Source organism: Raphanus sativus, chromosome 1 (assembly GCF_000801105.2).
Source record: "Raphanus sativus cultivar WK10039 chromosome 1, ASM80110v3, whole genome shotgun sequence".
Lineage (NCBI taxonomy): Eukaryota > Viridiplantae > Streptophyta > Magnoliopsida > Brassicales > Brassicaceae > Raphanus > Raphanus sativus.
The window spans coordinates 23,522,627-23,666,805 of NC_079511.1; the positions used below are offsets into that span (position 1 = coordinate 23,522,627).

At 33.0% G+C, this 144,179-nt stretch overlaps 15 protein-coding genes, 1 long non-coding RNA gene and 3 pseudogenes across 23 annotated transcripts; 12 read left to right on the top strand and 7 right to left on the bottom strand.

Annotated features, from left to right (window-relative positions):
- Positions 1-5,588: 5,588 nt before the first annotated feature.
- Positions 5,589-6,875, top strand: LOC108848979 (putative F-box protein At1g50870). Its single transcript, XM_056988329.1, is given in 2 exon segments — positions 5,589-6,336; positions 6,338-6,875. Coding segments are annotated over 2 exon segments (1,173 nt in total). The 5' UTR covers positions 5,589-5,616; the 3' UTR covers positions 6,791-6,875.
- A 3,344-nt stretch (positions 6,876-10,219) lies between these two features.
- On the top strand, positions 10,220-11,053 carry LOC108808720 (protein LHCP TRANSLOCATION DEFECT). The gene is made up of 2 exons (XM_018580850.2): positions 10,220-10,538; positions 10,629-11,053. The coding sequence occupies exons 1-2, from the start codon at positions 10,266-10,268 to the stop codon at positions 10,884-10,886; spliced, it is 531 nt and encodes a 176-aa protein (XP_018436352.2). The 5' UTR covers positions 10,220-10,265; the 3' UTR covers positions 10,887-11,053.
- On the bottom strand, positions 10,587-13,912 carry LOC108808505 (uncharacterized). 4 transcript variants are annotated; one of them, XM_018580660.2, is made up of 11 exons: positions 13,792-13,912; positions 13,524-13,688; positions 13,331-13,443; positions 13,173-13,239; positions 13,052-13,080; positions 12,875-12,968; positions 12,649-12,738; positions 12,362-12,557; positions 11,964-12,152; positions 11,565-11,753; positions 10,587-11,359 (listed from the first exon to the last, which is right to left on the bottom strand). In XM_018580660.2, the coding sequence occupies exons 2-11, from the start codon at positions 13,674-13,676 to the stop codon at positions 10,992-10,994; spliced, it is 1,488 nt and encodes a 495-aa protein (XP_018436162.1). In that variant the 5' UTR covers positions 13,677-13,688; positions 13,792-13,912; the 3' UTR covers positions 10,587-10,991. The 4 variants fall into 4 exon arrangements, with proteins under 4 accessions (XP_018436162.1, XP_056844317.1, XP_018436273.1 ...); XM_056988337.1 differs by having other exon boundaries at positions 10,587-11,356; positions 13,524-13,685; positions 13,792-13,905; XM_018580771.2 differs by having other exon boundaries at positions 13,524-13,685; positions 13,792-13,905.
- A 5,947-nt stretch (positions 13,913-19,859) lies between these two features.
- On the top strand, positions 19,860-20,598 carry LOC108860562 (vascular-related unknown protein 2-like). The gene is made up of 3 exons (XM_057010257.1): positions 19,860-20,201; positions 20,287-20,367; positions 20,479-20,598. The coding sequence occupies exons 1-3, from the start codon at positions 19,860-19,862 to the stop codon at positions 20,596-20,598; spliced, it is 543 nt and encodes a 180-aa protein (XP_056866237.1).
- Positions 20,599-21,818: 1,220 nt separating this feature from the next.
- LOC108848987 (uncharacterized) lies at positions 21,819-24,321 on the top strand (annotated as a pseudogene).
- Positions 24,322-30,544: 6,223 nt separating this feature from the next.
- Positions 30,545-31,491, top strand: LOC108842225 (sedoheptulose-1,7-bisphosphatase, chloroplastic-like). The gene is given in 4 exon segments (XM_056990742.1): positions 30,545-30,559; positions 30,644-30,829; positions 30,914-31,087; positions 31,089-31,491. Coding segments are annotated over 4 exon segments (615 nt in total). The 3' UTR covers positions 31,329-31,491.
- Positions 31,492-37,519: 6,028 nt separating this feature from the next.
- Positions 37,520-40,602, top strand: LOC108850717 (uncharacterized). 2 transcript variants are annotated; one of them, XR_008935440.1, is made up of 5 exons: positions 37,520-37,645; positions 37,802-37,844; positions 38,126-40,037; positions 40,106-40,355; positions 40,441-40,602. It is a non-coding gene; the product is annotated as an uncharacterized LOC108850717 (long non-coding RNA). The 2 variants fall into 2 exon arrangements; XR_001949267.2 differs by having other exon boundaries at positions 40,106-40,602.
- A 1,409-nt stretch (positions 40,603-42,011) lies between these two features.
- On the bottom strand, positions 42,012-43,473 carry LOC108842233 (protein LONG AFTER FAR-RED 3-like; annotated as a pseudogene).
- A 46-nt stretch (positions 43,474-43,519) lies between these two features.
- Positions 43,520-44,408, top strand: LOC108848994 (uncharacterized). Its single transcript, XM_056990747.1, has 2 exons — positions 43,520-43,767; positions 43,880-44,408. The coding sequence occupies exons 1-2, from the start codon at positions 43,520-43,522 to the stop codon at positions 44,406-44,408; spliced, it is 777 nt and encodes a 258-aa protein (XP_056846727.1).
- A 3,261-nt stretch (positions 44,409-47,669) lies between these two features.
- On the top strand, positions 47,670-50,147 carry LOC108849002 (uncharacterized). The gene has a single exon (XM_018622494.1). The coding sequence runs from the start codon at positions 47,670-47,672 to the stop codon at positions 50,145-50,147; it is 2,478 nt and encodes an 825-aa protein (XP_018477996.1).
- Positions 50,148-56,710: 6,563 nt separating this feature from the next.
- On the top strand, positions 56,711-61,669 carry LOC108855140 (protein disulfide-isomerase 5-3-like). The gene is made up of 15 exons (XM_018628875.2): positions 56,711-56,751; positions 56,938-57,028; positions 57,134-57,228; positions 57,353-57,410; positions 58,166-58,353; positions 58,447-58,504; positions 59,759-59,799; positions 59,887-59,961; positions 60,058-60,114; positions 60,208-60,274; positions 60,589-60,714; positions 60,786-61,007; positions 61,082-61,243; positions 61,433-61,510; positions 61,592-61,669. Exons 1-15 carry the CDS (start codon positions 56,711-56,713, stop codon positions 61,667-61,669), a joined length of 1,437 nt encoding a protein of 478 aa, XP_018484377.1.
- A 458-nt stretch (positions 61,670-62,127) lies between these two features.
- LOC108856440 (early nodulin-like protein 9) lies at positions 62,128-63,005 on the bottom strand. The gene is made up of 2 exons (XM_018630237.2): positions 62,804-63,005; positions 62,128-62,717 (listed from the first exon to the last, which is right to left on the bottom strand). Exons 1-2 carry the CDS (start codon positions 62,967-62,969, stop codon positions 62,308-62,310), a joined length of 576 nt encoding a protein of 191 aa, XP_018485739.1. The 5' UTR covers positions 62,970-63,005; the 3' UTR covers positions 62,128-62,307.
- An 870-nt stretch (positions 63,006-63,875) lies between these two features.
- LOC108849019 (uncharacterized) lies at positions 63,876-64,819 on the top strand. The gene is made up of 3 exons (XM_018622514.2): positions 63,876-64,121; positions 64,214-64,472; positions 64,550-64,819. Exons 1-3 carry the CDS (start codon positions 64,038-64,040, stop codon positions 64,723-64,725), a joined length of 519 nt encoding a protein of 172 aa, XP_018478016.1. The 5' UTR covers positions 63,876-64,037; the 3' UTR covers positions 64,726-64,819.
- A 15,104-nt stretch (positions 64,820-79,923) lies between these two features.
- On the bottom strand, positions 79,924-81,159 carry LOC108849029 (putative FBD-associated F-box protein At1g50980). The gene has a single exon (XM_018622525.1). It carries the CDS (start codon positions 81,157-81,159, stop codon positions 79,924-79,926), a length of 1,236 nt encoding a protein of 411 aa, XP_018478027.1.
- Positions 81,160-89,167: 8,008 nt separating this feature from the next.
- LOC130502099 (uncharacterized) lies at positions 89,168-90,918 on the bottom strand. Its single transcript, XM_056996908.1, has 2 exons — positions 89,694-90,918; positions 89,168-89,403 (listed from the first exon to the last, which is right to left on the bottom strand). Exons 1-2 carry the CDS (start codon positions 90,820-90,822, stop codon positions 89,369-89,371), a joined length of 1,164 nt encoding a protein of 387 aa, XP_056852888.1. The 5' UTR covers positions 90,823-90,918; the 3' UTR covers positions 89,168-89,368.
- A 3,132-nt stretch (positions 90,919-94,050) lies between these two features.
- LOC108849043 (putative FBD-associated F-box protein At1g50980) lies at positions 94,051-95,529 on the bottom strand (annotated as a pseudogene).
- A 23,803-nt stretch (positions 95,530-119,332) lies between these two features.
- On the bottom strand, positions 119,333-120,262 carry LOC108849062 (uncharacterized). Its single transcript, XM_056990765.1, has one exon. It carries the CDS (start codon positions 120,260-120,262, stop codon positions 119,333-119,335), a length of 930 nt encoding a protein of 309 aa, XP_056846745.1.
- A 4,493-nt stretch (positions 120,263-124,755) lies between these two features.
- LOC108821674 (phosphatidylinositol 4-kinase alpha 1-like) lies at positions 124,756-134,213 on the top strand. Of its 4 annotated transcripts, none has more exons than XM_056988343.1 (26): positions 124,756-125,513; positions 125,772-126,113; positions 126,282-126,443; positions 126,525-126,692; positions 126,840-126,998; positions 127,091-127,218; positions 127,325-127,568; positions 127,674-127,839; positions 127,941-128,158; positions 128,327-128,485; positions 128,554-128,736; positions 129,115-129,540; positions 129,625-129,987; positions 130,194-130,408; positions 130,565-130,745; positions 130,844-130,980; positions 131,076-131,229; positions 131,440-131,706; positions 131,939-132,016; positions 132,120-132,164; positions 132,457-132,629; positions 132,726-132,921; positions 133,087-133,227; positions 133,307-133,515; positions 133,596-133,757; positions 133,850-134,213. In XM_056988343.1, the coding sequence occupies exons 1-26, from the start codon at positions 124,809-124,811 to the stop codon at positions 134,106-134,108; spliced, it is 5,640 nt and encodes a 1,879-aa protein (XP_056844323.1). In that variant the 5' UTR covers positions 124,756-124,808; the 3' UTR covers positions 134,109-134,213. The 4 variants fall into 4 exon arrangements, with proteins under 4 accessions (XP_056844323.1, XP_056844329.1, XP_056844333.1 ...); XM_056988349.1 differs by having other exon boundaries at positions 132,120-132,159; positions 132,455-132,629; XM_056988353.1 differs by having other exon boundaries at positions 131,082-131,229.
- A 2,813-nt stretch (positions 134,214-137,026) lies between these two features.
- LOC108849072 (lon protease homolog 4, chloroplastic/mitochondrial-like) lies at positions 137,027-142,567 on the top strand. Its single transcript, XM_056990766.1, has 18 exons — positions 137,027-137,273; positions 137,370-137,570; positions 137,661-137,730; positions 137,814-137,845; positions 137,935-138,057; positions 138,175-138,366; positions 138,441-138,530; positions 138,617-138,649; positions 138,734-138,766; positions 138,849-138,882; positions 138,947-139,118; positions 140,340-140,464; positions 140,541-140,671; positions 140,791-140,895; positions 140,975-141,088; positions 141,182-141,451; positions 141,578-142,147; positions 142,232-142,567. The coding sequence occupies exons 1-18, from the start codon at positions 137,109-137,111 to the stop codon at positions 142,403-142,405; spliced, it is 2,634 nt and encodes an 877-aa protein (XP_056846746.1). The 5' UTR covers positions 137,027-137,108; the 3' UTR covers positions 142,406-142,567.
- Positions 142,568-144,179: the final 1,612 nt, after the last annotated feature.

The window sequence follows — 144,179 nt, forward strand, 5'->3', positions numbered from 1 at the left end:
GTTGCAAAATAGAAAATTTAAATAAATAATTTGATTTTGTATAAGTTTATATTACAAGAAGAGATTGATATTAGAAGTTAAAGAATTGTGGTTTTAAATTTTGAGTTTTGAAATGTTAATAAGATATTGAGGTTAAAAGGAAGATATGTTTGTAATATATGAAGTAGAATATAAGAAAGATGGGGTTTAGGGTTTGGGGTTTGGGGTTTCTGATTTTAGAGGTTTAGAAATTTACCTCGTTAAAAACTCGTAATTTACGAGGCATTTACGAGGACCAGAAAGACGGACCTCGCTTATTCGTCGTTGGATTTGGGACGGGCCTCGCAATTTCCTCGTAAATTTACGAGGATTTTACGAGGAAATAAAAGACAGGCCTCTTTAATTCCTCGTAAAGCTACAAGGAAATTGCGACGCCTTCGTAAGTTATATATACAACCCAAACCTCACACTCACCAATATTGAGGTTTGAGGTTTGGAATGAAGAGTAGAAGATAAGAAAGATGGTGTTTGTGGTTTGGGGTTTTAGATTTTAGGCGTTTAGAAAGCATACCTCGTTAATTCCTCGTAGTTAACAAGGAAATAACGACGAAAAAAAAAGAAAGATGCGAGCCTCGTTAATTCCATGTAAGACGAAATCGTCGTAAAGGCCTCGTAAGCTTACGTGGAATTACCAAGGCCCGTCTTTTATTTCCTCGTAATTTCCTCGTGGGTTTACGAGGTTTTAACGAGATATTTTGTCTAAACCCCTAAACCCTAAACCCCAAACCCCATATTTCTTCTATTTTGTCTAAATCCCAAACTCCAAACCCCATTAATAATTTTATAATTTTATAATTTTCAAAAGGTTATATATCAAATCTTCAAAAGATTATATTTTTGTTGCAAAATAAATAATTTGATTTTGTATAAGTTTATATTAGAAAGAAGAGATTGATATTAGAAGTTAAAGAATTGTGGTTTTAAATTTGAGTTTTGAAATGTTAAGAAGATTATATTTTCAAATCTTCAAAAGATTATATTTTTGTTGCAAAATAGAAAATTTAAATAAATAATTTGATTTTGTATAAGTTTATATTAGAAAGAAGAGATTGATATTAGAAGTTAAAGAATTGTGGTTTTAAATTTTGAGTTTTGAAATGTTAAGAAGATATTGAGGTTAAACGGAAGATATGTTTGTAATATATGAAGTAGAATATAAGAAATATGGGGTTTAGGGTTTGGGGTTTGGGGTTTCTGATTTTAAAGGTTTAGAAATTTACCTCGTTAAAGACTCGTAATTTACGAGGCATTTACGAGGACCAGAAAGACGGGCCTCGCTTATTCGTCGTTGGATTTGGGACGGGCCTCGCAATTTCCTCGTAAGTTTACGAGGATTTTACGAGGAAATAAAAGACAGGCCTCTTTAATTCCTCGTAAAGCTACAAGGAAATTGTGACGCCTTCGTAAGTTATATATACAACCCAAACCTCACACTCTCCATTCGTCCCAACTTCCTCTCCAATTCCTCCTCATTTCCTCTCCAACTCCTCTTCCATTCCTCTCTCCTTCGAAATGGTAATTTCCTCGCTCCCCATAATTAGTTTAGTATATTAGGTAGTTAGTTTAGGGAATTTAGATACATTTACGGAATTTATGTTCGTTAGATAGATTTTTTAATTATTGATGATAGATTTTTTATTATTGATGATCATAAACTCAAAAAATATATTTTTGCAGGTTCGCAAGAACATGCTTACTGCTCACTACAGAGACATGTTCAGTGAGCCTGGTAGTCAGTTAGACCCGCCAGGTTCTTCTTCAAGTGCCGGCGGTTCCGTGTGAGTGGACTCGAGGCCTTCATCGACGTTATAGTGGCCACAAATCCGGAATGGGAAACTTTGTTGAGGAACATGAAACAACAAAATCCCATTTCAGGCGAGTCATCGGACACACATGACGAGGAGGATGTTACGAGGAGGAGCGAGGAATTCTTGAGGCGATGAACGGGCCTTAGTTTTTTTTTCGGTTTATGTATTATAAAATCAAAAACTTATTTATATATAAAATATTTTGTTGCATTTGAATTTTATTTAAAATTTATTTATAAACCACAAATATTTAAATATTTTTACTAAATTAAATTAATAATTATTAAATTTATCAATATTATTTATTAATTCGAAAATTCGCATTATATGAGTTATTTACGTCGAAAGCTAACCGAGGAATTTACGAGGAATATTTTACGAGGTATTTACGAGGAAAGCTTTTCAAGAAATCTACGTGGAGTTTACGAGGAATATATTTCAAGGAAGTTACATCAAATTTACGAGGATTTCTTTTCAAGGAAATTACGTGTAATTAACGACGAATGCATCGCGTGATTTCTACGAGGAAAGCCCGCGAGAATTTTACGAGAAAATGCGGCGAGGAACTTGCGACGAAATTTTTACTTCGTCTTTACGAGGAAATGGTTGACTCGCTACTTTACGAGGAAATGGCGACGAAATGTGTATTACGACGGACGATAAACGACGAAACCCATTTCCTCGTTAATTCCTCGTAAACTTCCTTTTACGAGGAATTAACGAGGAAATTGGCCCTCGTTAAATATCTGTTTTCTTGTAGTGGAAGCGTTTGAGAAATTTAAAAGGTCTAAATCACTAGTCGAGCAAGAGACGGACCAAACTGAATACCTTGCGAACAAATAGAGGAGGAGAGTTCACAAGCCATGAGTTCACGGCTTACTGTGATCGATACGGCATCAAACGTCACTTGACTTCTCCGTATTCTCCTCAACAGAACAACGGAGTAGAGGATAATAAGATAGAACCTACCCACATATGTTGGTCCAAGCAAAATTATGTTTGCATTATACTATTTGGAATCAGTTCCTAGCTTCACCAATACCGATTATATCCTTACACATTCAATAACCAATAATGTGGTTTAATGTAAAATATATTATACCATAAATAATCAAAAATATAAAAAATTTCAACATTTATATATGTATTTTATTCCGCGCAAGGAGTGAATTATTACCTAGTATAGTAGTATAGTTATATGTAAAATATATAATATAATTAATATACATAATTTATTTTATTAATTTTATCTTCATACTTCAAATGTTAATTTTAGTAATTTATTTTTTTATTTTATGTTAAAAGTTATTATTTCATTTTTATCAAAATAAACAAAGATAACTTTTATTTTCTTGTTGACAATTTTTTGTGATAATATATAGTTATTTAGTAATATTATGGATTGCTACTTTTTCTTATTTTTATCCTCTAAAACTATTATTAATATTAACTTAATATATTTACTGTATTATATTTAATAGTAAAATAAATAATAAAAATATTCATTTAAATCCGAAATATTTTCATGTTATATTAAAGCTGAAATCTAATCATATAAAATAAAATTCATATAATATTATCAAAAATAAATATATTTATGGTTCTTTGGTATAAAACTGAATAAACCAAAAACTCACGGTATATAAAACAGAACTAAACCAAAGTTAAATGGTTTGATATAGTAATTATTTTTTTGTAAATCGAAATACTGAAAAATCGAATAAACCAAACCGGTATCCGGATTGAACCTCACAAAACCCAAACCTAGTCTATTCTAAAAAATTTATCGGTTACTTATATATATGAGAACAATACCTACCCTATAAAAATTTCGGGAATCCAAAGCCCACGAAACCTAGATTAAATCCGAACTGCAGACCAGAATGTCCAATTGTCCAAAGTTTGTACAAATAAACTAGATCATGATCCGCGCGACCGCGCGGATTTTATTTTTTTATTTTTAACATATAACATATATTCTATAATAGTTGATACAATTTGGAATTTGTTCTTTTCACATAATGTGGTTTTATATAATTTTGAGTTTGTCTGAAACATATTGTTTAAGAACAATGTTAAAACTGTTTTTTCTATTAATAATTTTTCATTGGTGTATTAGAGATATACAGTGAAACCTCTATAAATTAGTAATGTTGGGACTATACCAAAACTATAATTTTTTATTAATTTATAGAGATTATTAATTTATCGAGATACTAATTGAACCAAAAACTCAATTTGAGACTATGAAATTATACTAATTTATAGAGATATTAATTTATAGATTATTAATTTAAAGATGTTATACTGTAACTGTATAGTGAAAACACTAATATAATATCAACCAATACGATTTGGTTTTGACATTGTGCTTTTTGGGATTTTTTTCTAAAAGTTTTGTGAATGTCCAATGATGAATACGAAGACAAGTACTTGTACACACATTTTAGTGGGAGAAAATGAATATTTTCTAACCTATTAAGTCAGATATAATAAATACAAAATCTCTTGACATCGAGATTTTATGTATAGTAGAATAAACTTGGAGAAGAGGGTTTTCCATATTCATGATTTTTCAAATCTGACAATTTGATTGTGAATATTTGATTGTAACCAAGATTTTAGGCATAGTAGACTCAACTTGGTGAAGAGGTTTTCCAATAATCGTTTTTTTAAAGTATAAATTGATGTTTCTGTTATTTAAGTAAGAATATACGTTAGTATATTCTATTTAGTGTATATTCAAAGCAGACCTCGATTGTTTGAACATCTAAGAAAATGTATTCTGATATCTTTATTATTGAGTTTCAAAAGTTCTGTATCAAGCTATTTAAAATTTTAAGATTCATCAGTATTTGATTCCAAATAATTGTTTTTATAATTAAAAGGGGTTTTGTGTTTAAGATAATTATAGTTTAATGATGGGAGGAAACGTGTTCTTAAGTTATTTGGTTAATTGAATCAATTATTTAGGAAATAACCAGACCAAAATAGTCAAAATTGTATAATGACTTGCTAAGGATTCGTGTAAAAAAAAGGATTCATGTAATATTTGTATCTTTTTGTCAACCTACTCAGTTTAAGTTTGTATAAGTTGATGACAAAAAAAGGATTAGCATAATATTTGTATTTTTTTGTCAACCTACTCGTGTAATATTTATATTTTTAATAACATGTGTAATATTTATTTTTGTTTCTTTCTGTTTATATTTTTATTTTTAAGAACTTAGACTCGTGTTATATTTATATTGGAGACATTTATTGTATTCATTTGACTATAATAAAGGAGATGAATTATTATATTTTTACTATGATATAATATAAATATGATAATATGAGTATACTCTCACGAAAAGAACAGATATTTTGTTTAATAGATGCATAGACATAGATCTTATAATGGAGTTAAATGATAGATAGTTGATATTAAATAGGAAATATTTAAATGAAAGGTTAGACTAAAAATAATAATGTGATGTCCAATTTTAAAATCCACCTAGAAGAAGTTATAATGTTTCTGTTTTAATAAGATAGATAATGCAAAGTCAACCATAAATAATACCAAAAATCTAGGAAACAAAACTGAAAGCGAAATATTTTCTTAGAGACAAACACAAAGGTATATCTTGGAAAAATCCTATTCTAATACCATTTACTTTTATTTAGTTTCCTATATACTTTTATTTGCTATAAAACTCTATAATACATATTATTTACTTTGATAAAAACAGAAAGCGTAGAGAGGGAACAGATTAGGGTTTGATCGATAATGGATCAGCAAGAAGAAACAACCGAACAAATCAACAAAAAAAGAAGAATACAATCAACATTATCTTTTCCTCTCGATCTCATCTCAGAGATACTCTCAAAGCTGCCTGCAAAATCTGTTGGCAGGTTTCGTTGTGTTTCAAAGCTCGGGTCATCAATCACTACCGATCCATACTTCATCAACAAGTTTGAAACTCGGTCCACAAAAGAGAAGCAAAGTCTTCTTGTCACTTTCAAAAGAGGTGACAGGTTGTTTGTTTTCTCGATTCCGCAAGACCGCCAGTCTTCAGACGAGCCTCATACAATTCCTTCTCAGGCTGTTCACAGTTATAATATGACATACCCAAAATCATGTAGCTTCATGCCTGGGGTATCTGTCCACGGCTTGATCTGCTGCTTTCGACGAGCAAAGAAACTCATATTCTGGAACCCTACAACGAGAAAGTTGTACACCCTAACCAAACCCGAAAAAAGCTGGAAGTATGCAAGATTCTTATTGGGATATGATCCAACTGATGCTAAATACAAAGTTTTGTGCATTCGTTTTGATGAAACCACTGACGAGGGTTCTGTTTTAACATTGGGATCAGCTCAAGAATCATGGAGAAGGATCAAAACCAACCATAAGCATTGTGTTAACCCTTATCCTGCCCACCAATGCACTAACGGCTATATTTATTATATAGCTTATACTGACAAGACAGATAGAATTGGCTTTATAAATGAGCTTTGATGTCAGATCTGAAAAGTTCCATATGATAAAATTTCCGTGGAATGATATAAGGGAGTGTCGTGTAGTCATATATCAGGGAATGTTGGCTTGTCTTAGAATTAATCATCCAGATGGCATGACATTGTGGATTTTACAGGATGCAGAGAAACATGTTTGGTCTCCTAAAAACTTTCTTGCGCCTTTTCATTACTATGATCAGAGTTTGAAACTAGCTTGCAACTTAATTGATATCACGGATGCAGGCGAGATTGTTTATGTACCAGTAGGGTGTTCCAAATCGTTTTATGTTATATATTATGATCCGAAGAGAAACAAGTATCACAGAGTTGAGCATAAAGGAATCGCAGACTATGAATCAAGGCTCAAGAATGGACTTGTAAAAAGTCGTCTGTTTAAAATCCCTATTGTCTCCAATCACATAGAGAGTCTCATGTCTCTTTAACACTTGGAACGATTTCTTTCTTTTTTTAATCACCGGTAGAATGTTGCTTACTTTATGCAATTTCTTATTATTTTTATTTTTCTTATCATGCCTTCTCATTTTAATTGTAATCTGGAGGGTTTTTTTCCTCATAATATCATAAAGGTTCTTTTACGTACGATGTTATAACTAACATTTATGGTTGGTTTTTATCCTTTTCCATGATTCTTGAGCTGGTCCCAATGTTAAAACGCAACCCTGGTCGATGGTATTATCAAAACGGATGCACAAAACTTTGTGTTTAGCATCAATTGGATCATATCCTAAAAAGACCATTATATCATTCCAGCTCTTTTCGGGTTTGGTTTAGTTAAAAACTTTCTCATTGTAGGGTTCCAAATCATGGGTTTTGTTGCTTCTTGAAAGCAGAGGATCAAGCCGTGGGCAGATACCTTAAGAAGAGGCATGATTTAGGATATGTCATATGATAACTATCAACATGCTGAGTCTCGTTTGAATTTGGATGATCTTGAGGAAACAAGAACAGAAACAACTTGTCATCTCTTTTGAAGCAGAGTGCAATACTCGGCTTGTTTGTGGGGCGAGTTTAGAAGCAGTTGATGAAGTATGGATCGGTTGTCACAGATGACCAAAGCTTCGAAACAGAACAAAATCTCAGAATAGATTTGTGAGGCAGCTTTGAGAGTGTCACCGAGATTAGATCAAAGAGGGAAAGAAGATCTCACAACAGATTCTTGAGACTTCATTCTCGCTTTTTTGTTGATTTGTTTGGTTGTTTTCTGTCGATGATCCATTGTTGGTCAAACCCTAATATATTCACTCTATAAACTCTGTTTTTTCTGTCAATTATAAACTCCTACAAGTAAATAAAACGTAGATAGTTTCCTTTTAGCATAAGATATAAGCTCCTACTTTTCTGGGAACAAAATGAGCAAATAGGAAAAGAACGTACATATTAATAAATAGCAGAAATGAAAATGAATAGATGTTCCTTCTCAAATTTAATTTTGAATGGTTTTGTTCTTTATTTCTCTGCAAGAAAAAGAAATGAAAAAAAAAATAAGATGGAAAAAATATTCTTTCTGGATGGTAAAATTTTTGAAGAATGATAAGGAACTTAATATTCCTCATCGTTCTTTGATCACGAGCCAAAGTTTCTTTCCATTTTTCTTTATGAGATCACGAAAAAAAAAACTTATAATTATTTCATTTTTGGTAGGATTTATCTGGGAGATTTTAATGTTACCACAGATTTGATATCAATTTTCAAATTTAACAATAATAACTATCATAAGTATTTTAAGTTCTTTTATGAAAAAAGACTAATTTAATCATCATAAATCATTAATAAAGAATAACTAGATTTTGACCCGCCCTTGAAAGGGCGGGTATTATTTTCACTTTTATGAAATATATTATTTGTTTGTAATTATTGAATGTATTTATTTTAGTAAAATATTCTTTATAATAAGTTCGACATATATAGTCTTTCTCGTAAACTATGTGTTTTTGACTTTGTTTTATTCTCTCTCTAATAAATATATTTATTTGGCTTGTTACTAAAATAAATAATTTTAGAACGCAAATGTATAATACTTTAATATTGATATTTTGTTTAAACAATGTGACATATTTCTATATTAATTAAATTATTGTATTTTAATTTTTTATACAAATAAACATATTTGTGTAGTTTGTTGTTAAAAAAATTGATTTTGAATGCAAGTATACAGTACTTTTATATTAATATTTTGTTATGTGCAGCCATTATATTTTGTTCAAATATAAATCATTTTCAAATACTTTCGTTATTTGAACATTTTTAGTTTCTTATACATTAGAACAAAATTCATACAGACCCGGGGGATTCAATTTGAAACTCACACATAAATTTATATCCAAACATGGCCTATTATCAAAACCAAAAAAATCTATACCCGAAAAAATTGACCAGTACCTAAATGGGTACCCAAATATTTATTTCCAACGGATTCCGTAAACAAATAAAAAATATTTTATGTGTTTGGCTAAATTAAGTGAAATATAAAATTTTATTCAGTAATATTTGTAAAATATTAATAGTGATCAATATATGAATATCGATTTGTTTCAGTAAGTTTTGGAATTGTAATTTATGAAATTTAATTGATTTGAAATGCAGTGGTATAATCTGTAAATAAAAAAAATACAAAAAAAGGAAGTACCTAAAAAGAAATATCAAAACCCAAAAAATATATACCCGAAAGAAACGACCTGTACCTAAATGGATACATGAATGTATATGCCTAACTGATTTTGTAAACAAATAGAAAATATTTTTATGTGTTTGGATAAATGAAGTTAAATATAAATTTTTATTTACTAATATTTTTACAATATTAATAATGATCAATATATGAATATCGATTTGTTTAGATAATTTTGAAATTTTAACTAATTAATTTAAATTAATTTTAAATGCAATGGTAGAATCTATAAATAAAGAAAACACAAAAAGGAAGTACTAAAAAGAAATTTCAAAACCCAAAAAAACTATACCCGAAAGAAACGACTCGTACCTAAATGGGTATCCAAATGTTTATGCCTAACTGATTTTGTAAAAAAAAAATATATATTTTTATGTGTTTGGTTAAAATAAGTGAAATGTTTTTTTTAATAGTAATTTTACATATTAATAATGATCAATATATGGAGACATCAATTTGTTTAGATAAGTTTGGAATTATAATTAATTATTTTCAATTGATTTTAAATGTAGTGGTAAAATCTGTAAATAAAAAAAATTACAAAAAGGAAATACCTAAGTTTTTTATAAATGCAATGACTAAATGTGTAAATAAAAGGAAGTAAATATACTGTTATTCTTTTTTCCAAACAATTCTCATTTAATATTGTTATCCGTGTTTCCAAACAAATCTCCTTTTTAAACTCTTATCCAAGTATCCAAACACACCGAAATTGTACTTCAGCTTTAATAAAATAGATAATCATTGAATCCTAAACTAAAATATTATGGTGTTTTCAATGGAATGTATTATTAAATTATAGTATTTCAAACCAATTTTTCTTTTAAAAAAATTATATGTAAAAAATCCTCTGGTTGTTCAATTTTAGTGATTTCCTATTGTATTACCGGTCATTTAAAATCTGTTTATAAAATAATTATATTTTGATTTCTCAAAAAAGAAAATATTTTATTTCCTTAACTATTTTATATTCATTGTGTTATTCATTTTGGCTTTTGCTGGTCACCAGTGAAAATCTGCCACATAGTGATTCTTAAATGGATAAAAACAAAAGGATGGATTTTGAACTGTTATTTTTTGTTGGCTCACAAAACAGTATCTGAAATCTAACGATGGAAAACTAATCTACAGAAAATGATTTTTAAATAAAAAATTAGTGGATAAAAAGGGGGAAAATGAGTGGATAATAAAACCACGGATAGTTGGAAGCATCAAGAGACGGAACAGCAATGGCTCCTTGTTCTTCCATCTCCTTCTCATGCGCACCTTCACTCTTCTCCACCAAACCCATCAACCATTCTTCTTCACCAAGGCTGCTCTCCTCTAAATTCCTCGGGACCCGAAACTTAAAGCTTCGGATCCGACCCAACATACTCGGACCCTCCAACGGTTCAAGAACCACCTGCTGGTTCAAGTTCGGCAAGAACGGCGTCGATGCTGAAAGTGCTGGAATCTATGGCAGTCAGACACGCGATGACTTCGACAAAGACGACGTTGAACAAGTTTGTGTTCTTCTCTACTCTAACTCATATCGTCATAGTTCTTGAATATAAATGATGTGTATAAAATAAATAATGTATTATGTATTGCAGTATTTCAATTACATGGGGATGCTTGCGGTAGAAGGCACCTATTCAAAGATGGAAGCACTTCTAAACCTAAACATTCATCCCGTTGATATTCTACTGATGTTGGCAGCCACAGAAGGTGACAAACCAAAGATAGAGGAGCTGCTTAGAGCTGGCGCTAGCTACTCGGTCAAGGATGCTGATGGAAGAACCGCTCTTGACAGAGCTAACAGTGAAGAGATTCGTGACTTGATCCTTGGCTACTCCACTCAGAAGGCTTGAATATCGTCTTCTGTCTGAAGTTAATGTCCCAGAGTTCAGAAGGCTTGAATATCGTCTTCTGTCTGAAGTTAATGTCCCAGAGTTTGTTTTTTTAAGAATGTTGTGCTAGAACAAACTGTCTTTGTGGGTTCCGCGGATGAGTAGGTTATAAAATCCATCTTCATCTCCTTCCTTTTTGTCTTTCTCTCCTGTTTCTTGTTTCTTCCTTGGAGGTTCTTCTAGGGGGTTTGGTGTTATTGCAGCGAGAGGTCTTTTCACAGGTAGGAATGCCACCTTGGTTGCTCTGCAACTCAGTTTGATCTTTGCCGGACTAAGTGGCTTTATAGATTCATCATCTGGTTTTTGTAAATCTTCTGATGGGGATACAATGTTAGTCTTGGAAGAAGCTGTCTCAGCAGTGGGAGTTGAAGTCTCTGTAGCAGTAACACCAACGTTTTTGTCTGCTTCAAACAGAGGAGAAGGTGATGTATCTTCTGCAATTTAACAAAATTCAATCAGTAGCCGAGAATAAATGTATCTTATCAAGTAATAGAACCTAAACTCTTAAACCTTTGACCATTTGCAACACTAAAGCTGTGAAGATCCAAACAAGTATAAGCCTACTTAGTACCATAACCAGCATCCTGTCTAGTAAACAAAAGATAAACAACTAAAGAGTAATTCTGTGGAGATTCTTACCACCGAGAGGAGAAACAAATGTTTCATACTGAATTGAACAATCCGTAGTTGTACCATCTTCTGGCTTTTCTGAAACTTCTGGTTTCAACGCATTGTTGGTATTGGAAGAAGCTGTTTCGGTAATGGGAGTCAAACTCCCTGTCACAGAGACACCTCCGCTGTCAGCTTCAGGCAAAAGAGTGAAATTTTCTGCAAGAACAAACCTTTCAGTTAAACTCTACAACCTTTTGAGCCCTTTAAACTCTTAAGAGCAGGATTCCATACATAATCTTCAGTTCAAGTACTAAAACTATGAAAGTCAAAACAAGTATAAATAAGCCTACTTATTGGATCGGTGCTAAGGACATAACCATCATAGCGTCTAAAGGGACCAAACAGTGACTCTGTGGAGATATTTACCTCCGAGAGGAGAAACAGATGTTTGATACTGGACTGAACAATCCCTAGTGGCAGCATCTCCTGGCTTCTCTGAAACTTCTGGTTGCAACGCATTATTAGTATTGAAAGAAGCTATTTCAGTATTGGGAGTTGAACTTTCTTTCACAGTAACACCACCGTTGTCAGCGCCAGGCAAAGGAGAGAGCTCTTCTGCAAGTAGGACAATTCAACCAAAAGGCACAAATATTTCAGTTTTTTTTAATCTTGCTACGCTTTAACCATCGAGCCGTTTAAACTCTAAATGCAGGATTACAGACAAGTATGGTTCACAAAAGTGGTTCTTACATATCCACGGATATAAGTCACATAACCAGCCTTCTAGCTACAGAACCAAATAGTGATAATGCGAAGGTTCTTACCTCCCAGAGAAGAAACAGATGTTTGATACTGTACCAACGAATCTCTAGTATTAACATCTTCTGAAACAGTTTCCTCTACAGGTTTACTACTCTCAAGGTTCTGTAATGTCTCAAGTAAGACGTATTTATCCGTCTTCCATACACAGTCCAACAAGGTGAAGCACTCTTCATCCTTTGGATAGAACTCCCGGAACACCTGTATCGTTTCAAATAGAAAAAAAAAACAAAGTTTACTGACATGATCATTGAGCTCAACCAAAGGGACCAACAAAGAAGCTTGGACCGACCTCAACCCCATCCTGCGCTATCTTTACAGACTGTTTCTTCAACGATGTAGCGGTTACCGAATTGAAAACTGAGACAGCATCAAGTAATATCTGCACGAACAAATTAAAGCACATTAATAAACAATAAGATCACTCACAGTATGGACTAGATAAACTAAGTAAAGTGTAGCTTTTCAGTTTCTTAGGATTAGACAGAACCAAACCAAAAAGGAGTCAGTCAGCTTACTTGTTGAATCAACACTCGTAGTCGTGCAAGCAGCGCCAAAAACGTCATGGAAGATCCTATGAAAAATGAACAAGCTAGCAGAACGGATATCCCACTGTAAAACAAATTACAAACCAAATGCAATTAGCTCCAACAAATTTACACAAACAGTTAAATTCATAAACTAATCAGTAGTACCTAGCCGCCTTCAAGATGGGTTCAGTCATCTGCAACAAACACAATGACCAGTCAGAAAAAGCTAGTCTCTACCAGAGCAACACAGAAAGCTTCATAATAATATATAGAGACTAGAGCATACCTGTGAGAGTAGATGAAGAGCTCCACGAAGTCGGTCCAAGATATTTGGAGATTTCTTCAACTTCAAGCTGGATTAACCAACCCCCAAAAAATATCAAGCTAAGCTCCAATGCCATTCTCATATAACACAACAGTAAGTAAGAAAGATAAGAGTCATACCTCTCCAAAACATGGAGTTTCTGTTTAGTTCCTATCCCAGCGATAACATGAAAGCAGGGTCTAAGAATCTCCTCCATGTTTGCTGTTCTCAAAAGCCTCAAATCCCTTCTCACCTAAGCATTTACAGATTGAAATTAAGAAACAAAAAAAAATTAATCTCAGGCGTTGTTGTCTATATAGAGATATAGATTACCTTGAGAAGGTACTGAAAATAGGAGCATCTACGATGCTGGTTCTTGTTCTTGTAAACCATCCTCTCGAAGACAGCGTGCTCAAGTTCAAGAAGACGAAGCTGGCTCTTCAGCTTCTCCTCCAGAGCTTTGGCTTGTACATCATCATCATCCATGGTACTGTTCTTCTGTAAGGAAACTTACAATTAGATATTCATACAAATTCGAACAAGAGACGACGACTAGGCTCAAACCAAAGCAACTTAGAGTGACACTCGTTCGACTACTCACTTCAGATGAAAATCAAGAAGGTCTTAGGTGAGAAGGGATGGTCGGCTTCGTGAAGCGATGGTTTGTTGAGAAGATGCCGAGGTTGAGTCCCCTGTCGGGAAGTTTCAGAGCTTAAACTAGGGTTTAATGTTTAATTCGGACCGAACCGGTGACCGGATTGAAATATTTAGTTGCCAATCGGTTTATCTCCAAACCCGTTTGGTTTAACTCCGGCAGATATGGTTCGGTTCAGGTGCACAAACAAAGGTGACTCCGAAAAAAAAGGATAATTTGAGAAATACGTAATTATAAGGTAGTAATCCTCATAATGTCCATAGTAAAATAACTGATTAGATTATTTATTTTAAATTGTGATAAGAAATATGTCGTATATTTTTTCAAAGGATGATCATTTGAATATCTATTTAGATTTAGTTGATATATTCGGATTTTGATTTTGATTTTTAAAGTTAGAAATTTAAATAAAATTCAGATATTTACAACTTTTGGTTTGAATGTGGTTTGGATTTGACTCAAAGCATTGCATGTTCAGTTCATGTTCGAGTTTTGGTACCTTTTTAATTATGTAATTTTTAAAAAAAAATTCAAATATACTTAATTCTCAAAATCCAAAAATAAAAATAATATAAAATATAAATATTTAAATAATATAAGACTAAATAATTAAATTTATATAAAATAGTTTGATTTAAATATTTAAATGGAGAAAATAATATTTTTCAGTATTTTGAACATATTTTATTATTTTAAGTATTTTCATATTAATTAATATCTAATAGATATAAAATTTAAAAGAACTAATATATTCAAGTATATAATTGTGTTTTAGATATTTTCAGTATCCAAAATATTTTAGTTTGGATTGGATTCAGATATGGTTATCCGGATATTAAAGTTTAAATCTATTTAAGTACTTTATATGTTTTAATTTGTGTTTAATATTACTTTCAATCAAGTTCCCTTCGATTCTTTAGATCCAAATATTTTATCCAGATTTATTTTCTTTTATTAATATAAAGAAAAATAAATAAATATAAAACTAATATGTTGGACTTATTTTAATACATAATTATTGGACCACACTTTAAGTATACCAATAAAATGGTTGGGTATGGTGTCAATAGTGTTGGGTAAGATGTAGTCTATAACCAATAACGTGTACTTTTGTAAAAATATTTGGTAAATATAATAAAAGCACAATATAATCGAGTGAAATTGGTTAGAGTTGCCTCCGAAATAATGTGATTTCTTCACTCGATACATGAATTATGGTTTTCAATCGATTTCACAAATTTTCTTTTTTAAGTTTTTCTGATTTCTGATTTTTTTATAATCTGATTATGTTTCTAATTCTTGTTTTGATATGAAATTATGTAAGAAACAAATATTTTGCTAAACTAAGATCTAAAGTTTGCACCTAAATTTTCTTAATTCATAACCAATCATAATTATTTGTTTCTTTTGTATGCATAAACTTCAACCATGGCCAAGTTCGGCTAAGATCTAAAGTTTGCACCTAAATTTTCTTAATTCATAACCAATCATAATTATTTGTTTCTTTTGTATGCATAAACTTCAACCATGGCCAAGTTCGGCAAAATACAGAACTTTCAATTTCTGAAAATATTCTCATTCTAACATTTTAATCGATGTGAATCTTAATGCTTTTGTAGTTTATTTCTTGCAACAATGATATTATTTAGTATTTGTCTGGAGAGAACTTGAATTCATTAATACAAAAAATTAATAATACAAAAACTAAAAAAGAATTAAGTAAAAGAAATTAATGTGTGAACACATTAAATTGTATGCGATAGAATTAAAAAATTAGTGTATAAACACAATAATTGCTAAATAAATATGAGACTGACAAGTAAGCATTTTTGTGTCAATGTGTGTGAACATATTTTTGCAAATGCATCTCATTTAATATAAAAGATATTAAAATTTTTGAAAAATACATTTATTTTATTCATTTTTGAAAATTACGCTTTCTTGTATGTGATAAGACATTTTTAACCTAATTTATGTTACCAATTATAAATTTATTAATTAGTTTAAAATTTGAAAATAATGTTATAGTTAAAAATACTATAAATAAAGTTATTATAATAAATTGTTTTATTGTTTTCGATTATTCTTCGTGACCTTTGCTAGGATTTCCATTGTTGAAATTACTGTCACTTAGTATTTTTATCAAAGAGAATGATAAATGAATTGAATATTCTTTCTTTGGCTGTTCATCCATTTTTTATTGAAACTTGGTTCATTCATTTTTATATCATTAAAATAGACAATTCCATATCTATCTTATTAAAACGGAAACATTCTGTTGGACCTAACATTTATTTTGTAAGTTTTTAAATTAAATACACATTTATACTTTATAGCTAAACCTACATTAAATCACTAATGTTCCTTTCTTTATACCACTATCCATATTTCCAAACAATATACTTATTTTTTTATACTACTATCAATGTTTCCAAACAATATATTTTTATTACTATCAATGTTTCCAAACAATATAATAATTAATCTTAGTTATTTTATATCTATCATTTTCTCTTTAAAATTTTGTAGAAACGTTATAATTTCATAAATTGCAAAATAATGAACTTTAAAATTTGGATTATAAAACTACAAAATATGAAACTATTTCAATTTAAATCCAATTAGATTACATATCGGTCATCCATCAGTTCAATCGGTTAGTCTCGGGTTTTACTGATTTTTTTTAATATAAATATTTTAAAAACCTAAATTGAATTGTCAGATCTCCGGATTAACTGGTATAATCACAATCGGGTTGAATTTAAATACACTGATTTAAATGCAAAAATATTTTAAATACACACTCTTTAAAAATTACCAAAATATTTGTTAAGTTATTAGTGAAATTTTTCATCGTAACATATTCCGCGCTTCCAAAGCGCGGATCAAAATCTAGTTGCAATTAAGAACGATCAAAAGTTTACGACAAGGGCTCTTCTGCGCTCCATGTGCTTTAACTCGCAACAAAAAGATCATTTCTTCTCAAAGTTTGCTTGTGATAATCAAAACTGGAATTTACAGTAAATAATAGATTGTGATGAAGAGAGAAGAAATACACCCAGCCACCCAGGCACTATTTGATTCTCAGAATTTTTATCTATGATGTTTCATTTGTCTATATTGTATTTTGACCCAAAAGGTGTTTATATCGAATATGAGTATATCAAAACAAAAACAAGCTTCTGGTCAAAAGAATAGATCATTTAGCTATTTAGTACAAAAGTTTTATGCATCATTAACTGATTGTTTTTGTTAATTAAAGGATCCTCTGGAAAAGGATATAGTTAATTACTTTATTTTGTAATTTTATGTTCATACTCTTTCTAGTAAAAACAAAAATGAAAAATGACACACAAATATATAAATTCTTATCAACAGAAAATATTAGTTTTTTCAAAGTTTTTATTTTCAAAATTTTAATGTATATTATTATGACGTAAGCACTAGTCAAGGCATCTCCAATACTAGTTTTAGGAGGAGTTCTTATCATTTAAAGAAAAATAAAAAGAAATAAAATTGAAAAAGAGAAGGAACAAAGGTTCTTAATTAATAATTATAAGTTTTTAAGAATTTGTAGAATATTAAAATGGCATATGTTATTCAAATAAATGATTAATCGATATTTAAAAAATATAACATAAATAAATAATTATAATACTAACATATTTTTTCTATTTTAGAAACTTAAAGCATTGGAGATGCTCTCATGTGATGAAATATATTGCGCAAGCACATTGTGACAAGAAAGAAGTTAAAATACATTAGTCGGCAGATAATTGTTTTTAAATGATGATCTATTTGACAAACTAAATTCGAGAATCTTGTAACAAATGTTGTTTAGTTTTCTTTTTACATAGTTTTGAATATTTTATCATGCATGTAGTTCTAGTGTTAATACTATTTTCACAATTAAAGCATACACTAAATTAATTTAATACCAGTTAGCTTTTTGTTGTATCCATATCCTTTGTATTTTTGATTTATTTCTCAGTTAAAAATACAAATATTCTTTTTTCTCGAAGAAACTGAAATATTAGCTTGATCTAACTAGAAGAGACGAGATGACATGTGTCTAAAATAAATTTCACAATTAAATGATATTATGAGACGGCAAAGTACTTGGTTTTTACTTCTTGAAATAAATAAATATGGTCAATGATTAAGACATGTAATTCGTGGGGAAGTGTTAACAAAGATTCAACGAGAATGTGATTTTATAACGTGGGTAAGCAGGCGAAAATAGGCTGGTCCATACTACTTTAAAATAAGCTTTGATTTTTTAAAATCACACAGAAGATAATAGTGGGGTTAAGGCCAAATTAACGAAAACGACATATGTACTTAATCCATTGTTTAAAACATTGAATACATAATTTGGTCCACACAACTTGAATCTTTTGAGTCCGGCAGAGTAAGTTTGATAACATTTGAAATATTTTTTTAGGTTAACAGCATAGTTTGATGTAAACACCCATTTGGATTGGGTTGTCAATATCGCTTTCAAGTAATATCAAAATGAAGTGAACAACTTTTGATTCTTCTTCTTCTTCTAATCTTAGTGACGCGTAAAATGAATGACGTTAAGAGGATGCGTAATCAGTTTAAGGTGTCGGAGAACCTGATCTACATTGGATTTTCTCATAGTGAAAATGACTGATGTTAATATTAGTTGTCACTAGAGAATATTCGCAAGTACTTATTGTGTGATAGTTATCATAGGAATATTCTTTTTATCAACTTATCATATATTTAAGACAAGTTTTAAGTGGTTTTAAATATAAAATAAATTCTACTTTGTATAATAATAAAACAAGTTCTAATGTTAAATTTTCAGAGTATATGAAAAAATAGTATTATAAGGAACCATCGATGATTCTATATGTAAAAGTTCATTATGTAGGAAAGATGATACCTACTTTGAACATGATGTTTCAGGTGTTGTTAGTCATGGTTTCTTTACCTTTGGTGTGAACATATGTTATCTATTTTAAAATCCTCAGATAATTTCAATCTCAGTGAGTGAATCTTGCGGTTAATTAATTATATCACCGCTTAGTATATACATTTTTGTTATATATAATTGAAATTATCCATATTGTGTATTTATCCTCTTATAAAAATATATGTTATAATGATGATAATATAATATAATCAGAGGGGGCTAGTATAGCAAACTCATTTAGAGGCCAACGAAAGTTGTGAAACGTGCACAATCACATTATCCACTAACCCACAAGAAGGTCCACCACAATCCCTCGTTTCATTGTTCTTGCATGTCAAGAAACCAAACTAGTCGACCTGTATAATTTATAAATATTAAGATATGTAATTCTATAGCCTTCTTGCATTTAAATTTTGAGTTATGTTAACATAGTACATCTATTTATTTTTATTTTTAACAAAGTACATCTATTCAAACAAAATTATATATATATCCTATCACTTTCCTTAGATTATTAAAAATGTAAATGTACACGAATAGTATTAAAATTCTGTAAATTGTTTTTGTTTTCCGTTTGTAGAAAATACATGACAAACGAATGCTTTTAAACTTTATCAAATGTGAAACATAATATTTCACATTTAACAGCGTAACGTATAATAATATTTCAAATATAAATATATATATATATATATATATTTCACATATAAACGCAATCACACATGTCCAATTAAGATTCAACATCTTTGTACCTCCAGTAGATGGCGTTCTGAATCTTGCGATCCATTTTATCTTCTAATTGATAAAGGTACATATGTGATATGTCTAAGAACCAACACTAGTCAGTATAAAGACAATTAATATTACAACTAAAAAATCTAAATAAAATAATTTATAAAAAAAAAGCAAAAAAGCAGATACGGACTCAAATGAGCCACACCTACAACTTCCATGATCTCCTTCTCCCTACCTTTTATTATATAAACGAGAGCCTACCTTATAAGAAAATCATTTGCCAACAAACTTCTTAACTTACATACACATCTTCCTTTTGCATACCCCCAACACTTCAATGGAGAACTCGGTAAACAACAGCGTGAAACGAGTCAGAATGATACACGAAGATGAAGATCAAAAAGAAGAGAGTAGTTGGATAATCTACTTTGGAGACATTGATCATGAAGAAGGCAGAGAAGAAACGATCCATTACTACGATAGTGATTCTTCCATGGTCTCAGATGCAGCATCTCCTGTCCACACCACAAAGATTAATAATGTTGTTGGAAGAAAGGGTAATAGCATCAATACAAACCCTAAAAAGAGACGAACCATTCATCAACACCAAGAAGAAGAAAAACAAAAAGGAAAGGAGGAAGAAGAAGACACAGCCTCTTCTCCTTCTAATAAAACCAAGGTTAGATACATATGAGTGTATCTAATTTGTGGAATTTTTTTTTTAGTTAAGTTAAGTTTCTAACATTTTTGTGTGGTTTATTCAGGGGTTTAATGTGTTGGATGGTGCTGAGTATAATGCAAAACATGGAAAATCCATGGACAATGTTACATCCGAGGTAGTATTTGTAGAGAAAAATTTTTGTTGCATGCAAAAAGTAAAATTTAGGTTAATATTTCCATAAAACCTAAATTTGATTTTTGTCTAACAATAAATGTTTACCATTTGGGAACTATAGGAGCCAGGATGCTTAAAAGACACAGTATCAAAGATAAATGAAGAATTCTTCTTAGCAGAATTGAAGAAGAGAGGACTTTGTGTAGTTCCTTTAACAATGTTATCTAACTTTGTTGCTTGATGATTTTTTTTTCAAACACAAGTTTTTTAACTGTGACTATTATTTTTTATTCTTATGATTCTTTGATGTAAAATCTTTACTATTATTGTAAGAAATGTACAGAAAATCGATATCATATTGAAAGGTAAGCACTTTGCAAATATAAAAAGTGTGAGAAAGCTTGTACTTGAGAACCCTTTTAATACAGCTTAGCAATATAGAGTACTTAGTTACTATGGTCTGCATACAAAGGGCTTAGAAGATGATATCATATACACCAGTTTCAGTTTCTCGGGTCTTATTTAGTTTGGCGACTCGGGTATCACCTCATCAAAAAGATCTCCAACATGTCCACAAACCCCACAGTTTCATAGCCAGTTTGTTACTTAGCATGGTTTGGGACTAACTTAGTTGACAAGAAGGTTCCATAACTTTCTTAGCCAGCTTATGTCCAATAAAATTTTATGGAAAGAAAACAATAGTAGGGTGATTGATTAGGTTGTAACTAGTGACTTTAACTTTAATTTATATCTATATTAAGTTATCAATTGTGCTTTAAGTATTTTTTTTAAAGATAAAATCAATAAAAAAAAAATATTTGTAGAAATCTTATTTTCTAAAGCAAAAAAATATGACTGTAGGAAACTATTTTCTTTCAAAAATATTACCGTAGGAATATATTTTCTTTTCATCATTTCTCTTATTTAATTTCGACAGTTACATCAAAAAATTTTACAATCTAAATTTTGCATTAAATTTTCTACGGTTACAATCTAACTATAATCGCCTCCAGTGTCACACATTATCAATCTTTTGGTGCGATTATTTTTTGCACTTTTGCATGCTAGACAAGACAACTTATATAACACACAAAAACTCTATGTAAAGAAACATTTATTCTTGAAGGCTCTTGAGAAGACAAACGAAACATTTATAAAAGATTTTGAGATGATAAATAATTAATTTGATGTTAACTGAATAGACCCTTAATTAATTAATGTGTTTCTTTTCCACCTTACCTTTATAAGGGACTGTTGCACTTCCAGTTTTGGTTCCATCACCTCTGCAAACATTACTGTTTTCGTCTTAAACGTTCAATAAATTCTGAAAATTAAAAAAACAAAACTTTCATCATCTTTCAAGACAGAGAAGAGCTTATGGTGTCTCCCTCTGAAAACAGAGCTTCTCCTCCCAACACCCAAACCTCAAACACCGAAGAGAGAAAAAGAACCAAACTTTCTCTTTCATCTTCTTCTCCAGCAATGGAGGAAGATCTCGTTGAAGATAGAGAAGACTTGATGGTGTATCCCTCTAGCGTAAAAACCCATCTTTTGAAACCCTGTTTCACCTCCTCCATTGAAGGACCTCCTCCTGACTTAAAGTCTCTGTCTTTGAGCGTTTCCTTCAATGGGTGGAGGTCTCCGAAGTCCGAACGTAAAGTTCAAGACTTGGGCTACAAAAATGTTATCTTTGCACGAACCCACTTGGCAAAAAGCTGGAATCTTGGAAGCAGTGGCTGCATCCACTCTCAAAATCTGTAAAGAACCAGATCTAGTCATGGGTATAGCTGAGAGATGGTGTCCTGACACCAACACCTTTGTGTTCCCTTTGGGTGAAGCAACCATAACACTTGAAGACGTGATGGTGCTGTTAGGTTTCTCTGTTTTGGGTTCACCTGTTTTCACTACCCTGGATGGTTCAGGTAAGAGGACTAAGGAGAAGCTGGAGAAAGAACGGGTGGTACTTCAGAAAGGTCAAGGCAGAATGGTAACTCAAGCAGGTTGGATGATGAGATTCATGGACAACAGTGGAGACGATGATGAGATTGAGCATGCGGCTTTCCTTGCGTTGTGGCTTAGCTACTTTGTGTTCCCATCACGCTATTATCAGATCAACGAAGCTGTTTTTCCAGTTGCTGTTCACCTTTCAAGAGGCACTAAGATTGCTTTGGCTCCAGCTGTACTTGCGCACTTGTATGCTGACTTAACTCTCTTGAAAGACCACATCAGAGGTTTCGGTTTCGGTTTCAAGACAGTAACGTCAAACGAGAAAGTTGAGTTGACTTCTTTGTTTAAGTTGGTTCAAGTTTGGACTTGGGAGAGGTTCGGCGAGCTGCGGCCCAACAACACTAATCCGTTGCTGCAAGGTGAGCCAAGGTTGGCTCTTTGGGATGAACCGATACAAAAGAGAATTACAAAGAGGCATGTGAGGATGAGAGCAAAGCGAGATGTGAGGGAGATACTGTCAAACTCGAAGATGGACAGTTTTGAGTGGCGTCCTTACACAAAAGCTGTGAGAAACTGGGAGTTTCCTAAGTTTTACCCGGAGAAAGCAATGTGGGTTCCTGTTGGTCCTGATCTCGATGAAGAACTCATCTCCTTTGCTAGATGCATCAAGGTGTCAGATCTTGTGGGAATGGATAGTGTGAAACACTACTTTCCCAACCGTGTGGCGACACAGTTTGGTCTGCTTCAGGATGTTCCTTGTCCTGTTAAACGGAACAGCCTTTCAAGGGAGGCAGCTTGGGATGAGTACAACAAGCCTATTGATGATTTGACATTGTTTATCCCTTCTCGTTCTACCACTCCTCGTGTTACCCCAACGTTCTGCGACTGGTGGAAAGTGTCGTTTCCACAACTCCAGCGTTCTTTGAATGAAAAGTGTGTTGTTGAATCATCTGAGACACTGAAATCAAGAAACATCATAGGTGATTTAGGTCCTAAGAAAAGGAAGCGAAGAACTCGTGAGAACAATGATGAAGGAGATGCTTCTGAATCGCTTTGTAAGAAATGTAGACTTGCTTCGGTAAGAGCTGATGTAGACAAACCTGTAACACCACCAGAGAGAGAGCAAAGGAAAGAAACTGAGGAAACAGGAAGCAAAGCAGGGAAACGTGTTGTTCTGAGCCAATGTGATGAAACCAACCCTTCTCATCCTCCTTTAGCTTTCGTTGGAGCAATGGGCACTGTTGTGTCACCAGTAGAGACAACGAAATCATGTGATGATGATAAGATTGATGTATGTGGAAGCAGTGAAGAGAAGATGAGCTTGATTGATTATGTAAGTAAGGAGACAGAGTTTTCTCTCCATGAAGATGGTGCCATAGCTGGAGAAAAAGAGAGTTCAGAAAGCTTGATCCAGATAAAGCAAAGAAACGAAGGTAATGACGATGAAACTGGTAGCAGAACAGGGAAGAATATGGTTAGGAGCCCAAATGATGACATTCATGTGTCACCACCACCAGAGACAAGGCAAGTTTTTGATGATGAGCTTGATGTACAGTTTGATGGAAACAAGGAGCCAGAGTGTCTGCTCCATGAAGATGGTGGAATGGCTGAAGTAAAGGCGAGCTCAGAGAAGAAAGAAGATAACAGTATGATCCAGAGAAAGATTGCATCAAATGCAGACGATAATGAACAAACTCTTTGTCAAAATCTTGCTACCGGAGGTTTTGAAATACATGGTGAGTCAAACACTGGCAATGCTGTAGGTGGTGAAACTCAGGGACATGATTGCTTGTTTCATGATACTGTCCTTGGAAGTGAAGAACCTATGAACGCTAGTGAGCAGTTAGAAAAGAGAAACGAAGATGTTGGTGGTAGTGACTCGCATGAAAAGAGTCTACACAATGCGAAGGAGCTTGCATCGTCTATAGAGGAGCGTATTGCCAAAGCTCAAAGAAATGTGGCATGGTTGAAAGCCGCAAAACAGAGGAAAATTGCAGCAGGAGCTTGTTTGATCTAAGGAAAGTTCAATGATGTTTTGGGAAGTCAAATGCAAGTAGGAGAATATCAAACAATCTATCTTAACTATGTGGTCTTTTTATGCTTTAGTATCTTTTAAAAGACTGGTTTGTTTAAGTGTTTCGTTTAGTTTGTTTTGAACTCAGTTATGAGCTAATAGCTTCTTGCTTTGTGTAAGATCTAATTTGGCTTACAGAGGTAACTAAGATGTAGTCTGAATCCATCACGTGAAATAGATCGTCATGCCTGATCCAAGTAATATCCCCTTCTTATTAACCAAGGAGCAATTTTTGAGAGTAACCTTTGTTTTGTAAGTTATTTACAGGTGTGTCATGCTGACGTGGCGGCACCATATTCATTCTCAGCCCATTTTTAGACTCACCCTCAATTCACTAGAATAATTACATACGAATGTCATTGTGATACATGTGAATAATCGACTTATATAATATACTCTCATCGTCGAACCTAACCGATTTATTTGCATTCAATTTCTGATAGCATCCGTTTATAGCAACCTTAATTTACTGCCTTTAATTTCGTGTATTAATTTAATGCCTTTAATATATTTACTTCCGTTTCGTGTGTACATATATAGTAACCTTTGTTAAGCGACTTTAATTTGATTTCGATTTTGGTAACTACTATGATTGACAATTATAATCCGTCCATAATGATTAAACAATCATTCCTTTTATCAATCAATTATTTTCAAAATAGGCAATTATGCTGTCATTCTAGGATTGGCAATTATGAGTCAAAAAATATCGGATGTTAATTGCATAATATTAACGGCAAATTAAAACTTCGTGCCCAAGATCTAAAAATATATATAATGATAGTGGAGGTCATTCCGCACAAAATAAGTCGTGTACATGTAGGTTTGATTATATAAAGTTTCCATTACTTTTATTTCCTTATAAGTCGTGTACATGTTGCTCCTTTTTATTGTCTGATAGCAATCCGTCTAATGGGGGTTTTAACCATAGCATTTTCAAGCGGGAGACTAAGAATCGTAGTGGAGCTTTATCTTTCTAATTCACAGTTTTTTTTAATTCACAGGTTTTTTTATGTTTACTTTTAAGTATATTACTTATAGCTTTACCTTTCTAATTCACAGGTTTTTTGGCGAGAGACTAAGAATCGAAGTTCAGACTAAGAATCGAAGTTGAATGATGATTTGAAATTAACTATGGTTGATTTTTCATCTGTAAGTTTTATATCCAATTTGATTATATATAAAAGGAATGATTGTTAAAAAATTTGATTGTGGTTTTTAAGGAAAGAAGCAGATGTAACAATGATTGATCGTTGCCATATATATATTTACAATGATTGATTATTATGTAGACGTTACAAGTATAAAAGGAAAGAAGCAATATAACTGTTATTGATCGTTGCCATATATAGATTTAAAATGATTGATCGTTGACTATTAATCATAAAATTATGATTTCTTTTTTTTTAGAGATATAAATCAAAAGAAAAACATCTTATAGGTTCTCACTTTGCTCCTGGATTTCTTTACATTTTTATTAAAAATATATAAAAAAAAATTCTATCTTTGATATTTGATTTAGGAATGGGTGGGGTGAGTTTTTCGAGTGTATATTAAAATCTTACTGGCCACTACGATATTTGATTTAAGAATGTTATAATTACTATACTATCACGTCTATATTAAAGGTTAACTTACCTATCAATCACATTAGGATCGTTATAATTACTATACAATCACAATGATATTTGATTTAGGAATGTTATAATTACTATACAGTCACGCCTATATTAAAATTTGACTTACCTAGATCAGTCTTTCATTTCAATAAATCTTGGATTCGTAAATAAACAGACTTTCCTAAATTAATATTTGATTTGAATAATATTAGAAACGTCTATATTAAAGCTTGATAGGTAAGTTTAGTCTATGATTTGAATAAATCTTGGATTGGTGTAAAATCTGACTTTCTTAAATTAGAATTTGATTGATATAAATGTGCATATTTACGGAGATATATAAGTGATGATAACAATTAAGAAAAGCTATAGGTTCTATCTTTCTTTCAAAGAAAACCTAATAAATCAGATTGTCCTTTACATCTTCTTGCATTCATTGACTTAGCTAATATAATTTACCTAAGATACTCATTTCAAAATCTTAAAAAGTCGAGCTAGGTACGAGTGTCATTTGTCTTAAATCTTGATACTCATTTCAGTAAATTTAAACAAAGATATTTTGCGAGTAATTGTCTACGGAAAAGGCAATCATTAAATTCATAATATTAGAGTGCAATGATAAAGGCTTTGATTGACATGCGATTGCACTAGAACTTATGATACCAATATTCGTAGACAATTTACTTGGAGTTCAAACAAAACTTTCCTTAACTTTGTAATGTAATAATTGAATATCATTGGAGAATATTTTTTATGTATTAGTATTAAATATGTAATTACTCTGTATATTCAAAAATGTAGACGGCAACCGCCTTGGACCCTAAGGTTTTCATATACTATATAGGTCCCATATCTCTCTAGACTTCATCACGCAAAAATTTTATTCAGTAAACCCTTCTCGGAATAAAAGAATGGCCGCTTTTGACTCACAACTGAAATCCTACAAATCCATGTGGAGAATTAAGGTGAAGATAATTCGCCTATGGAAGCAATATTCTGTTCAGGGTGGTGAGACTATCAAATTGGTTTTGGTTGATTCCAACGTGAGTACAAACTTGGTTTGATTCTATATTTGAAGCAATCGTCTGTTCTTATTAAAGCTTTTAACTAATTTTCATTGGGTGTATTTTCAACAGGGTATAAAAGTCTGTGGAGAATTAAGGTGAAGATTTCGCCTATTGAAGCAATATCCTTCTCAAGGTGGTGAAACTATCAAAATGGTTTCATAAATTATTAGCTTCATTATATATTTTATTTTTTCGTGTGTTCTTTTTAAAGATTCTAACATTTCTGTTATCAGTGTATTTTTTTATAGAGTGGCTTCAAGTTCATCATAAATGTTTAGTTATTATGTTTAATATTAAAATTAATATTATGTTTATAAATGTTTAGTTAGGCAACATGTCCATCAAAAGTAATCCCTTATTTAATTTAATTAAGTATTTTTCAGAACAAAAAAATAATATTAAAATTAATATTATGTTTATAAATGTTTAGTTAGGCAACATGTCCATCAAAAGTAAGCCCTTATTTAATTAAAATTCTGTTTGATATTAAAATTAATTCTGTTTAATATTAAAATTATGTTTAATTATTAAATTCTGTTTAATATTAAAATTAATATTATGTTTCTAAATGTTTAGTTAGGCAACATGTCCATCAAAATTAAGCCTTTATTTAACTAAAATTAAGTATTTTCAGAATAAAAAAACTATGAGATAAAATATAAATATTAGTTTTATAATTTCAGAAATAGTATGTACTAATGGCGAATGTAAAAATCTTTTTATGAGGGCAAGTTGCATATAAACCTAAAAATATGGCTAAGATATGATGTTTACTAGGAGAAAATAAATAAAATTTAAGGTATATTATGCAAATTTTGAAAATTTTATGGTGGGATTTGCCACTTTCTTCTCTCACCTAGGTTCGCCAATGTGTACTATATAATCATGCATTAAAAACTATTTTATTAGATATACCAAACAAAAACAACCCAAAACAAAAAAATCATAAAAAGAGGCAAATTCGAACTTTTTAAATATTATCAGATTAGTGAATAGTTTTTGTGTAAATTAAAATCTTAACATAATTTGTAGGTGGCTTTTTAATATATTCATTTTTCTTCTTATATAAAATTGTGAAATTCTATAAATTATTGTAAAAATCGTAAACCCAAATCGATCAGCCGGTGATAAATTTAATACACATTTTTCTCTACAATTACAATTATAAATGATCCCGGCCTAACTTATACAATAGCAAACATAATTACATAGATATCAAAAAATTAATATTGATCACATATAAATTTGAACCTACTATATATTATAAATTTTAGTTTTATACATTCACCCTGCGCAAGGCGCATGTCTTATCCTAGTGAATTGATAAAGAAGAAGAAAAAGACACAGCCTCTTCTCCTTCTAATAAAACCAAGGTTAGATACATATCTTAATTTGTTGAATTGTTTTTCCTTTTTTGTTAAGTTAAATTTCTAATATTTTGTGTGGTTTATTCAGGGTTTTAGTGTGTTGGATGGTGCAGGGGTACAATGCAAAATATGGAAAATCCATGGACACTGTTACATTCGAGGTAATATTTCTATGAGAAACATTTTATTGCATGCAAAAAGTAAAATTTAGGTTAATATTTCCGTAAAACCTAAACTTGATTTTTGTCTAAAAATAAATGTTTATCAAAGACAAATGAAGAATTCTTTTTTTTTGAAAAATAAATGAAGAATTCTTCTCGGCAGAATTGAAGAAGAGAGGACTTTGTGTTGTTCCTTTATCAATATTATCTAATCTCATTGCTTGATATTCTTTTTAAACACAAGCTTTTAACTGTTATTATTATTTTTTATTCTTCTGATTCTTTGATGCAAAACCTTTACTATTATTAATGACATAAATTCGAATTCATATTGAAAATTAAACGCTTTGCAATATACTACTTGCATTTGACTTCCCAAAACATATTCATACTTGCAATATATCAATGTATGGAGAATCTTAAGTATAACCTTTGTCTCAACTTTTGATATACTGCAAAGGTCTTAAGAATATGAATATGGTCATCTTCATATTCATATTGCAATATATCAAAAGTTGAGACAAAGGTTATACTTAAGACCTTTGCAATATAAACTACTTCATTACTATGGTCTGTACCTCAGAATATAGAGGGCTTAGGAGATGATAACATGTACCAGTTTCGGTTTCTCGGGTCTTAGCAACTCGGGTATCACCTCAACAAAAAGATCTCCAGCAGGTCCATAATCAGCTATACCTACAGTTCGAGATTAACTTAGTCGACCAGAAGGTTCCATAACATTTTACCTAGTTTATGTCTATACATCTGATGTGAAACTATTTCAATATAATTTAATGGAAAGAAAACAATAGTGTCACACATTATCAATCTTTTTGTGTGCTCTATCTTTTTTCACACAACCATCTGACCTCTTCCAATAATATTTCGTCCAAAAAAAAAAAGTCAATACCACACTTTCTCAAAAAAAAGTGAGGTTCAATACCACACTTCAACAATCAGACTGAACAAAAGAAGTACCACACTTCAAAAAATGCGTGCCTTTAATATAATTATCAGTTTTTTTTTATCTTTTTTCCAATTGCAAATTATTGAATCAATCCTTTTTAACTTTTATTAATGGGTTTATTACCTTAAAAAGAAACTGTTACACCTCTGCAAACATCATTGTTTTCGTCTCAACGTTCTTTCAAATTTCAAACGTACAGTCAAACCAAAAAATAAGGGAAAAAAAATAAACAAAAGTGCCTTCTTCTTCTTCTTCTTCTTAAGAGAGAGAAGAGCTTATGATGGTACATCCCTCTGAAAACAGAGTTTCTCCTCCGGACACTCAAACACTAAAGAGAGAAAAAAGAAGAAAACTTTCATCTTCTCCAGCGATGGAAGATCTCAAGCTATGCTTCCTCATCACAACCTAAAGGCTCTGTCTTTGAATGTTTCCTTCAATGGGTGGAGACTTCCGAACGAAAAGTTCAAGACTTGGGCTACAAAAATGTCTGCTTTACACAAACCCACTCGGAAAAAAGCTGGAATTCTCCAAGCAGTTGTTGCATCATCCACTATCAAAATCATTAAAGACTCAGATCTAGTCATGGGCATAGCTGAGAGATGGTCTCCTGAAACCAAAACCTTCCTCTTCCCTTGGAGTGAAGCAACCATAACATTAGAGGATGTCATGGTTCTTCTAGGGTTCTCTGTTTTGGGGTCCCCTGTTTTTGCTGCTCTACAGTCATGCATATGACTTTTAGTCCACACACACAAACATGCAAAGTGCACACGTGTGAGTACATAGGAGAATCTGTTCACTTCTAGTGAGTGTGAATGATTCATTATAATGAATGTGTTCCTAACTGTAAAATGTTACTTAAACTTTGATCTCAGCAGTGTCTGAAGTCTAGCTCACTCTTCGGAGATGCACTACGCCTAGCACCAAGATCACAATTGAAAGCCACCAAGGCTAAGAACAATGTGCTTCAACTGTGACCAAATGTGAAATGGGTCAAAGCTTGGTAAGTCTAGATTCACAAAATGACTCAACAAATTTAATTCAAATTCCGTGTTAATGATTTGATTATTGAGTTTAGTGTGTATAGGAAGAGTTTCTGAGACAAGCAACGCCTGACAAGGGATTGAGAACTTTGCTGATGTGTATGGGAGAAGCGTTGAGGACAATAGCTTTCAAACTTAGGACAGCTTCTTGTGGTGGAACAGCTTGTGTTAATTCCTTTGGTGATGAACAACTCGCTGTCGATATGCTCGATGATAAGCTTCTCTTTGAGGTTGTTTTCATCACATTTTGAGTAACTTATGTAACAAGGATCATTAGGGTTTGATTTATATATTTTTTTTGTTATTTTTTCTAGGCTTTGCAATACTCGCATGTGTGTAAATACGCTTGCTCTGAAGAAGTACCTGAGCTTCAAGACATGGGAAGTCCAGTGGAAGGTGGGTTTAGCGTAGCATTTGATCCATTGGATGGATCGAGCATTGTGGATACAAACTTCACTGTGGGAACCATATTTGGGGTTTGGCCTGGTGACAACTGACAAGTTAACCGGAGTCACATGAGGAGATCAAGTGGCTGAAGCTATGGGAATCTATGGTCCAAGAACCACTTATGTTTTGGCAGTTAAAGGGTTTCTAGGAACTCATGAGTTCTTGATGAAGGTACTCACTCTCCTCTGCTTTTGGTCAAAGCAAGATTTACTCTTTGGTAGCTTTAGACTAAGCTCAAAATGTTTCTCAGGTAAATGGCAGCATGTTAAAGAGACAACATAGATTAATGAAGGGAAAATGTTCTCACCAGGAAACTAGCCACGTTTGACAATTCTGAATACAACAAAGTTCTTTGCTTTTGTTCTGCTTTTATCTATACAGATCTCTGAATGTTTTTCTAGTTCACTATTAAAATCAGCTGATTGATTACTACGTGAAAGAGAAGTACACACTGCGGTACACAGGAGGAATGGTTCCTGACGTTAATCAGGTTCGTTCCTCTCTAGCAGGGTTAGTTTTTTGCACAGCCAGAAAAAACATTAGTGGCATAACCCTAAATTGTAGCAAAAAGAAAATTGTATCAAGATTTAAGTCAAAAATATTTATTACTCCTTAAATATTAAATCGACTATTTTATTCTAGATTTCTACTTGTGAATGAAACTTGACTTTAAACACTAACTTTTTTGTGTGTGACATGCAGATAATTGTGAAGGAGAAAGAAATCTTCACGAACGTGACTTCTCCTACACGGCCAAGGCAAAGTTGAGACTCTTGTTCGAAGTGTCTCCTCTTGGCTTGCTCACTGAGAATGCTGGTGGATTCAGCAGTGACGGATACAAGTCTGTGCTGGACAAGACCATCGTCAACCTCGACGATAGAACTCAAGTTGCCAGTTGCTTATGGTTCAAAGAACGAGATCATCCGCTTCGAAGAAACCCTTTGCGGAACATCAAGACTCAATAATGTGTTAAGCTAGATGGACTTCACACTTAAAATCAATTGGTGATAAGTAAAGTGGCCCATCCACCTTATATACTACTAAGGATCCCTTCCAACTACCGATGTGGGACAACTATGTGTCTAATACGCCCCCTCGAGATGATGGCTCTCTGAGCGTCAATCTCGGAATGCTCGGGCAAAGATCGATGGACCAACTTTGAGCCAGATCGATGTGGATCGGGTTGGACTGCGTGGATCGGGCTCTGATACCATGTTAAGCTAGATTAGCTTCACACTTAAAACCAATTGGTGATAAGTAGAGTGGCCCATCCACCTTATATACTACTAAGGATCCCTTCCAACTACCGATGTGGGACAACTATGTGTCTAATATAATGTTCCCCTTGGAGCTACAGCTTAGAAGCAAGCCCTTTAAAAGAAACTGAAAGCATGTTTTATTTTCCACTAGATTTGGATCCGTGCGTTTCACGGGTTTTATTTAATTTTTTAGTTTCATGTTAGTTTTATTTAATCTCTTTTCACATTAGTTCTTCAATTTTTCAGTATATATTGGTTTTGTTTAGTAATAATAATTCTTTTACATTAATTTTGATTGATATTTCTATTTTAGTAATCATGGTGTTTTAAATAGTGTATTAATATTTTTACTTTTAATAAATACTTCATTTTTAATTAATTTTTAAAATAATATTAGTCTTACTTAATTGAAAAAATAGAAATGTGAACTCTCTATATTATTGTAAAACGGTGAACTCTCTATATTATTATTGTTTAAAATTACACAGCACCAATCAATATTATTATTGATAGTTAGCTAAATATCAAATATATTGCTAGAGAAAACATCAAATGTGTTTGGTTTAGCATCCATGGTGTAACTTTAACCTCCTCTTTATATATCATACTAGTGGTTTTCCGGCGCTACGCGCCGGGTCTGTATGTTTTATTCTTACATGAATTTATAATTTATTATATGATCTTAGTAAAGAGAATATGTTAAAAATATGAAAATATGTTAAAAGAAAATGATATTTTTTCTAATATTTTTGATAGTGGTTAACAAACGTAGTATATTACTTTGTTTGAAATTGTTTAGTTCAAGAGAAATAACATAAGTGGCTGTTACTAATTGATTTAATAAAAATAGAATAAAAAGCTGATAGTCGTAACAAAGTTAATTTAGTTAGAAATAAAGCAAAGTTGATATTTTATTTAGAGAACATACTTATATTATTAATTATTAGAATACTTATGAACTATTAAACTTGTACTAATATATGTAGTTCAAAGAATAGAAAGATAGAATAAGTTTCATATTTTATAAATTTTATAAAAAAAATAAGGGTGAAGTATCAATTTTTGGTAAACTAATTGATGAGTATTAATATATATTTTTCAGATTACCACGTTTATTTTTTAAATATGGAGGTGCGAGTTGTATGTGTTAGTTTAGTTTGAAGGCCTCTAAAAAATATGTATTTTAAAATAAGAAACATAAATTTATTTTCTATATTAGTTTTGTTATAATGGAAGATTTTGTTCGTCTGTTAATTAAATTCTTGTTTGTCTACCCTTATTTGAAAATATCAACGAATCTTGATAAATTTAAATATATTTTTTAGCTAAAAAATATAAATGTTTGGTAACTCCTCTATTTAATGGACAAATTCTATTTTAACCGGAGTGGAAAATTTCACCAAATCTTCCTACCTTCCCATCAATCAACAACATATCAACCCCAACAACTTGCCTCTTTCTTAACATTTCAGGCTTGCCAAAATTGTTGTATCCTAGTCTTAACAACATCTCTATACCGGCTTGTCTTTAACTCCGAACAATGAAACTGGTACTTCGACATGATCTTAAATGGGAAAAGTAAAGGGATTCCCACCCGAGCTCTCACACCGTCTATACATACGCAATGAAGCTGAGGAAGCATGAATTAAATAAGTATTCAATATGAGAGAATGGGATGAGTGGGATTTCTGGATTAATGAATGGTTACGTCGATTGTGTTAAAGAAGGAGAATCGTAGAGGTCCTATTCTCCATCGTCAACATCAAATTCTAAGAAATCCTGTGAAGCAATATTTTGAAATTTGATTCGGATACTGAACCAGACGATTTACCGGGTCGTTGGGTCAAATGATCAACCGCTGATTAATATGAATTTAATTTATTATATAATAATATATTAGTAATGAAAATAAATATATAAAAACTAAAGTTAATATTTTAAAATGTTTTTTAAACATCAAAATAATAGTTTTATAAAATACTACAATTCCATCAAATATTTTTTCTTTGGTTCTTAAATTTTGGATTTTTTACAAAACCTAAATCCGATTAATATGAAATAAATTTTGTTGTCAAAAAAAAATCCGATTTACATTGGGTCACCAAATCTACCGGTTCAACCGCGGATCCGGATCGGATTCAAAACACTGTTATAAACTCGTGGACATTTATGAAATAAAGTTTAAAAATTCAATGCATTTCACAATTAAAACCAATTAAAACCCATTAAATATAAGTTGAGAAAATATTTTAATGGTTAAAAAGAGAATGCCACATGGCATTTTTCCCCCCATAGAGAGAAAAAAGTCTACTTTATTATATAAGATATTATTGAAATTTTTTTGATATATAATATTTTATAATACACTATTGTTATTATATTTTAAGAATCTGAAGCTTTGTAGTTGTAGTGACTCTTGACAGTGTGATGTATAATTTTAATACTGGATTTGGTAAATATAGACCAAACTTTTAAGTTTTGACTTTAACTCTTGTCGATAGTCATTGCATAGCAAACTTGTATAGGAAACTGGCATCATTTCAGTTTGAAAGTATATCTTCCATCTGTTGGTATGAGACATATTATAGAAATAAAAATATGTTTTTCTAGATAACTTCCGCTTAGAATTTCTTCTTCAATAATCATGTTACCTAAGTCGAGTTATTAGTAACATTGTTCATTGTAAAGTTCTCCTCTTTGATTTAAATTCTTTAGTAACATGACCTACAACATTTGATTGCAAATTTTTTCTTTTATATTTAAATTTCTTAATAGCCTGACCTATACCATAATAACCAATTTTATATGTCGATAAAAAACAAACACACATGTCTTAGCAAAAAAAAAAAAAAAAACAAACACACATAAACATACATAATATTCACATTAACTTACGTACAACACGCCTAAATATAATTGTGGAAATAATTAATTTACGACATCATGAAAATTATATATTTAATAAAAGATCATCAGTTTAATGTGAAAATTAGAATATCTAGTTTTTCCTCAACATGTAATACTCCAAAAAAGAGTAAAAACGTAAAGATGTAAAAGAGCACGCAGAATAACTAATTAGATATTATGTTTGGTGTCAAACTATGAAAACTGACAAAATATGAAAAAGCCTAATTACATATATAAATGTGAATAATTCTAGTTCCTTTTGGTTAATGAAAGTTGTAGTTCATAAGAAAATTAACTATTTAAATAGAAAATTTGATTATTCATTAGAAAAATTTGAAATAATTATTCTAAAAAATCTTTTTTTTTATATTAAGATTTGAAGAAAGGAAAGCTGCTATTTAACACTCTTTTACAATTTTCTTATGTTTAAGATTTTGGAAAAGGACAATTACTATCAAATAACTTTTTACAATTATATTTTTCCTTTAGAATTTTAGAAAATGAAAAATTAGTATTAAATACATTTTTGACAAATACATTTTTGTTTAAAATTCAAAGAAATTAGAGAAAGATACAATCAAATAATTTTAAATTAATTTCAAAAAAAAATAATTGTCTCATCATCTTATTATATATTTTACTAATCATGATATATTTTAACAAATGACAAAATTTTAAAAGGAAGATTACTATTAAATAATCTTTTACAATTATCTTTTCTTTAGGATTTTAGAAAAGGAAACTTTAGTATTAAATAAATTATTTTACAAATCTTTTTTTCTTGAAGATTTAAAAAAAAAGAAATTTCCAAAAAATTACTATTAAATAACTTTAAAAAGAATTTTTACTATAAAGTTATTTTAAAAATTATTTTTTGAAAAATATTTTTTCCTTTTTATTATATATATTTTTAAACCTGAGATATTCTAATAAATGTCACAATGTTAAAAATAAAATTACTATCAAATAAACATTTGAAATTATACTTTTTAAGATTTTAAAAATGGAAAATTACTATTTAATAATATATATAACTAATTTTTAACAAAATCATTTTTATTATCTTCATATGTTTATTTTTAATTATTATATTGCATAACTCATAACAATCTTAAATATATAATTTTCTTGTGTCACAATCATGTTAATAGCAAAAACCAAGCTCAATATAATCTTTCGCAAAAAAAATTCGATTTTAATATTTTTAAAAATTTACTTTTAAATAATTGTTAAAATTACTTTATTCTATTAAATAAATTTTAAAACTATTTGTTTTCAAAGTTCATTTTATTATCTTAGTATATATATTTTTAATCGTTACATATCAAAATATTAAAACAAAAAACACAATGAAATAATATTTTGCAATAATTTTTTCTTTAGGATTCTAAAAAAATAGAAAACTACTATTAGATAATAATTATAATTACTTTTAACAAACTCGTTTTTGTTATTATCTTAGTATATACTTTAAATTATGGGTTGGATTCACAAAAAAAGAAAATTACTATTAGATAATAATTATAATTATTTTTAACAAAAAAATTTTTTTATTATCTTAGTATATATACTTTTAATTATGAGATAGATTTACACATGTCACAATCTTAAATATATATTTAACACATGTCGCAATCATGTTAATTAGTAACTTTGAAAAACCAAGCTTTATATAATAACATAGACGGGATAATTTACTTTATACATATATATATATATATATATATATCCTTCATATATTATTCGAAAATCAATTTGAGTATTGTTGACGTCTGGTAACCACCAGTGACGCATGTTGCACATTTCAGATGAGAAAGACTCAAAAAAAATTCATGCATTGTATGCTAATATAGTGACAAAAACTAACACACTAACAGAAATGAACAAATGATGATATTCTAGAATTTTTAACTTTACAGGTTATAGTTGTTGACGCAACCTTCAGAGAAACCCGAAAGCTAGTTTGGAATCTTCTGGTTTATAAGGATTGAATTTCAAGTTGTTAAATAGTTTCTTGACAGCTTATGTGATAAAAAAAGATGAGATATAACCAGAGTGACAAGAATCAGACGTAAAGAAAATCTAATATTTGAAATAGTGGGCCTGGATGTAATCTAAAAACTCGTTAATCCTTTTTGTGTTAAAAAAAATAACAAAACCTTGAGGTTGACAAAAAAAAACTTAGGGAAAAAGTGAAATGTGTGACTGAAACCATGACACATGGAAAAAGAGAGACCGTCCGATTAAAAATGTATCCGTTGCGATAGTTAAAAGCCGTATATTTGAGGCAATGTTTCCACGGTTTCTCTTTTTTCTCATTTTCATAGTTCCTCATTTCTTAGGGCTTTCGCCGAATAAAATGTCTTCCCCGAAATTTCTGGAGATAAACTCTTCCGTCAAAGATTTTTACAAGCAGAGAAGTTCACGACATTAGTAAGTTCTTTCTCGATTTCTCTTGATCGGTGAATTTATTTCGTTTGTATCTTATTTAATTAGGGCTTGATTGCAATCGATTGGGTTTTTACGATTTTGTTTTAGGGTTTCGAGTTTCCTTAACCGCTCCTTTTTTTTCTTTTTTTTTTCTTGTAGTGATCCCGGAAAGCGTTTGAATCGGAGTGGAATGATCATCAAGGTAACGTCTCGTCTCTGTCTACGCAAATTGTTTTTTGTTTTTTTTTTATGCGAGGACGAACATATCTGACAAGTTTGCATTGAGATAATTGTAGCAATTGACATGATAACTTAGAACTTGATCTTGCTTTACATTTGGGTCACCTGATGCTATGTATGGATGTTTATCTATATCTTTGACTTGAAATTGCTTATATAACATATGTTTCTTTCTTTTGCCGATTGCTTATATATTCTCTGTACAAGAGGAGAATTACAGATCTCTCTGTTTTTGTTTTACAGTAGTAGATATGGAGAAATCATCATTGACAGATTGAAGATAAGCGTGAATCTTTGAGTTGAACGGCTTAAGAAGTGGAAACATAAAACAGATAAGTTCTCCTACTTCTTTATGTCTTTATGTTTTTGTTTTTTTAGTTTTATCAAACTCCAAAAAGATCATAGGCAGACACTTATCTAATAGTATTTCTGCCAGATTCTTATTTTGGGGAACATTGTCCTGAATCCCTGTTGCAGTGAAAGCTTAGTCCCAAAGAAAATTTAAATCCATCTCCCTAGATACTGTTGGTTGGTAGTGCATGAATGTCTTAAGATATGTTTGGGGATGGAAAGTAAAACACACCTTAGTACCCACAGCTTTAACAAAACAACCATCGGCTTAAAAGAAATGTATTTAGACAGAAAACGGCTATGTCTATAGCTATGAAAATTGATGGATGGATAAACGACCATCAGCTTACAAAATAGTCTTAAGACAAAGGCTATGCTATGAGAGTTGGTTTTGTACTTGTTGGATGGAAAATAACGACCACAAGTCATGAAAACTAAGTGTCCCGAGTCCCTGTTGCGTTAAAGCTTAGTCCCAACGGAATTTTAAATCCATCTCCTTAGAAAGTGTTGGTTGGTAGTGAATGTATTTGGGGATGGAAAGTAAACACACACCTTAGTAGTACCCATGGCTTTACAAAACACAACCATCGGCTTTAGAAAAAAAAAGAGTTCTTTAGATAGAAAACGGCTATTTATATAGCTATGAAAATTGATGGATGGATAAACGACCATCAGCTTACAAAATAGTCTTAAGACAAAGGCTATGAGTTGGTTTTGTAGTTGTTGGATGGAAAATAACACACACCTTAGTAGTACCCACGGCTTTACAAAATACAACCATCGGCTTAAGAAAAAAAAAGAGTTCTTTAGACAGAAAATGGCTATTTCTATAGCTATGAAACTTGATGGATGGATAAACGACCATCAGCTTACAAAATAGTCCTAAGACAAAGGCTATGAGTTGGTTTTGTACTTGTTGGATGGAAAACAACGACCATGAGCCATGAAAACTAACTGTCCGAGTCCCGGTTGCGTGAACTTGTTGGATGGAAAATAACGACCACAAGTCATGAAAACTAATTGTCCCGAGTCCCGTTGGTATTGTACGGTTTGAGAGAAGTCTTCAGACAAAGACTCCTAACTCTAAACCAGGTCCATTGCTTAACCACAGCTCTATGAGCAAACGATATTTAAGGATGCAAAGTGTGAGAAAATTTAGTACCAACGGCTTATTAAAAGACAAGTCTTTAGACAGTGAGGTTGTGAATGAAAATGTCTTCATCACGTACGTTAGTACCCACGGCTTATGAACAAGCTTTTAGACAGAGTTTGTAAAACTACCAACGGCTTAAAGACAAGCTTTTAGACAGAGAATGTGATCGTAATAAAGTCTTTAGACAGAGACTATTCATCACATTAGTACCCACGGGTTGCAAGAAAGTCTTTTGATAAAGACATTGTAAAACTACCACTGGCTTAAAAAAGACAACTGTTTAGACAGAGAATGTGATTGTAAAAAAGTCTTCAGACAGAGACTGTATTCATCACATAGTACCCACGGCTTCAAGTGATTGAATCTGTTTTTGAATACATCATCGGATTTGTACCCACGGCTTGCAAAAAAGGTCTTCAAGCAAAGACTGTTTTTGAATACATCATCAGATTTCTACCCACGGCTTTGAAAAAAAAAGTTATAGACAAAGGCCATGAGATGTCATAATGGCTTTAAAGAATTATCAACCGTTACTTTCTTTTTTTACTACAAGTTATCAATTTTCTCTATCTCTGAACTTTGTTTTTTCTTTCCAGGTGAAACCGAGTCATGTTCTTTTAGCTGTCACTCTTAAAACTTCAGTTATCAAAGGTAACTTTCGAACCTATTTTTCTTTACTTATCTCTTGAATCACATATTCATTAATTTCTCGTATCCAGTGTTAAGTCAAGGGATATCGATCTTTCAGAGCATCAAGATGCTGCTAAAGGTTGCAACATGGACGACACATATGAAGTCGAGAATCCTTGTAGTGGAGATGCAGATTGACAGAAGGGTGCAGCCGAGCCAGCTCCTGCTACAGCAGGTACTTAAGCACCGTTTAGGAGAAACATACATGAAGTGAACTAGTTACACTTGTTTAGGTATGGGCTTCACAAACTGTTCATATCCTCATTGACGCTTGTTGAGGTATATGTTTACCTTCACTTTTTCTCTTACAAATTAATATTATTATGTATGACTATAAACTAAGTTAAGTTAATTTTGCGTACAGGTCAAGAAATTGGAAAACTCCATTTTAAAATTATATATATGTTTTATTAAGCTAGCTTGAAAACGTTTCTCTCACTGATCTAGCATCCATGAGATTCTATACACTGACTGCTAACAAATCCACTGATGAGCAAGTAGATTCTTTTTTAATATTGGAACATTACATTGTGTTTCAGTGTTTAATCTCTATTCTTAATTTGGTGCTTGTACGTATGAGAAGGTCTTTTGTTTTTATAAAAGTTGATGTATCTTAAAGTCTCTTGTAGAGAAACGTAGGTGAGAAACTTCTGCAAACTGTGCTAGTAGTTTCTTTGAATCTTGAATATTTTTTATTTGGATCATGCGTTTAACCCTCATTCGTCAGTCAAAACGTGTATGAATCTTCCTATTTTTGGTGCTTGTATTATGTATTATATGATCTCTCATTTTATGAAATTGATGTATCTTAGATTCTCTGATAGATCAACATAGGTGAAAGATTCCATCGTGTTGTTGTACATAGTAGTTCTTTTTGAATCTTGATGAATGTTCATATTTTGTGTTATGCTCTTAACCCTCAGTGATAACCCTAAACGGTGTTAGTATATCTTTAGTTTCGTGCTTTTATATATTTTAGAGTCTCTTGTAGATCAAACAGGTGAAACTCCTACAGATTGTGTGAGTAGTTTTCTTGAATTTTGAATGTTCTCTGTTTTGTGTTATGCTCCTCCTACTCTCAGTGATCATTCTAAACTGCGTTAGTAATCTTTATGTTGCTCAAAAAGGTTATTATTCTAAATTAGTTTGGTGCTTGTGTGTATTAAAATGTATATTGTTTCTTATAAAGTCATTCTAGATCAACGTATATGAGAGAGACTCCTGCAGAATGTGGTTGTAGATTCCTTATTTCTTGAATGGTTCTGTTCTGTTTTGTGTTATACTCTTAACCTTCAATGACCATTTTAAACATGTGAAATGACATCTTCACAACTCTGCATAGTAGGCTAATGATTACTGTGTCAGATCTCTGAGTCTTGGCAACATTTCTGTCGGTCAACTCAAAGGCATTAACATGAAAAATCAAATATAATTTTTAGATGCATACACCTCTCCATAGCTAACCGTGCTTTTTCTGGTCCTCCACGGACACAAATATGCAGCATCCCGCTTTCGAAAAATATTAGATTGTTAGTATTAATAAAGGAATATATGAGTAAACGAGACATTTCTTATGAAGAGAGACTCTTAGATCCTTAGAATTCTACTTACCAAGATGGCTTCTTCATCTTTTTGAGTGTGCAAGTCCTTGATGGATGTTCTAGTGTGTACTTCTAAGATGGAGTATAACTAATGTAAAATTTCTTTGATAAAAATATGAAAAGAAAAACATAAAATCATCAAAATACAGTGAAAACACGATAATAAATGAATTTAAGCCTTGAGCTGCTTCAAGACATTTCCTTACGTTTTCTTGTTCGTTGGTTGAAACTTTGAATCTTTTTTGTTTTTTAACAAGTTTCTTCAGAACTTAAAATTACTTGAATTCTCTGGAAATGGTTATAAAACCTTTTTGTAAATTTAACAAACCTTTCTTATTTTTAATGGAAATTCACATATTTGAAAAAAGAAAGGAAAAAAAAAAGAGAAACATAAAGCGAGAGGAACAACATCGTGAAGAGAAATTGCAAAACAAATAAGGGTTTTGGGGAAAGGATGAAGCGACTAGTAGAGAAGAAGGACCTCAAAAATAAGAAAAAGAAGAAGAAGAAGACAACCTTCACCGTCCTTAAAGCTGCCTGCAAAAGCTGTCGCTAGGTTTCGTTCTGTTTCGAAGCTTTGGTCCACAATCACCACCGACCCATATTTCATCAGCAGTTAGTTTAAGTGAAATAAGACTTCAAACAAGGCTAGAGAAGAGGGTTGTTACGCAGTCTAAAGAATCGGTAAAAGAGTGCATTCAGATGGTATCCAAGCGTGATCTCACTTGGGAGGTATTCTTTTCACCGCGGTTCTGATACTGCGCAGCGGGTTTATGTCTGCCACCTGAAGCAAATACAAACGTGGTAAGCTTCAGTTCTTAGTTTGAAAACATATTGAAAATTAATAGATAAGAGGTTATTTGAAACGTATAGGCCAGTCTGAACCAAGTGCATTCCCATTTAAGAGAGATTGAAATAGATAAGACTCCTTTTCAGCTCTACCAAAACCAAGTTTCTTAGGAGCAGTATCAGCATCGTCAAGCAAATGATCTGGCTGTTCAAGAGATCCTTAAATATGTTCAGATTAAGCATATAAGTCTGAAGTCCAAATGCCCTGGGTGGGAAGTGACATACCTGCACTCAGGCTACAATGTGATGTTGACCAAACCGAGCAGAAGATCCTGGTGCTAAATGTTGCGCATGCTCAATCTGTAAGTAGCAGTATCTCAGAGATGTTAAGTAAATAGCTAAGAGAAGAAAGAAACTATTTAAAGATCAAATATTTCACCCTAAATCTTCTATCTCGTTCTCCATTGGCTGCAGCAACGGATTCGTACATGTCTAGAATCATGTCATTTGCTTTGTCTCCTATAGCATGGATGGCAACCTTTATTAACAAGACAAAGACAATAAGCAAATCCTATATAATTTGTTGGAATACAAGGGGACAATAAGCAAAACATATGGAACACCTGAAGCCCTGACTTGTCTGCTGACATAGTGAGGTTTGAAAGTATCTCAAGATCCATCACTTCTAACCCATGATTGTTAGGTGTGTCAATATATTCCTCGTAGAAAAGCGCACTGTTGGAACCTAGAGAGCCGTCAATAAATGCTTTGACGCCACCGAGGTACAACCATTCACTCAGTACAGGTCCCTTCTGAAGCTTCAGATCCTAAAATTATGAAGTCAACCAAGATTGAGCACAAAAGACTGCTTGTACAAATACTCATTCCCATTTATCATAAGCTTTTGAAGAAAGTATCATAAACGTGACCATGTCGTGATTGGGAAAAACAAGCAAGGATGGTTCAGGAGAGGAGATCAAGGCCAAGGTGGAGAGAGAATGGCTCATTCTTAAGAAAGGTGGAGACCACAGGGGGGTAACTCAACCAGTTTGGATGAGGAGATTCATGGACAGTGGTGATGAGCTTGAGCTGGAACACGTGGCTTTTCTTGTGTTGTGGCTAAGCTACTTTGTGTTTCCATCAACAAGTTATAGAATCAATGAAGATGTTTTTCAAGTTGCTGTTCATCTCTCAAGTGGTACTAGGATTGCTTTGGCTCCACCCGTGCTTGCACACTTGTATGCTGACTTGACTCTCTTGAAAGACCACACTAGATCCGAGTCTATCAACCTGAGTGCCTTGTTTAAGCTTGTCCAAGTCATGGACATGGGAGAGACTCAGGGAACTGCAGCCTCTGTAAGGAGGAGATGCTTCTGAACCGCTTTGCAAGAGATGTAAACTTGCTTTGATAAGAGACAAACCAGAAACAGAGCAAAGAAAAGAATCTGACGAAACGGGACGCAAAGGAGGGAAGCGTGATGAAACCAACCCTTCTCATCCTCCTTCTGGCATTGTTGCATCACCAGTAGAGACAACGGAATCATGTGATGATGAGCTTGATGTATGTGGAAGCAATGTATATGTAACTAAAGAGACAGAGTGTTCTCTCCATGAAGATGGTGCCATAGAAGGAGAAAAGGAAATCCATAAAGAAGAAGATGATGACAGCTTGACCAAGATAAAGCTTGCAAGAGATGAGCTTGGTGTATATGGAGGAAGCAATGCAGAGAAGATGGCCATGACTGATGATAGCAGCAAGGAGCCAGAAAATCTGCTCCATGAGGATGGTGCCATGGCTGGAGAAAAGGTTAGTCCGAATGAGAAGAAAGATGATAAGCGTTCACCAAATGCAGACAACAATGAACCAATCACTCAGAGTGCAGAAGAAACCTCTGTAGGTGAAGAAACCTCTGATGAGCCAAACTCGCAACTCTGTAGGTGAGGGAGATGTTAGTAATGATTCGAATGAAAAGAGCAAGCAGCAATTGGAAGGTGCTGGCATCGTCGATAGATGAGCGTATTGCTAAGGCTGAAAGAAATGTTGCATGGTTGAAAGCAAGGAAAGCCGCAAAACAAAGAAAAATTGCGGCAGCTCGTTTGATCTAGGCAAGGCAAGTTCAGTGATGTTTTGGGAAGTCAAATGCAAGTTGATGAATATCAAAGATCAATATAAACTGTGTGGCCTTTTTTATTGCGTTAGTATCTATTGAAGACTGGTTTGGTCTAAGTGTTTCATTTTGTACGTTTGAACTCTGTATGAGCTAATAGCTTCTTGTCTAAGATCAGATTTGCCTTACAGAGGTAGCTTCATCCTCAAATGAAGTGTAAATGAGAGAGTCTGAATCCATAATATTAAATAGATATAGCATCATATATAGTCCAATAAATATGGAGTTAGGGAAGGGATCCATGGGACAGAGGATGCACAACAAACATAGAATCAAAGATAGATATTGAAATTATGAATTGAGGCAGAGAGGAACTCTGCATAGTTCCTTTAACTTTGTTATCCAACTTTATCATTCTGATTCTTGGATGTATACTATTTACTACTGACAAGTAAGTTTATGAAATATAGAATTTATACTGAAAGTTAAACACTTTGCACAACAGACTATGTTATCTAACTTTATAGTTCCTTTATCCATATTATTGCTTGATGATTCTTTTGCAAATAGTTTTTCAATATTTTGTAAACCGGACCGGATACCAACTCGGTATAGTTTCTTGTTAACTAGTCAGACCAGTTCAACTGGTCAAACCGGATTTTCTATTTAATATATATACAGTATAACCTCTTTAAATTAATAATCGATAGATTAATATCTCTATTAATTAATATAATTTCATAGTCTCAAATTGAGTTTTTGGTTTAATTAGTATCTCGATAAATTAATAATCTCTATAAATTAATAAAAAATTATAGTTTTGGTGTAGTCCCAACATTATTAATTTATAGAGGTTTCACTGTATATATATATAATCATATATTTACACTATATAAATTTTAAAAATTAATTCTACATATGATATGTTCTATGTTTTCTTTTATTAACTATAAATAAACAATAAATATAAATCTACCTATATATATGTAATAAACAAGTGAATACAATGTAAACCAAAATTGATAAAAACCAAATGATTGACCGTTACAATTACCATATTTATTTATTTTTACAGTTAAAATTCTTAATTTATGAATATAACAAAATAAGAATAGTATATTAGAGCCAAAAAGAAAAATTTACATTCTTCTTACAAAAATAAAGTTAAAGAGAAAATCAGTTAAATAGTGATAATTAAACATTGATTATTAAATATTAATTTTTTATAATAATTGAAAATACATTAATTATGTGTTGATTTTTTAATAGCAGGTTTTGAAGTTGACCATGTTCACCAATTTTATTGGTTTTTAGCCAGTTTTACCATTTTTTTTAAATCTGAATTTTAAACCTAACCAGACTCGACTTATTCAATGAGTTGGTCAGACCGGTTCGATCGGCCGGTCTGGTTTTCAAAACATTACTTAGAATTCTTAATTCCAGCTGTGTTGTATAGCTCTGATGACACTTAAAATCTTATTTTCATCTTTTGCTTTTTAATCCTCTTTTGTGGTTGCTGCTTCTTGTGTAGACTTTTAAAGCCTTATTGCCTTCCGCAACATCAGATGAGCAAATTACTGCTCTTGGAGGACTTCTTTATCAGGCATGACTTAGAACTACCTGTAGATTATGGAACTTAGTCTTATTAGAGTGTAGAGATTACAATATATATTACACAAGTATCATCACTAACTAGGGTTATATCATTTACATAATAGTCCTTTCCATATCTATAACTTCTATCCTCTATATGCTCCCTCAAGATGGAGGTACTCTTGTAACTCCAATCTTGGACGTAGCTGATAGGAATTGCTGTCGTGACAGAGGCTTGGTGAGAGCATCAGCCAGCTGATCCTTGGTAGAGATGTGTGCCACACGAACAATGCCGAGCTGAATGAGATGTCGAATGAAATGATAATCTATGGCAATGTGCTTCATTCGTGAGTGAAACACCGGATTAGCACAAAGATAAGTGGCCCCAACATTGTCACAGTAAATCACAGGAACAATTGGAACCTTAACGCCCATCTCTTGAAGCAAGGAGCAGATCCATCGCACCTCAGAAGCTGTATTTGCGACCGCCCTGTACTCTGCTTCCGTGGAGGATCTTGCAACGCCATTTTGCTTCTTAGAAGACCATGATATTGGTGTCGAACCAAGATAGATCACATATGCATTTGTGGAGACATAGTCGTCGCTATCACCGGCCCAATCTGCATCTGTGTAGGCATGAAGACTTAGAGGGGATCCCTTTTTCATGTAAACACCATGATCCGGAGTTCCTGCTAGATATCGCAACACTCTTTTAGCTGCTTGCCAATGACACTCAGTTGGTTGATGCATGAACTGCGATAGCCGGTTTACTGCAAATGAAATATCGGGTCTCGTGAACGACAGGTACTGCAGGCTGCCCACAATTGAACGATACTGTGCAGCATCCTGTAACAGAGGACCATCTCGCAACGTGAGTTTTGGTGTAGTAGCCATCGGAGTGGAAACCACCTTAGCATCCAACATGTTCGTGCGCGCAAGTAAGTCAAGTATGTACCTTATACTACCGACCTTGTCTACTCTGAATGTGAAAATAAACGAAGAACGAGAGTTACAGATTGAGTTATATTGATACTCTTTTTGGCTCATCCTTTGTTTGTTGTTCAGTGTCACTATAGATACAGCGAGTGCTCGTTTGGTCTAGGCAAAGCAAGTTCAATGGGAAGTCAAATGCAAGTATATGAATATCAAAGATCAATATAAACTGTTTTTTTATTGCTTTAGTATTCTTTTGAGGACTACTTTGGTTCAAGTGTTTCATTTTGTACGTTTTGAACTCAGTTATGAGCTAATTGCTTCTTGCTTTGTGTAAGATCAGATTTGTTACCAGCATAACTTTTTTATTGTAATGTTCTTGCAGGCTCATTAGCTCATAAGAAGACAAACGAAATATAAGATTTTGAGATTAGACAAGTTATATTATTTCCAGTTACCTTAAAAAGGAACTTTGCGTGATTCCAGCTGTAGCTCTTTCACCTCTGCAACACGCGAACACCCCCGTCTTATTTTCATTTGACTCTCCCTTCAAATTTCGAACACCAAGAATGAGGAAAAGAACAAAGCTTTCATCTAACGAAGATCTTGTTGAAGAGAGAGAAGAGCTGATGGTATCTCTCTCTCAAAACAGAGTTTCTCTGCCCCCACACATTCAAACCTCAAACACCAGATCGAGAAAGAAAGAGGAGAAAAGGTTAAAACTTTCTTCTCCAGCAGTTGAAGATCTTGTTGAAGAGAGAGAAGACTTCATGGTGCTTCCTCCCTCTGGAAACAGTAGACCTAGTGAAAAAACCCATCTTTTGAAACCCTGTTTCACCACCTCCACTGAAGCTAATAAGCTTCCTCGTCAAAGCCTAAAGGCTCTGTCTTTGAGCGTTTCCTTCAATGGGTGGAGGTCTCCGAACGTAAAGTTCAAGTCTTGGGCTACAAAAATGTTATCTTTGCACGAACCCACTTGGAAAAAAGCTGGGATTCTCCAAGCAGTTGCTGTATCCACTATCAAAATCATCAAAGACTCCAATCTAGTCATGGGTGTTGCTGAGAGATGGTGTCCTGACACCAAAACCTTCCTCTTCCCTTGGGGTGAAGCAACGGTAACATTAGAGGATGTCATGGTTCTTCTAGGGTTCTCTGTTTTGGGTTCCTCTGTTTTCGCTCCTCTGGATGGCTCAGGAGAGGAGACTGTGAGGGAACTGAAGAAAGAATGGGTCAAGATTAAGAAAGATAACAATGTCAGTTTCGTAACTCAAGTCACATGGATGAGGAGGTTCATGGGCACTGGGGATGATGAGCTTGAGCATGCGGCTTTCCTTGCGTTGTGGCTTAGCTACTTTGTGTTACCAACAAGGTATTGCCATGTTGATAAAGCTGTTTTGCCAATTGCTGTCCATCTTTCGAGAGGTAATAGGATTGCTCTTGCTCCACCTGTTCTTGCTCACTTGTATGCTGACTTAACTCTCTTGAAAGACCACACTAGAGACTTCTCTTTCGACGAGATTGACCTGAGTGCCTTGTTTAAGCTGGTCCAAGTCTGGACATGGGAGAGACTCAAGGAACTGCAGCCAACACCTAATCTCCTGGCAAAGGGTGAGCCAAGGTTGGCTCTTTGGGATAACGTGGGACAGGGAGACAACAAGGATGTGAGAGAGATACTACACAAGTCAAAGATGGATAGTTTTGAGTGGAGACCATACACAAAGACTCTGAAAAACTGGCTGCTTCCTAAGTTCTACCCGGATAGAGAGATGTGGGTTTCTGTTGGTCCTGATCTTGATGAGGAATTCATCTCCTTTGCTAGATGCATCAAAGTGTCTGACCTTGTTGGAATTCACAGTGTGGAACACTACTTTCCCAACCGAGTGGCTTCACAGTTTGGTCTGCTTCAGGATGTTCCTTGTCCTCCTCTTAACAGGAACAAACTCTCCAAAGAGGCAGCTTGGGATGAGTACGATAAGCCTATTGATGGATTGACATTATTCATCCCTTCCCGTTCTGCCACTCCTCGTGTTACCCCAACGTTCCAGCGTTCTTTGAAGGAAAAGGGTGTTGTTGAATCAAGAAACATCATAGGTGGTGATTATGATGGTACATCATCTGCTTCAGGTTCTAGGAAACGGACACGCAGGGAGAGAGCTTGTACTATGGATCATTGTCAGGCACATGAGAGTGATGAAGAAAATCTTAGCCTCACCATTGCTCAACTTAGGAGACTTAGTATTAAAAAGTGTAGTGATGTAACGTATGGTGGAGAAGATGCTTCTGAACCGCTTGGGAAAAAGAGTAGGTTTGAGGCGGATAACAATGATTCAGGCCCTCATCAAGTGCTTGGTTTGATAAGAGCTGATGAAAATGAAACTGTACCACCACCACCAGAGATCGAGCAAAGGAATGATGGTAATGATGAAACTGGTAGCAGAACAGGGAGGAATATGGTTGATGAAAACAACTCTTCAGATCCTCCTGTTGGTTCTGATGATGACATTCTTGTGTCACCAACGCTAGAGAAAAGACAAACTTGTGATGATGAGCTTGATGTACATGGAAACAATGTGGAGAAGATGACTATGCCAGATGATGGCAACAAGGAGCCAGAGTGTCTGCTCCATGAAGATGGTGGAACGGCTGAGGAAAAGGCGAGCTCAGAGAAGAAGGAAGATGACAGTATGATCCAGACAAAGATTGCATCAAATGCAGACGACAATGAACCAAGTCCTTGTCAAAATCTTGCTACCGGAGGTTCTGAATTAATACCTGAGTCAAACAGTGGTAGCGCTGTAGGTGATGAAACTCAAGGACATGACTGCTTGTTTCATGATACTGTCCTTGGAAGTGAAGAAACTATGAAATCCAGTGATGAGTTAGAGAATGTTGGTGGTAGTGACTCATATGAAAAGAGAATCCACAATGTGAAGGTGCTTGCATTGTCCATAGAGGAGCGTATTATCAAGGCGCAAAGAAATGTGGCATGGTTGAAAGCAAGGAAAGCCACAAAACACAGGGGAGCAGCAGCAGCTCGTTTGATCTAAGGCAAGTTCAATGATGTTCTGTGAAGTCAAATGCAAGTAGGAAGAATATCAAATAACCATCTGAACTGTGTGGTCTTTTTTTTATGCTTTAGTTTCTTTTGAAGACTGGTTTGGTTTAAGTGTTTCATTTTGTAAGTTTTGAACTCAGTTATGAACTAATATAATAGCTTCTTGATGGCCCTGAATCCATCATGTGAAATAGATCATCACACCTAATCCAAGTTGTATGTTTTCATGAAAGGGATCCATGGGGTTTCATGAGGAACTATAGAATTGATACGAGCCTGTTTCCTTGTCTGAGCTCGAGTAATCGGTACCGTCGTAACGTAAGTAAGAACAGAGAATTATAAATTGCAAAACTTCCTTTAACCCTAGTCTCTCTTGAGAATAAGGTTAATGCTGGAATATGATTCTTTATTGATAACTAGATAGGTATATATAGAGCTACACAACCCATAGCTCTACGTAATAAGAATTGGAAAACTTCTTAATATCTAGGAATAGTAAAACTACCAAATATGCAATAATGTTTTAAGGAAAATTATTAGTTTTGGGTCTTCTTTCTCCTGTATGTGATACCATAGCGTGTATCATTACTCCCCTCCTCGACTAAGAGCTTGTCCTCAAGCTCTATTTCTGGAAATGCTTCACATAATTTCTCTGCATCTTCCCATGTTGCATTCTCTGAATCTTCAGTCCATTTGACAAGTACTTGTCGAACCCCTCCATGCATGCGAGCTCTCAGAAACTTGATTGGTCTAGCCGGTAATACTCGTCCCTGAAGGACCGGTGGCAACACAGTCTCTGTCTGGGGCCGATCTCCTTTATGCGCTTTCAACAGCGAGATGTGGAAAACATCATGAATCTGAGATCCCTCCGGTAGACGGAGACGATAGGAAACTGTTCCCACCCGAGCTAGTACTTCAAACGGTCCATAAAACTTGGGAGATAGTTTTGTGAACGCTCTCTTTGCGACGGTAAGCTGTCGGTACGGATGTAACTTCAACCAAACCCAGTCGCCTATATTGAATTCTACTGCACGATGATGTTTATCGTATATTGCTTTCATTCGATTCTGAGCTTCCGACAACCGATCCCATGCCACTGCTAAAAACTCATCCCTTTTCTCTAATTCAACGTTGACAGCTTCAACCTTGGAACTTCCTGCATTGTAGTCCAAGAGACGAGGTGGTTCCCTTCCATATACCATTTGAAACGGAGTCACTTTGAGGCTTGTGTGATAAGATGTGTTATAGCAATATTCCACCCAAGGAAGCCATGTGAGCCACTTCCGAGGCTCATCCCCTGTCACACACCGAAGGTACATTTCCAAAGTGCGATTTACTACCTCGGTTTGCCCATCGGATTGGGGTCGATAAGCTGTTGTGAAGCATAGGTTGGTTCCCATGAGTCGAAACAATTCTCGCCAAAAAATACTGCAGAACACTTTGTCTCTGTCGGATACGATCGTTTCAGGTATACCATGCAATCTTACAATGTCCCGGAAGAAAGCTTGTGCTACCGAGATCGCTGTATATGGGTGACTTAAAGCAATAAAATGAGCATATTTTGAAAAACGATCGACCCCAACCAGAATTACCGTTTTCCCTGATACTTTCGGCAAAGCTTCAACGAAATCCATAGAGATGTCAGCCCAAATTTTTGTTGGAATTGATAATGGTTGCAACAGACCTGCGGGTCGTAGCGTTTCCCATTTATTCTGTTGACATATCTGGCAGGTACTCACAAACTCTTGAATGTTCTTCTTCCATCCCTTCCAATAAAAATCTCGACGGATTCTTTCCATAGTTTTCTGGACACCTTCATGACCGAAATTGTGGAAACCCGCCACCACTTCTTGAACCAACCCTGAGCTCGAATCCAAGTAAACCAGCCCTTTGCGAAAAATAAGTCCATTCTTAGCTTCCCATATGCTGGACTCTTCCCCGCGAATGATCCTATCTCGAAGCTCTCCAAGCGTATTACTGTTCCGGATCTCTTGACGAATTCGTGCGAAGATATCATTGCCTGAGTTTGTTAGTGCATATGCGGCACACTCATCCTCTGGCTTATTGTCGCTGCGTCGAGAAAGAGCATCAGCGACCTTATTAGTCATTCCCGAACGATACTCCACTGTAAAATCAAACCCTAGGAGCTTACTGATCCAATGCACTTGTGGAGATGTGGATAAGCGTTGTTCGAGCAAATATTTTAGGCTATAATGATCTGTACGTATGAGGAAACGGCGACCCCACAAGTACGGCCTCCAGTGAATCACAGCTTTCGCCAATCCTATTAGTTCTCTTTCATATGCAGCAAGTTTAACATGACGAGCCGCTAACGTGCGACTGAAGAATGCTATGGGATGTCCTTCTTGTTGTAGCACTGCTCCAATGCCGCTACCCGAAGCGTCGCACTCGACCACAAATTCCTTGGTGAAATCAGGTAATGCCAAAACCGGTGACTCCGAAAGGGATTTTTTTAAGGCCAGAAAAGCAGTGGTTGCCTCCTTGTTCCAAATAAACCTTGTTTTCTTGAGAAGTGTAGTCAACGGTGCTGCTATAATCCCATATTCCTGTATGAACTTGCGGTAGTACCCGGACAACCCCAAAAATCCCCGCAGAGCTCGAATGGACGCCGGCTCGGGCCAGTTAGTAATGGCTTCAATTTTTTTTTGATCAACTCTGACCCCTTCTTGTGAAATAATATGCCCGAGATATCCGACTTCTTGTTTTCCAAAGGAACACTTCATCTTTTTCAGTAGTAACTTGTGTTCTTGTAGCACACGAAACACATACTCGACATGACGTACATGATCTGCCCACGTTGGACTATAGATCAAAATATCGTCAAAAAATACTAATACAAACTTCCGAAGCACATTAGTGAATATCGAGTTCATAAGGCTTTGAAAAGTGGAGGGAGCATTAGCAAGTCCAAAAGGCATTACTAGGAATTCGTAGTGGCCGTGGTGTGTACGAAACGCTGTTTTCTCAATGTCACCTTCACACATACGGACCTGGTGATACCCGGACGTTAAATCCAACTTTGTAAAGAATCGTGCTCCATGTAACTCGTCGAGTAACTCATCCACAACTGGAATTGGGAACTTGTCTTTTACTGTGATTTTATTGAGTTCGCGATAATCAATGCAGAAACGCCAAGTATTATCAGGCTTCTTCACGAGCAATACCGGTGAGGAGAAAGGAGAGCTACTTGGCCGAATAACTTTGTTGCGAAGCATCTCGGCACACTGTTTTTCAATTTCATCTTTCAACAAGTGTGGGTAGCGGTATGGTCGTATCGCCACAGGGTTTGATCCCTGGATTAATCGAATACGATGATCACATTCTCTCTTTGGTGGAAGACCAACTGGTTTCGCAAACACCTTCTCAAACTTGGTGATCACTGTATCGAGTAATCCGTAGGAGATGTCCGGACTGAGAGCATGAATGCTCGGCTCAGTTTCATGTGGATAAGGCCATTGATCAACCCCTGGTGTCGTAAACACTTCTTCTTCGTCTGATAACCAGCTATCCAATGTATTCGAGTCACACTCTAGTGAGTGAAGCGAAGCTTGTTCAGCATCTCTAGCTCCAGCTTCCCCGTGCCATATCACATCCTTTGAACCATGATTAAACTCAACTGTTTTATTTAAACCATCCCATATCACTCTTCCTAACGCGTTTAGCCATCTGATCCCGAGAACCACATCAAAGCCGGTCAAAGGAATTGCAAAACAATCTGTTTTAAACTGATGGCCTTGTACCATCATTGTAATTCCTTGACAAAACCCATCGATCGCACATCTCCCTCCATCAGCGAGAGCCACGGTCCTTCCTGGTTTCCGGTGTACCGGAATCCCTAGTTTATTCACCAAACTGCTTTTAATAAAATTGTGGGTACTCCCTGTATCAAGCAATACCCAACCTGTTCCTGTGGCAATGTCAGCTTGTACTTGAAAAGTTCTTTCAGACTGTTCTCCATTCATGGCATTTAGCGATATCTCCAAGTCCTCTTCCTCAACCCACTCGTCTTCTTTATTGTCTCCCTCTGCAACTGGCATGATGTAGAAGAGAACCGGAGTACAAACATGGCCATGTGTGTACAATTCATCACAATTGAAACAGAGCCCTTTTGCTCTTCTATCCGCCATCTCCGCTGGTGTCAGTTTTTTCCAGAATTTCTTCTGGACTGCCTGTTTTTGTGATCCCGGTTTTGATGAATCCGTGCTTGATTTTGTAACTTTAGCTTCTGATCCCCGGCTCTCTTGTCGACTTGACACACTGATTGTTTTAGTGATCGGCGCCAGATGACCCCCAAACGTCCTGGTTCGTTTGTCACTGTCAATTTTATACTCGTTATCGCGAGCAAATTCCATGGCTTCAAAAATCGTTCCTGGTCTTAGATACTCCACTTCTTTTCTCAAGTTATCGGTCAAACCGGCACAGAATTGCCACAACTGTTGATCACCCGAGAGTCTTGTTTGTCGGCTTAAGCATTCTTCAAACTGACTACAGTATTCGTCCACTGTTCCCGTGTGCCTAAGATTCGACAACTCTCCCACTGGGTTTACTGCATCTGCTTTTCCAAATCGACTTTTACAAACCCTTTTAAACTCTTCCCATCCAAGCTTATGTGTTACCAATCGCCGTAAGTTGAGGTTCCAGTGGTAAGCTTGTCCGGTTAAGACAAAGGATGCTTGTCTGACTTTTGCGTCATCACTGAATATTCTTTGGTCTGCAAAAAAATCATCACACTTTTGTAACCACTCCATAGCATTCGTTGTCCCATCAAACGGTGGAAACTCTATTTTGGCTGCCTTCACACATTTTCTTTCGAAGTTGTTGCTTCTGTCCTCACGAGCTTCATAATATTCTCTCTCCGGCAACCCCTCCAAGTTTCGAAAATCTCCAGGATTTGGAAGATAGTCGAGTGGTGCTGCTCCGATTGGTCTGACATTCCAGTCTCCTCCTCCATCAGCTCGACGATTTCCTCGTTCTCTGCCCACCGCTCGTGCCTGCCATGGTCCACTGAAGTTACCGGGTCGTTGGTACCCTCCAAGGGACGTGCCTGCTTCCCCTGCTTGTAGCGGCAGTGCTTTTCCTCCCTTGCTCCTACTAAAGTTCTCAACTTCGGATAGCTCTTCTGTTGAAAATTTGATAGCCGATGAATGATCTTGAAGAACCCCCTTCTTCTTAATATCTTGAGCTTTAGGAGATGAAGGCTGTGATTCCAAAGCATTCACTCTTTCTGTTAGGGATCTCAAATCACTCTTCAACTCACTCCCCATGTTTTCGATCTTTGCCATCATAATAGCAAGTTGCTCCATGACATTTGTTTCCTCTCCCATCGAATCGTTCGGCTCTGATACCAAATTGATACGAGCATGTTTCCTTGTCTGAGCTCGAGTAATCGGTGCCGTCGTAACGTAAGTAAGAACAGAGAATTATAAATTGCAAAACTTCCTTTAACCCTAGTCTCTCTTGAGAATAAGGTTAATGCTGAAAGATGATTCTTTATTGATAACTAGATAGGTATATATAGAGCTACACAACCCATAGCTCTACATAATAAGAATTGGAAAACTTCTTAATATCTAGGAATAGTAAAACTACCAAATCTGCAATAATGTTTTAAGGAAAATTATTAGTTTTGGGTCTTCTTTCTCCTGTATGTGATACCATAGCGTGTATCAAGAATCTAAGATAAATGAAACTATGAATGGACGCAGAGAGAGGACTCTGCATAGTTCCTTTTCTATGTTATTTAACTTATTTGATTATTCATTGATTCTTTTGTTATGAATTAACTGTAATCATTACTTTTTTTATCATCCTTATTATTATTTACTATTGACAAGCAAAGATTTATGGTCTAATTCATATTGAAAATTGAACAAGTACAAACACTCAGAGAACAACCACAAGCAAAAGAAGAGTTGTGAGAAATGTAGTAATTACCTCGGAAACAGAGGAGGAGGATGACAAGAAGCAGCTTCTTTAAGAGAAGCGAGCTAACAACAAAGAAACTGAAGAGCTCTCAATCAAACAACTTGCTGCAACTACTCTACTCACTCACTCTCATGTTCCGTTAGAACCAGAGTACTGCTAATGAATTAAAAAAAAGTTCACACCTTTATAATTATTTTCATGAATGAATCAAATTGAAATCAACACATAAAAGTAAGCATTTGAGGAGACGAGCTTCTTCTTTCATCAGAACAGCTCTCGTTATTATTTCTACAAACGACGACGTTTCTACAGGTTAAAAAGTCAAAGTTAGTTTTTGTTTCTTTTTTTTATTATTTTAAAGAAGGGTCAAAGATCAAAACAGAGTACTTCACGTGTGAGTGATACCATAATTCTAGTTCTAAATATAGTATGAATATAGTATGATGCTTTCCTATTTCATTTTCAAACGAGAGAAACAGAGATCATTTATTTTTTGATCAAAAAAAAAAGAAAAAGAAACAGAGATCACTGTTGTGTTCAAAAAAAAAAAACAGAGATCACTGTCGAGATCTGCTTTTGTTTTAATTTTGTTTCTTCTTTGTCGCAGCCATGGTTTCCACCACTAAGATCAAGTCCGTTGATTTCTACAGGTAACCCTCTCTTGATATATATATATATATATATTGACTTTTCATGCACATGCATAAAGTCTGTATCTTTCTTTTTATATCTGGACAATATGCATTCTGATTATGGATTACTATACTCTCAGTATTGTGGATGGTTTCTGTTGTTTGGACTTAGAGGCTGAGTGTAATTTTGTCTTGTCATTTCAGAAAAATCCCAAGAGATTTGACAGAGGCATCTCTCTCCGGTGCTGGTTTATCCATTGTAGCTGCCCTCGCTATGATGTTTTTGTTTGGAATGGTAAAGAACGTCCTCTCTTTCATGCTTTGTTTGTGTGAAGAGTCTATATCATCATATGATTATGCATTTGTCTCAATGATTCTTCCTAATGGTTTATACTCGTAGGAGCTGAGTACTTATTTGGCAGTTACCACTCAGACATCTGTAATAGTTGACAATAGCTCTGATGATGACTTCTTACAAATTGATTTCAATGTCAGGTAGAATGAACAACACAAACATGCCATTTTATTATTCTGATTCATACTTCTTGTATATGTTATATGTTTCAATCTTTATCTACAATGCTGGTGGTTTCATTATAAAATTGACCCTTTTGTGTAGCTTTCCTGCTCTCTCATGTGAATTTGCATCTGTTGATGTAAGCGACGTGTTGTCAACTGTAAGTTCATGTTTCTATTTCTCAGTCTTTCGGTTTCTGCCAGAATTTATCGTCTCCCCACTGTTTGTACAATAGACAATTTTATTCGAAATCCGAAGAACCAAATCAACGGAAAATCCAATCTGAAACCAAATCCAGGCCGTAAATCATATTTGAACGATTTCTATACATACTAAAACCAAACCGAAAATCGAATAGGCATCAGTATCCAAACATGTGAAATAATAATATTATCCCTAAAAATATTATTTAAATTTAAACATAAATAACATATTTATAATTATAATTTATTAACCTATTAAAAATATCTGACAGTATGAAAAAAATTGAATTACATGAATATCTAAAATTATCTGTATTTGAATTTATTATCTAGAATAATTTATTTATTTTTAATATTTTTATTTGAACATCTAAATTATGTGATATTATACCCGGTAACTTTTCTGAATTACCAAAACCAAACTGGAATCAGTTAACCTGATTTTTTTTTCGGGAGATTAGCCAATTCTAGTTTTATTAATCGAAACGAACCGATCCAAACAAAAATTCCCTTTAGTTTTAATAGATCCTAATTTCTCTTGCCCAACCCATCTTATATCCAGAATAAGCGATATGAACAAAACCAAATACCCGAATGTCCAAGCCTAACTATCTGTATAAATTCAATGTGTAAAAGTAAAAGTCTTAGACATAACACTCACGAAATGTGTTGTTTTAAATAACCTATTTAAACTTTGTTGGTAATTCTTCAGAACAGGTTGAACCTAACGAAAGAAATAAAGAAAGTTCCAATCGATCCGCATTTAAGAGAAACTGGGGAGGAGTACCACCCCACCCCTAACTTAGATCTCATCCACCATGGAGACGAACATCAGGTCGACGACAATGCTTATGCTGCTATATCTTTAACTGGTGCTATTTTTGACAAGATTTCACATAAGTAAGTTGGCAACATCTTTTACTTTGTATGTACAACTATAAGTACATGTCCAAGTGTTTGATGAACTACTGGAACCGAACTTTCTTTATGCAGATTCCCAATTTTGGTTGTTAACTTCTATGCGCCATGGTGCTACTGGAGTAGTCGCTTGGTAATGTTGTTCTGTCTTTTCTTAGGGAGTCTTGTCACTTTTCTTAAATTTCCATGAAGAATATGTTACAAAGACTAGCTAAACATTTCTTTTTGGTAGATGAATCAAAAAAAGTTGGGTTTTTAGTGATTAAAACCCTCAACTATTTTTAAATCGTAAAATAAATTTTCAACTATTTTTCTAGTGTTTTAACCCCTCAACTTACAAATTGTTAGTGTATGTCACCCTCCGTCTATAATTCTGTAACGGAAGGTGATATACGGTTTGTAAGTTGAGAGGTTAAAACACTAAAACAATAGTTGAAGGTTTATTTTACGATTCAAAAATAGTTGAGGGTTTTAATCACTAAAACACACTTTTAAACAAATTAGAAGGAAAAAAATGAATTAATGTTTCTCTAATTATCAAATATTTTTGTTAACTAAGAATATTTTAGCTTAGATAGTATGCCTGTAAACTGATAGTGGAATGACAGTAGCATAAGTGAAGAAAAAAGAAGACTGTAAATCCAGTTAAAAAAAGTTGGTTATCAGATAATATGACTTCTATGTAAAGAAGTTTAATTCACGAAAAGAAAGATCGGATTGCTGGGACCCAGTTAAGAAAAATATTTAAGATAATGAGTTAGGCCATCTGATGGGAATATCTAATTGTGAATGAAACTTATTTACTTGAAATTTGTATTATCTGATAACCATTTTTTTTAACTGGGTTTACAGCTTCTTTTTTTTCTCTTCGCTTAGGCTATTATTGTCCCATTGTCAGTTTATAGTCATATTGTCTAAGTTAAAATGTTCTTAGTTAACAAAAAATATTTGATAATTAGAAAAATATCAACTCATTTATCTATTTCCTTTTAATTTGTTTAAAAATGTGTTTTAGTGATTAAAACCCTCAACTATTTTTTGAATCATAAAATAAACCCTCAACTATTTTTTGAATCATAAAATAAACCCTCAACTATTTTTTTAGTGTTTTATTAACCCCTCAACTTACAAATCGTTAACATATATCACCTTCCGTTACAGAATTATAGACGGAAGGTGACATACACTAATAATTTATAAGTTGAGGGGTTAAAACACTAAAAAAATAGTTGAGGATTTATTTTACGATTTAAAAATAGTTGAGGGTTTTAATCACTAAAAACCCAAAAAAGTTTTATGAGTTTTTACTTTTTATCAGTCTGATTACCGATGTTCATGCTTAGTCTTTTACAGTGTTTCTTTTCCTATCTATGCTAAAAAATTTCAGAGACCATCTTGGGAGAAAGCAGCTGAGATTACAAGGCAGAAGTGTGTATTGTGTCCTTTTCTATCAGTTTCTAAACTTTGAAGAATCATCAAGTCGGGGGCTTATCTAATGACTCTTTGGCATTGCAGATATGGTCCTGATAGTGATGGGCGTGTCCTACTTGGAAGTGTTGATTGCACTGAAGAACCTGCTCTATGTACAAAGTAAATCATTGTTATGTTTCACTCCCATATTCCTTTCTCTTGTTTTCAAAATAGTTTTTGTATTAGTTTGACCTATCCTAATCTATCAAAATCAAGGTATCATATACAAGGCTATCCATCCATTCGTATCTTCCACAACGGTAGTGATCTTAGGTGAGCTTATTGTCGCCATTAGCTGCTTTAATCTACCAGTAGCATGCCAATAAACTGTTTTGCTTATTATCTTGACTATCTAATCTTGCTCAGGGACGATCATGGGCACCAAGAACATGATTCTTACCATGGAAATCGGGACACAGAGAGCTTAGTCAAGGTAGACTAACCTGAACTATATTCTACCATTAGGAATATATAATTGTAGTTGTTTCATCCTTATACCACTTTGTATACCATGTAAAATATTATAGAATAAGAATGTTAGACTATGTTACTGTGTTGTGTTTGATACAAGGTTTATATATATATAGTGATTAGCATTAACATATTTTACATGGTAAGATAGAAACCATATAGTAGTAATATAAAAATATACTAGAATTATATTTCAGGATTTCAAGATTTTATAGATGCACATCTTGCTACATAATTTATCTTGAATATATACATAAGAAAATTTGCTTCTTCCAGATGGTGGACGAACTGCTCAGACCTATCAAGAAGTTTGATGGTACACCTAATCATGCGGCTTCAAGTATTAGAAAGGCACCAGTTAGTGGAGGCTGTAGAATCGAAGGCTATGTGCGTGCCAAGAAGGTAAGAGTTTTCAATGTTCTTATTTCTTCTAATGGTGCCATTTTGTTATTGATATTATAATTTATTTCCAGGTTCCTGGTGAACTCGTTATCTCAGCTGTTTCAGGGGCTCATTCATTCGATGCTTCTCGAATGAACATGACACATTTTGTAAACCATCTATCGTTTGGTAGGATGATTTCAGCTAGGTTGTTGACTGATATGAAACGGTTACTGCCTTATCTTGGTCTAAGCCATGACAGGCTTAATGGAAAATGGTTCGTTAATGAAGGAAAGTTTGCTGCTAATGTTACTGTAAGTTTTCACAAAAACTTTTACGTGAAGTTACTTTCAAGGTTTCTCTTTATAAACATGGGGAAAAAATACAGATCGAACATTATCTTCAAGTAGTAAAAACAGAAGTCGTTTCAAGAAGGTTCGGTCAAGAATACTCAGTGATTGAGGAATATGAATATACAGCTCATAGCAGTGTGGCTCATGGTTACTATTACCCTGTTGCAAAGTTTCACTTCGACCTCTCTCCTATGCAGGTTTCTTTCCTCATTCTATCTCTCTCTCTCTCCATAAACATTTTTATGTTAATTTTAAAACTGCAAAATTAACAATGAGAGCCACACACATGTATGTATAATGGATTTTAAAAAAAATTGTGAGCTAAGACGAATGCTTAGAAGATGCCCTGCTTACCGTTTTGATCATTGCTTTGGTTTCTTTTCTAGGTCATGATAAGCGAGAACCCAAAGTCATTCTCACACTTCGTTACAAATGTTTGCGCCATAATAGGTGGTGTTTTCACGGTATAGTATTCTTTTCTTTTTGCCTCTAAATTTGTATCATTCTCTTCTGTATTACATATGATTCTGCTTTTTGGACTTCAGGTTGCCGGGATACTAGATTCGATATTTCAAAGCACTTACGGAATAATGAAAAAGGTCGAACTAGGGAAGAACTTTTGAAAGGGAGGAGTGAGTGATTACAAGTTGAATTTTTCAGTTTTATTTTTTATGTCTACAAAACCATACAAGAAGATCTCGGTTCTTAAATAATTTGTAGACTGTTTGTTTTGGAATAAAAGTTCCAAAGAGAAGATAAATAATAGCATCTTGATGATTCTTGATCTTTATATTAGACACATAGTTGTCCCACATCAGTAGTTGAAAGGGATCCTTAGTAATATAAAAGATAGATGAGCCTCTCCACTAATCACCAATTGGTTTTAAATGTGAAGCCCATCTAGCTTAACATGGTATCAGAGCCCGATCCAAACAATCCAACCCGATCCACATCGATCTGGCCCAAAGTTGGCCCATCGATCCTTGCCCGAGCATTCCGGGATTGATGCTTAGAGAACCATCATCTCGAGGGGGCATATTAGACACATAGTTGTCCCACATCGGTAGTTAGAAGGGATCCTTAGTTATATATAAGATAGATGAGCTTCTCCACTAATCACCAATTGGTTTTAAGTGTGAAGCCCATCTAACTTAACACTTTATCCTTCATATATATTGGTCTAAATGGTTATATAAGTTTTGCATATCATTTACATTATCTGAAAAGAGAAAAGAACAGCACACAAACTAGTTTACCAACTTTAGCTGAAAAGAGAGAGAAATATTATAACAATGAAAGCAGAAGGCAGAACAGAGGAGGCAAAAGGTGAAGCTGTGTTTCCAGGAGTATCTTGTGAAGGCGCCGGGGTTATTTCAAAGGTTCCTGTGTAAGTAGGAGAGGGTGAGGATTCCACCGAAGGTGAAGGAGGTGGTGAAGATTCGGTTGTTGTTTTTGTACTGCTTCTATCAGCCATGACAATGATTACAAGCTTTTGGTTCTTGTGACAATTGTCTTTGTTTCCACTGATGAAATAGTATGGTCCCGATCGGTCAAGCGTGATGGAAGTGTGTCCGTCTGTGAATTTAGCAGTGGGTTCCTCGGTGTTGCAGCTATCGTAAGCATCTCTTGTCACTTGAAGCACTGAGTCTTGGTTTTGTTGGTAGACAAAAACTGCATTACTTTTGACCATGAGTATGATGCCATCATAAAAGATCTATGTATCAAATAGAGCAGAGTAGGTTTTGCTAGGAACTTACGCAAAGAGTCACTGATTTGGAATCTGCTTTTTTCTGCCCATTGATTGTATAGTTGATCATCTGAGGGAACAGTCCAACCCTTTGATCCTCCTACAACAAACTCTCTGGCGCAGACCGTGTTAATAATTACAAGAAGACACACAAGAAAGCTGAACCTATGAAGCATCTTTGTTAATTGTTATGATTAGGTCTCTTAGTTTTTTTTTTATGAATGTATGTTAAGGAATAGATGGTGAAAGGACACAGAGTTTTTATACAAAAGGTAAGGCTTTTAGGCAACCTTTCTTTAGATTCTCCCAATTCCTTTTGATATCTTGATAAGAAAAGCAAAGGAAAGCATAAATGTTTGGAATCGTTGGTGACTTTGTTTACAAGTAACGGGTTTGAATCATTTTTGTGATATAATATAAAAAACTTGTGGTACATTTACAACAGTTCAAACTTAAAAATATGGTTTTCTAAAGAACTGTATTTTCTCTTTTTTACGGAAACAGTTCCTATCGGCACACTGAATAAGTAGCGTGGTTACCAAGGTATCTTCATGTGTAGATTTTTTGTTGGAAAGGGAATTATATCCCTTTTTGTCTCTTTCTTGTTATGGCCTAAAACACATCTTTTAACCTTTCCTCTTGAATGAATGATCAATAAAAAGTCTTCTCGAGGAACCCATATCTCATTCTTAAAACTCTCTTAACCAACCCTGCTCTTAACAGTCATCCTAAACACTAGTTAAACAGATTTCAAGTACAGTTTTTTCTTCCTCACTGCCCCTCCGATTGCTTGAGCCCAAGGCAACTGAAAAAGCCCTTCCCGCGTAATGAAACACGAACAAGATGCAACGGGCGAGTTAAATCAAAATCCAAATTGGGCCAAGACTTTGTCAGAACGTTAATGGCCCATGAAAGCCCATAAAGAATAGCGATGTACAGTAGTTTAAAATCTGTTTGTTGCTCGTTATGTTTTGATATGCATTGTATTTCTTTTTTTACTTGTAGTATGCGTTTTGCAATTGTCTCTTCACCTGCTTAACTAATTGAAAAAAATTCTGTTTTGCTATTCGATTGGATATTATTATGTTATCTTACTCGAGAGATTTTTCGTGGTATCATCCGTTTTTGACTGGAAAAAAATGTTCCTTATCGCCTCTTTAGACAAGAATGCTATGAGGACATATATGACATAATTTATTATGTTGTTTTAGCCTTGTTGATCGTTGGAATCTATTAAACTAAAGATGGAGTTGGATCCAAAGAAGATTATTGAAGTATTGGAGAAATATGAAGCTGAAGCTGATCAGGTTTTCGTAATTCGAAGTCAGGTAACTTAAAACTTGTTTGGTAGTAGCATCTTGCTGGATTGCCTTGTAGTTCACATTTGCAAAAACAATCAATGTGTAGTGTAATATAACAGATGGTGGAGAACGACAGGGAGAGGAATGCGAACCGAGAGGCTCTTACAGCACTCAGGAAGAGAGCACGGACAACGAAGACTAGTGTTCCTTCTCCTTTTGATTCTACGATGAAAATTACCCAACGGAAACCTATGGCACAGGAAGTTTGCTCGACGTGTGGATCCCATGACTCTAGTGAACCCACGTGGATGATGCTCCCAGGAGCTGACCTTTTTGTTGCAGTTCCTTTTCATGCTGTGCATACAATGCTGGAAAAAGGTTTGCTACTTTCTTACAAGATTAAATGCACTACACTAGTCTCTCATGAGTAAATGGCGTTTCCTGTTAATGTGTAGATGAAGAGAAGATGGGGTTTGAATCGAAGAAACTGCGGAGCTTACTGAAGGAGAAGACTCTTTTTCTATCTGAACTTGGGGCTCTTGCTGATAGCATTCCTCCTGGCGTTATCAGATCTTTGGTTGCGTTAAAAGGACAAACCTTAAGCTTAAGTAGAACAATGTTGGGATGTTGAAGGATTTGTAGAACTTGTTTCTCCTCATTCACTATAGGCAGAGTTTATTAAAGGAGAAGACTCTTTTTCAATCAGACACTTGTTTCTTTCTGCCTATAGTGAGCTTGAAAATATAAAAGAGAGTTTGGGTTTAGAGAATTTGCATTTTTCTTGTTATGGGATACTATATCCGACTCGATTTTGGCGGGTTTGTTCATCCTTTTTGGGGGAACCAAACAAGCTATCAGGAAGAGTATACTCCAGAGTCCAGACTTGTATCTTGCCTTGAGAAATGATAAACAAGACCGTATAATGAAGTAGCTTACTTAGGTTAGAAGTAAATCCAAGGCCTTGATTCTTATCATTCATTTACCCGTTGTAGAGATTATTATTGTAGCCATGTTCGTCGTTGCTGTTTTTTTTTTCCGAATTATACAGAGGTATCCTGGCCCCACATAAATGGTCTAGACTAGTCACGTGTTACCATGTGTCGATCCTCTGTCCTTGGCAATGCCGAAATGTTAATTCCCCAGTGACCGGGATTTGAACTCAGGTGGCAGAACTCACAGTTATGAGGCCTTTACCACTAGAGCTAGAAGCCCCGGTTCGTCGTTGCTGTTTGCTACTAGCTGAAGATGGCTTTCACCTTTATCATTATCATTTGTCAAGAAAAGAAAAATTAAATGTTTAGGCAACAACTTTTAGTGATTTCCTCGTATATATGTTTAGGTATTGTGTCAGTATTTCAAATTACAATGCTCTCTGTCTACAAAAACTCACTTTTGGCGAAACAAAAGATTAGGTTTATGAATGGCACGACTCGTTGGCCAAGCTGCCACCTCCACTAAAACCTCTTATATTCCAACGGTCGTCTCTCAAAGCTTTGAGAATACTACAAAATCTCAATAGCTCTTGATCGTTCGTGTGATTTTGCTACACGCATCACACCCTTAAGTGGATCAGGCAATTTTCTCTCTCAACCTCGTCTTATCAAATCGCCGCACTCAATGTCATCAATCTTCTACAAAACCAGGAAACAAAACTGACCACATGTTATTTTTCAGTTAACACTAATCTTCATGATATTGTTATACTGTTACATACGTCTCACATCATATCAAGGGAGATATATCTCTTCTAAGTGATGTACAATACATTTTGACATTGTCCCCTCACTAGTTACAAAACCTGAAGAAACTATGATACATCATAGTTTTTACTAGTTTTGACCATGATATAAGTCTCGTTTTAGAGTCTTTTTGTATATATTTCGAGTCATTTTCAAGACAGAAAGGGCATGAACCTGAAAGTATCAAGTTCGCATCGATTTCTGTATCTGGTGTCGAGATCACCTTTAGAGCATCTCTAACTCTACTGCAAAATAGAATGAAAAATACAGTAATAAACAAACAAAAAATGTATTATTCCAAATATAGAGTAATGTTTTTTTGTATGTTCATGACTCCATTTTCCATTTTATTTTATAGTAAATTTTGCAATTGGGGGGGGGGGGGGTTAGAGATGCTCTTAGACATTCCAACTTGAAGATATTGAAGAAAAGCCTACAAGTTTTATATAAATGAAAAAGAGTTAAAATCGTGTTTTTGACTATATATAGGTTTTTAGCAGTTCTTGTAACTTATGCTTAGATACTGGGAGATTAAGCTATGGATTTTGGGGAAAGAGATCTGAACTCGACATGATGAGAGAAGATTTTGAGTTTCCGTTTCTTACTTTATTCTTATTATTATGCATTTTATTCATAAATTGAGTAATACATTTGTTAGATTTAGAATTCCTCAAAGGTACTGAATGAATTGTTAGATCTGATAGAATTATCAGGGATCCATGTATTCTTCATCTAAGTTGTTCTTAACGCTATTTCTTCACCTTGAATCTAGATTCTAGGATGATTGATGGATGCGACATCATGAGTAATTACCGGAAATGAACTTAAATTGGTTAAATACTATTCACAACGACAATTGGTCTAAGAATGCAGTGAAAAATCAACTTGTGTTTATTGCATTTCTGAATCAATCAAGTTCGTTTGCATTTCTGAATCAAAAAATTCGCAACGAACGTTGAAAATCTATGAATTAGACATTAGAGAGTCTTTGTAGTGAGAGTTGATTTATTATTGCTTAGAGTTTTGAGTTTGAGAACAATTCTTAATTAAACGATAATCTATCTTGTCTTGAACTCTAGTTTCTCTGAGTCTGGCGCTTATCATCTCTGAAACCTTCAATCCATCTCTATTTGAAAAGTTAGTTTTCTATGTGTTACACTCACGATAACTCTTACGACGATTATTTACTTAGGTATCATTAAAGAATTAATAATATTGAATTTAAATACTATTATTAGTTTCTTTGAGTTTCCATTTTAATTTTTCAAAATAAAATATATAGTAAAGAGGAAAATTGTATAAAGTAAAAAAACCGAAAATATATGTATGTATAATATTATTCAATTAAAAAGGAAATATTTCGTTTAAAACATATTTTTTAAAAAAATATACTTTCAAAGTAATAAAAATACTTTCTCTATATCTCAATTTTTTGGATGAAAACAAAAATATATTTTTATAAAATGTGATTTTATTAAACAAATCCACAAATTGATATTAAAAATTAATATTGTTCCTTTTAAGCATACTTTATACAATGTAAAATAAATAATTTTCAAAGTAACAGAAATATTTTCTTTATATATATATATATATATATATCTATTTTATTATATGATAACATAAAAATAACATAAACCGATATATGTTTAATTGACTAAAAATAGTTTAATTGACTAAAAATAGTTCAAATTTGAAGAAATACTGTTCTTCATTTTTTTAAGATGAACGTTTTTTATTTATAAAGTAATCTTTAACTTTAACTTATTGTTATTTTGTATTTAAATAAATAATCAGTGTTAATGTCACCCAATTAATTTCAAACTCTATATTATTACTTTCATCTAACTAAGTCTTAATAATGAAGAACATGGAATTATTAATTTCAGAGAATCCTATGTTTGATTTAGAAGAATTTAGAATAAAATAAACTCAGATTTTTGCTTTAGAATATTTTTGTTAATCATTTAAGAGATATGTGTATTTGGTACTTTTTGTAAATCTAAAATTTTATTTTTATTTATTGTGTTATATGTAATAATTGTATCATATATTAATTTTTAACTTACTGATAGAATCTGATTACTGTTAAAACAAAAAATGGATAAAATTAGTCAATTTTGAAAAAGTAAAAGGTTTTACTAATAATTAATTAAAAATAGAGAGAATATACTTAGAATATCTAATCTATTAATTTAGGGATTATCTACTATTTGAAGTTCTCATTTAAATTTTGGACTCTTTCATAGTTGTTGCTAGAATATATCATGCCTCCTATACAATGCAACCTACCAACTTAAATTAAACCATATCTTAACCAACATAGATTAGTTAAATCTAACCAGTAATACTTTTATAATATTTTTGGTTAATCTCTTAATATAATTAGATCATATAAAACTGAACCACTTTTAAATCAACGAGTTCCATATCATTCCAGACATAAGAAAAAAAATATCCGACTCATTTACAACGTAAGTATACAAAGACCGTGTATGCTTATGCTCATTGATCTTCCAAAAACCAAATAATTGTGGCATAGACCAACATAGGCTCATGTTCGTATCACTAACTTTACTTCCATATATTTACTCTTCACCTACATCATATCACAACATACACAGTTCTGCAAGAACATGATTTTTTTTTGTTCAAACAACCAAATAATGGTGGCATATGGTCAGTAGATTTTTTAAATATGTTTTTTATATATTACATTTTACGAGATTATGTGTATAAGTTTTTTTTTTGAAAAATAGCATAACTATGTGTATAAGTTAAAAGGTAAAAAGTGTGTAAAGGCAAATTATTATACTAAAAATGAAAGAAGATTAAATACAAACTAATAACAAGCACAACACAAATTATAACACTATTAAATTCTATATATATTTAATAAAATATTATATATATGTCTAATATATATATATATATATATATATAAATGTTACACAAAATATATATAATATTATATACACATATTATATATACCATATATTATTAATTGAAATTTGACAAATCAATTTCCGCCCTTTAGGGTGGGTCCTAATCTAGTTTCTTTTTAAAGAAAAACTGAAGCACACTATTGGAGAACATGTTAATTCATTTTTTGAAGAACTTCAAATTTTGAAGAAAAATGAAGTTTCGCAGAGATGCTTTAATAGTGAAATATTTATTCATAATCTTCAGGTGGACATAATATCTTAAAATTACAGCAAGAAAACACCCATAAATTATATAATATAATTTCACAAAAAAAAACAATCAAAATTTTAGTGCTGATTTTTAAGAGATATTAAAAATGGAACCTAAAAATAGTTTTTCATGGTAATCATATTTTGATCAAATAATTTACAAATATTTTAAAATAGCATATAATTTTAATTAGTTATGTATATATTATACTTTATCATTGTTAAAAATATGTTTTCTTAATATTTAGTTTCTTTATGTATGTGGAACTTAATATACCCACCCAAATAAATATGAATTATCATTTTAATATTATTTATAATAATTTCAGTTTACCTCTCAAGATATCTAAGGCATACAATGATTTAGAAGTTTTAAAATATTTTAATTATTATAAATATTGATATTTGTTCATGAGGTTACAAAACTTTATCAGCTATACTTATGTATGTAATTTCCTGTTGATCATCTCTTTATTTCTAATATAACTAATTTGATTTGACTTAGTTAGAATAAAAAATAATTATACTTGAGTTTGAGTTTGAAAGAAGGGAGTTTTGTAAATATGACTCAAAACTTAAATTCAAATACAAAATAACTTATAAATTTTTTGGAATTTTCATTTGCACTATTCACTCCAAAAGTTCAGATTATTCACGAAAATATCATTATTATTTTTTTCGAAGATGAGTTTTTTTTACTCTCACATCCTCATTTTCTTCGAGTATTTTACAAAATTGTCATTGCCAACAATACACTAACCACCATGAATAATCAATTTGAATCTCTTAGTCCACCTAAAATCGATTTACACTCATTTTATCTCATTTCTTATGAACTAAAAACATGTCATTCACTTTTTCTCTATATTCATCGAAAAACCCAAGATTTTGATTCTAAAATTTTTATGGTTCATAGAGGCATTCAAACTTATGATTCTTGGTGGGTCGCTTTCGTTTGAGCTTCTTTGTGTTTAGAGAAGACTTATGTGTGCTAAACAAGTTAACTCACTGGTTGAAGCTATGAAATCAATTTTTTCCATATCTGTCCGTTAGATCTTCTATCTTCTGGTAGTAGAAGACTTAAACATAAATATCCTGGTCAATGCATAAGTTAGTTTTGCAATTGAATTTTATATTCATTTCTAGAGATAAATTCTATGGAAGTCTTCCACATTTATTTGTTAGCAAAAGAATCTCGAAAATACTTGAAAATACATCTTGGTAAGTCGTCTAGGATAAACATGCTAGTTTGCATTTGACCGGATTGTGTCAGCAATTTGGAAGTACGTAAGTCGATAAGGATATATCTAATCTATTAATTTAAAAATAGAGAGAATATACTTAGAATATCTAATCTATTAATTTAGGGATTATCTACTATTTGAAGTTCTCATTTAAATTTTGGACTCTTTCATAGTTGTTGCTAGAATATATCATGCCTCCTATACAATGCAACCTACCAACTTAAATTAAACCACATCTTAACCAACATAGATTAGTTAAATCTAACCAGTAATACTTTTATAATATTTTTGGTTAATCTCTTAATATAATTAGATCATATAAAACTGAACCACTTTTAAATCAACGAGTTCCATATCATTCCAGACATAAGAAAAAAAATATCCGACTCATTTACAACGTAAGTATACAAAGACCGTGTATGCTTATGCTCATTGATCTTCCAAAAACCAAATAATTGTGGCATAGACCAACATAGGCTCATGTTCGTATCACTAACTTTACTTCCATATATTTACTCTTCACCTACATCATATCACAACATACACAGTTCTGCAAGAACATGATTTTTTTTTGTTCAAACAACCAAATAATGGTGGCATATGGTCAGTAGATTTTTTAAATATGTTTTTTATATATTACATTTTACGAGATTATGTGTATAAGTTTTTTTTTTGAAAAATAGCATAACTATGTGTATAAGTTAAAAGGTAAAAAGTGTGTAAAGGCAAATTATTATACTAAAAATGAAAGAAGATTAAATACAAACTAATAACAAGCACAACACAAATTATAACACTATTAAATTCTATATATATTTAATAAAATATTATATATATGTCTAATATATATATATATAAATGTTACACAAAATATATATAATATTATATACACATATTATATATACCATATATTATTAATTGAAATTTGACAAATCAATTTCCGCCCTTTAGGGTGGGTCCTAATCTAGTTTCTTTTTAAAGAAAAACTGAAGCACACTATTGGAGAACATGTTAATTCATTTTTTGAAGAACTTCAAATTTTGAAGAAAAATGAAGTTTCGCAGAGATGCTTTAATAGTGAAATATTTATTCATAATCTTCAGGTGGACATAATATCTTAAAATTACAGCAAGAAAACACCCATAAATTATATAATATAATTTCACAAAAAAAAACAATCAAAATTTTAGTGCTGATTTTTAAGAGATATTAAAAATGGAACCTAAAAATAGTTTTTCATGGTAATCATATTTTGATCAAATAATTTACAAATATTTTAAAATAGCATATAATTTTAATTAGTTATGTATATATTATACTTTATCATTGTTAAAAATATGTTTTCTTAATATTTAGTTTCTTTATGTATGTGGAACTTAATATACCCACCCAAATAAATATGAATTATCATTTTAATATTATTTATAATAATTTCAGTTTACCTCTCAAGATATCTAAGGCATACAATGATTTAGAAGTTTTAAAATATTTTAATTATTATAAATATTGATATTTGTTCATGAGGTTACAAAACTTTATCAGCTATACTTATGTATGTAATTTCCTGTTGATCATCTCTTTATTTCTAATATAACTAATTTGATTTGACTTAGTTAGAATAAAAAATAATTATACTTGAGTTTGAGTTTGAAAGAAGGGAGTTTTGTAAATATGACTCAAAACTTAAATTCAAATACAAAATAACTTATAAATTTTTTGGAATTTTCATTTGCACTATTCACTCCAAAAGTTCAGATTATTCACGAAAATATCATTATTATTTTTTTCGAAGATGAGTTTTTTTTACTCTCACATCCTCATTTTCTTCGAGTATTTTACAAAATTGTCATTGCCAACAATACACTAACCACCATGAATAATCAATTTGAATCTCTTAGTCCACCTAAAATCGATTTACACTCATTTTATCTCATTTCTTATGAACTAAAAACATGTCATTCACTTTTTCTCTATATTCATCGAAAAACCCAAGATTTTGATTCTAAAATTTTTATGGTTCATAGAGGCATTCAAACTTATGATTCTTGGTGGGTCGCTTTCGTTTGAGCTTCTTTGTGTTTAGAGAAGACTTATGTGTGCTAAACAAGTTAACTCACTGGTTGAAGCTATGAAATCATTTTTTTCCATATCTGTCCGTTAGATCTTCTATCTTCTGGTAGTAGAAGACTTAAACATAAATATCCTGGTCAATGCATAAGTTAGTTTTGCAATTGAATTTTATATTCATTTCTAGAGATAAATTCTATGGAAGTCTTCCACATTTATTTGTTAGCAAAAGAATCTCGAAAATACTTGAAAATACATCTTGGTAAGTCGTCTAGGATAAACATGCTAGTTTGCATTTGACCGGATTGTGTCAGCAATTTGGAAGTACGTAAGTCGATAAGTCATCCAGCAGAAAAAGAAAACTTCACCATAATTATAATTAGATGATTTCCATGTAAGGTGTTTCAGGATACTTTTGCAATTAAAAAATAAACCTTAAATATTTAATTTTATTTGGACGATTTACACGAAAGTCTTCCCGTAGACGACTTACTTTATTCCGAGATTCTTGTAAAATCTTTGTTATTATAGAAGACTTTCTTGTAAGTCGTATACCAGAAGGATTCCATGTAAGTCATCCATATAAAATTAAATAATTATGTTTTATTTTTCAATTGCAAAGTAACTTGAAAGAAGTTACGTGGAAGTCATATAACTATAATTAAATATTGAAATTTTATTTTTCTGCTGGACGACTTCCTTGTAAGTTGTCTTGGAAAATTCAAAATTTTGACATAATCCGGTCAAATGCAAAAATAACATGTTTATCTTAGACGACTTACCGAAAAGTCTTCTTTGGTATTTTCAAGATTTTTTTGTTAGCAAAAGTAAACCACTATTTACAAAAGAAAAACTTCCAAAGAAGTCTGCCGTAGAGTAGACTTGTTTGGAAAGTCTTCCTTAAATTTTTGATTACAAAAATGAGCTAAATGTTTAATAAACTTTCATTCTTGTTAATTCATGTATATTAGTCCATATTGAGGCTACTGAATGAAATTTATAACTTAATTGGTTATATTTATGAGGTTACCAATATTCATGTTTATTAAATTTTCTAGCTGATCTGAGCTTCTAGGTTAATTTTTGTAAACTTGTTAAGTAACTTTAAGATATGTTTTTTGAACTTTCAAAAGTGTTAAGTAACTTCAAGAATATCAAGTCATATGATTTAATGTGTCTTCTTAGATCATAGGATATATTTTTTTAACTTTCATCATGAAATTGGAAATTTCAATCTTCACTTTAAATTTGAGTTTCCCACTTAAATTTTAATTTTCCGCTTAAATTTTCCGCTTTAAATTTAAGTCTACCGAGAAGTCTTCTGGGTCTTCCGGAATACTTCCCAAAAGTCTTTTAGTGAAAGTGTTATATTTTTGAACTTATGTAATGTTTGATTTTTGTGAATTTGGCTAAATTTTTTGAGGAAGTCTTCTCCCTTGATTGTAGTAAATTTGACTATTTTTATGTTATTATAATTTGCTATTGAAGTTATATCAATAATTTCTATAATGTCAAGTATTTTTGCCGAGATAATATTGTGGACAATGAACATATTTATTTACCAATTGTTTTCATTAATATCTCTTCAAATGTTTTTAAAAAATCACATCTAAAAGAATATACATACAAATCACAAAAAAAAAACAGAAACAAAACTATTATAGATCATTCATCCACAAAGACAAGCTTGGAATCCATTTGATATGGGAGAAGAATCGTTAGAAGACTTCCAAAAAAAATTCTACCGCATTATATGTTAGAAAACTTTCGAAAAGATTTCCCGGAAGTCTTCCAAAATCTGACTCAAATCTGAAAAACCTAAAAATCCAAAAATGTTCATATGGCTTCAAAAAGAGAAAATAAGTGCAAAATGTGATAGATTTACCTTAAAACACACAAAAATTCATATCCAAAAAATTTAGATATACCTTTAAAAGAGTAGAAGATGAGAACCATGTTATAAAAAATTGTAAAAAAAGATAAATTAGTAAGAAAAACATGAGATAAAAAATGAAAAATTGATATAAATTTTTGTATTTTCAAGTTTAACGAGATAAGAGAGAGGTTGGACCGTTGGAGAATTTTAGTTTGAAAAAAGGTAAGAGCTTTATGCAACAAGAGGTTAATTAATATAGAAAATCAAAGATGGTAACTTACCAAAATGCTTAGATCTGTTATCAAAGAAGAGACATGGGAGAAAACTACGTCAGAAACTTACATGAACTCTTCTGGAAGACTTCTTAGAAGTCTTCTATCGCATTATATTTTAGAAGACTTTCCAAAAGTCTTCAAATTCAGATCTAGAGCATATCCAAATTCAGATCTGAAAAATCTGCATATCCAAAAAATGTTCAAATGGCTTAAAATAGAGAAAATGAGTGGAAGATTAGATAGATCTACCTTATAAAACACACAAAAATACATATTTAAGTGGAAGATGTGAACCATCTGATTAAAAATCTATAATTAAAATATATTAATGAGAAAAACATGAGATAAAAAATGATAAATTCATATAAAGTTTGGTGTTTTCAAGTTCAAAAAGATTAGAGAGAGGTTGAAGATTTTTAGTTTGGGAAATATGTAAGATCATTATGCAGCAAGAGGTTACCTGAAGAAAAATTAGACATGGTGACTTACCAAAATGCTCAGATCTGTTATGATAGAGGAGACATGGGAGAAGACTTTGTGAGAGGACTTCCGAAAAATCTTCTGGAAATTTTCTAGCGCATTATATTTTAGAATACTTCCAACAATTCTTCCAAATTCTGATCTATATCTAAAAAAACTGCATATCCAAATTCATATTTGAAAAGCATGCATATCCAAAAACTTTCAAATGGTTTAAAACAGAGAAAAATGAGTGGAAGATTAGATAAACATGTATTTATAGAACACAAAAAATACATATCTAAAATTTATAGATCTACTTTTAAATGATTAGAAGATAAGAACAATGTGATTAAAAACCTGCTAAAACAAGTAAATTAGTGAGAAATACATGAGACAAAATGTATAAATTTTAGTGATTTAATGTTTAAAGAGATTAGAGAGAAGTTAGGGAGTTTTAGAGAGAAAAATATTACATTTTTGTTGCAGCCATTTGAGAGAAAAAATGTGTAAATTTTCCTTTATAAATGGAGACACAAATTTCTATTTAGTTCAAATATTTTTGATCGAGAAGACTTTTAGGGAAGTCTTCTAACCCGCAAATACTATTCATCAGAGGACTTCCTGAAAGTCGTCTAGTCCGTAAATACTATTCATCAGAAGGCTTCTTGGAAGTCGTATAGACCCTAAATATAAAACCCAAATTTAATTAACTAACTAAACACTTCATAAAACTTAAATTCAACTAAAAATGTTTAATACACATAAAACTAAACACATATAGTTTTTTTTTTTAAATGTTTATCTTCCAAACTCCAACCCTAGTAAAACTACAATAGTACAACATATGTTACCAAGCCCTAAACCAAAGAATACTATCTCTTGAAGTCTTCTCATATAAGAGATCTTGAAAATAATTTACAAATTTTATGAAAAATATTTACTCATCTATGTTTAAAATAATTCAATTTTACAATATCTTAATTTATATCATTTTCAAATGTTTATAGTTACATGATTTTTCAGTTTTTCACCCAGCAAAATATTTTTCACAAAATTTGTAAATTATTTTCAAGATCTCTTATATGAGAAGACTTCCTTGAAGTCTCTCAGAAGACTTACGGATCCTCAAAAGAATTAAAAACTTCAGGAGACTTTACGAGGTTATATTAGTAAAAATGATTTCTGTTTTTTTTTTTGTCATAAGAGGCCAGTTATAATTTCACTAGTTTTTTATTACTTTTACATTTGATTCAAGTTTGAGTATACTTTTGAGGTTAAAATCAACTTTTGAGTCATATTTGACAATTTCCCTTTGAAATAATACATATGTAACTCAATATATTCACAACATGAGTGACTTGACTAATCCAACTTATATCCAAAATCGAAGATCTGACTATAACAAAACTACAATTTTATAATAAGAACCTATTTATTTTTGTAGATATAAATTACATAATGACTCAAACATATTAATAAATAAAAGATGCTATTAACTAATTGTTACAAGATAGTTTTACTTATACACATGAGACTTAGAATATTATCGTTATATTCATTTATGTAAATTTTAATCAAATTTAAGTTTTATTTTCTATTTAACTATAAGCACAATATATATTACGTGAAACACAATCTTACAAAAATATATTTACATATCAAAGAAAATAACCAATCTAAATGCAAATAAGAATTTTATCAAAATTAACTATATTAGAATAAAATATTATAGTTGAAATAAGAGAAATAATATACTCAAGTGATAAACAAATCGATTGTTAACCCAAAAACAACCAAACCGAATAGATATAACATATCCAAAATCATATGTACGTATAATTAAAATAAATAATATTATTAGTATAAACTATACATATAAATTAAAAAATGTTTTAAAAACAAAAGTAAATATCAATTGATTATAATATATTAATTTTATAAAGATTTATATTTGTGGATGAACACAGAATAATCAACTAATTTACTTTAAATGACATTTACTGCAGTTGATTCTCTATCATCTATCTTATTAAAACAGAAATATTCTGTTGGACCTAACATTTATTTTGTAAGTTTTTAAATTAAATACACATTTTATACTTTATAGTAAACATACATTAAATCACTAATGTTCCTTTCTTTATACTACTATCCATGTTTCCAAACAATATACTTATTTCTTTATACTACTATCAATGTTTCCAAACAATATATTTTTATACTACTATCAATGTTTCCAAACAATACAATAATTAATTTTAGTTATTTTTATATCTATCATTTTCTCTTTAAAATTTTGTAGAAACGTCATAATTTCATAAATTGCAAAATAATGAACTTTAAAATTTGGATTATAAGATTACAAATTATGAAAATATTACAATTTAAATCAAATTAGATTACATATCAGTCATCCATTAGTTCAATCGGTTAGTCTCGGGTTTTAGTGATTTTTTTATATGAATTTTTTAAAAACTTAAATTGAATTGTCAGATCTCCAGATTAACTGGTATAATCACAATCGGGTTGAATTTAAAAACACTGATTTAAATGCAAAAATATTTTAAATACACACTCTTTAAAAATTACCAAAATATTTGGTAAATTATTAGTGAATTTTTCATCGTAAAATATTCTGCGCTTCCAAAGCGCGGGTCAAGATCTAGTTTAGCTTAATTTAGAAACATAAGTATAATGTGTGATCTTAGAAAATTTGTGAATTCAACCCCTTAAGTACTACTTTGAATCTCCATTTATTATCTTTTTGATGTGCTTTATGTTCTCGACTACTAATTTAATTGAACTTTGATTTTGGTCTCTAAGCTTTTAAAAGCTAACATCGGTGAAGGTAACTTAACAATTGAGGCTGAAGGTAATTTCAGAAACAATAGGTAAATTATGTACGGATTATCTGGTTCGAAACCCTAAAACTAATGTACTCTTGAATTCATGCCTAATAAGAGTAATTAAACGAAAACCGCAGCCCACAGAAAAACCTTTTGTACTGAACTGAATCATAGCAAATTCAGTGTATATACATCAAATGTGTTTGTACTCTCATCGAAAACTCTTTATCCATGGAGTTTTTGTTTCAACTGTTCGTCTTAAAAAGGTTATTAGAGTTTTTGTTTCAACTGTTTGTTTCAAGTGTGCAAATGTACAACAAGATCTGTGAGTATTAGTGTGGTAGGATAAATAAAAAAAAAGACGGAATGTTGGTCCTATCCTAAAAAGGTTTTAGCAATAAAAAGACACATTGTTCCAACTTATACGCCAACCCAAAAGACACAAAACATCCATGCAATGAAGAAACCCGTATTTACCACTTATTTATCAAAGGTTTTTTTGATATACTTTTAAAAATATTTCTCCATTGCAAAACGATGTTTAGGTCTATGATTCAAATTATTTTATAATTTAAATCGTATTTATCACTTATTTTTTGTTTGGGTAGAACACGAATATTTGAGGTTGAAAAAAGCTCTTTTCCCCAGCAGAAGGCGAAATGGGCAAACATATTACCAATTAAACATATCACAGAGCATCAAACTTGAATCATAAGTGAACCTTCGAAATATACCAAATTGATTTGAAAGAACCAAGACTGAGTATGCTAACCACATTGCCGGTCTTGAGTATAAGCACACATCAAACATGTGTTTCTAGTTTAGTATATGCAGAATTTGTTTAGTGCAAGTGGTTAAAGTTCACCATGTATTTAGATCGAGAGTTGGAGTTCGAGTCCTTGTGATTTGTAAACTTTTTTTGGTAAGCTCATATAAATTGGGCCAAAAGAATTTTGTTGCTTTATAGATCCAGAAGAAGAAAACCAAAGCCTTTTTTTAGGAAAACCAAAGTTCCTGTCTTAAATTTGAGATTATATTTTTGACAGTGAAACTGGTCTCTTTGATAACCTCATCAGCAGAAGAAGTGGTACCTGTGCAATTCTTCTAGTTGAGTTTCCTTTTACAAGGATCATTTGCTTTTGAGAATTAGTTTTTTTCTTAAACCTAAAGTTAAACTCTAGTTTCCATTAATTAACTAGAATTCTTGAATTCAACATTAACCGTGCGTTGTGGATACTTCGGTTATGTTGTTACCTTTGTTAGCTTTAACGTCCTTAACATTAAAGGAGTTTTCTTTTTGGTTACCCTTAAAAAAATTTACGTGAGTGGCTCAAGAACTGATTCAGTATTGTGATGTTCTATCTAAGAAGAAACCCATATTGATTAATTTGGGGTTGTATATTACTCATTGCAATATATGTTTTTGTTACTTTGGTTGGTTGTTCTTACAAAAAGTCACTTGAGAGTGGCTCAAGTTGAGTCAGTATTGCAATACTCTGCCTATAAGAATTCCCGATTATTTGGGTTTGTCTCTCTCACTGATAACTATTATTTTATGGGTTTTTAGTTTCGATTATTCTTCTTGATGACAAAGGATATAGAGAGGTTACTTGGGAGTTGGGACAGAAGAGTCAAGTACTAAGTTGGATTTTTATATCTCCATTGCATGGATGTTTTGTGACTTTGGGTTGGTGAATAAGTTGGACGGCCAATACTATCCCATTGTGTCTTTGTATTATTTAAACTTCTTTTTAGATGACCAACATGATTTAGTTTGTTTTTATTCTAATGTATCCTATCACACTACAGACCTTTTGTACACTGCGCATTCTTTCTTACAGTTGTTAACTTGTTACTATCATTTAGTTCGAATATAATTAAGGTGCCAGCAAACTATCGTCATTAGCTGCTTTCCTTATGTTCGGATGAAGGGTAAGGTACCATTTATTTATTTTATAATGAAGATTTACTATTTATTTGATCATAGATTCTACACATGAAACATACATAAAAAAGACAATAAGTTTAGGCCTTCCTTGATTCAATATTAAGAAACACATATTTGATTACGGAAAATAAGAGAAGTATGTTGGAAAATTATCGAAAGTTATTAAAGACCGAGGCGCTCACTCAAACACAAGCATGCAAGTCTTTGAGCCTCTTGCCACAGACTCCAACTCCTTCAGCATATCAACTTTCTTTGCAGATTTTGAGAAGAATGTCGCCTTCTTTAGACAACTCGCATTTGCTAGGATGTACTTTGCAGCTTCTCTCTCTTCGTCGGTGCCGTTGTACTGTCTCCACTCGAAGATCTCCAGATGGGATGACAAACATTCGGGAAGAGAATTTGGCTGGTTCCAAGGAGCAGCCGTCTCGTTGTTCTGATACAACTTGAGAACTCGAAGTTTTGGAGTGTCTTTGAGTAAATTACACCAGTGGGAAGGACATGCATATAGCTCTAGGTGGTCAAGAAAGAGAAAGGAAGTAGCGAGATGAAGATATGGAGACTGTAAACACAGAGAGAGATATCTTGTTGAGACAAGAGAGCCTAGAATGTCCTCAGGTTGGTCACAAACAATGTTGACACTCGCCTTGACCAGCTCCGGCATATTACCAAACCGTAAATAGTTGCTGAAGCTATCCTTAATGCTAAAGCACCTCAAAGCAGGTGCATTGATCACAAACCCATGAACCCCTTCAGGCCTTGACTTCCCAGACCAATTATAGATGCATAAACTCTTCAATGTAGGAACATCAATAGTAAATATCATCACATTGGTATACAAGCTTCTTCTCACTACCAAGTCTTCAAGAAGTGGGCATATGCTTAGAAGCTTAATCACTGATTCGTCGCTTGAGAATCTAACCGATAAAAGGTGGAGTTTCTTGACACCAATCAAAGAAACGTTAGATGGAATATCCTCAAGACTAAGTTTCTGGAGTATGAGGGTTTCAAGTTGTGGATAGAAATACAAGCTTTGGGGCAACTCATAGGATATGTAAAGCATCTCTATTCTCAGCTCTCTCAAAGAGCGAGCAACTGCATCATCAACCAAAGGGTTGATATCAGCGGTTACCGAAAGACCTGGGCTAAACTTGAGCTGCAAGATGTCTACACTTGATTTGCTTCTAATGAATAGCGCAAACATTTTAAAAGTAGGACGAGTATCATCATATCTGAATGTATTTACCTCCTTCCAAAGAGACTTCCACCGTTTTGAAATGGCACTCGTGGCTATAACATCTTTACTAGGAAGAAAAGACAGTATCTTCAGCAACAACTCGTCTGGAAACTCACTCAATGTACCCCTCCTACAAAACGGATTCCTCCTTGTACCCCTCCTACGAATCTGAGCCCTCATTGCTTTTCCAATAACCAAGGAACAAACCCTAAACTCACAAGGAACAAACCCTAAACTCAACCCGTGATTTTTACAAAAAAAAAGATCTAAATCTTATCTTGTATTTTCGATTGTGCTCTCTTCGTTTCTACAAAACTGTGTATCCCTAAATGTTTTTATAGAGTTTTGATATCTCAATGAGAATCCTGTTCAGACTTTACTTTTCAAATATACGTTACGTTTTAATGTTCAAAAAAAAAATATACGTTACGTTTTTTCATTTCCTCTTTTTATTCTTTTTATTTCCATCTTCAAAACGAGGAAAACAGAATAAAACACCCTATTAAAAAAATATTCATAGTCAATGTGGTTACCAGAAATGTATATATATTTTTCCATTTTATAAAAATTATTAAAATAGAGATGGATTTAGAGCCTTAGATGCATGCATGAGATGTTGACTGAAAAGAAGGAAAACTTAACTAATGGAAACAATTTAAATTAGTATATTATAAAACTAGTAAAACTAAAATTGTTCTCTCTTAACAGTTGGTTGGATAATAATCAAAAGAAAATATATATTCATAGTCAATGTGGTTACCAGAAATGTAAATATATTTTTCCATATTATAGAAGTTATTAGAATAAAGATGGATTTATAGCCTTTAATGCATGCATGACATGTTGACTAAAAAGAAGGAAACTTTAACTAATGGAAACAATTTAAATTAATATTTTATAAAACTAACAAAATAAAATTGTTCTCTCTTAACAGTTGGTTGGATATAAATCAAACTAGGCCTGGGCATTCGGGGTCCCAATCGGGATTCGGTTTTATCCAATCGGGTTTTGGTTTTTCGGGTTTATCAAAATCAGCCCCATTCGGATTATTCGAAAGTTTGGTTTGGGACCGGTTCGGGTTCTATCGGGTTCGGGTCGGGGTTAGTAAATCTTCAAAGAACCGGTACAACCCAATGTACTTTCGGGTTCGGGTCCCAATCGGTTCTTCGGTTTAAAAATATTTGATTTTTACCTATTTTTTAATTAAAACATAAGTAAAATTGGTTTGTTTTGGTTTCAAATACCTAATTTCTACATTTTTGTAACTAAAACATAAGTAAAATCGATTAAAAAATATGAAAGAAATATCAACCATGATCATTCAAAATCAAACGAAAGAGAAACATATTTATTGATGAAATAAAAACCAAATAAATGAAATCATAAAAAGAAAACAACGACCTCATGAAATGAGAAACATTGTTTAATAAAAACAAAATCTAAATCTAAATATTTCGAAATTCAAAAGCCATTTTTAACCATCAATCTTCATGTAATAGAACCACCAACCTATATGTAATAGATAAGTATTTTAGATGTTCAATGTATCTTATTATATTTTGAATACATATTAGGAATTGAGATCATGTTTGGTATAAGATCTTTCTGAAATTTTGAATGTTTCAGGTTTTATCGGATATCCATTTAAATTCGGGTTCGGTTCGGATAATACTCATAATCCGAAATACCAAAAAACAAGATCCATTTGGTATTTATGACGGGTTTAGATCGGTTCGGATTCATTTTTATCGGATCGGATTCGGTTCGGATTTCCGGGTTCGCTTTATTTGCCCAGCCCTAAATCAAACAACAATATATGGCCACTACTATATACGCTCTTTTCTTTCCAAATTTTCTTATATATATATATATTAGATCGTCGCTGGTATATGCTCCTTTTGTTTAAATATATTATATATAAAGAAATTAAAAATTTTACAGATTTATACCACATTAGGCAAAATGGCCAAACATATTAGTAAACATATCACATACTAACAAACTTGAATACAAAAAAGTTTCACAATATAAAAAATAAAAACAGAAATTATTTCATAGGTGAGCCTTCAAAAATATACCAAATGGATTCGAAAGAACCGAAATTGAGTATGGTAACCAGTAAAGCGGTTTTGAGTAGAAGCACATCAAGCATACATGTGTTTTTAGTTTAGACTGAGTCTATATATATATTAAAGAAACAACATTTTATACAAAATATTTATTATCGCATGTGGATACAAATTCACCATGTATTTCAGGTAAATTTGATTTCTGCCTAGATGTCTTTTCATTCATAAGTAAATATATAATGGACCAAAAAAAATTTTTTGTTTGAAGGTCCAAAATTATCAGGTCCGACTCTACTAACTAGTAAACTAAATTGCATAATAGAAGCAGAAAATTTTGGCCCGTTCTTGCCTTATATTTGCGATTCTGTTTTTGACAGTGAAACTGATTTCTTTGATAACCCCATCAGCCGAGGAGAAGTGGTTCATGTGCAGTTCTTCTAGTTAGTTTGCTTTTGAGTATTAGTCTTTTTTAAAATCTGAAAATGAAACACTAGTTTTCCATAATTAACTAGAGTTATGCGTAGCTCCTCTAGGAAGGTTGGTTCATGATGCTGTTAATAAAATTTGGGTTAGAAACTGTCGCATCTTTTCTCGGAAAGTAGGAGTATCTTCATTCATATCTATTCCACATTCCTAACAAATCTACTCATAAGTGGATTACGCAAAGAGGTCTTTGGCATATAGACAATTGTTTGATGTTTGTTTCACTTTGGACTCCGGCAGCAAATATCACTCTACCTGAAATCACCCCAATTCCTGCTTGGTTGATGCTTAGAAATATCCGAGACCAATTATACTTGATTAAGTGGATCGCATCATGAATTGGTGAGCCAATGCTTACTAGTATATCTTTGGTTAAATCCCACTCAGATGGGAGAGGCAAATATCTTAGAAGAGGTAAAGCTCGATAGAACATTCCCTCAAAGAGAAGCGTTGAAAGAAGAAAAGTGGTAAAATCACCATGGTGGAAGTAATCTACTCATGGCTGCCATCGAAGTCTAGTGAGTGTGGCCATTTAGGCCTTTAGGAAACCAGAAGCCTAGGCATAGGTGTAGAGAAATATATTGATGTGGCTGCTGTCAACTCTTCCCATTCTGGTCTAAATGATTCTAACAATGCTTCTATCATACCAAATGATGAGAGTATCATTTCAGGTTCAACATCTATGGTCAAGTTTTAGTTTACGTTAAAAGGTTTCGATCAAAGCGTAATCTCTGTTACAAATTCATCTGCAACACCAGTAATTTTATCGAAGCCAAATGAGTTGATGACTTCCTCTTAACCGAGTTTAAGGATGTAAGCTACACATAAATTGTTCAAGTTCCGACGACAGGTCAAATTGTAGCTGATTACACTGCTTCACTACCTGGAGAGAAGATGGTTGAATCCTCAGATCATGTGTCAATCTGATATGGAATGTACTTAATCCTAAGATCAAAGTAGTTAAGATGAGTTTCAATCCAATACTAAGTGATTATAATGCAAAGAAAATATAAAAAAATGCTTAATATAAGTGCAATCAAGGTAGCGATGTAAAAAGTGACAAGTAACTAGCAAAGCTAATGCAAAACTTAAACTTTCAATCAATAAGAGAAAATAGACACATGAGATTAGGAATTTGACTTTAGGTGACTAAGATCCAATCTAGAGTGACATGCTATCAATCAACATGTTTCTTAAGTCTAGACAACAATACTAAACAATTTTTTGTCAAGATAAATTCTCTTTTACTTTCAATAATCAAACATCAAATGTCTTTGGTCTAATTAACTCAAACAATCACTAAGAACAAGTCTACCAACTATTTAATCTTCCTAACATCAATTTTCTTTGGTTAAGCAATCAAAGAGCAAGATTGAGCTCGTTCAGACATTTCATTAAACACTTTCCGAGCATAAAATGTCTAGCTCTAGTTTATAGTGATCAAGACTAAACTAGCATTAGGAACATTAAGGAAATAGACGGATCTAACACTAAACAACCTAGATCTTCACTTAATCTCTAACCCACGAATCCAAAAGGTAATTACTCACTAATATACATGATAAACCCAAAAACCATAGATGATTAAAGGTTAATCATGATTAGTGATCCAAACAATCTAATTAACACAAAAGATAAAGATAAAAAGAAGTTCAAAATTGAATTTTCACCAAAATAGATTTTGTGTTTAGAGAGAAAACAAGATAAATCTCAATATTATATCTAAAGGATATTTATAGAATTCTAAAACTGAGCTGGGTCAACTCAACAAACTCGGGTCAACCTAACAAACATGGGTTAACCCACCAAATCTGAGTCAACCCAACAAACGTGGATCAATCCAGTAAAAATAGTATTTTCGCTCTTAGCGACTTGGTCTTCCCGCTACAGATTGATCTTCAGGATTTGTAGCGACTTCTCCATGTCGCTACAGAGGTGGAGGTTACTACACTGGCTCGGGGAACGTACTAGTGACTTAATCAAGTCTCTATGACCATGTTGCTAGGTCACTTGGTCATGTCAAGATATTTGACTCTTTTTCTCGTAGCGACCTCTCCATGTCACTACGGAGATTGCTACTCATCTCGGGTTTCGCCCTAGCGACCAACGTAAGTCGCTATTATAATGTCGCTAGGGCACTTGGTTAACATCAGATTTTGGTCTTGGTCTTCTCGTAGCGACCACCTACGCATGTTTGCTATGGAAGCTCCGGTGGCGTTATAGCAACTGTGTAATCATGGAGACTAGCTAAAACGTTTCACTTCTTGGTCTTTCTATTTCTAAGAAGTCATCTTCGTGTTTCTGTTTTGTTTGCTTGAAATGTATTTCTAATATTTATGGATGACTATAACTAGTCATAGCAATATGTAACCTTTTGATTAATATTTTCTTTAAAAAAAATCTTTCTAAAACTAGAGTTCTTGAATTCAACATTAAATTTGAGTTAGGATATTTCCGCTAGGCCACCTTTGTTAGCCTTGACGTCCTTACATCAAAGGAGTTTCCTTTTCGGTTACTCTTACAAAACTTTACGTGAGTTGCTCAGGAACTGAGCCAGTATTGCGATGCTCTATCTAGGAAGAAACCTTAGTGGTTTGGGTTTGTATATTTCTCATTACACTTGATGTTTTGTTAGTGAAATAAGATATCGAACACTTGTGGTTTATTAACATCGGCTTCTGCCGTATATATACATCAACGAAACTTCCTAAATCCCACACAAATAGGAGATATACACAGACCTTATCATTATCTACTAATACAAGTATATCTCAAATATATATGATACTTATCGCCAATACTCCCCCTCAAGTTGGAGTGTGGAGATTCCGAACGCCCAACTTGGACAACAATGTACTGAACTGAGCACGCCCAAGCGCCTTTGTCAAAATGTCTGCAACTTGTTCCGACGTCCGAATGTGATGTAGATTAATCAGACCTCCTTTCACAGCATCTCGTACAGAGTGACAGTCATTCTCAATATGTTTTGTACGCTCATGGAAGACTGGGTTAGTAGCTATATAAATAGCAGCCTTGCTATCACAGAAGAACCGGGTGGGTGTTCGTTGTTCAACATCTAATCCCTTTAACAACTTGCGAAGCCACTTAACTTCACGAAGACCAACAGCCATGCATCGATACTCAGCTTCAGCGGAAGAATGAGAAACTGTTTCTGCTTTTTAGTCTTCCAAGAGATGGGAGAATCACCCAACATGACCACATACGCACTCAGCGACCGCCGGGTTAACGGACACGAAGACCAGTCTGAGTCACAATATATAGTGAGAGACAAGTCGGGACTAGAACTGAGGAAGATCCCCTGTCCAACCGAACCTTTTAGAAACCTGACGACCCGGAGAGCAGCGTCCCAATGAGCTTCCTTTGGCTTCTTCATGAACTGCGAGAGAAGATGGACGCAATAACTTAACTCAGGCCGAGTATGAGTTAGATAGATCAGACGCCCCATCAAACGGCGATACTTCTTTGGATCAGTCAAAAACGGACTGTTAACGGTGGCAAGATGATGATTCTGCTCTAGCGGAGTCGCAGCTGGCTTAGAGCCAAGATTACCAGTATCTGCAATAATATCTAGAGCATACTTGCGTTGAGATAAAAACATTCCTTCAGGTCCTCTGCTAACTTCAATACCCAAAAAATATTTCAACTTGCCCAAATCTTTCATAGAGAAGCATCTCCCCAAGTACTCTTTAAACTTCTGAATCATCCGACTATGATTGCCACAAATAATCAAATCATCTACGTAGACAAGCACACGAATCTCAACCTCTTGACGAGTGTAAGAGAAAAGTGAATAATCATCATAGGACTGTACGAAACCAAACTTCAGCAGTGCATCCGACAACTTTTTAAACCAACAGCGAGGTGCCTGCTTGAGTCCATATAGAGATTTACGAAGTCTGCAAACCTTATTAGGATGTGAATGCCGAAATCCTGGAGGCAACATCATGTACACTTCTTCCTCAAGATCTCCATGAAGAAAAGCGTTATTAACATCCATCTGATACACCTCCCATTGTTTTGAAGCAGCCAGTTTAAGCAATGTACGAACAGTGGTTAGCTTAACAACCGGCGCAAACGTCTCCTTGTAGTCCTGACCTTCCACCTGTCTGTTACCACAGACAACTAACCGAGCTTTGTATCTCGTAATGGTACCATCAGCATTATATTTAATCTTGTAGACCCACAAACAACCGATGGCTACTTTACCAGGAGGCAGATCAACTATGTCCCATGTGTGCTGATCTTCAAGTGCAACAACCTCAACAACCATTGCATCGTCCCATACCTTAATGCCAGCAGCTTCTTTATAGTGACGAGGTTCAGTAGCTGCTGTAATATTTGCTAAGAACGCCCGATGCTGAGCAGAAAAGTTAGAATCAGAAACATAATTGGTCAAAGGATATAGTGAGTTACCTTGGACCGAAACAAAGGAATGAACAGGAGACACGATGGGAGCGTGATGGGTTTCAGACGACATACTGACGAGTGCCTTAATCTCTGCATTGTAGGTGATGTAGTCGTGAAGCTTTACAGACGGCACTCGTGAACGATGACCACGACCAAGCTGCTCAACAGGTTCTGGTAGGACAGTGTCAGCTGCAGAAGCAGGAGCTAGAGGCGGTGGTGTGACAACTGATGAATCATTAAGAGGTTCAGAAACGACCTCTGCAACCTCTGTAACCTTGGGTAACGATACGAGTTCAGAAACAACCTCTGCCACCTTCGGTAACGACTCAGTGACGGTAACTTCATCTTCAGTCTCAGAATCCTCAGAGCCAGCTGGAGGCAAACCACTACTCCCCCTTGCTTGTACAGGCGAGGAAACTACCCAATCTTCATCAACAACCTCACCAGGCGTAGCAAATGACGGCAAAGGAGCATCACCAGATGCATATGGGAATGTATCTTCACGGAAAATCACATCACGAGAGACGAAGAACTCATTGCGATCCATGTCATACACCTTATAACCCTTCTTGCCGAAAGGATAACCAACAAACACACACGCACGACTCCTCTCACTGAACTTGTCCCTGTCACGAGGAGCACGATGAACATGACATGCTGAACCAAACACACGCAACAGAGTCATATCCGGTTTGCTTCCATGGAGAACCTCATACGGTGAGCGTCCCTTGAGAACAGCAGTAGGAGTACGATTAATGAGATAAGCTGCAGTCAAAACTGCTTCTCCCCAAAATGTAACCGGCATACTTGCTTGAAATAACAATGCTCTAGACACGTTTAGGATGTGTCTATGCTTGCGCTCAACACGACCATTTTGTTGTGGAGTACCTACACATGAAGTCTGATGAACTATGCCTTGCTCACGAAAGTAACTTGACAGACACATAAACTCAGTGCCGTTGTCACTACGAACCACCTTAACACTTTTACCAAACTGTTTTTCAGCATAGGCAAAGAAGTTGAGAAGAACACGACGAACTTCTGACTTTTCGAGTAACAAATAAGTCCAAACTGCTCGAGAATGGTCATCGACAATTGTTAAAAAATACACAGCACCGCAGGAAGATGGAACACGGTAAGGACCCCAAACATCAACATGAATCAATGAAAAACAATCATCTGATTTATTAATACTGTTTGGAAAAACATCTCTAGTTTGTTTAGCACGAAAGCACACTTCACAAGAGCTAGAGTTAACAGAAGTAGAAGAAAACATGGGCAAAGCTGAAAGCACTGAAAAACTCGGATGTCCCAAACGTTGATGCCACAGAATCTGATCAGAAGATGCCGAAACAGTGTGAATCTTCGCAGTAGCTACATCCGTCAAGAAGTAAACCCCATCACGCTCTTCACCGGTTCCAATCAGAGTCCTCGAGAAACGGTCCTGTAAAACACAAATAGTATCAGTAAAGGTAGCAAGACAACCCGTTTGTTTCAGTATTTTAGAGACTGAAATCAAAGTGCAATTCAATGAAGGCACATATAAGACGTTGTCCAACGACACTTTCTCCGACAAAGGAAAACTCCCCATACTGAGAGCAAACGTTTTGCTACCATCAGCAAAGCCCACGGAACACGGTGATATGGACACTACGTTTGTCAACAATGAGAGCTGTCCTGTCATGTGGTGAGAGGCTCCGGAGTCAAGTATTACATCACCAAACTTGTTCTTACCAGAAAGTTTATCAGCTCCGGACTTCTCTTGGATCAACTGAGACAGAACCTTCCATTGATCTTGAGTAAACTCTGGAAAAGCTGAGGCGTTGGAGCTTGTAGCATGAGCCGCAGATGCAATACCTCTTCCACGACCACTGCCATTACCAGCACCTCGTCCACCTCTACCTCTTCCACGAACTGAACCACCACGTTCCGCACGCTCGTTCCACCAATCTGGAAAACCATTCAAAGACCAGCAGTTCTTCTTATCATGGCCAGTACGCCCACAATGAGTGCAAGCGCCTACACGATCTCTTCCTCGAAGTATACTATCATTCTTCAAACTGATTTGGTCATCACTACGAGAAGTACCTTCACCTTGTCGAGCAACAAAACCAACTGCTTCCTGTTGTTGCTCACGCACACGAGAAGCTGACAGCCTCTGCTCTTCTCTAATTACCTTGGAGTACACTTCACCTATAGATGGCAGTGGATCCAACCCGATGAGAGTTGTACACAACCCACCATAACGTGAATCATCCAGTCCCATCAGAAACTGATGTACTTTATCATCTTCCCTTTCCTTCGATATTTCTGCTGCAACACCACATGTACACATAGGCAATGGTCTGTATATCGCATATTCTTCCCAGAGAGAACACAACCGACCATAGTACTCGAGCACACTCTGACCCTCTTGTCTACAGGACGCCAAGTGAGCCTTGAGCTGATGAATGCGAACCTTGTTCCCAACTGAGAAACGCTGCTTCAACTCAGACCACAAGTGACTAGCCTCAGATATGAACGACACCGACGACTTGACTTTGGAATCGATTGAAGAACGTATCCATCCTATGATCATTGAATTCACAGCTATCCAATTTTCATAATCTGGATCCTCCACCGAAGGTTTCTTCAAGGTTCCGTTAATAAAACCAGTCTTGCGTTTGGCCTGAAGAGCGTTAAGCATCTCATTGGCCCACTGGTTATAATTTTCTCCAGTTAACATAACCGAAGTAATCACAGATCCAGGATTATCGGATCCATACAACTTGTACGGTGAAGAAGGTGCTAACTCAGCACTCACGCTACCAATCTTCTTCACTACCGCAGAGACCTCTTCTGCTTTCTTATCTTCATCCGACATCGTCACTGACGAACTTTGTTCTGACTTTGAACAAACGACAAAAACTCAAGAATTTTGTATAGCTTTTAGATTGATCGATGCTCTGATACCATGTGAAATAAGATATCGAACACTTGTGGTTTATTAACATCGGCTTCTGCCGTATATATACATCAACGAAACTTCCTAAATCCCACACAAATAGGAGATATACACAGACCTTATCATTATCTACTAATACAAGTATATCTCAAATATATATGATACTTATCGCCAATAGTTACTTTGGTTAGTTGCTAAGTCACTTCAGAGTGGCTAAAGTTGAGTCAGTATTGCAATGCTCTCTGCCTACAATTACAAAAACACCCCCTATTATTTGGGTTTGTATCTCTCATTGGAAACTCTGGTTCTATGAACTTTTGCTTTCGGTTGGTCTTCGTAACAAGGCTCTTCTTAAAAAGGTTACTTGAGACCAGGGACGAAGCTACTCAGTGGAGAAGGGGTGCACAGACACCCATGGTTTTTTGAAAAATTAATGTGATTATTTAGTAATTTGAAATGTGCACTCATTATAATTTCTGATTGTGTACCCATTGAAATTTGCATTAAACCCAAATGAAAAAAAATAATTTAGCCCACTAACATTAAAATTAGCTCTAAAACCTAATTATATTCTTTATTTTTTTGTTTGTTAAAACCTAACTATTCGTTCAAAAGTTTTAATCGCTTAAACTTCTTAAACCTGCAAGTGCAAATCATCAATCAAATTGACAAAGTTTTCTTCTCTTGTTCCAAAATATGCCTACAATTAGTAATTATTTTTATAGAATCTGATTTTTTGTTTCAGTAGTAAAAGTCAAAAGTCATAGATAGTGGATTTACTCTTGATTACAGTTGATGTCTTGCAGGTTTTACATTTTTTCAATTTATTTACGTTTCATAAATCATATTTTTGGTAGATTGCACATTTGACTTATGTTGTGTTTTTGATTTTGATTAGATTTGTCTTGACGATGAAAAATAGTATGTAACTTAGTTGGTTTTAATTATTGGTTTATAGGTTTTTAAGTTGATTTTGACTTTACCAATTGCAACGGTAAATGTTAATTTTTTTTTTTGTAATAAAACTAGCGAAAGCAGTTCCATGAAATCGGATAGAAGACCATTTTAAGTGATTATCTCATTTGTTTTATCGAAAAATTGTTTGATGATGTCACATATGAAGAAATGCTTATCCAATTTTAGACAATGAGTAAAAAAATTGCATTTATAAAAAAGTTGTTTTAATAATTTTAATATTTTATTTTTAATATATACCTAAAATATTTTATTTAATGATGGTCCACCCATTATAATAAATTCTGGGCTTCTCCCCTGCTTATGACAAAAGAGACAAGTATTAAGTTTGATTTTTAGGTCTCCATTGCATGGATGTTTTGTGACATTGGCTTGGTGAATAAGTTGGACGGCCAACACTTATCCCATTGTGTATTTGTATTGCTTCAACTTTCTTTTTGATGACCAACTTAGTTTAGTTTGCTTTTGTTCTAATTTATCCTACCACACTAATACTTACATATCTTGTTGTACACTGCACATTTTTTATTATAGTAGCCACTATTTCGAATATAATTAAGGTGCATGCAAACCAATGGGTATCTTTTTTTTCCCTTAAAATGATGTAATTCAAATTGAGTTTGAGTTTTTTTCCAATGGTTCTCTTCGTTTTTCTCCTTAAATAGATCTTTATATATATATATATATATATATATATATATATATATATAACTTTTAATAGAATATACAATGATTTATATGAATTTATAAGTGTATCAAGGAAAGTATTAATAATTTTGAAGTATAAAACACATATATTTAATATTTTAGATTTAGAAAGCTATGTAAAAGTTTAAGAATTAGTATGTAAATTAAAAAAAGCTCAACATCAATTGAAATTGTGAGAAATGTTACGTTAGAGTTTTTCTTCATTCTTTGATATTTTCCTCAAAATAATGTATTATTGGTGATGGTCTTAGATTTTTTCTTTTTGTTCGGATGTAGGATAAGCAATAATCTTTTTATGAAGATTGACCATTTATTTTATCATAGAAACTATACATGAACACAGAAACATACATAAAAAGGACAATAAAGACATTATTATATCCATTATACTCGTTATTATCTAATCAATATTTATCCCAAAAACATTTAGAAAAATATTTACCAAATGGTAATATTCTCAAATGCTCTGCTCATTGCTCTCACATAGAGTTTTTGGTAGAGCATTTACGGTTAGAATATATAAAAATTTAAAAATAATTGTATATAACTAATTTATTTTTATTTAATAATATAAAATTATGTTTATAATCAAAAAATAAGTCTATATTTTTAAACTAAAAGTTACGATTAAATATTTTAATTGTTTTGAAAGAAGAATATTTCACATTTAAACATAATATAGCTTATATAATTACACGTATCATTCATTTTTACCCCTTATTTTTAATAATAAAACAAAACATAATATATATATATGTATATATATATTATAAAAATATATCTATATTATTTAAAATAAATAAATTATATATCATATATTAATTTTATGATAATATTATATATGAATTATTTACTGCTCTACCAATTTATTTAATTTATTTTTATATCCAAAATAAATTTATATTTTAAATAAATTTTATTATTTTTTAAATAATAAAATTTAAAAATTAAAATTTAATTTATATAATTAAATAAAATTCATTTTTTAATTAAAAAATATATTGTTAATATATACTAAAGGAAATATAATATATATTAACTCTTATGATAATTTTAAAATTGTATATTGCTATTGCTTTACCAATAATTTTATTAAAAACTATAATGAAGCATAAAGATTCTGCAGCATACGTGCTTTTACATTATACACTGATTTACCATTAGCTCTGCCAATCAATGTCTAAGTTTAGACCTTCGTTGATTCAATATTAAGAAACACATACTCCTCTGTTCCATAATAAGCGTAGTTTAAAATTTTTACACATAAATTAAGAAAACTATTAATTTTTTAAATAAGCTGAAAGTACAAATAAACATTGGAAAATTATATAATTTATGCATTGAAAACATAAAACACACTTATAACAAAATTTGAAAACTAGAATGACACTTGATATGAAATCTTGATATTAAATGAAGAGAGTATTTGATTACGGAAAATAAGAGAAGTATGTTGGAAAATTCTTATCCCAAGTTATTAAAAACCGAGGCGCTCACTCAAACACAAGCATGCAAGTCTTTGAGCCTCTTGCCACAGACTCCAACTCCTTCAGCATATCAACTTTCTTTGCAGATTTTGAGAAGAATGTCGCCTTCTTTAAACAACTCGCATTTGCTAGGATATACTTTGCAGCTTCTCTCTCTTGGTCGGTGCCGTTGTACACTTGTACTGTCTCCACTCGAAGATCTCCAGATGGGACAACAAACATTCAGGAACAGAAATTGGTGGGTTCCATGAATCAGTCACGTCGTTGTACTGGGAGCGTTTCTGAGACAACTTGAGAACTCGGAGTTTTGGAGTGTCTTTGAGTAAATTAGACCACTGGGAAGGACATGGATATAGCTCTAGGTGGTCAAGAAAGAGGAACGAAGTAGCAAGAGGAAGATATGGAGACTGTAAACAAAGAGAGAGATATCTTGTTGAGACAAGGGATCCTAGAATGTCCTCAGGTTGGTCACACACAATGTTGACACTCGCCTTGACCAGCTCCGGCATATTACCAAACCGTAAATAGTTGCTGAAGCTATCTTTAATGCTAAAGCACCTCAAAGCAGGTGCATTGATCACAAACCCATGAACCCCTTCAGGACGAGACTTCCCAGATGAATTATCAATAGATAAACTCTTGAGCGTTGGCACATCAATAGTAAATAACATTACATTGGTATAGAAGCCTCTTCTCACTACCAAGTCTTCAAGAAGTGGGCATATGCTAAGAAGCTTTGTGACAGATTCGTCGTTTGAGAATGTAACAGTTAAAATGTGGAGTTTCTTGACACCAATCAAATAAACGTTAGATGGAATATCCACAAGACTAAGTTTCTCAAGTATGAGGGTTTCAAGTTTTGGGTAGAGATACAAGCTTTCAGGCAACTCAAAGGATTTGTAAAGCATATATATTCTCAGCTCTCTCAAAGAGCGAGCAACTGCATCATTAACCAAAGGGTTGATGTCTATTCTCGAGTAATTTGGGTTCAGCTTGAGCTGTAAGATCTCTACACTTGATCTTCCTCTAATGAATAGCTCAAACATTTTAAAAGTGAGAGGATATGGAGGAGTATCATCATATCTGAATATATTTACCTCCTTCCAAAGAGACTTCCACCGTTTTGAAATGGCACTCGTGGCTACAACATCTTTACTAGGAAGAAAAGACAGTATCTTCAACAGCAACTCGTCTGGAAACTCACTCATTTTACCCCACCTAGGACTCCTACGAATCTGATTCCTCATTGATTTTACAATAGCAAATTAACATAACCAAGGAACAAACCCTAAACCGGTGAATTTCTTTTGAAAAGATCTTTGTATTTGCAATTGTGTTCTCTTCACTTCTACAAAACTGTGTATATATGTTTTTAGTTTTGATATCTCAATGAGAATCCTGTTCAGACTTTGCTTCTCAAATATACGTTACATTTTTTCCTTTCCTTTTTTTATTTTTTATTTCCTTCTTAAAACGAGAAAAAGAGTGAAACACCCTATTTTTTGTGAACATAGAATGAAACACCCTATTACAAAACTATCTAGTCATTAGTCAATGTGGTTACCAGAAATGTATATATATTTTTCCATATTATAATTTTTTTAAAAATAGAGCTAGATTTATTGCCTAAATGCATGCATGAGATGTTGACTAAAAAGAAGGAAAACTTATCTATTGGAAACAATTTAAATTAATATTTTATAAAACTCTTAAAACTAAAAATTGTTCTGTCTTAATAGTTTGGTTGGATAATAATCAAACCATAACCATATGGATCACTACATATGCTCTTTCTTTTAAAATTATATATATAAATATATATATATATATATATATATATAGATCGCCGCTGGTATATGTCCCTTTTGTTTAAAAGTATTTATATAAGGAAATATTTTTTTACAGATATATATCACATTAGGTGAAATGGTGAAGCATATTAGCTAGAAAACATATCACATACTAACAAACTTGGATCATAGGTGAGCCATCAAGAATATACCAAATGGATTCGAAAGAACTGAGATTGAATATGGTAACCAGCAAATCGGTTTTTAGTAGAAGCACAAGCATACATGTGTTTCAGTTTAGATTGAGTCTATATATTTAAGAAGTCACATTCTAATTATAATGTTAAACTAGATTTTGATCCGTGTTTTACAAGTGCGGTATAATCTTTTGTTAAAAATTTTATTAAACCGTCAGTTTGTTCACTTATATGTTTATGCATGAGTGTTCGGTTTCAGTCCGGTTGCGGTTTTAGTTTTTTTGGTTCAACTGATATAGAAACCATTTGGTCATAAATATAAATTTTGGTTTGATTCATGTGTGATTATTTTTGTTATGGTTTGACCTGGACAACAACGGTTGCAACCCGTTAAAATTTTGAGTTCAATTCGGTTCTGTTTCGATTCTTGTTCTTGGAATATTTTGAAAAATTAGACTAAAAATCACATTTTCAGAATGTTTTGGAATAAAAATCAAATAATTTTGAATATTTTATAAATATTTAGGTTATTCAGTCGTAAAACCCAATTAGAATTTATTTTTTTGTTGCCAAGTTTTTGACCTAAGGAATTGAATTGTATTATAGTGATGGTTTGTTAACTAGTGACAAAATGTAAAGATTTTGGTTATAGGTAAAAATCTAATTTAAATGAATTAAGGATATGAATTTGGTTTTTAAACAGTATGTTTAACAAAAAATGCTATAAATTGTACATGTTTTCAAAATCACATATATAAAATATAATTTAGTTTTATTGAATAATAATTTTAACATCTATCTTATTAAAGTAGAAGTAACTTTTAGTTTTGTTTGGCAGCATGAATTGCAGAGATAAAAAAAACAAGATGTTGTTTGGACACAAAGATAACATCTTGAGCTTATAGAATTAAATTGTTACTATAGAATTAAATTGTTACTATAGAATTGGCCATATTTACTATTATGAACCATTTTGATGACTAAATTATTTATTGGACCATTGTAATTATTGGTTATTTATTATAGTTATTTGTATTATAGTTTATATTTAATACATAGGTAAAAATATATTTATCTGAAACAAGATTTGTTGTCCGTTCGATAGATATGTCATCATTAATTTAAAAATTACATTTTCCTACATTATGGTTATAATATCAAATAAACTATAAAAAATAAAATTGTTACTATAGAATTGTGTCACATTAATTAATTTGTTATTATGATCAATTTTGATAACTAGATCATTTATTGGGCCATTGTAATTATTGGTTGTTTACTATAGTTATTCTTATATATAATACACAGGTACGATAGATATGTCAGTATTAGTTTAAAATTACATTTTTCTATATTATGGTTACAATATCAAATAAACAATACAATATATATATACACTAAGGTATTAGTATTTTTCGTGTTACAATACATTAAATATAATAGCAATCATATGATAATGAAGAACGTGGATCATACTTTATAAAATCTAATAATTTTCAAATTCATATAATTAGTTGATAACACTTTTACAAATTAAAGCAAACACCCGTCCAGTCGGGCGGGTTAGTTAGCCCTTAATAATAAAGTCCAAAGACGAAAAACGAAATTATAACCAAGCCCATAATTTCTTCTCTGTTGCCAAAACGCACTAATGGGCTGATGCACGTGTCAATTTATACTATATTGATCTAAATGGGTTAATCTATAATTGCCAACATGCTGTCTAAATGTTTAACATTAGCCTATTAGCCTATTAATAACCAAGCCCAAAAGAAAAATTTAAAAAAGTCAACCGAACAATATTGTCCTTTTGCTCTTTGAAAAATTATGTCTGAAAATCTTCATTTTCTCTCTATCAAGCCCGAATCTTACGGGGATTCACCTGCAATGTGAAACCTGTTGGAACTATTTTTTAGCGTTAAAAATAGAGTTAGTGTGAATGAGAAATGGAGGTCTAATGTGTGTGATTTGAGAAACTTGTATAGAGTTACAAATATACACATTAGATATTTGGATTTGGGTTTTGATTTGTTAGTTGGACTTCATGTTCATTAACTTAATCTTATAAACCAAATATACGTGATCTTTTATATTCATAAAATATAAAAAAGAAATTCATTTAAAGTATATTATTTTGTTTGAATGAGTCAAATAATAATAATTATATTCTTTAATTTTTTGGTCAAAATGTGAAATGAATTCACATATTAATTGACAAAAATTAAAGTCTCCATTAGTGCACCATGGAGGTTTCATTTCTATGTTGAAAATGAAACTTGTGCTTCTCATTATTTTTCTATATAAATAGCTTGTTAGCATGATAGAAAGACACAGATCAAATACCAAAAGAAAAACCACAATCTCCTATATTGAATAGTCATGTTAGTATTTTTATTTCTTGAGTCTGAGAGTGCAACACAAAACTAGGGTCGATAGATTCTATTTTTCGGTGATGGTAAACAGAAACAATGCTGCAGTTGTATCCTGGGAATCTGAGCGCTATGCAACCGTCACACTACGGGGCGTTTAAAGATTTAAGGAAAGAGATTAACCATCTCGACTCTGCAATTTTTTCTTCATTCATTTGTTTCGGTATTGTATTTTTTGTTTTTTGTTCTTATTATTTTTATAAATATCAGTTGTCCCTATCGTAGTGAAATAAGGTTCCTACAGTCTTAAATCTTTAAATATTGTTTATGCTTTGCACTAACAATACTGATATTTGTTAAAAGTTCTGTTTTTTAAGAACAGGTTAATCAACAGTCTCGAAACAAAATCTGGAGTTGTGCTTCTCCAACCAATTCTGCTATTGTGTAAAGCTTGTGTTCTTGAGCTAACATTTTTTTTGCAGGATCGTTTAAATTATTTAAAATAATTCTCCTGCACTTATGTGTTCGGTTGTGATTTGAATGATTTATTGGTTATTAGCTTTATTCGTGTTCAGTCAATACTAGTGATCGATCTTGTTTTTCAGCACAAAATGATACTACAATTGGTTTAAGTTTTGTGAAACTAGTCAACAGGTGCTGATCGTGGGTTCTAGCAATCGAACGGGAAAAGAAATTGCAGGTTGTGGTGTTTGTTTATTGATTATATTAAATTGCAGAATTTAATGATTTAAAAAAAAAACTGTCAGTTTTTCTTATCATTTTCAATATGTTTTTTGAAAAAAGTTGATGTTGATTTTATATCAAACCGTTACAAATTGCAAAGGAAAAGACTTTATTGTTTTTTTGTCAAAGATATGTTTTATCTATTGATATTTAATTACTAAAACAATATGTTGAATAAAAAGTTTTTTCTCGTTTAGTTATTGTTCAAATTTTATTAATCATATGTTTGGTATTGAGTAGTATATTAATCTGGTTTTGGTTCCAAGTGAATAATTCGAATTTCAATATAACTAAACCAAAGTGATTAATAAAATCTCGATCTTTAAGAGATCAAATGGTATGAATGGAGATGGATTTCGTGAGTCGACGCCTCAAATTAAGTTTGAGAGAGGTCTGCCACATATAAATCATTTGCCATAAGAAATAAAATGTTTGTTGATATTGATCAAAACATTTGTATTTCGTCAACGCTTAAATGCACCTTTTAAAAAGGTTGACCATGCAAAACCAATGAGAATTTTCAGACCAATATGACTGAAACTGACATGTGTATTGTAGTTTTTAAAGTCAATATGTTTGAGAATAACCATAGAAAATGGTGGTTTTGATGGTACAAATAATATCATATAATGATATGGATATTTGCTATAAAGCAAAAATATATTTTGGAAAAAAAATCAAAATATATACAAGTTGGATTTATAAATCAACTTGAGAAAACTATGAAAATAGTTGTATCTAAAATGTGAATTTCTAAGAATGAAATACATTTTTCGAAATTGATTTTTATTCATTTAAATCTAAAAGAGTTGTAGATTAATTTTCTAAACTCTTAAGAGATGTTAAATGTAAATAAATATGCATGTTTTTTAGCTATCTCAAAAAATGTGGGGGAATCTTTGTTTACCATATAAAGTCATTGGAAAGAAGCCAAATGAACTTAGTGATAGTTATCAAAATATAACTTTTTCTTTTCTTTAAAGGGAAAAAAAAACTAGTGTTGTACACTGAGTTTTATGTATAATGGTTGATTGTATCTTGAAAGAAAAAAGATGACAAAAATCATTAAACAATTGATCTCGACTACTCTCGAGAGATTATGTTCATTGTGATGACAACCTAGGATCCTTATATTAAAGGTGTGTCATGAGATCAAATTGTAATATCATCAAGAGGAATGGGTTTAGCCTATGAACTAAGATGAGGTTTGGCGGTAACTCTACTTATCAGATTGGAGATCCCAAGAAATATGTTAAAGGAGACAACTAAGTCAAACTAAATCTGCCCAAAGCACTGTCAGACTTCGGTCTGTACCCAGTTCCCAGGATGATTAAATAGTGCTACATGTAAGGAATAGAGGATAAGCATTTGCTTTTAATGATTTGTGCCAATTGTTTTGAGATATGAATGGAGTAGTACATGATATTCCTCTAAACAAAACTAATGGCAAATCACCTTGTGAGTGTGAAATGGGGCCGTTTCTAGGAGAATAAAAAGGCTATATTCTCCAAGTTCACTCATGATAACCAGGACTGTTCACGGCCACAATGAACACAATAGAGAACCTAGTTCTGTGAGAGAATGAAGCTGTGTTTTGGCTATTGTCTAGGTTTACACCAAAGCCCGGGAGGTTCAAGACATCATGGCCACCTCCTGGCCGAGTAAATCCGATAGCTATTAACAATGACTGGTTCAAGGCTGAAAAATTGCTACCAACTCATCATGCAGTGAATTTCTCGCTTGTACTCTCAAAAGTTCTTAGTTGAGTCTTGTTGAGTCTTGTCGAGTCTTGTCTAGGAAGTCAAGTCTGTCGAGTCGTCTAGTGTCTAGAAGCATTTCTATTCATGTGGGGGATTGTTGGAACTATTTTTTAGCAATGTATTCATATGCTAAAAATAGAGTTAGTGTGAATGAGAAATGGATGTCTAATGTGTGTGATTTGAGAAACTTGTATAGAGTTACAAATATACACATTAGATATTTGGATTTGGGTTTTGATTTTTTAGTTGGACTTCATGTTCATTAACTTAATCTTATAAACCAAATATATGTGATCTTTTATATTCATAAAATATAAAAAAGAAATCCATTTAAAGTATATTATTTTGTTTGAATGAGTCAAATAATAATAAATATATTCTTTAATTTTTTGTCAAAATGTGAAATGAATTCACATATTAATTGACAAAAATTAAAGTCTCCATTAGTGCACCATGGAGGTTTCATTTCTATGTTGAAAATGAAACTTGTGTTTCTCATTATTTTTCTATATAAATAGCTTGTTAGCATGATAGAAAGACACAGATCAAATACCAAAAGAAAAACCACAATCTCATATATTGAATAGTCATGTTAGTATTTTATTTCTTGAGTCTGAGAGTGCAACACAAAACTAGTGTAACATCCCGGGTTGTGATATGTGAAAAAGGCTTAAGAGAATTGATTTGGCTACCTATGTCACCAAAGTTGACTTACCTTTTCCGTCACACCTCCGTTTAGAACTCCAGAGTTAAGCGTGCTTGGGCTGGAGTAGTGAAAGGATGGGTGACCTATCGGGAAGTGATTCGCGATACCGTGTAAGTTGAGGCCAAAACACGGGGAAAGGTCGGGTGGTGATTGCAGGGTCAGTAAACAATGATTTCGAGCCTTTGAAAAATTAACGACCGACCGTCGGATGGGATGGGGCCCACGGGCCGAGAGAGCGGGCGTGGGTGGCCCATTAGCCGTGGGCGGGTCGGGGCGTTACAAGTGGTATACAGAGCTGTTAGCCATCTCAGTTCTGACCTGAGAGGCATCTTGAGACCTGTCGTGGGGTGCAACGAGGACGTTGCGTTCTTTGAGAGGGGTGAATTGTAACATCCCGGGTTGTGATATGTGAAAAGGCTTAAGAGAATTGATTTGGCTACCTATGTCACCAAAGTTGACTTACCTTTTCCGTCACACCTCCGTTTAGAACTCCAGAGTTAAGCGTGCTTGGGCTGGAGTAGTGAAAGGATGGGTGACCTATCGGGAAGTGATTCGCGATACCGTGTAAGTGAGGCCAAAACACGGGGAAAGGTCGGGTGGTGATTGCAGGGTCAGTAAACAATGATTTCGAGCCTTTGAAAAATTAACGACCGACCGTCGGATGGGATGGGGCCCACGGGCCGAGAGAGCGGGCGTGGGTGGCCCATTAGCCGTGGGCGGGTCGGGGCGTTACAACTAGGGTCGATAGATTCTATTTTCGGTGATGGTAAACAGAAACAATGCTGCAGTTGTATCCTGGGAATCTGAGCGCTATGCAACCGTCACACTACGGGGCGTTTAAAGATTTAAGGAAAGAGATTAACCATCTCGACTCTGCAATTTTTTCTTCATTCATTTGTTTCGGTATTGTATTTTTTGTTTTTTGTTCTTATTATTTTTATAAATATCAGTTGTCCCTATCGTAGTGAAATAAGGTTCCTACAGTCTTAAATCTTTAGAGTTAAGCAATTCACACTAATCACACTATAACTGCCTTTCTAAAAATGATAGAACCGTATTTTACAAACTACGGATTACTGAATATTGTAAAGAATAAAATTGATAAAATTATATCAAAGATTAAGAAAAGGATGATACAACTGCAGAGGCGAGATATTATCTCTTTCCTTAACTCAAAATACGTCCCGTAGTGCGACGGTTCGATAACGTAATGAGTCCCAGGATACAACTGCAAACAATCTTCTGAATTTGTGTCACTCTATCAGAAGCCTGGCGAAACTGGTTTTGTGTTGCACTCTCAGACACAAACTAAAATAAAAGAAATATTCAAGTGGGAACATATATTTGTTGTTGTGTTGCTCTTGTGAAAGTGTTCATCTTTCTCTCAAATGCTTAGTAGCATTTTATATAGAAATCAGAGAATGAGGGCACCACTCATACATTTAATACAAAATTTTAAGTTATGATTTCTTCTTTCAAAACCACAACTAAAACGTAAGGTGTGTAATTATGGAGTTTTTAAGTTACATATCATAATGGACATTTATTTCCATTGACTATGACCATGTAACTTTCAAACAAAAATAATTATCACTATTTTTGATAAAATCAAAGTTAGTGATATATTTTGCAATGGGTTCACATTTTTATATTTTAAAAAAATATAAAAAATAACCATGAATATGATTTAAACCATAAGTTATTAGACATAAGTCTTTTTAACTATTTAAATCCAAATTCAAACCCAATATCTAATGTGTACATTTAAGTCACACATTTTATAACTCCATTTCTCATTCAAATGAACTTTGTTTTTGACATATCAATACACTACTTCATAGTGTTTGTCAAACATTCGGTTATTCCGACGAACGTCTTCGTCCGGAAACTGCCCAAAATGGTCTAAAACCATCTCGTCAAAAACGAGTTCCAACAATCCCCCACATGAATAGAAATGACTCTAGACACTAGACGACTCGATAGACTTGCCTTCCTAGACAAGACTCGACAAGACTCAACAAGACTCAACTAAGGACTCTTGAGAGTACAAACGAGAAATTCACTGCATGATGAGTTGGTAGCAATTTTTCAGCCTTGAACCAGTCATTGTTAATAGCTATCGGATTTACTCGGCCAGGAGGTGGCCATGATGTCTTGAACCTCCCGGGCTTTGGTGTAAACCTAGACAATAGCCAAAACACAGTTTCATTCTCTCACAAAATCAATTTCTCTATTGTGTTCATTTTGGCCGTGAACATTCCTGGTAATCATGAGTGAACTTTAGAGAATATAGCCATTTTATTCTCCTAGAAACGGCCCCATTTCACACCCACAAGGTGATTTGCCATTAGTTTTGTTTAGAGGAGTATCATGTACTACTCCATTCATATCTCAAAACAATTGGCACAAATCATTAAAAGCAAATGCTTATCCTCTATTCCTTACATGTAGCACTGTTTAATCATCATAGGAACTGGGTATAGACCGAAGTCTTACAGTGCTTTGGGCAGACTTAGTTTGACTTAGTTGTCTCCTTGAACCTATTTCTTGGGATCTCCAATCTGATAAGTAGAGTTACCGCCAAACTTCATCTTAGTTCATAGGCTAAACCCATTCCTCTTGATGATATTACAATTTGATCTCATGACACACTTTTAATAATAGGATCCTAGGTTGTCATCATAGTGAACATAATCTCTTGAGATTAGTCTAGATCAATTGTCTAATGATTTTTGTCATATTTTCAAGATACAATTAACCATTTTACACAAAAACTTAGTGTACAACACTACCTTTTTTTTTCCTTTAAAAAAAATCATATTTTGATAACTATCACTAAGTTAATTTGGCCTCTTGCCAATAACTTTATATGGTAAGCAAAGCTTCCCCCACATTTCTTGAGATAGCTCAAAATCATGCATATTTATTTACATTTAACATCTCTTAAGAGTTTAGAAAATTACTCTACAACTCTTTTAGATTTAAATGAATAAAAATAATTTCGAAAAATTATTACAATTTTCTTTAAAATGTATTTCATTCTCATAAATTCACATTTTAGATACAACTATTTTCATAGTTCTCTCAAGTTGATTTATAAATCTAACTTGTATATGTTTTGAATTTTTCCAAAACATATTTTTGCTTTTAGCAAATATACATATCATTATATGATATTGTTTGTACCATCAAAACCACCATTTTTATGATTATTCTCAAACATATTGACTTTAGAAACTACAATACACATGTCAGTTTCAATCATATTGGTCTGAAAATTCTCATTGGTTTTGCATGATCAACCTTTTAAAAAAATTGCATTTAAGCATTGACGAAATACAAATGTTTTGATCAATATCAACAAACATTTTATTTCTTATGGCAAATGATTTATATGTGGCAGACCTCTCCCAAATTTAATTTGGGGCGTCGACTCACAAAATTCATTTCCATCCATACAACTTGATCTCAAAAGATTAAAATGTTGTTTATAAATATATTTTCACCATATTTTTTAAACTTGACTCTTTTTTGTTTTCTCATGGTCATCCAAATGCTTAATAATTAAATTAAGTTATTCCAAAATCTGAAAGAAGAAATCAAAAAACGTTAAACCATATTTGATAATTAAAGCAAATAATTATCTTAACCAAGTCAAAGCATTAACAAGCATTGTGACTAAAAACGTTTTATTCTAGTCACATTTTTGACTAATATTAAAAAGAATGATTGTAACCACTGGATCCATCAATTAATGATTTTAATCCCCATAGAAATCATCAACAAAAAATAATCTGATGGAATGAACAGATTTTTTATCACCATGAAATCTCCAATTCATGTTTTCATGACAAAACACTTCACAGAATAATCAGTTTTGTTAGTATAATAATACAAACAAAGAATTTACTAGAAAGATTATTTTGAAATAATCCTATAGATCTGATTCTGGCATCCTTTTCCAAAGATCAAAGATTAAATCGACGCCCCAAATAAAATTTGGGAGAGGTCTGCCACATATAAATCATTTGCCATAAGAAATAAAATGTTTGTTGATATTAATCAAAACATTTGTATTTCGTCAATGCTTAAATGCACCTTTTAAAAAGGTTGACAATGCAAAACCAGTGAGAATTTTCAGACCAATATGACTGAAACTTACATGTGTATTGTAGTTTCTAAAGTCAATATGGTTGAGAATAATCATAGAAAATTGTGGTTTTGAAGGTACAAAATATCATGTATTAATATGTCAAAAACAAAGTTCGTTTGAATAAGAAATGTTGGTCCAAAGTCATTGACTTGGAAAGCCTTTAAGCTTAACTATTTGACTATGTTTAAAAACTAGTAAATGTTTCCACATAAAAATATGGAGGAGTAATAAAATGATTATACTATGGTATAATAGTGAAAAGATATACCCAAATAAATATTTATGTATCAAACCGAAATTAATTAAACCAAGTTTGGTATTTGATTCGGGTTTGGATTGGGATTGGATTTAAGCTTTGGTCTAGTCTAATATTCTTTAATATGTTTGACCAAACTTAAATCAGTGATTTAAAGAATCATTTATATCTTTTATTGATAGCAAAGAAACGTTACATGACTTTGATAGTCATAGGTCCAAATTAATTATGATAATTAATGCATACGTTTTTGTTTTGTTATGGCTTTGGAAGAAGCTTATATAATTCAACTCTCCATATTGTAAATGAGATACACACACGAACAATTCTCAAAAAAGAGAAGTTACTCTCTCCCACTTAGAATAGATATGTTAGTATTTTTTTTTATTTCTTGTGTCTGAGAGTACAACACAAAACTAGTTTCGCCAGGCTTCTGATAGAGTGACGCAAATTCAGAAGATTGTTTGCAGTTGTATCCTGGGACTCATTACGTTATCGAACCGTCGCACTACGGGACGTATTTTGAGTTAAGGAAAGATATAATATCTCGTCTCTGCAGTTGTATCATCCTTTTCTTACTCTTTGGTATAGTATTATCATTTTTTATTTTTTACAATATTCAGTAATCCGTAGTTTATAAAATACGGTTCTATCAAAACCTGTTTCTTAGATTTCTTAAGGTATATAGTTGTATCATCCTAACTATTTCAACTTTCTTTGCAAAATATTCAATTTTTTATTCTAATTTCAAGCTTCTTTTTTGCATAGCATTTCAGAAAATTTGCGTTGAATCTGAGGATCTATCTGAGAAAGGTTCATCATTGTCGTACCTATATGATGGTTATGAAGATTCTCCTATCAAAATCAAATATTTATCTTTTTATCCTGTTAAACCATCATCGAAGAAGAAAGTAGTAAGTAAAAAAATAATAAAAATTTGATAAAAAAAGAAGAAATAAAAATAAAAATAAAATTGTATCTAACACTATTTTCAGTAATATACTTTAGAGATATATATTTTAATTCATTTCAGAAATCTTTTGGGGCAGTGTTATTTGTGTCTTCCTTATACAGTTCGTACTTCTTTGATACATCTCAATCTCAAAGGAAAGTACAATCTAAGTGATGAGAAAAGTTTTAAAAAGTGATGGGAACAGTTGATTCAAAAAACACAAAGTAAGTAATACTTAATTTGACTTATATAGTGGAGTACTGTAAGTAAAGTAATAAGTAAAGTAAGCTGAATATAGTAAGATAGGGAATCAAACGGTATGATGATTGATGATTATTTGTTCCTCTGAAATTGTATATATACTTTTCATTATAACACTTGTATACATTTTTCTCATGAAATTGTTTTCAATGTTCTTTAGAATAATTTATGGAACAGTTTTCCTTCTCGAATGTTGATATAAGTTATAGTGTGCGACAAAGAAAGATAAGCATTGATATAATCAAAAATATTTAAGCTTAATTTCAACAATAGTTAACTTCAGTCTCACCCCTTTCTCTGAATTTAAAAACAGGATCGTTTAGAACTATGGAACATAGTGTTGGTTCTGTTTTACACAGAAGCTCATTTCAACTACGAATTGCGACTATATAGAGTAATAGTCGACTGGATGATGAATATAACTTTACTTTTTTCAGATTCATCCATGGATTGGCATTCCTTTTCTTTATAGAGTAGTAGTTCAAACACAGTTTAAGAAGATAAGTAAATGAGGTTTTTCTACCTTTTTGTCTAAGCAAGAAATAATATTAGCTTTATAGAAAAGCGATTTGTTCTTACCTTTTTCTCTACGAAAATAATCTCAAATGTTTCCCCAAAAGTTGCGACGAATTGCTTCCAGTTTACTTTAGGCTTTCATTTGTTTGTTAAAGGTGATTGTGGTAGTCAGCTTCTGAATATGTTAGTACATATATAGGAGAGGATAAGTTGGTTAAGTCATAAGAATATGCTTTGCGAATCCCCTTTAAGTTATTTATAAAAAAACTGAAGCTTTGGAATTAAATTAGATCTCTCATAGATTACATGATTCTCTAAATCGTTGAAATAGTTGAAATTTTAATGTTTTGAGTTCGAAAAAAGAGGAAACATACATTTTACAATCCTATATTGTTGCCTTTTCGAATTTTCTTCTTTTATTTTGAGTTATTAATATTTACTTCCAGTTTTAGTTAGCTGTATTTACGGATTCACATAAGATCAATAATCATTTAGTTATATTTGCAGCTAATATTATGGTAACTAAATGCCTTGAGAATTTGGGCAATGTAGGAAAATAGAGGATCTGAAACTAAAAATTATATATTTCATATTCGAATAGGCAATTTTGAAATGTTATATTATTTGAAGCATAATAGAAGTGATATCATGACACGATGAACGATACAAACCGATGTTACATTAGTTAGATAGGGTTTACATTTGAGGTATATGTAAGATTAGGTTTTGGTACATAAGGTGAACTCAATGAAGATGGCTTTGTTTTTTTATGTTCGGTATGTAAAAGGATATGGTAAACTATTGGCATAGTATATGATAGCCAACTTTTCTGACAATGGTATACAAATGTACGGTATGATATACATAATTTAGTGTCACGTGTTATGTTATAAATTTAGTTACAGTAAAATATCAATATGATTGTATTGTTTATTTTTCCCTTTTAAATATGCCAAGGTCACATGTTGGAAGTTAATTTGTGTTTGGTATATATTAAATAAAAACATCAATAATTAGCAATGGTACTGCTGCAAAATAATTGCAAAAACTAAAGAGACTTCAAAAAAGTCCATTTATTTTAATAGTATACATGTTTAATAGTATAGATATTACAAGTCAATTTGAAAACCTTAAAATTGTTGAATCCGGTGTGCTATTATACCATGGTGGTGTAATTTTCAATACATAATATAAAACCATAGAAGTTCTGTATGCAGTATATATAAGAAAGGATTTTGTGGTATACGTAAAACCCACACAATGCTAATTACTTTGTAAGCAATGAAAAACATATTGATTGGAATTGTTAATAGAAATAATTTAGGTAGTTGTTAAGGCTTTAATGATTTAATCGAAAAGGAAACAGAAATAGACGCATAATTGTTAATGATGTATGGTAAACTACGTTGATATACGAACCTTCTGTAGCTGTTTGGAGATAATAGACTCCTACTCAGTGGTGTTTTAGTAGAAATGTTCTTATTTGTCTTTGACATAGTGAACCTTAGTGTTTCCAGCGGAAAATATATGGTACTTAAGTCGTTGTACTTTGTCAGTGATGTAAATATATAGTCTGCGAAGAGGTTAATGTTGGCTTTTTCATAGATGTGGTGGTCTTGAATGGTTGTCTTGAGAATTTCATACATACTCGATCCTTCCTTAAGGCAGCTAAAACATTGGGATTAGGCCACCTTAATTATCTACAATTCCAATGTTATTCTAGTGTAGTTGAATTATAGAACCCTTGAGTGTCTCTCTTTTAAAAAAAAAAAATCTTATGATCAACTATTTATCTTTATTTAATACTATATTAAGCTTTATCTTATCAATTTATTCTAATTTTTATTACATACTTTTACTATCTTATATATTTACTTGGTTAACCACAAAAAGCATGACATAAATAATATTAAGCATATTCTAAATTTTATTTTTGAGTTTCTTAAACAAAAGTATAACGATAATAGTATATTTTAGTAGAACTATAACAACATGGATTTTAAATTTTTATCAAAATAATTAAGACCACATTTTTTTTCTTTACGCCACAAATATATATGAGCCATTATTGTTTATTTGATTTTCTTTTTTTGTTACAATTTGTAGTAGTGGAGATTGAAAGAGTGGCATATCAATGTACAGGTAACATGTGTTGTACTTGTACCATTGCGTTAAGCTCCACCACACTCACACCAGGTGGCCTATTATGTATGAACTTATAAAAGAAAAAAACACCCAGGAAATCAAACTCACAACCTGAAATACATGGTGAAATTGTAACCACCTGCGTTAATGAATATTTTGCATTAAAATGTGGTTACAACAATCACGACCACATATTGAATGTCAGCCGAAATATAAAGTAGAAGAAGAGCATCCAATATTACAACAATCGTGACCACATATTGAAAAATCAAAAAATGTATTAACCTATCACATACTATTCCATAACACAATAAAAACACCAAAGATTTTTCTTAACAAATAAACAAGACCACATAACTACATAATCCAAAAAAGCATATTTAACAATAATAAAACAATACTCCGCGAGAAGTGCGTACACGTCTCTAGTATACATATAATCAGAATGTCGCTGGTATATATGCCCCTTTTGTTTAAATATATTTCATATAAAGAAATATGAAGTGTTACAGATTTATACCACAGTTTGTGAAGTGGCCAAACATATTAATAAACATATAACATACTAGCAAACTTGAATCATAGGTGAGCCTTGAAGAATATACCAAATGGATTCGAAAGAACTGAGATTGAGTATGGTGACCAGCAAGCGGTTTTGAGTAGAAGGATATCAAACATACATGTGCTTTTAGTTTAGGTTGAGTCTAAATACTTAAGAAACCACATTTTAATGCAAAATATTCATTATAGCAGGTGGTTACAATTTCACCATGTATTTCAGGTTTTGAGTTTGGTTTCCTGGGTGTTTTTTCTTTATAAGTTCATACATAATACGCCAAAATCCTGTTTTTTCGTTTGAAGACCTAAATTTATTATACTTGGATCTACTTACTAGTAAACCAGAATTGCATCATTGAAGAAGATTTTTTTTGCCGTTCCTGCCTTAGATTTTCGATTCTGTTTTTGACAGTGAAACTGATCTCTTTGAAACCCCTTCAGCTCAGGAGGAAGTGGTTCATGTGCAGTTCTTGTAGTTAGTTTCCTTTAGGACGATTGTACACTTTTGAGAATTAGTTTTTTTTTTTAACTAGAGTCCTTTGGGAGTGTAGCTCCTACATGAAGATTGGTTTGTGCTGTTTTTATAAGATTTGGGTAGAAACTGTCGAATCCTGAGTTATTTAAAAAAAAACTACAAAAGTTTTTTTATAAATAATTGTTTTGTAGTAGTATCCTTTTTGTAAAGATGTTAAACAATAAATAATAAAAGAGAAAAAAAATCCCAATTTAGAAATATTTAATAATATTATTTAGTTATAAACGTGGACTTTAAGTAACTACAAAATAAAAAGATATTATTTATATCATTTATCTTATTAACCTAAATAAATTGAAAAAAATAATTTTTTGTTATCAATATTTAATAGTCATTTTTTGTCGATCATAAAGCAAACTAGATGATGGTCCGCACAATATCTAATTAATTTAAATTCTAAAATAATTTACATTTAAATTTAATTTATCTAAATAGTTTCAAATATTAAATTAATCAGAAGATATAATTTACCTTTTTAATTACAATGAAAAATAGATAATGGTTTGGTACTTGCAAATTTTTTTATTTATTCTATCACCAAACCACACATGTAAAAATATCATCATCATTGTAACTTAATAAAATGTTATTTATACTTTAAAATAACATAAAAGGTAAATCTAAAAAACCTTTGAAATCAAACCCCTTTCATCGAGATCTTAATTTCATTTTATATGAATTTCCTAAATATAATACTAAAAAATATAATTCTAATCAATTATACTCCCTCCGTTACAAAAAGATACATATTTTGGACTTTTCACATATATTAGGAAAACACATTAAATTTTGATTATAAATGCATTGTTTTTGTGAATAACAATTTTCCATAATTTTTAATGAAACTTAAATTTTTTATTAAATAATACATTAAAAAATAAAAAAATGTATCTTTTTGAAACAATATTTTTCCTATAATATGTATCTTTCTGAAACAAAGAGAGTATATGTCTAAAACCTTGTAACACCATCAGGCTGATTGTATTTTTTGGACTTATATTTTTTATTGGTAAGATAATTCATCATAAAGGAAAATTATTGCTCAAATTTGATAATACTTTTTAATAATAATTATCCCTGAAGATAATGAAAAAAATTATTAAATAATCAGTGAACATGGTTGTAAAAAAAATCAGTGAAAATGTTTTGAAAATAACAATTCAAGTTTATTTATTAAAACTAGTGACTCAATCTAAATCATGGAATCTGAAAAATAAAATTCTAAAAAAATAAAACATGACAAATAAGCAAGATAGCCTGAAAAAAAAAACATGACAAGTAAGCAAAACTAAAATTACCACCTATAATTATTTAAACATGTGATAATATATAAAATTTCCAATTAAAATTATTAAGAACATGACAAATAAATAAATAACCTAAATTATGAAGAATATGATATATAAAACAAATTATTAATCAACTACAGTATTACAATTTCTCTCTCGGGCCCGACAATCGAGAAGCCGACAAACATCATCTCTCTCGACGCCGGTGAGGCCTTTGGCCGCCGGCGTCGAGTTCTCAGTTCTGTACTCTGCTATTCATTGCCTTTAGCTCGCTCACCACCGTGTTTCATTCGTTTCCATCGCTCGCGTCTTGGTTTTGGAATCTGGGACTCCGGATCCGCGATCTCTTGGGGGACTCCCCACTTCTCCATCATGCCGTTCAGACTCAGTCACCCCCAAACCTCTAGATCTACGCCTCCTCGACAGTTTCGTCCGCCATCTTCGCCATCTCTACCACATCTAGTGCTCGGTCACGGTAATCTATACCCTTGTGAATGTGGGGTTCCACTGTTTTCCAAGGTTTTAGTACCGATATCTTGCTACCTGATAAGGACGAGCCCCTCCCTGACATCTCCCACCAGATCCAGTTCGACAAACTCAGGTGCTGACGGTCTTCTGCGGGATTCCGAGGAGATCCACCGGCCAGGCCACTCTACTGCTGTCTCTCTTGCTGAATGGGGCCAAAACAAATTGTTAGTGGGCTTGATAAGCCCATCTGTGTTTAACTTTAGTCTTTTCAGCCTAGTTTCACAGCCTACTAATCAGTGGGGGATCTTGGTTTACTTGGCCATTTTCCTGAAAATTATTGGTGGATTCATCAAGATTTTTACAGAAACTGAATTGATTTTACGGGAATATCTCTCTTTGTGGAAGAGTCTATCTTTTGCTCGTTTACCGGTGGATTCATCGGGCTCATCATCATCACCATCTGCCTCCTTTTTGAGGAGTGCTTTTCCTCCAATCTTTTAACGGAGGTGTTTTTCCATATCTATAGCCGTTTTGTTATCTTGTGTAGCGGTTCGTTTGGGGCCTGAAGATGCAACGGATTTCGTCCCGACGATATTCCGAGGTGCGGATTGGATATCAACGTCACGATATACGGTGACTATTTCTCAAGGTTTCGGCAATGTCGTAAACTTTGTATTGACGCATCCGAGCTTTGCTGTGGATTCGCTGTCTTCCTATCTTAGAGCGTTTGCTATCTTTAATGTTGTATTGTCTTTTGTTTGGAGAGTTCTAAACAGCTTTCTTTTTAATTGTAGTTTGGATGTTTAAGTATGAATGAAATTGGTGTTTCAAAAAAAAATTATTAAAAATAAGAAATAAGTAAATTACCTAAAATTATGGAAAATATCCAAAATAATCAATAAAATGAGAAATAAGAAAAATCATCTAATAATATGGACGAATTTACAACTAAAAAAAATCACTTTATGAATAATATTATAGATAGTGTTTCAAAAAAAATATTGATATGATTGTAAAGAAAAATAACTATTAAGTAATTATTTTCATTTACTCTCCCTTATTAAAAACAATATTTGCAAGGTCAAATAAATACATGGATTAATTAGGATTTGGTGACTATTGATTAGAGTTTAGTATTTAAGGGTATGTAATATACTTTTATAAATAATCCTGATTTGTGAAAAATTTCTTAATATTTTTCTTTTTAATACCACAAGTTAATTATCTTTTTTTTTCAAAAATACAACCAATAATAAATACCATAACATTTGAATTTAGGATTTAATGATAACTAGATTTTGATCCGCACTTTTAAAACGCGGGATAATTTTTTGATGAAAATTTATATACGCATTTTTTCTTTGTTTCTTCCATTTGGACTAAAGTATAATTGTATTTTTACGAATTAGTAGGCATATTTCTATATTTATTTTATATTAAAATAAATATAATTGAGTAGCTATTTAAATTTAATGTTAATATAAACTGAATTCGTTATTTTTTAAAAATAATAAAATTAATTATTTAGGCTAGGTATTAGTAGAAATTATAGCAAAGCTAGTTAAATATGATGGTCAAACCTAGACAATGTTTAAGTAGATAAAAATTATTTTTTAGTTGGATAGATAGTTGTTAGGTAATTACTAATAATTTTTATATATTTTAATTAGAACATATATTTACTGATTTTATCTTGCTCTTCACTATATTATTGGTAACTAATTGCTGATTTTGTCTTGTTCTTCATAACTTTATGTTATTTTGATTATTTGTCATATTTTAGTTATTTTAAAAATGACTCATTAATTTAAATATTGTTATTATTATAAGTGTTTTAAATAGATATATAACTGATAAAATTTAAATCATATTTGCTACTGGATATTTTTAAATCACATTTGTTAATATATATATGTAACTAAACGTAATCTATATTATATTATTGTTTAATAATAATATAGATATTGTTGATTTATCATGTTCTCCATACTTTTAGATTATTTTATTTATTTGTCATATTTTTAGTAATTTCAAGATAACTCATTAACTTCAAGAATAACTCATTAACTTGTTAATTTATGTAATGTTATTATTTCGAAATTTTTAATTAGACATATAACTGAGTAAAATTTTAATCATATTTGTTAATGTATATGTACATAGTAATCTATTTTATATCATATTTTAATAATAGTATAGATAATATGTAAAAGATATTTATCATAATCTATGTTTATAATAATATGTAAGTGTTATTATAGAGAACTCATAGATAGAGTATATTTGTTACTGTATATGTACTGTTATCTATCTTATATTATTGTTTAGTATTAGTAAAGATAATATGTAAATGGTATTCATCGTATTTTATGTTATATTATAATAATATGTAAGTGTTAATATAGAGATTTTTTTTTTTGACAACGAAATGCTATTTTATTACTCAAATTTGAAGAATTCATCTATGATGTTGATTTTATCTTAATATTTATCTTAAGATTGTATTATAATGGTTTGCCAACTTTATGATAGAATATATATATATACATAGGATTGATGGGTATTACACACAAAACTTACAAACCTTCTCAACAAAAATAATTTTCAAACAATATTTTTTTCAAGAAGCTCATAAGGTAATAAACATAAGACAGTACAAGATAACCTAAATTTCTAAGGCTAAATACGTTAAAACTTAAAACAATAACATTACAAAATATCTGAATTGATTAGACGAAAATCATATGTTTCATAAACTTATGATAATCTTCATGTTGCTACTCTAGAGATGCAAGAGTGACTCTGTACTAGATGATAACATGCGCTTTGCGCGAAGTGAGTTTTTTCCAACTATGATGTATTTAAATATTATAAGTAATATCCATTTTCTATTGATAATTTCTTTTACACTTGATTAAAGATGGATATTAGGGTATCATGTGGTTCAGTTCAGATCTTTGCGGATTCACTTCGCTTCGGACTTTTGCAGGTTTGGTTTAGATTCTAATGATCCATTTATTTATTTTTTAAATTAAGTTCATATATATATTTTTAATTGATAAAATCTAAAAATAAAAACAATATATAATCTATAAATTTGAACAATTTATGTCAATATACATAAACTTCACATCAAAATTAGCTTAGCTTAAATATTTGTATAAAAATCAATAGAAAATTTAAGTATTTTGGGTATTTTGAGTATTGTTTACCTAGTTTAAACATGTAATTTATTTTTATATGTTTCCAAGTATTTTGGAAAACTTAAAAATAACTTATATATTTGTATATTCTTTTAGATATTAAATTTTAAAATAATTAATATATTTAAGTATATCAATCTGGTTCGAATATACTTGGACACCCAAAATATTTTGGTTCGGATAGGATTCGGTTTCGGTTCTATAAATAATAAAAATTTAAACCGGTTTGGATATCTAACCAATATTGGTTAAAGTTCAGTACTACTTTTCAGAATGAATTTGGTTCGGTTTTTTGAATTCAGATTTTGTCCAATCCTATATTTTTATTGTACCAAAAATTTTAAATGAAAGTGATGGTTGTTTATATTTATTTAGGGTATGCAACAATTTTTAAACCAAAACACATTCTACTATGTACGTAAGTCCATTTACTTAATCGCTAGGATAAGACCTGCGCTTTGCGAAATGTGAGCTTATATAATAAAAATTAAAAATATATAGTATTGATAAATAAAATATGTATATATGGGTTAAGGATTTGTAATTGAAATTGTGGAACGAAATCTATTTAAAATTTATGATGAACATGATCGATTTGGGCTTAAATTTTTTATCACTTTTTATACCTATAAAAATTGTAATGTGGTCATCAAGTGAATTTTTATTATAAAATCAGGTTCTATAATTTTTAATACTTTATTTCAATATTACTGAAAATCGTTTTAATGGTTTTAGAACCAACAATTTAGTATTATTTCTAAAATCAAATTACTTTGAACTTAGTATTCCACATAATTTTGAAGAGTTTCAACTGGACATCTAAATTGATACAACCAATTTTCTTGCTTTAAGTTGTTAGCTTAATATAAATATATTATTTAATTTTAATATTTATTAAATAAAAAAAATATAAACATATTATTTAATTTGAATATTTATAAATAAAAATCCATATTAATACAATTTTATGATCATTTGTATCTTTTTATAACAAAAAAATGAAGCAATTGATCACAAAAATTTCAAAGTGAGATTTTAAAATTTCTAATAATTAGTCGTTTAAAAAAAATCAAAATATAACATATAAGAAAAAATATAAATATTTTTATTATATGGTTAATTTGATTGTTTAATATCTTTTAATAATGTAAAAATAAACAAAAAGAGCTAAGATACAAAAATTGTTATCAAATATTTATTATTCATAATCATTAATTTTCATATATACGTTAATCATACTATGTAATGCCGTAACTTTTATTTAAGGAAAGTGCAAGAATTTTATTTTGTACACTATTTATAAATTTGATAGTTAGTTTAATAAAAAGTATAATATAAATTAAGATGGACCAACCTATTCTCTAAAAATTCTGAATTTCATTTTAGTGGTGACATGTGATTACAAAACAATGTTGTAATATTTCTCAATTAATATATAAGGGATGTTAAACCATTAGTCATTAATTTTTAACATAATAATTTTAACAGTTTTAGTAATTTATTGTCATTTTTAAAAAAATTCAAAATATAACATATACGAAAAAATCTAAATTTTAATTTTATATCTAATTTGATTGTTTATTTTATTTTAATAATATAAAATTAAAAAAATGATGGAGGAAATAGAGATTGTTATCAAATCTTTATTATTAGAATAATTAATTGTCATTTATATATTAGTCATATTTGGTAATTCCGTAGCTTTTATTTAAAGAAATAAAATAAAATATTAATTGTACACTTTAATTAATTTTATGATTAGTTTAATGAAAACTATAATATAAACTTAATTGGACCAACATATTTTCTAAAAAATTCTGAATTTTAAAATGACACGTAAATACACTTAAAGATTGTAATGTTTCTCAATTAATACTAGATCTTCACCTGCATACACGTGCGGATTTTTATTTTTGTTTTTATAAATAAATTTTCAACATGTACATTTTATTTTATTTAATATTTAAAATAATTATATACGCTAATATTTAAATATTTTATATTACAAAATGTATGTTACACAAGTGAACTTGTTGTTGTTAAAAATAAAATACTAAAATTATAACGAAAATAAACTTCAAACATGTAAATATGCCAATGTAAATATTTTTTTGTTTTAATCATTATAAACCATCAAAACATTATTAAATGTTGATATAATATGGAAAATAAACCGTACATACTATTACTATACAAAACCACAAATAAATTTTACAATTGGATGTACTATATCTAATCACCTATAGTACGGTTTAGTTCGTTTGGATTTTGTGTGATTACATATGCACGGATGGGTGATAATCTATGCATTTGGTTTAATTTTCGTATATTAATAGATATAAACCCTATTTTGCAGAGAAAGGATATTGTGACCACATTCGAAGATTAAACCGAGTTATAATTGGTTTAAGAATAGTCAAACGACTAATGGGTAATTCTATCGAATGGACTGGTTGTTGTTTAATTATGTAAGAGACATTAATGATTGAATAAAATTATTAACTCAATGGCATGACTTAGTAATTATTGAAGAAAAATCAGGGTTAAATACAAAATATACTTCTTTTTTAATAGATTAAAAAATAGAAGATTAGATATAAAGGATATCATCATCGTTGATCCGTTTTGGAAACAAACGGTGATATATATCATCAAGTAATCCAAATTATATCTGGATACTTCTATGTTGCCGAGAACATATATCACTAATTCAAAGAGTCTTTCCTTCGTAGTCTTTACAACATGAGATGTGTGTGCTTGCATTTGAACTACTAAAATATAAATTATGTAATGTTTTGTAAAAGATTTAGCATTTTCACCAAAAAAAAAACAAAAAAAATCCAAAACAATCGACCTCAAGCTAAAAAATATTTAAATTAGATAAACATCATCCTTTTCTATATTTAAAAGTTATGATAAAGTCAGATTCAGTCAAGCAAATAATACAATTTCTAAATAGAAGAATTATGTATAAGCCACAAGAAATGAAGTTCACACAACAAACAATTGGTATTTAGTTAAAAACCGAAAAAATCACAAAACAAAATTTAATATTTATATCTAATTAACAAATTAAAAAATTATAAAAATAATATTTCTAAATTTATTGAGAATATATATTAGAGCATCTCCATTAGTGAACCCCAAGGAGGGTTCATAGAGATTTTTTTATTGTTTTTTGGTGGGTCCGTGAATAGTGACGAACCCGTATTAATTTTGGTCTTCCATTAATGAACCCGAAAATGGGGTTCATAAGAATAAAATAATATTATTATTTTTTTAATTATTTTAATTTTTTTTTTAATTTTTTTAAAAAGTTTTTATTTAATACAATGGAAATTCAAAAACATACAAAGATTAGTCATCTAGATTACCATATTTTTGCCATATATTTTCAACTAAATCGGCTTTCAAACGATCATGTTTCTGTTGATCCCGAATTTGAGCTTGAATGCCATGCCTATTAACGAAGTTGGAAGGGGAGTCCGTAGGTTGCGAGATTTCCACCTGTGAACTCCTGCTTGACTCTCCTGACTTGAACTCAGATGTATCGGACAGAATATATGTGTTTCGTTCGTTCTCCACTATCATATTGTGTAGTATGACACAAGTTCTCATAATCTTTCCAATCTTCTCCTTGTCCCATAGTAGAGCAGGATTTTTTACTATTGCAAACCTCGATTGCAAAACTCCGAAAGCACGTTCGACATCTTTTCTGGCGGATTCTTGTTTTTCAGCAAAAAGCTCAGCTTTAAGACTTTGAGGTAGTGGGATGGATTGGATAAATGTTGACCATTTTGGATAGATTCCATCTGTAAGGTAGTACGCCATACGATAATTGTGGCCGTTGACCGTGAAATTAACTTTAGGAGCTCGACCTTGTATAATGTCAGAAAAAACTTGTGACCGATCGAGAACATTAATATCGTTGAGGGTACCTGGTAAACCGAAAAATGCGTGCCATATCCAAAGATCCTGTGATGCCACAGCCTCTAAGACAATGGTCGGCTTTCCGTGACCTCGTGTGTACTGCCCTCTCCAAGACCTTGGGCAGTTTTTCCACTCCCAATGCATACAGTCGATGCTGCCTATCATTTCCGGAAATCCGCGTACCTCTCCGATATCGAGTAATCGTTGAAGATCAGCTGGTGTAGGTTTTCGTAGATACTCATCACCAAACAATTGTATTATCCCTTCGTTGAACTTCTCCAAACATAAAAGTGCGGTACTCTCACCAAGTCGGAGATATTCGTCATACGTATCTCCCGATTGACCATATGCTAGCATACGTATAGCCGCAATACACTTTTGAAGTGCAGATAGCCCGTACCTTCCGTGAGCATTTGGTCTTTGACGAAAGTATGGAAAGGAACAATGGCTTGGTCATTCGAAAACGCCGCCTAAACATTTCTGGTGGGTATGTAGGATTTTCACTGAAATAGTCGTTCCAAAGGTCTTGGTGGCCTTGCTCCCTATGTCTTTCGATATAAGCTCGTCTCTTCGGCTTGTTAATTTGTTGGTCGATGAAATTATCAACTTGTTGGTCGATAAAATTATCAACATGTTGGTCTAACGTATCTTCAATTAATTTATCTGCTGCATCATCTGATGAGAAAGACATCACTTGAACTCTTCTTCCTTCCTATTAAACCAAAATGAAATATTATTTTTTAAAAAGAAATGGACAATTGTACTTTAATAAGAAACATATCTTTTAAAAAAAAAACAAGGCTTCACTTGTTTAATAAGAAACATTATTTTTTAAAAAAAAAATGATATGTTTCACTACTTTAATAACAAACAATTTTTTTTAAAAAAAAACATAATTTTTATATAAAAAATAAAATGTTTCACTACTTTAATAATTTTTATATAAAAAAATAAGACTTCACTTGTTTAATAAGAAACATAACTGTTTTAAAATAAAAAAATAAGGCTTCACTTGTTTAATAAGAAACATTATTTTTTTAAAAAATAAAAATTATATGTTTCACTACTTTAATAACAAACATATGTTTTTATATAAAAAAAATATATGTTTCACTACTTTAATACTTGTGGTATAGAGAAGAGTTATAAAAAAATTGGTTGAGATAGAAAGAAGAGTAAAGAAGACAAACGTTAACTTGTTTTGATACTTGCCTTGATTGTTGTAGTGTATGTGGTTGAGATAGAGAGAAGAGTAAAGAAGAGTCACGTTAACTTGTTTTGATACTTGCCTTGATTGTTGTAGTGTATGTGGTTGAGATAGAGAGAAGAGTAAAGACTGAGAAGAGTAAAGAAGAGCAGAGCAAAGAGTGGACAATTGAGAAGAGTTAAAGAAGAGTAAAGACTGAGTAGAGCAAAGAGAGATATCGAGAAGAGAGGACAAATTTCATAAACAAAGACCTGCTTTATATATAGAGAACAGAGAGTACATGGCCGATACAAGTAGTAGAAAATTGGTTGCTACCCGTGAAACACATGAGCAACCAAACAAGTACAAAGTGGGTACACCCGTGAATTGAAAACAAGTGTAGAAAGAAACAAAATACTACACTTCCCGTGATACACTACAAACATAAAGCTACAAGTTCAACACCTTCCTTCCTTCCTTCCTTACTGCCATACAAGTTGCACTACAGCCCGTGACCTGCAAGACAAAATAAACAATGATTTAGTACAAAGCAACTAAACAAAAGAAGTACAAAGCAACCAAACATAATAAAATACACAAAGCAACCAAACAAAAGAAGTACAATGTATATCTATCAACCTATCAACATGAAGTACAAATGAAAAACTTAAGCTATCATATTACCACAACAGCAATCAAACAATCGATAGAAGTACAAACCCATCTCAAATCATTTGAGAAATGAGTTTGTCCATGAGGATGATTTCGCTTGCAGTTAGATGGGTAGGGTCTTTGGCAAGGAGACGCTCTAGGAGTTTCTGTTGCTGTATCTCCTTTTTCACAGCAAGCATGCTATGTATCTCATCATAACCCTGCCTCTTGCGTTTGGCTGCTTTGCAAGCCTTGACACCAGGAGGCCGAACATCCGCACCTTCCTCCTCAGCCACCACCTCCGCAGCTTCCTTCCTTTTCTCCTTGGGACCTTCTTTGGGCACAGCGAGTGATTTCCATTTCTGATCGAACCGAAGTTCCCTCCAACAATGTTCAAGCGTGAACTTGATGCCAAGATCATTCAAGAAGATGTCATGGGCAGCCTTCATGACATCATTCTCGTTTTGGCCACTAGCTTGCTCCCTCACAGCCGCTTCATAGCAGCCCACAAACTTGCACACCTGCTCGTTGATTCTTCCCCACCTCTGCTTACACTGACTCCACTCTCTAGGAACCTGGCCACTGAGCTGAGGGCTTGCGTTGACGTAGTCAACAATTCGCTTCCAAAACGCTCCGGCCTTCTGGTCAGTACTCACGATGGCATCCTTGCTGGTGTTCAACCAAGCGCTGATGAGCACAACGTCTTCTTTGGTTTACCACTTTCTTCTCTGAAGAGAGGTTTGGGAGGTTTGGGGTACATATTCCATTTTGGTTTCGGTTTTTGGTTTGATATGTGTGTGTGTTTTAGATGTGGATTTGCTATCTTTTTAAACTAGTTTTGGCTAGTACATTAAACTCTAACAACCAAACATTCATTAGACAACAACTCTCTATCGCAAATGCATTAAACTCTAACAATCAAATCACAGCAACCAACCACAAAACAGATACAATTTATTATCGTTTTTAAGAGAACTAGTTCTACTTGTACTTGTAGTTTAAAGTTTTAGTTGTATTTTAAAGTTGTAGTTTTAGTTAATTTATAAACTGAACTACTTGTAGTTCAGTTTATATACGGTTAACATATTAAAAAAAAAACACAAACATGATTCGAACCAGAAAAACAGAAACAGAAACATTTACCTTTGCTTTTCAATCGAAGCAGACCATCTCCAGGTCAGCGACCTTCACTCTGAGAGCATCCACCTCGCCCGAGAGGCTTTTAACTTGTTCCTGTACATGTAAACAACAACATCAAAACAGCATCAAAACGTTTTCTTTAACTAAACTAATGAAACAACATCAAAACAGCATCACTAACCTCTAGTGACTCAATCTGTTGATTGAGGATGGGCACCTCCTTGATCACCTTCTCAGCTTTCTCCAGGCGGTTAGTCAGCTTCTCGATCTCCTCCTGGACACCATGAACCCAAGGCTGACGATAATGGAGGCCATCAGGCTTGGTTAACCCATAAAAAAAAGAAAACTCATCAAAATCAATAAAGAAAAGAACACAAAAAAATATAAACAAAGATAGAAGGAGTTGTTTACCTCGTAGTTTATGCATGTGAAGAACCGCTTCCCAGGAAGAGTGTCTTTCTCCTCCTTCGCCTGAACCTCGTCAATCATTCTCCCACCACAGTAACACCTTGTTGGTATCCCGTACTCTGAATCAGCAACATACATCAAGCTGTTGTTGTACTCAATGTTCCTCTTCATGTCTCTTCTCTCTGCTGCGGGATCCATCTCTAGCACAAACAAATCATTCACAAAACTCATTAGCTCAATATGATGAAAACGAAACAATAAACCCGTCTACACGATTTAAAACCATAAAACGAAACCCACACTATCGATTAAGAACCGTAACCTGTGAAACCCCCAAATCAATTTCGAACCCTAACCCTAAATCCCCAATTCAATTTATAATCCCCGATAAACCAACCATAACTCCCCCAATACAACCCCGCATGACGCTTAATCGAAAGCCCCAACTCGATTTTGAACCCTAATATGAAAACCCTAAATCGATTGAGATTTCCCGAGACCCAAAACGCTTCAAAATTGTGGAGAATCTACTCGATACTGACCTGAGCTCGTGGAGGGGACCGTTCGTCGTCGATTTGATGGTCAAAAGCTTCGGAAATCGCCGTCGCACCAGAATCGCCTCGCAATCGCCTTTCAGAGAACCAAACCCTAGGTATCGAAGAAGAAATGAAAAATGAAAGGTCTCGGTCAATGCTTCGCGTAAACTCGAAAACGCGGGGCCAATGGGGAACCAACACGTGTCTTGAACCCGGCTAAGAACGGATCATGCGTAAGACTCGGGTCACCAAAATTAGCCAATTTTCGATTTTTTTTCCCTGCCCGGCCCTATGAACCCGAGCCCATGAACCCTTTAAAAACCCCCCAATGGGCATGCTCTTAGTCTGCAGAAGGTGCAGACCAATTGATGCTAAAAAAAGGTGCAGACGAATCTGACGCCAAATGACTAGGTTTATTGTACAATATTTATTATATCATGAGAACTTGATTTTTGTTTTATATTTTCAATTATTTGATTTTTTTTTTATATTTGATTTTGAATTATCACGGTTAGTGTTCTTTTTTATTTTTGTACCGATTTTATTTATGATTTGGTTACAAAATAAGTATAACTCAGGTATTTAAAACCGAAAAACCGATTTTATCTATGTTTTAATTATAAAGTATAAAATATGTTAAAATCAGGTACTTTTAAACTGAAGAACCGATCCCGACCCGAACCCAAAACTATATTGGTTATACCGGTTCTTTAAATATTTACTAATCCCGACCCAAACTCGATATAACCCGAACCGCTCCTAAACCAAACTTTCATATAACTCAAAAGGGATTTATTCTGATAGACCCAAAAAACCAAAAACACCGATTGGACAAAACGTAAACCGGATTGAAACCACGAATACCCAGGCCTAATCAGATATTTTCCCTCTAAAAGTCTAAACCTTCTCTAGACTGTAGACCCAAACCCAACACTCACATTGCTCGACTCTCCCATCATCATCGGAGATTCTGATCTCAGAGATGGAGGCGTTAACGGAGATATGCGAAATCATAGAGCAAAATCCGATCAACTTCTCGGAGAATCTCGTTTGGATTTGCCGACAGTGTCCCCACGAATCAGCCAGCGTCTCTCGGAGTCATCTCAACGCTGTTTTGGCCGTCGCTCGGATCATCTCCAGTAACGTCGACACATCCGAGGATCACGGCAAACTCGCCGTCCTCGATTTCCTCCTCCACGCTGTTCCGAACTCGTTCCGCCGCTCTTTCTGGCCATGCTCGTACACGCTGGAGTCGATTTCGGAATTCTACTGCACCTTCCTAGGTTACGTTTCGCGTACGTCACTTGAATTTGGGAGTAAGGTTGTGGAGATTGCAGGGGAGGCCTTGGTTTCAGGTGGTGATGACGTGGAGGTGGATGGAGCGATCTCTAGGGCTTTCTTGGTTGCTCTTTCTCAGATTGGGTTCCCATCGATTCAACAGTCTGATGGAGATAAGCTGATCACAATGCTGCTCCATCGGTTTAGTCCCGACCTTGACGTAGCGAGGAATGCGTCATGTAGTGGAGGCTCTTTTGAGGAGGAGTCCATCGAGAGTTTGGAGAAGCGAGAGGTTACTTTCAAGTTGATGGCTCATGTTTTTGATAAAGCCAAGCTTGATTCTAAGCTCCATGATAAGGCGAGTTCTATAGCTAGGAGGCAGCTTCAGTCCATGTCAGCATTTCTCAAGGTAGTTATTTGTGTTGCTATTGTTCTTAGATCAGAGCAGGGCTGGTCATGCGGAAAGCCGAATGAAACATTCATCTATCATCTCCAAAATTTTTGAAGAAAATTACATAGACATGTCCCCAAATTTATATAAAAAAAATAAATTGTTAATATGTTTAATAAATCACCTACAGCCTCTAAATCTTATGACCGGCCATGGATCAGGGTGTTAGTACCACGCAATTGATTTCTAGATGATTTCTGCCTTTTTGTTTTACAGTCAAGAAAGCGGGACTGGGATGACCAAGATCCACTTCTGAAAGCTAGAGTGGATGCCAAACTGTTAGTTTATCAGGCTGCAGCTAAAATGAAAATCAAGAGTCTTGTGTCGCTTGAAACAGACGGAAAGGCATATAAGAAGCTGGCTATGGAGACTCTTACATTGGTGTTTGATGCTGCAGAAGCTTGCTTGACATCTGTGTGGCGTAAAATGAAGGCCTGCGAAGAACTGTTCATATCTCTGCTTTCTGGGATTGCGGAAATGGCAGTCGCAAAGGGAAGATGTTCACCAAATGGGCTGTTTGTCCGACTGAAACTACTGGTGCTAGCTGTCTGCGCGCAGGTAATTCTGGTTTATGGCAACTCATTTGAGAAACATAGTTTAGGCTAGTGATGGGTATTATTAGGCCGAAGTATAGTTGAACACATCATGTCACAATTGCTCTGGAGTCTGGATATATCTTCATAGACATGTTAAATGACTAATTGAGGTTTCTTTTTGTTGGAACAGCCTGATACTTGGGTGAGAAATAAGAGGAATATCTTTGAGAGCGTATCTAAAATCTGCTGTGAGATTATTGAATCTGGTTGGGCCAAGGATCGAGCTTTAGTGAACACCTTCATCGTGGGTTTAGCTTCAAGGATTCATGAAAAGAATGATTACGACGAGCAGGTTACTCTTAACGTTTCCCGTAGCTGGATCAGTCATCTTTCTTCTGTTGTACACTTAATAAGACTAATCATTTGGCCTCAGGTTGGTAGAGAGAAGGAAAACCTTACTGTACCGCTGCATGTTATTCAGCTGCTTACTGATATCAGCGTTGCTGTTAAAAAGCCTGAAGTAGCGGACATGGTTTTCCCCTTTTTTATTGAAAGCCTAGAAGAGGGTGATACTTCAACTCCTGGCTCATTGCGACTCCAAGTATGGTTCCATTTCAAGTGATAATTTTCTGGCCATTATTCTATCTACTGGGACACTTTCTCAAATTTGACAATAGAACGACTATATATCTTTTTCTTTTTTCTTTTTGGCATATTCACTTATGCATATATTGTCGCTTATATGTAGCTTCTTGATGCTGTATCTCGGATAGCAACATTAGGATTTGAGAATTCCTACCGCGAGACAGTAGTTTTGATGACTAGAAGTTACTTGAACAAAATATCAACGGTGGGATCTGAGGAAAGAAAAATATCAGAACCAAAATCTAGAACTAAGCATCCAGAGGTATAACGTAATCTGTTACAAGGTTCTTTTCTGTGCTTCTTTTTTATTTTTTCTATAACATTAATGCGCATACATATCCAATTGGATTGCAGACTCTTGCTGCAGGCTTTCTTACAATTGCTAAGGGCCTTATCAATACAAAACTTCGTGCTGACTATCGCCACCGCCTGCTCTCCTTATGTTCGGATGTAAGCCTCGCTACTGAGTCTAAAAGTGGAGGGTAATTAAACCATTTATATGATGCTAGTTTGTATTATTTTTATATGAAATTAGCAGAGCAACACAGACTAGTTGTACTTTTAGTGACGTGCGTCATTTTCTTATAGGACCGGTGCTGCAGACATGTTAGGTCCTCTTCTTCCTGCCGTTGCGGAAATATGTTCAGATTTCGATCCTACTTCAAATGTGGAACCATCACTTTTGAAACTGTTTCGCAATCTGTGGTTCTATATAGCCCTCTTTGGCTTAGCGCCTCCTATGGTTAAACCTCAACCTGTAGGAGGGCCTTACATGTGGAACACTCAGTGGTCTCTTGATGTTCAGAGGATTTCTCAGGGCACTCCTCCCCTTGTAAGTTAGCCTAGCCACAGTATCATTATATACTGAGTTTACATCTTCCAAGAGAAACTTTGTCTGTGTTTTAATTTTAACTGATTGAGTATGTGGTCTTTGTAGGTCGTCAGTTCTGTAAAATGGCTTGAAGACGAATTGGAGCTCAATGCGCTTCGTAATTCTGATAGTTCTCTAGTAAGGAATAAGAAAGTAGCTTCAACCCAGAGAACTGCTCTTTCAATTGCCTTGGGTGGTCGAGTTGACGTTTCAGCACTGAACACTATCTCAGGTCCAACATATGCGATGTGTCTGAATTCGATATCTAGAAATATGGCAATGTTGTTGATCCTACGAGTGCAATGACTGAACGGTTTTCTTTCTTTTATTCAGGGGTGAAGGCTACGTATCTACTTGCAGTAGCCGTTTTGGAGATTATACGTTTTACTAGCAATGGGGGTATCCTTAATCGTGTCTCAAGTGTGTCTGCATCTCGAAGTGCCTTCAGTTGTGTCTTCGAATACCTGAAATCACCAAACCTCACTCCTGCTGTTTCTCAGTGTTTGACAGCAATTGTGCATAGAGCCTTTCAAGCAGCAGTATCATGGCTGGTATGTAATTTCCTGATTATATTGATTAGGTGTGCAACTCTAGCCTATATAAGCATTTTGGTCGTTATGTCAACTGTACCAGTAACAGATTTGGGTTTTTTTTTCCTTCTCCGTTTGTAATCATTCTAGAAGTAGATGAAAGTTATCGATATGTTCATCTGGTTTCAGGAAGATCGGATATCTCTTACTGGGAAAGATAATAGTATTTGTGAAACGACTATAAATGCACATGCATGCTTCCTCATAAAGAATATGTCACAGAGAGATGAACACATTCGAGATATCTCAGTGAACCTGTTGAATCAGATCAGGGACAAGTTTCCCCAGGTAGAAATAATTGACAATCACACATTACTTTATGCAAAACATGTATCAGCTAACAATAAAATATGCAGGTCCTCTGGAGCTCCTCTTGTCTGGATAGTTTGCTATTATCTGGTCATGACAATGCACCTTCAATGGTTGTCAACGATCCTGCTTGGACTGCTGCCGTTCGATATTTATACCAAAAAGTTGTTCGAGAATGGATCAATATATCACTTTCATATGCTCCATGCACTATTCAGGGCTTGCTTCAGGTTTCCTTCTTTACGCCAGTTTATATAATTATCAACACTTAGATACACGATCAAATAATTTCTGTCTGGAAGTGCATTTATTATATCCTTGTTCTGTCTCTAAATCTCTTTTAAACTTAGGCTCCTCTGTTTTCTTGAAATGTTTAAAGATGTGGTCTCCTTTTATCAGTTTCTCTCTCTAGCACTATTATTGTTTACTGTTTCTGAATTGGTTTACTGGTCACTCACAGATGCTTCTGAATGTTTTTTTATTCATGATTATACATTGTACTTCAAATTATTGGTTCAGTGGAATTATGATCTATTTTGTTGATTGGTTTCTTAAATCACCAGAGTGTTTATTGCATGCATTTACTGAATTTTGCTTACGCATCTCAGGATAAACTGTGTAAGGCAAACATATTGCAGCGAACACAAACTACAACTGATGTGGTTTCTCTTCTAAATGAGATAAAGATCAGAACTGGGAAAAATAAAATTTGGTCTGGAGCAGAAACAGAAAATATTCCAGCTGTGATGGCTGCAGCAGTTGCAGCGTCTGGGGAAAATTTAAAAGCTTCTGAAGCCTTTAACTTGGAGATACTTGGTACTGGTTTCGTTAGTGCAATGTATAAGTGTAAGCACACCGGACAAATTGCTGGCTTGGTAAGATTGGAAAGCAGTATTGGCAGTGAAACGTTGATAAACAGTTCTGTGCGGAGCCTTCAACAAATTGTTAATACTTGTAAGAATGGAGGAGCTACTGACAAATCGCAATTTAGAGAAACTTGTTCTCATGCAACTGCAGTACTGCTGTCAAATCTAGTAAGCAAGAACAAATGTATTGGCATATCTTCCAGCTAATTAGTATCTTATAAGGTTACATTTTCTATTTTTTCATTGTTGCAGCAGGCTGGTGAACCTAAAACAGATATCAAGGGATTTTCTCGTTTACTGCGTCTCCTTTGCTGGTGTCCGGCTTATATATTAACTCCAGATGCTATGGAAACTGGAGTATTCATTTGGACCTGGTTGGTTTCTGCTGCTCCACAACTGGGATCTCTTGTTCTTGCCGAACTTGTTGATGCATGGACATGGACAGTTGTTTCAAAACGAGGACTATTTGCATCTGATGTGGGATACTATGGCCCAGCTGCAAAATTAAAGCCCCAACTTGCCCCTGGAGAACCAGAAGATCCACCTGATTGTGACCCTGTTGATCAAATAGTCGCTCACAGACTATGGCTTGGATTTTTTATAGACCGCTTTGAGGTTAGGCTTTATTCTATATACAATTATGCACAGTAGGACGTTGACCTTATTTCTGCTTTGATATTAGATAAGACAAACAAAAGTGTTCCTAGCTATGTTTTTTTATTGTGATCGTAGTTGAAATGATATTATTGTTTTGTAGAGGTATTAGGATCGCCTGCTAGTGCTGAGTGATTTTGTTTCTTACTTCCTCCATGTTTCTTTAGGTGATTCGACATAATAGCGTGGATCAACTCTTGTTGTTTGGTCGGCTGTTACAACGGAATACAAGTCTTGACTGGTGCTTTACCCACCACCCGGCAGCGACTGGTACCTTTTTTGCTTTGATGCTCCTTGGACTGAAGTTCTGCTCATGCCAAAAACAAAGCAATATGCATAAATTTAGACATGGACTTGAACTGCTGGAAGATCGAATCTACAGGTGACCCTTTGTTATTCCCCCTGTTTCTGTCACATTGTAGATTTGATTGGCTAGACATATTGCAATGTTTGGTAGTCGTCTCATAGGTGGAGTTTAGATTAAGAGTTTCTTATTATCTGTTATCTCTGATAATATTGTATTTTGAACTTATTCCAGGGCTTCTTTAGGATGGTTTGCTCGTCAACCAGAGTGGTACGATGTAAACATGCCGAACTTTTGTCAGAGTGAGGCTCAATCTGTGTCAATTTTCGCTCAGTTTTTGTTAAACGATCGAACAGATTTTAGCAAATCTGATTCCAAAGGCAGAGCTTATGAAAACGGAAAATTAACTGAATTGGTATGGTAACCGACCTCTTTATTTTCTTCTACTTTCATGCTGGTTTACGAAGTATGTGGATGCACACAACGATGTTTATTTGGGATGGATGTTTACAGATTGATCAGCATCATCCTGTCTTGGGTAAAATGGACAACTATGCAGTGGGAAAGGAGAAGAGGAAGCAACTGCTTCTTGTTCTTTGCCAACGTGAATCTGATAGGCTCGACGCTTGGGCACAGCCTATTAGTTTAAAGTAACAGATCCTCTTTATGCTGTTTCCACTTCTTAGGTTTTGACCTACCTGCACAGTTGATATTCAGTCTTCTAATTTATACAACTTGTGTACAGGGACAGTCCATATTCCCGCTTAAAAGTAAGCTCTGGGGAATGGGCTGAACTTGCTAAAACTGCCTTTTTAGTGGATCCAAGGATTGCTATATCATTAGTATCAAGATTTCCAGCAAATATTGCTTTGAAATCCGAAGTTACTCAGCTAGTTCAGGTATGGTTTTACAGTGGTCATTACATTTAGGACTTGAAGAATGACAGATTTTATGGATTTGTTGACAACTAGATTGGATAGTTATACATGAATGCTTCAAATCTCTAGGTGTAAAAAGTGACACACTGATATTATGACTGACTTTTTTTTTTGGTATAATATGAGTGATGTTGGATTCAGTTGCTCACATAGTACTATCTTTTTTTGCAGGCTCATATTGGAGATCTTCGTACAATTCCTGAGGCATTGCCATATTTTCTCACACCTAAAACAGTTGAAGTGAACTCAGTGCTGTTGCAGCAGCTGCCACACTGGGCTGCTTGTTCAATTACACAAGCTCTTGAGTTCCTCACTCCTAATTATAAGGGCCATCCGCGTGTCATGGCATATGTCCTGCGAGTTTTAGAGTCCTACCCCCCTGAGCGAGTCACTTTCTTTATGCCACAATTGGTGCAGTCTCTGCGCTATGATGAAGGGGTAAGTCGTAAAGTGAAAATCTACATATCACTCTTTCTTTCCCTATTTTTCATATATTTGTCTGATCTATCAGCCACACATTTTTCAGAAGCCAAGTCTGGTCTTTCTTTCCCTCAGTTTTATGTTTTTCTAATGATCTTCAAAAAGTGTGAAAATTTGCATAATTCCAGAGGCTTGATGTTGTTTCCTCTCACTGGTTATAAGGTTAATTTTAAAACTTTTTTGCTAACAGAGGCTGGTTGAAGGGTATCTTCTCAGAGCTGCCCACAGAAATGACATATTTGCTCATATCCTCATTTGGCATTTGCAGGTGAGTATAATTTCGTGGTGTTTGTGAAGATATCAATTTTCTTGGAACCAATACACCATTATTTTTTTCTTAAATTCCTAAACTCTGTTTTATATAATGCCAGGGTGAGTCTTTTCAGGAAACAGTGAAAGATGGTGCTTCCGATAAGGTTTTGTACACTATTACCCCTTTTGTTATATAATTGGTGTCAACTTTAGTGTGGAATCTTCACCGTATTATTGTTTGCCTATTTTCGTAATTATGCAACTGATGAGATTTTATATCTTTAACAACATGCAAATTGACCAAAAATATTCCAAATTTTGGTTTAATGATGGACTATTGTTCTGCTTTTCTATTACATTATGCATTGATAAGACCAAGTCATAAAACATGAAAAGGCCAATAGTATGTTGGCTGTATCACTTTGTGCTCATGGGGTTGTCTCTGTTATATTTTAGAATGCATCATTCCAAGCAATCTTGTCAGAGGTTCGACAGCATATCATCGATGGTTTTACTCCCAAGGCCTTGGACTTGTTCAGTAGAGAGTTTGACTTCTTTGAAAAGGTTACATCTATTTCTGGGGCATTATTTTCTCTTCCAAAAGAAGAACGAAGAGCTGGTATCAGGAGGTAACATTCTAATATAAATATATTTTTTTTGTTAACTGGATACAAATGAATCTGCGCGTTAACATGCAATATGAACTATAATATTTTCTGTGACAGAGAGTTGGAGAAAATCAAAATGCAAGGCGAAGACCTTTACTTACCTACGGCTCCTAACAAGCTTGTTAAGGGTATCAAGATAGACAGTGGTATACCCCTTCAATCAGCAGCCAAAGTGCCTATCATGATAACTTTTAACGTTGTCGATCGTGATGGTAACCATAATGATGTGAAACCACAGGCTTGTATTTTCAAGGTAATCTTATGCACACATATATACATTTCCCAAGTTGGCCGATCTGAAAACTGCTCTCTTGTTACCTCTCCCATTTATTTTATAAACTTCTTTTGTTCTGCCAATGTTGTCTGGAGAACCCTCCCTCACAATGTTATCTCAAGATTTATATATGCTGCTCATTAGGTTGGAGATGATTGTCGACAAGATGTTCTTGCCCTTCAAGTGATATCTCTTCTTAGAGACATATTTGAAGCGGTTGGTCTTAATCTTTATTTATTTCCATATGGAGTACTTCCAACTGGGGCTGGAAGGGGGATCATTGAGGTATGTTCTAACTCATTCTCATTTCTCAATCCGAATGTGAGTTTTGTGTTTTTATTCTTTTCTCCTTTTATTATCACAGGTAGTACCAAATACACGAAGCAGAAGTCAAATGGGTGAATCAACGGACGGCGGCTTGTATGAGATCTTTCAACAGGAGTTCGGACCAGTAGGCTCACCCTCCTTTGAAACAGCACGAGGCAATTTCCTCACCAGCAGTGCTGGTTATGCGGTGGCGAGTCTTTTACTCCAGCCCAAAGATAGACACAACGGCAATCTCCTCTTCGACAAGTATGATGATAACCTCTTGCACCTCTCTTCTGAATCAATTCATGAAATAAACCATTACACTTTTTTTTTTGTGAATGCAGCATGGGATGGCTTGTTCACATTGACTTTGGTTTCATTTTCGAAACTTCACCTGGTGGAAACATGCGTTTCGAGAGCGCACATTTCAAACTGAGCCACGAGATGACACAGTTGCTTGATCCATCTGGTGATATGAAGAGCGAAACTTGGAATCAGTTTCTCAGGTAAAAACTTTCTCCACACGTTATCTTTTTGACCTAATTTCAGTGAGAAGTTCTGACTTCTGAGAGACGATTCTATATTCTCTCTCGTATAGCTTGTGTGTTCAGGGTTACCTGGCTGCTCGCCGGTACATGGAGGGGATCATCAGTACAGTAGAAATGATGGTGGAGAGTGGACTGCCTTGTTTCAGCAGAGGAGATCCAATTGAGAAACTTCGCAAGAGGTTTCATCCGGAGATGAGTGAGCGTGAAGCCGCACAGTTCATGATCCATGTCTGTACCGATGCCTACAACAAATGGACCACGTTTGGTTACGACTTGATACAGTATCTGCAACAAGGCATCGAGAAGTAAACGTCAAATATGTTATCAACTAGGGATTTTCCCGTGATTGTGCATATATATAAATATTTTTAAAATAACTAAATTATAATAATTCTTTAATATATCTTTTTGTCATCTTTTTGTCGTCAATATATGCTTTTATTTATTTATAAAAATTTCTGATTTATAACTGATATATATATATATATATATATAACAACTAGGGATTTTCCCGTGATTGTGCATATATATAAATATTTTTAAAATAACTAAATTATAATAATTCGTTAATATATATATTTTTTTGTCATCGTTTTGTCGTCAATATATACTTTTATTTATTTATAAAATTTATCTGATTTATAACTGATATATATTAAAAAGTAAATACTAATATGTTGTTTCTAACTATACAAGCAAAATTTTCAAAAAAAAAACTATACATGCAATTTTAGCTATTAAATATGAATGGTTTGCTTTCTGATGTATATTTTACAATTTTATTGAGTTTAAATAAGTAGAATTAAATATTGTTAATTGCATTGAGTCCAGTTTGGCTTAGCTTTATAAATATTTAATTTTTTCTATTTACTTTTAAGAAAAATATGAAAATATAAATTAAATTTGAATCAATTTAGCTAAGTTTAGTTTGATCATTTGATAATCGTAATTAATTTGAACTGATTATATATTTGAAGTTAGTCATAACATTAAAAAACGATTAGATCATATTGTCATGTGCAGGTATTAATATGCTTCCTATATTAATGTTTATTCTTATGCTAACATATCCGGTAGATGTATATAGTTATTCATACATGCTTATATATATCATTAAGACATTCATATATAGCTTGTTGAGAAAATAGATATGGTCATAATATTATCACATTATATTGAATTAAAAACATTAGTCTAATTCTTTCAACACACTAAATATCTTTCATTTTATTTCATATGCAATACATAATCATCACACTAAATATATTAGAAAATCAAATTTATAGAACAATAAAAGATTATATTAATATGATGCTTCAATTAAATGCACAAAATTATTAAAAATACCATTTTTCTTTATCTTGCACATACACGAAACTATACAAAAAGAAATTCATAAAATAATTTAGAAAAACTTTAAACTTAGCGATTTGATCTCCAAATAAAAATCTAAAACATTAATTTATATGTGATTACTTAGAGTTTAGTAGATCTAAAAACTAAATTTGTTCTTCAACATCTAATATCTCTCTCCCTCTCATGCACATGCTTGCGTGATGTGAATGATTATAGTGCAAATGAATAAAGTTTTACAATTTTTTTGAGAACTTATGATTGAAGCAATTAACCCTGAAATTATCATTTTAAGTTTTTACTCTCATGGTTAGAGATGCCCTTATTCTTATATTTTACCTTGTAAGTTATAAGTAATACACCATTCATATATTTTACAAATTGTATTAATGGCCGCACATACGCATATCCATCTAGTAAAATTAATATAATCTGAACTCGAAGACAAAGTGTTATTCAAAAAGGATACTCCGAGAAATTTGAAAAAACAAAAACCCAATCAATATATTTAAATTAGTATATGAATAATATTTGAAAAAACAAAAACCCAATCAATAAAACCCAATCCATATTTATTTTAATACGCTATCGAAATATAAGTATTTATAACATTAATTAAGTACCTCAAATATTTAATTTTATGTTTATTTCAATATGATATTTAAAAATATCTGAATCCAAACCAAAATACCAAAATGAAATCAGTAAGGGGGTATATTCAATTTAACATTTGATGTGATTTGATTTTAATGGAGTTTTAGATGATTTTAATAAGTTGCAGAGATTTAGGTGATTTTTGTTAAACTAATCTAGAATATCACCTAAAACTATGAGATTTGAGTTTTAATTTTTTTTAACTAAGAAACTCCACCCAAACACCCTAAAATCACCTCAAAACTTTAAAACTCCACAACTTAAAATAATTTCAATAACAGTGGATTTCAGAGTACTTTACGAAATGTCAAATTCAATAACAGTGAATTTTAAATGAGTTTTTAAAATTCATGTTTGAATAACAGTAGATTTGTCATTTTAATACAAATCACTTAAAACTCTCGGTTGAATACACCCCCCTAAAATTACAAAATAGATTTAAGCATGTGTTACAATTATATCTGAATTCTAAATGTTATTAACTGAACCAAACTAAAATAAAACCAAAACGGAGTCTAGGATCAGGGCAGTCGGGGGAATTTTGGATCAAAAATTTGTTTATGGTCTTAAAATATTTTGAAGAAAAATTTGTATAGATATAAGCCCCAAAATCTGTAAATAAGAAATTTTGTTGAAATCTTTGTTAAATCGCGTACAAACTCTAAGAATCTAGATCAATCCTGTTTAGGATATGAAACCAAAAATCCAAAAAAAAAAAAACCAACCGAACACAAATAAGCATGCCTGATATATGACACCAATATCTCTTCTTACTTCTCTTTGTTCACACATTTTGCCGACCCCTTTGAGGAAGCAGTCGTTTCAGTTGATTGTTGGTGGTGAGAATGGTAGCTCCAAAGAATACAAACTGGCTTAGTGGTTCGTGATATTGTTCGAATAAGGCTAAAACACGTGAAAATGTTATAGAAACAAAATGGGATCTATGAGCAGAATAAGCGGGTGTGAATGGCCCATTAGTAAAAACGGTCTGGAGCTGGTTCCTCTCAATGTAGAATCTTGATTTCCTTGCAATTTAGTTTTAGGATGATTAACATAAAAGCAAATGATTTTTTTACCTTCTTAAAAATACGTTAATCCATTTTCCTTTTCTTTTTTTAACTTTGCTTACATATTTTAAGGGTTTATGAAAGGGCTTTTGTCTGTGACACCACTTGTCTTCTTCTTGCATTCTTCACTGTTTCTTTCTCGTTAAAGGAAATTAAGTATAACCCTAAATTTTTTTGAAATATCCTCTGTCTCTCTCTCCCTCTCCTCATTCTGAAGCCCTTAACTTCCCACCACATGCCTATTAACTTCCTCCTCAAGGCATGGAGTCAGCAAACCCTTCGGAACCGGAGTTCCCACGAATTTGCTCGTCGAGCTTTCTTCTCGAGCCTAACAGATTCAAAGCCTACCGTGTCTTGTCCGGCGACTGTCTCTTCTAAACCTTGCCTCGACGGTCTAACGGTTTGTAGAAATTCGCGTCAGAGATTATAGTGAAAGGCCAAAGCTAGAAACTCATAATAATACTTTTCATTAAGCTTTCTGTTGTTTAAATTGTAGGTTATATCAGTGTCACTGCAAGACGGACCTCTTATTCCTGGTTTTATCAAGCCACTCTGGGTAACGAATCCTAAAGTACTTGCAGCTTTACAAGAGAGAAAAAGCGGAGAAACTCCATATGCAGGGGCTTTCCTTTTGAAGGATGACAAACACCCTTTAACTGGTTCGCCTGTGATTCACCGAGTTGGTACACTTGCTCAGGTTACACACCGCACGTTAGCACTGTGTTCCTTTTTTATTCTTGTCTCTATTTTAAAATACTTAATTATAACAATTTGCCAAATTTTCTAGATTTTAAGTATCCAAGGTGAGCAAGTCATCATTATTGGTCGCGAACGACTTCGAATAACAGAGACCGTAAGTTAATGGAGAAACATTCTTCAACGTTATTCTTTTAAAATTTCATTAAAAGTAAGGGTTTGTCTTTTATACAGGTGAGTAAAGATCCTCTAACTGTCAAAACTCATCATCTAAAGGTGCGTTTCTGTTTTTCCAAGCCTTTCCTTTCATGATACAAAATATCTATAACCCTTTTCATATGTGCCATTGTGTTTTTTGTTTGCAGGATAAGCCATATGACAAGGACGATGAGGTCATCAAGGCAACATACTTTGAGGTTATTTCTATGCTTAGGGATGTCTTAAAGAAAACACCACACTGGAGCGAGCAAGCTCAGAAATATTCACAGGCATGCTCTCTCCATATTATGTTGGAAAATATCACCACCCATAAACTAGTTGCAATCCACAATAAAGTACACTAATAATGCCGATGTATCTTAGTAGATTTCCTTTGAATTCTATAGGATAATGTAGGGGAATCCAACTATCTAAAGTTGGCAGAGTTTTTACTACAAAAAAGAAGAAGAAAGCTAACCTATTCTGGGGCTGGGATCTTTGAGGCTATTGACTTCAATTATCAAAAGTTAGCCGATTTTGGAGCCGGTATCTCTGACGCTAACAAACATAAAATTCAGGAGGTTCTTGAAGAATTGGATGTATGTAGTTTTAACTATTACTTCAAAACTCTACTGACATTCCGTTTTTGTAAGCTTCTCATATTTGGTTTCAGATTCATAAGCGTCTGGACTTGACTCTGCAATTGGTTAAAAATCAAGTGGAAATTAACAAAATTCAAGTTTTTCATGCCTCCGTTTTCCAGGTTACTCATGTTACGAGCTCTTTTTTTTTGTACATTGATATGTTTTATATAGAATGAATCCTCATCTCTTTACATTCGTATTTTAGGAATCCACAGCAGAAACTGATGAAGACAAAAAGGTTTTCTGCTCGTATCATATTTTTTTTTGTAGAAGATATGTTTTATATAGAATGAATCCTCATCTCTTTATATTCGTATTTTAGGAATCCACATCAAAAACTAATGAAGACGAAAAGGTTTTAAGCTCCTCCACAAAATTTACATTTTATAATGTTTTTGTATATCAGTGGCTGATGACTATTAAATGTCCCAATGCAGGAGTCTGGTTCTGCTAAAAAAAACAAACTTTCTGGTTAGTCTACAACTACTATAGTGTAAAGCGATTGAAGCTTAAAAATTCTGTTCTTTTTCTGCAGACACGTTTAGGAAAAGTATTGAACCTATTACAGAGAAGATTCCGAAACATGTACTAAAAGTCATGGAAGAACAGTTTGCGAAACTTGATAGGAAAGAAGCCGATTATGGTTGCACCGATAATATCTATAGCTACCTTGATTTGTTGACCTCGTTGCCTTGGGGAAAATGCAGGTTTGCCATTTTGCTTCATATATTCATGGTTTTTAGTAGAGTTGGAGCATCTGCATTGGTGAGTAGCTCACCAATAAAATAAATTGAAAATATAGAAGAAAAAAAAGAGAGTTCAAAAATCTCCCATACCAGATTATTATTGTTACGCCCTGTTCGGGAACGCGCTATTCGGGCAGTCGGATTGGGCCTAGCGCCTAGAGAAAAAAATCGGAGATTAATCGGAAATTAATCGAAAATCGTTTAGGCGGAATTTTTAGATTGTTTACTGTATTATAAAACATGTTAATTTTTAGTTATGTATAACATTAATACCTTTTCATGTTTAGGACTGTATAAAACACACAAATAGAATATATAAACTTAATATAGTGTAATTTTCATCAAAATCATGAATATAAATGATACTTATCAAATTTTAGATTAAATAAAAACATAGAAATATTATTAAAAATTAAAATAAAAAAAATAAAAAAAAAATAATTAGGCAGCCGTCTAGGCCGCTAGGCAGTCATCTAGGGAGTAAAATTGGACATATGATTTTAGACTGATTTGACATAAATCGAGGCGGAAGAGTGGCACCTAACGCCCAGACAGCCGCCTACCGCCTATGCGGCTAGGCACCCGTTTATTAGAATAGGGTTTTTACGATTAAAAAATAATTAGAATGTATTTATATTTTTAATTAATTATAACTACTTCAAATAATATTTGACATAAATAAATCTATTTATAAAAATCAATACATTTTGCAATTAATATTAATTAAGTTTAGAGTGAATATAATTTTTATCCATATTCCTTTTTTTGAACAATTTTATCCATATTCCAAAGTGACAATTTTGTATCACAAGCAAAATGTTATTTATTACTCCCTCTGTTCCACATTATGTGATGTTTTAGGTTATTACACATAGATTAAAAAAACATATATTTTTATGTAGTTTGTCTTGGTAACATAAAAATATATTAAATAAAACTAGTTTAACCAATAATAAAAAATTACAGTATTTTATAATTGGTCATAAAATTCAAATCATATTAAATTCTACCCAGATTAGTGAGATCATCACTTAAAATGAGACAAAATAAAAATCCTAAAACACCACTTAAAGTGGGACAGAGGGAGTATAAAATAGAGGGAATGCTATTTAAATATTGAAAAATCGTGTGAGAATGTAATCAACCAATGCTGATGCTTTTATATTATACTCGTTTTTGCAGTGATGAGGATATTGATATACTACGGGCAGAAGAGATTCTTGACGAGGATCACTATGGATTAGCTGATGTAAAAGAAAGAATATTGGAGTTTATTGCTGTTAGAATACTCACGGGCAATCCAGAAGGTCGTGTCTGGTTCACTCTCTCTTGAGCTGAAAAGCTTTTATAAGAACTGCGAAACTGAACTTTTGTGTTGAACAGGGAAGATCATTTGTCTCTCTGGCCCTCCTGGGGTAGGAAAAACTAGCATTGCTCGTTCTGTCGCGCGTGCCCTGGACCGCAAGTTCTTTCGGCTAGCTGTTGGAGGACTATCTGATAGTTCCGAGATTAAGGTATACATACTTCTGGCTAAGGAATATATAAAAGACTTGAACCAGTCCACTTATATACTACTCATTCTTCTCTTAAGTTTCTGATAACATGTCATCATCTACAATGTGTTCATTTATAGGGTGACCGTGCAGTATCCGTTGGTTCCAAGCCCGGAAAGATGGTGCAATGTCTAAAGCAAGTGGGAACAGAGAATCCTCTTGTTCTGCTCGATGAGATTGATAAGGTAATTAAGCTAGGACTTGTTTAGAACGTGTTAGATTTTGAGATAATTCGCAACGATTGATCACTTGGTTCTTTGGCAGCTTGGAAAGTGTAATAAATACGATCCAGAGGGTGCGTTGTTGGAGCTTCTAGATCCAGAGCAAAATGCACACTTTCTAGATCACTTTCTTGATGTTACTATCGACTTATCAAAGGTACTCTCTTTGTCTTATTCACCATATTTATACTTCCGTTCTAATCAAAATTTTTGGTTATTAAGTCAAAAAAAAAAAAATTTTTGGTTACAGGTTTTGTTTGTATGCACAGCAAATGATACAGATATGATTTCGGGTCCACTGCTAGATAGAATGGAGGTTATAAAACTGGCAGGGTACACTACCGATGAGAAAATGCATATTGCAAGAGACTATTTGGTGAAAACTGTACAAAGAAAATGTGGCATTAAGCCTGAACAGGTTGATGTGAGCGACGCGGCTCTTCTTTCCTTGATAGAAAACTACTGCAGAGAAGCAGGAGTTCGAAATCTCCAGAAGCAGATTGAAAAGATTTTTCGTAAGGTAAGGTCACTAAATATATTCCAAACTTCTTAACTTGGGTGCCAAGCAATCTGAAATTGCACTATGTTCCAAACTTTTTATAACTTGGAAGCCAAGCAATCTGAAATTATACTGGTTTATTAACAGATTGCTCTTAAACTTGTACGCCAACAAGCATCATCCAAAACAGATGTGGCCGATTTTAAGTCCTCTGGTGAAGGATCCATTGAGCAGAGCAGAGAGTTAGCTGAAAACTTTATGATTGATGAATCAAACCTTGCAGATTATGTAGGCAAACCGGTTTTCCGAGGAGAGAAGATCTATGAACAGACACCTGTGGGGGTTGTAATGGGCCTAGCCTGGACATCCATGGGCGGATCAACGTTGTACATAGAGACAACCTTTGTTGAAGAAGGTGAAGGCAAAGGTGGTCTTCATATAACGGGTCACCTTGGGAGTGTGATGAAAGAAAGCGCAGAGTTAGCTCATACAGTTGCCAGAAGAATAATGTTTGATAAAGATCCCAAGAACCTCTTCTTTGCAAACTCCAAGCTTCATTTACATGTTCCTGAAGGAGCCACACCAAAAGACGGTCCAAGCGCGGGCTGCACAATGATCACTTCCTTGCTGTCACTTGCCATGAAGAAGCCTGTAAGAAAGGATCTTGCAATGACCGGAGAAGTCACTCTCACCGGTAGGATTCTTCCAATTGGAGGCGTAAGTAAACAACACACTACTACAGTTACTATGTTTTGGCTTTTTTAGCTACCAGTTAATACACTAAACAACTATATTTCTCAGCTTAAGGAGAAGACTATGGCTGCAAGGCGGAGCCAAGTGAAGGTGATAATATTCCCAGAGGCTAACCGGAGAGATTTTGAGGATCTTGAGGAAAGCATTAAAGAAGGGCTCGATGTTCATTTCGTCGATGAATATGAGCAGATCTTCAAGCTAGCCTTTGGCTATGACCATTAGAAGAAAGTCACGTTCACTTGGGATCTTCCTCTACTGCTGTTTTAATTATATACTACTGATATGTATTTCTTCTATAGGCTGGTCTTATAACTTTTCTTGAATTTTATTTGACCATTATTGTGTATTATTTTTCATACAACAGGATGAACTATAAAAGAGCCAAAGCTCTATCCGTACTATCAATTTTTTTTCTCCATATTTAGCTAGTGTAATTTATACATGTGGTTGTACTATATATACTGTGGCGGACATTCTTCAGTCTGAAGACGTGCCTTACCGCAACTCCGAGGGCATGTCTCATGGTTCTGGAGATGATGATGAATCTGATGCTATTTAGTTTGTTGACATCTTTGTAATGAATGTTGAAACTTTTTGTGTGTTTTTGTTTTATTTTTTTTTGTAATGAATCTTGAATTTCTTTCTATTTCAGTAATATTTTCGATAATTTGAGAATTTTATTTAGATTTTTTTTTTAAAATAATTATTAAAAAAAAGAAAATAAAAAATTTATTGAGTTTAAGATTTTGCAAGACAAAGAAATTACTCGCAAAATGCTTGCAAAATTGCGACGGAATAGGCCTCGCAATTGTGCAAGAAAACAATCACCGTTTCAAATGAAACCAGTTCCGTCGCAAATTTGCAATGGTTATAGTTTCCTTGCAAATTTGTGAAAGTGTTTCCATCGCAAATTTATGAGCATTTTGCAAACGATTTCTATTTGCGACAAGCGATTTGCGAGGGAATGTGTTTGCTCGTAAATATCGCGCAAATAGCGATTAGTAACGGAATTGCGATGCATTTTTCCCTCGCAAATGACGTATTTTCCTGTAGTGCTTATTTAGAAATATAAAATATTATTTAAGATAACAATAGAATATATAATAATTATCTTATTTTTTTAAAGTCAAAGATTATTAATATATATTTTTTAATTATATAAATAATTTATTAAGGATAAAATGGACATTAACCAATCTAACTTTTAACGTGAGAATTCTAATGCAAAAAAAACACTTAACAAATAATATTATCTCTATGATATTATTTGAGAGGTCAGTTTTATATGTGTCGCATTCATGTTGATTCTTAGAATGGTTAATTACAGTGATAACCTTAATAAATAAATTTTGTTATTAAAATACCTTTATTAATATTTTTAATTAAACTTTTTAGTATTTGTTTCCAAATCATCTTTTTATCAAAAAGGAAAATCCTTAATAAATATATAACACTTTTAAAACATGTAATTTAATGAATATGAATTTACTTCTCAAAAGGAATTTAGTATAAAAGAAAATATCTTTAATATAAATATATAAATATCATTTTTATATATAAAGCATGTAATTTAATTAAAAAATTATGTAATTTAAAAGGAATATAATTTAAATATATAATATCTTTCTATATGTTACCAAATTCTAACCAATATATACTCATGACTTGCAATCTATATTCATTCATCTATGTGAATTATAATTCTTTCAATTAAATTTAAATTATCATGATTAAATTGATTATACTTACATGATTTCAACTCAATTTTCATCAAAATATTTTAAATTTTTTTATAAATTAGTTTTAATATTAAATACATAAGTAAATTTCTCGGGAAATCTTCTTGAAATTGGTAGATTTCTCGAGATATCTTCTTGTGGAAGACTTTATTGTCTAGATAAAACTTCTCTGGGTTTATAACCGTAAAAGTGTTTACAGTTTTTGTTGGTTATAAGGATATAATTGTAATTGTATTAGCTTTTTGCATATAATTGAA

Coding starts and splice junctions, on each gene's coding strand:
- LOC108808720 (XM_018580850.2), top strand. CDS start 10,266: ATGGCTCCTTGTTCTTCCATCTCCTTCTCATGCGCACCTTCACTCTTC. Junction 10,539..10,628: donor ACAAAGACGACGTTGAACAA/GTTTGTGTTCTT, acceptor TATGTATTGCAG/TATTTCAATTACATGGGGAT.
- LOC108808505 (XM_018580660.2), bottom strand. CDS start 13,676: ATGGATGATGATGATGTACAAGCCAAAGCTCTGGAGGAGAAGCTGAAG. Junction 12,969..13,051: donor CCCATCTTGAAGGCGGCTAG/GTACTACTGATT, acceptor TTTGTTTTACAG/TGGGATATCCGTTCTGCTAG. Junction 12,153..12,361: donor ATCTGTTTCTTCTCTGGGAG/GTAAGAACCTTC, acceptor TCCTACTTGCAG/AAGAGCTCTCTCCTTTGCCT.
- LOC108860562 (XM_057010257.1), top strand. CDS start 19,860: ATGGAGAACTCGGTAAACAACAGCGTGAAACGAGTCAGAATGATACAC. Junction 20,202..20,286: donor CTCCTTCTAATAAAACCAAG/GTTAGATACATA, acceptor TGGTTTATTCAG/GGGTTTAATGTGTTGGATGG. Junction 20,368..20,478: donor TTACATCCGAGGTAGTATTT/GTAGAGAAAAAT, acceptor TGGGAACTATAG/GAGCCAGGATGCTTAAAAGA.
- LOC108848994 (XM_056990747.1), top strand. CDS start 43,520: ATGAGGAGATTCATGGACAGTGGTGATGAGCTTGAGCTGGAACACGTG. Junction 43,768..43,879: donor TCTATCAACCTGAGTGCCTT/GTTTAAGCTTGT, acceptor TGCTTTGATAAG/AGACAAACCAGAAACAGAGC.
- LOC108849002 (XM_018622494.1), top strand. CDS start 47,670: ATGAGGAAAAGAACAAAGCTTTCATCTAACGAAGATCTTGTTGAAGAG.
- LOC108855140 (XM_018628875.2), top strand. CDS start 56,711: ATGGTTTCCACCACTAAGATCAAGTCCGTTGATTTCTACAG. Junction 58,354..58,446: donor TTTGACAAGATTTCACATAA/GTAAGTTGGCAA, acceptor TTCTTTATGCAG/ATTCCCAATTTTGGTTGTTA. Junction 59,962..60,057: donor GAACCTGCTCTATGTACAAA/GTAAATCATTGT, acceptor ATCAAAATCAAG/GTATCATATACAAGGCTATC.
- LOC108856440 (XM_018630237.2), bottom strand. CDS start 62,969: ATGCTTCATAGGTTCAGCTTTCTTGTGTGTCTTCTTGTAATTATTAAC. Junction 62,718..62,803: donor CCAAATCAGTGACTCTTTGC/GTAAGTTCCTAG, acceptor AAAGTAATGCAG/TTTTTGTCTACCAACAAAAC.
- LOC108849019 (XM_018622514.2), top strand. CDS start 64,038: ATGGAGTTGGATCCAAAGAAGATTATTGAAGTATTGGAGAAATATGAA. Junction 64,122..64,213: donor TTTTCGTAATTCGAAGTCAG/GTAACTTAAAAC, acceptor GTAATATAACAG/ATGGTGGAGAACGACAGGGA. Junction 64,473..64,549: donor GCATACAATGCTGGAAAAAG/GTTTGCTACTTT, acceptor GTTAATGTGTAG/ATGAAGAGAAGATGGGGTTT.
- LOC108849029 (XM_018622525.1), bottom strand. CDS start 81,159: ATGAGGGCTCAGATTCGTAGGAGGGGTACAAGGAGGAATCCGTTTTGT.
- LOC130502099 (XM_056996908.1), bottom strand. CDS start 90,822: ATGTCGGATGAAGATAAGAAAGCAGAAGAGGTCTCTGCGGTAGTGAAG. Junction 89,404..89,693: donor CGGAGCTGATAAACTTTCTG/GTAAGAACAAGT, acceptor TGTGTTTTACAG/GACCGTTTCTCGAGGACTCT.
- LOC108849062 (XM_056990765.1), bottom strand. CDS start 120,262: ATGCTAGCATATGGTCAATCGGGAGATACGTATGACGAATATCTCCGA.
- LOC108821674 (XM_056988343.1), top strand. CDS start 124,809: ATGGAGGCGTTAACGGAGATATGCGAAATCATAGAGCAAAATCCGATC. Junction 131,707..131,938: donor CTCTGCGCTATGATGAAGGG/GTAAGTCGTAAA, acceptor TTTTGCTAACAG/AGGCTGGTTGAAGGGTATCT. Junction 133,228..133,306: donor CTGGAAGGGGGATCATTGAG/GTATGTTCTAAC, acceptor TTATTATCACAG/GTAGTACCAAATACACGAAG.
- LOC108849072 (XM_056990766.1), top strand. CDS start 137,109: ATGCCTATTAACTTCCTCCTCAAGGCATGGAGTCAGCAAACCCTTCGG. Junction 139,119..140,339: donor TTGCCTTGGGGAAAATGCAG/GTTTGCCATTTT, acceptor TCGTTTTTGCAG/TGATGAGGATATTGATATAC. Junction 140,465..140,540: donor ACTCACGGGCAATCCAGAAG/GTCGTGTCTGGT, acceptor TGTGTTGAACAG/GGAAGATCATTTGTCTCTCT.